Source organism: Phycodurus eques, chromosome 3 (assembly GCF_024500275.1).
Source record: "Phycodurus eques isolate BA_2022a chromosome 3, UOR_Pequ_1.1, whole genome shotgun sequence".
NCBI lineage: Eukaryota > Metazoa > Chordata > Actinopteri > Syngnathiformes > Syngnathidae > Phycodurus > Phycodurus eques.
This window is the reverse complement of record NC_084527.1, coordinates 1285109-1429287: the sequence shown is the minus strand read 5'-3', so window position 1 is coordinate 1429287 and position 144179 is coordinate 1285109. Positions and strand designations below refer to the sequence as shown.

Sequence of the window (144179 nt, the reverse complement as noted above, 5' to 3'; positions counted from 1 at the left end):
CCCCCTAAAAGAATCTGAATCGAGAATCATTTGGAACTGGCATCGAAGTAAGGAATCGCTCAAATTCAAACGATGCCCAACCCTATCTGCTAGTGTAGAAGCTGCGGCCAAGCATTCATAGCGACGGCGTGTCCTTTGATCGCAGGCTTATTTATACACACTGAACGCGCATTGATATGCTCCTCCCACCTCGGTCCTCTTCAGCGGGTCGTCGGCACTCTCGCGTCCGGCGGCGATGTGCTGTGAGCGGCCACGGCATGCGCGACAAGTCACCCCGGCTGCTTGCTTTGATGCATTTATTTTGGTTTTCCAAGAAGTGTTTCAAAACAAACCATTTTTAAAGTCAGAAATTTGAATTTTTTTAGGGGAATTTGTTTTTTAATTTTATCTTAAGAGCATATTGCCCAGCCCTACTTTCAAATATTCTGTACTGTTTCACTGATCTGAACGTGCTGTACTCTGCCAAGCTACAGGTATGCAGCTTGCACAAGGTAAGGGCCTCACCCCGGCCCACCTGCAGATGCTTCGGCAACAACAGCTTCAACAGCAGCAGCAGCAGCAGGCTGCTTCTCCTCAGATCAAAGCTGTAAATAAACCCCAGGTAAACAATAAAACATTTTGACAAAAACAAATCACGTAACCTGATGGACCGCTCTCACGTGTTTTATTTTATTACTTATGCATTTCATAACATTGTATATTCATGCTTACTGCTGTAACCAGTGAAATTTCCCGGCTGCGGGATCAATAAAGTCGTGGTCTTCTTCTTAAAGATGCACAAACATAAGCTGCAGCAGCAGCAGGTCGCTGCAGCTGTGGCAGCAGCCGCAGCTCAGGGCCAACAGGCTGCAGGAGCCCAGCAGGCGCAAGTGCAGGCGACCCAGGCGGCTCAAGCAAGTCCTCAGCTAGCAGCGGTGGCGGCGCCAAGACCAGGATCTGTTTTGACGGGCACCACAGTGGCCAACCTACAGGTGGCCAGACTGGTAACTGTTTATTATTCTACGCACAAAATACACCCGCAATTTGGTCCGCATAATTCATTCTGAGTCCAAACAGTTGCAATCATAAAATGTTTACTAACTGTACAGTTTACATTTCTTAACTGTGATACAAATAAATATAAGCAGAAGTCAACCTTTCCCTAATTAATAAGTGATTTTTTTTCCCCCATTAAAAGGAATGGAAATACAATTAATCAGTTCCATGACCAGAACCAAGTTATGTTTACCTTGTTTTTATTGGTTTAGTTAAAAATAAATACAGTATAGCAATGAATTCATCCTTTGTTGCCTCTTTAATACTACAAAGCCCACGCGCCCATGCTTACGTCGCCAAATTGCTTCCTGTTGAACTGCCAAAATGCGCAGTGAGATCAGAAACATATTAAGCTATTATTTCCTCCTCCCTTTTTCAACAGCAATACGCTGTTATATCACTTGCGTTTCAAAATTTGTTAGGAGCAATGCTAAAGGCTTCTTTATACTCGCACGGGGGGCGACTGCGCTGATGTCACTGTGGGTATCCCGCACGCAGTTTGTCTTTATTCTCGAGCGCAACCTACGCGTGCAGTTTTGAAAATGTACTGCAGTTCTCCAAGTCGGTGCTGTCGCTACGGCTGGTATTGGCTAGGACGCCACAGGGTGGAGTTCCCTCTGCATTTTTTGGCCATTTCTGGTAGCCGTTTTTCCTTTCTTTTCCGTAACAAGGAACAAAGCAACAACAATGGCAACCGTGGAGCACTGACTGCTTGAACAAATGGACCTAGTAATGATACGTTTAATTATGCTGCAAAATCGATCAAGAAGGCGGTAGGCGTAGGTGGTATGTGGAACCGAGAGGAACAGTGAGTACGTCATCACAGCATGTGACTAAAACGGACCAATAATGAGAGATGATCTCCGCGGCATTCTACACGCAGCAACATTTTTGCTGTGTGCGCGTCAAGTGACGCAGAGGGGCCCCGCAGGCAATGCGTCGGTCACGGGATGCAATGCGGGCGTTGTCGGCTGCGCGAACGTGGGAGTATAAAGAGGCCTTAAGTGTTAATTTAGAGCAAAAAAAAAACAAAAGGACTTGTATTTGAAATACGGGATGTTACACTGTGTGAGGTAAAAGCACAAACTGAGTGATCCACGTGGATGCCAAGACTGTTCGTGAACAGCACACTTCATACATCAATCATCAATCCATGGTGCATAAACAACTGTATTCAAAGCAGCTTCATATGAGCCTTGTGTGTGTGTGTGAGAGAGAGAGAGAGAGAGAGAGAGAGAGAGAGAGAGAGAGAGCAAGCATACTAGCCTAAATGACACGCTGGCACACATTGACGTGACGTCACACATTCTCTTCGTTGTTGCAGACCCGAGTGCCCGCCCAGGGTCAGATTCAGACCCAGGCAGGCCAGACAGCCCAGATGACCCTCACCAAACCTCCCGTTGTCTCCGTGCCAGCTGTGGTGTCATCTGCCGGTGTCACCACGCTGCCGGTCACCGTAGCTGGCATCAGCGTGGCAATTGGCCAGGCCCAGAAAACGGGTACATTACCAAAATGCTTTCTAAGCTTCGGACACTCTTGTCGTGCTTACAATCAGTCCCCCCAGCTTCTGAAGCCTACCGTCTCTCCTCCTCCAGGTGGTCCTGTGCTGACGCCGTCCTTCCCACAGATGCAGGTGCAGCAGCTGCTTCAGATGAAGAAGCAGCAACAGCAGGCGGCCCAGCAGAAGGCGGGACAGCCACAACAAGGACAGGCCACAGCGCAGCAGAAGGTAAACAAGGTCTGCATCTACCAAGCGACACTGAATCAATCTGCCTGACTTATGATTTTTATTTGTTCTGTGATGAGCAGTCATACATTTGTGCGAAACATAGCTTTCGGAATTATGGCCAAAACCTGTATCTTGGTTTCATCGGACAATGACGCATTTTTCCCACATGCATTTGGGAGATTTTAAGTATGTTTTTTTTCTTCTTTCTTCGTAAGATAAGGCTTCAATCTTGCCACCCTACCCCATAGCGCAGACATGTAAAGAAGACTGATGATTGTTGTCACGTTTACTGAACAGCCAAAAAGTTCCTGCAGATCCTTTACTGTGTCTGTTGGCTTCTTGGACTCCCTGACCGGTTTTTATCTCGTCTTTTCATCTATTTTGGAAAGATATACCGTTCTGAGTAACGCTGCACATGATGGCTTGTGCTGTAGGATTGTGACTAGAGAAATGTCAGGAAAGGCCTACTAGAACGTTATTATTTGGGGTTAATTTGAGGCACTTAAAATTCTCAAAGTAGAGCCGCTGCTCCTCCGCATCGAGAGGAGCCAGATGAGGTGGCTGGGGCATCTGATTCGGACGCCTCCCCGGTGAGGTGTTCCGGGACGACCCAGGACACGCCGGAGAGACTACGTCTTTCGGCTGGCCCGGGAAACCCTCGGGATCCCCCCGGAAGCGCTGGATGACGTGGCTAGGGAGAGGGAAGTCTGGGCGTCCTTGCTAAAGCTACTGTTCTACCGTGACCTGACCTCGAATAAGCCGTAGAAAATGGATGGATGGATGATAAACTGATGCGACCGGATATCCGTTCGTAAAGGCGAGAGATACGACTGTATCGGTAGCAGACTAGACTATCGATACAAAATCCGCCAGGAATCCTTAGATACATCGGTTGTAGGGCTGTGGACGATTTGTCACAAGGCTAGGAATCGGTTGCCGGAAGGTTGGTGGTTTTCATCTCGTAAAACAAGCGCGAGAGGTCTCGAGCTGTGCTCCGCAGGTAACCTTATGCTAATAACTAAACACAGCAGTGCTGGATACTAGCTACACTACTAGTTTAACTACATTTCTCCGTAGCGTCACTATTTCAACATCAAAGAGCTTTACAGTAGTGAAGCTACTTTCGTGGTCACAGCAATAGCAAAGTAGCGTTTGTTCTCCAGGAGTTGTAAACATTGAATGCAACGTCACATACCTTATCTCAAGTCCACCGTCGACAACGGGGCCAGTGGCGAAATGTGCGCCTGCAGATTGTAAACATGGAGACAATATGGCAAAGGTAGGTATGACTTGGCAATTTACTTGGGTTGTAACTCAGCAAACTAATGGCTCTTCTCGAGTACTCGCGGTCCACTTAGACGTTCGAGTTCAAAAAGAAACCACCGATAGGATACATAGCCAGGTATGTTGCGAAGCTGACACAACAATCACCAGTTGAACTAAGATAGTCATCACGACTTAAAAGTTAAAAAAGTCAATCAGCACTCAGCAAGCAGCAAAAAAAAAAAAAAAAAAAAAAGAAAAACCTGTGTGTGTGCAGTGGCGGTCCTCGCTTGAATGACACGGTGTGCGAGACCACCCATCTCTCTTTAAATATTGTTTGTGGAAAGTTTAAGAAGAGAAAATCTTTGAAATGTATTGTTGTATTTGTGCGGTCTATTAAAATAATTAATTTATTTTAAAAACAAAATAATTATATATATATATATATATATATATATATATATATATATGTATTTTTTTTTTCTTTACATTTTTTTAAAGTGCCATAAGTCCTTGAGCAAGACACTGATACCCCGAAATGCTCCCCGGGCGCTTCAGCTGCCCCCTGCTCCAGTGTGTTCCACTAACGTGTATGTGTTCACTGTGATGGGTAAAATGCAGAGAACAAATTACGTGTGAATGCATGCATGTTCATGACAATAAAAGATGATAAAGCAACAATAGCTCAAGAGTTAAAGTGGTATTTTACATTTGAAAATAGGGTTAGACAAATGCCATTTAATAGAATTGGGTTAAGTCAAGTCAAGGTTTTTTATGATTAACGCATGTGCAAATGTTAACTCACATTTTTTTCTGCATCGAATCGAGAATCGTATCGCTCCCATACTGAACCGAATCATATCGAATCATTCTGCCCGTAAAGATATTTTTTTAATCGAATCGCTACCTGTGTATCTAGATATGTATCGAATCAGCCTTATCCCAAGCCTAATAACGATTCCACTCAATTCCTTCATTTGGGAATAAAAGACATGACGGGACATGGAGGGCCCTCCTGACAACTTTCAATTAAGGTGTTCTTTTTGCACAACAGTGCAAATATGAACGGGATAGTGTTTTTGTTGTTGCGTTGTTACGATTACCAAATTCTTGTTGGTACTTTAAAAAACTGGAAATTTGATTGGCAGTTGTTAAGGTACTTCTGTGCCAAATGTTTAGTATTTTTTAAGTGCAATTTTTGTGGAGAGCCTGAGTCTGTTTTATTGATATTGTTCATTTACGACAGTTATTGTTGCTCTTCGTTTCAATGCAAATATTAAATGTTCTTGAATTAAAAGCAAATTGTTCTTAAAAAGGATGTGCTTGAATAGAATAATAATATGCTCTAGTATCATTGTATCAGCTGCCTAAAAATATCAACATTATCGTTTATCGTGATATTTTCCTGGACAATAAATCATCCTAAAAATGTATCGTGACAGGCCGAGGTGTGTGATGACTCCCATTTAGCATGAGTTTGAATGTGATTGGTCAATTCTGAACACAGCTACAGTACAGCCCTAGTTATAAGAGGGTGTGCACACTTCTGCAACCACATTATCTCCATTGTTTTTTTACTTCCACTCTCTGAAAAAATTATTCAGATTTATCTTGGTTTCATTTTTGTTTGTCACAAAAACCTGGCATTTGGGAAGTTATAAAATCTTTCGTAATTAAAACAATGTATTTAGAAGAAATCATGTATCTTTGTTCATCTATTTATGCCAGTGAGGCATAGTGACAGACAGAACAAATGCATGCTCTTCTATTAGATGGCAGGAAGTACATACAGTAATTGCTGTATACACTTTTTGTGACATTTTTGTTTGTTGGTGTGCCGTGAGATTTTTCAATTGTAAAATATGTGCTTTGGCTCCGTAAAGGTTGGAAATCACTGGTGTAGACTTACGATATGTTTCCTTGTGACAATTTCCTTGGATTGGTGCGCAGCAGGTTACGGTACAGGCTGCCCAGCCCACTCAGCAGCAGCAGAAGGTGACCTACACGACCACCACCCAACTTCAAGCCGGGATCAAGCCCCAGTTCTTTACCACATCCATTGCCCAGACCCAGAAACCCACAGGACCTCAGCAAATCCAGGTACTTGTCTTACATGTCTGAAGAATTTGCAGTTTTTGTTTCTCCCCTTTGACTATTTTTGTTATTGTTTTGAGCAGGTGGCGAAGCTCCCACAAATAGTGCAACAGCAGCAGCCCACTGTGGCTAACATTCAACAAATTGTCTCGTCACCACAGCAGGTACCGCCTTCATTCAGCATTGCGTCCCAGTGAGGCTGCGTGCATGTGCGTGTGTTTTAGAGTAAGTCAATTTGTGTTTTAGAACTGTTGAGAAATTGAAGATTAACGTGACAGCTCTAAGTCCATAAATAAATAGCGTAGAATACTACAACACAAAATACAGCTACAAAATTCTTTTTAGGAAAGTCCTTTACTTAAATATCTTAAATACTGAACGTGTTCAATATTTACGAGCAAAAGTCTTTGTGTGTGGGGGATGAGCCAACTTCTCCCGAATAGTGACGTGGAACAGATTATAGCCAATCAGGAAGCGTCCCGACTCAACAAAAGGAAACGACCGTGAATAAAAACAAACGTGTGACCCAATGTTGTTTTTCCGTATAAAAGTGTTTTCCAAAGCCAAGTTTTTTTTTTTTTTTTTTTTTTTTTGATGACACCACCATTTTTCAAGGCTCGCGGCTCTGGCAACTTTTGGGAAACATCGGCGCAAAGTCCAAAGTCTGTCTTCTTCTTCAGTTTTGTCAGATCACATATGCTCACTTGAGGTTTTGAGATCGACGGTGGAACAGAATGTTTGTGTGCGGTGTTCTGCATTCAAATTATTGGAGGACACCACACACAATTTGACCAAAACTGTTTGTCACAGATCAAAACAAATCTTTGAACATTTGAAAAGTCCTTGTGTGTGGTCCGGGCCTAAGTGTGTAAGTTAGAACGATTCTGTTGGAGTGAGTCTGCGTGCGTGTGTGTTTTAAAAGAGTACGGGCCATAAGCGGCCTCGATCGAACTGAAGAAGTCATCGAGCGTCTTGCTTCGTGCTGAGGTTTGCGTTGTGTCGAAGCACAAGCAGCTGCTGAGTGCAGCGTAAACGTGCTTTTCTCCCCTCGTCCGCCTCAGATCCAAACGCAGCCTCAGACCGTGACGCTGACCACGTCGGCTCCCGCCCAGGTGCAGATGATTCCGGCTGGCGCCGCCGCAGCGCAGGTGGTTCAGCAGAAACTGATCCAGCAGCAGGTGGTCGCCGCGGCCGCCTCGCCGCAGATCCAGACGCCGCCCCCCCGCAGCCCCGCCCAGCAAGAGGCCTCCGCGCCACAGCCCGTTCAGTCCCAGCAGCCCACCAAAGGTCAAGCCCGCCAGGGTGGCATACGAGCCAAACCCCCCGCCAAGCCCAGCGGGGGCAACAGTTAGGGGGGTGAATTCAATCAAAGTGTTTTCCTGCAGTTCCCACAGCGGATGGTACTCGAGTGGTCTTCTGAGCCCACCGCCAGTAACAACAGTCCGTACACAAAGAATCCCGTCGGTCAGCAGAAGTGTTCCAATGTCGAAATCTCAATTTGTCAGGAAGCCCACCTTGGTGGGATTCTAACTCCTTTGTTCATTTGTTGAATGTTTAAATCCAAAAAGATAAAATACCCCTACTAAAAATGAACCCCTCAAGTTCCACTCTAACACAACTCAGTCATCGCCTGGCCTTCAACCTGACGCGTATTGATTTGGAGCCGGCCAATATGTGTATTCTTCAATAGTCCCTTGCATGTCAAATTCCTTTGTCGTGTTTAGATACTGAATGGAGAGTAGTGCACGTTCCTTTCGTCTTTTTTTTTTTTTTTTTTTTTTTTTAATTCCAAGAAATACACTGTAAACATGTTAGTACTTTGGGTTTCCTTAATTTTTTTTTTTTTATTGTCAAAGAAAATGTAAATATCTGTGGAAAAAAAAACATTTGTACTTGTAAAGTAGTCGTGTTTTCATTTTTTTTTCCAGCCTAATTGTAATAAAGTGCTTTGTTTTTATACACAAACATCTTTTTTTAATTATTGGTTTTCCATTAAATCCATTGTTAAGTGCCAGGAAGTCTTGTGAGTTCTTGCACCGGCTGTAGCTGTGAGTGCGATCTTGCTTGATGGGGATGAAAACCAAAATGCAGGAAAATCGCTTACGGCTTCGCTCCCCCCACGGTTGGGAAACATCGAGTGAAGGAAGGGGTTTGTAGGACGGAAACAAGTATGAGCCAAATTTGGTACACCATCCCCACAAAACCGGCAATGGAAACACGATCATGTGACTTTTAAGATATCCACTCGAGGGAGCTGCTGTACCAGGTTCATCCCCGCTCTGCCAGGAAGGCCATCATCCAGTGATGTGGATTTTCCAGCTCATTGAAATTTCCCATCTGCTCTTCAGCACGCAACCCCCACTTCTGTGCGCTCGCACTCAGTATCCGGGTCACACTCCCCACTAAACGGAACTGAGACGTGGGAGGTGAGCTGGAAGAGGAGGCCCACATACAGACACAAAGCTGGTTTCTCTCGTCTGAGCTACTTTTCTACATATCTACGGAATCGCTTGTCCTTACACGAAACATTGCTTACTTAACATTGTGTTAGTTCATGTTCATTATTACCTTTGTGACCTCAAAAGTCGAACAAAAAGCATTCGAACAGTAAATCTCAACTCGGTGAGCCTCGAAAGCAAGAGCGGCCAATGTGCAGAGTGCCATACAGTTGCCACTATTTATAAGTGGTGGGTTATGCATTTGATACTTGGTCATGGGCCTTTAGTTGAAACTTAATTCACCTTGTATGACAGCGCAATTTTAAAAACCATCTATATACAGTGGGTACGGAAAGTATTCAGACCCCCTTAAATGTTTCACTCTGTTATATTGCAGCCATTTGCTAAAATCATTTAAGTTCTTTTTTTTGTTTTTTTTCTCTCTTTTTTCTTCCTTTATTAATGTACACACAGCACCCCATATTGACAGGAAAAAACGGAATTGTTGACATTTTTGCAGATTTATTAAAAAATAAAAACTGAAATATGACACGGCCATAAGTATGCAGACCCTTTGCTCAGTGTTTAGTTGAAGCCCCCTTTTGACCTAATACAGCCATGAGTCTTTTTTGGGAATGATGCAACATGTTTTTCACACCTGGATTTGGGGATCCTCTGCCATTCCTCCTTGCAGATCCTCTCTAGTTCTGTCAGGTTGGATGGTGAACGTTGGTGGACAGCCATTTTCAGGTCTCTCCAGAGATACTCAATTGGGTTGAAGTCAGGGCTCTGGCTGGGCCATTCAAGAACAGTCACGGAGTTGTTCTGAAGCCACTCCTTCGTTATTTTAGCTGTTTGCTTTGGGTCATTGTCTTGTTGGAAGGTGAACCATTGGCCCAGTCTGAGGTCCTGAGCACTCTGGAGAAGGTTTTCGTCCCGGATATCCCTGTACTTGGCCGTATCCATCTTTTCACTCGATTGCAAACGGCGGTCCTGTCCGTGCAGCTGAAAAACACCCCACAGCATAATGCTGCCACCACCGTGCTTCACTGTTGGGACTGTATTGGACAGGTGATGAGCAGTGCCTGCTTTTCTCCACACATACCACTTAGAATTAAGGCCAAAAAGTTCTCTCTTGGTCTCACCAGACCAGAGAATCTTATTTCTCTCCATTTTGGAGTCCTTCAGGTGTTTTTTTTTTTTTTTTTTTTTTTAGCAAACTCCATGCGGGCTTTAATGTGTCTTGCACTGAGGAGAGGCGAAGTGATGGTTGACTTTCTAGAACTTTCTCCCATCTCCCGACCGCATCTCTGGAGCTCAGCCACAGTGATCTTTGGGTTCTTCTCACCTTGCTCAGTTTGGCCGGACTGCCACCTCTAGGAAGGGTTCTGGTCATCCCAAACGTCTACCAATTCAGGATTATGGAGGCCACTGTGCTCATAGGAACCTTAAGTGTTGTACTTTTTTTTTTGTCGTAACCTTGGCCAGATCTGTGCCTTGCCACAATTCTGTCTCTGAGCCCTTCAGGCAGTTCCTTTGACCTCACGATTCTCATCTGTGAGCTGTAAGGTCTTCTATAGACGGGTGTGTTGCTTTCCTAATCAAGTCCGAACAGTATAATCAAACACAGCTGGACTCCAATGAAAGTGTAGAACCATCTCAAGGATGATTAGAAGAAATGGACAGCACCCGACTTCAATATGAGTGCAACACCAAAGGGTCTGAATACCTCTGGCTGTGTGATATTTCGGTTTTTCTTTTTTAATAAATCTGCAAAAATTTCAACAATTTTTCTGTCAATATGGGGTGCTGTGTGTACATGAATGAGGGCACAAGGCGATTATGGTGTAGGACCCCAATGTAGCACACCAACCAACCGAAATAGTTGGAAAAGACTAATAATGGTTTTAAGATTAACTGTGACATGTCCCTTCAAAGCCAGGATTCAGACTCGGAGGCCTTGAAGATTGGGAATTTGTCTTGGGTCAAAGTCATGTCATGCTCTGTAATCCACAAATAGCAGGTCAGGAAAGCTCACACTTCATTGTTGTCTTCATTCACACAGAGCAGAACACGGAAAGTCACACTTTCCCGCACAATACCCAACAACCCCGGGGACCAGAAAACAAACGCGCTAAGGCAGAACTCGAGGTCGGAAACAAAAAGTTGGGCAAACAGTCAGAGGAGCAGGAAAACTTGATGTGGCAGAAGTCGTGGACGGAAAGCGGGGGGGATTCACAGGGTACAGTTGTTCCGTCTTGCCAGGATGGCTCTCCGACACCCTGACAATGATTGCGTCATCAACAAATTCTTAAATAGGGGCGTGTGGCTGACTGTTATTGGCTGACAGATTGGCTGCCATGGCAGACGGACAGGTTTGGTGCAAGTTGCCGCTACCTGCTAGCACCAGGGGTGGCAATCACTTCCATAGAGTTGAGGGAAACTTCAATCAAATGAAGGAGCACAGAAGATAGTCCAAATGGGAGCGGTTGTATTTGGTAGCGCGGTACAGGGAGTCTCGGTTTGCCGTGCCGGATTTCGTTGTCACATTGCAACTCCAAATTTACAAATGCAAGACAAAATGCTTACTTTTAATTGACTTTTCGTTTGGCATTATTATAAGGATGACAAAAAACAAAAAAAAAACATTTGAAACCCTTCAGTCTGGTATATGCTTTTGTCCAAATACCTGAAAAGTGAAAAACTAAATTTCAGGACACGTTACTCCCCATATTTCTTGGCGTGCTGGAATTAGCCCGTTTTGAGGGGGTGGAGCAGTCTCAAGCAAATGAGCCCAAGCTCACCGCTTAAAGCCAAACCGGACAACTGGACAATCGTGACCAAACCGCAGTCCGTGACTGACCCTCGTACGGCTTGGCAACGGCGCTCTAGATCTCGCTTGGTGCACGCAAACACAATTTGGGGTGTGAAAGATCATGTGATATAACCTGGCCTTTTGTAATGAAGGTTTTATGACCGGCCAGTTTGAGCCAGGAAGACATTATTGAATGATTTTCTCTGGGAAAAATACTCCCAAAGTACAAAATAAAAATGGATTTTGAGGTAGAGAGTTTGTGCTTCACCTGACCAATGGAATCAACCCCAAGTCATAACAGCTTATCTCCTTTCCCCCCCCCCCCCCCATTTGTTTTGTTTTTTGTTTGTTTGTTTTAGGGGGAGTCTTGGGTCTATGCAGCTATTTATCACAATTTTTCTTTAGCTCTTCTGACATTGCGTGGGAGAAAATGTAACTTTCACTACTGGTTGTTTGCCAATCACATGGCTTCCTGGAAAACACGAAGACTCACAGCAATTCAGGTTAGAACGCCTCGGACAGTTCTTCAGCAGATTTGAGTCGTTTCAGCCGTCTGCATAGTTTTTCCTTCCTTAATACAATATGACCCTTTGGAGAGACATGTACATCTTTTCCACCATCATAGAATATTTCTTTGTGCATGGTCGTAAAAAAGGTGGGTTAAACTACTAACTGAAGTTGCCAGCTTAACATATTAACCATCCATTTTCTGTGCCGCTTCTCCTCATGCCGGAGCCTATCCCAGCTATCATCGGGCAGGAGGCGGGGTACGCCCTGAACCTGTTGCCAGCCAAGCGCAGGGCACAAACAAACAAACAAACAAACAACCATTCACACTCACATTCACACCTACGGGCAATTTAGAGTTGTCAATGAAACTACCATGCATTTTTTTTGGGATGCGGGAGGAAACCCACGCAGGCACGGGGAGAGCATGCAAACTCCACACAGGCGGGGCCGGCGATTGAACCCCGGTCCTCAGAACTGTGAGGCAGACGCTCTAACCGGTCGCCCACCGTGCCGCTACATATTAATCACTGCTTTAATCGTCCATAAAAACATTTAGCTAAATGCAGGTGGGTTTTTAATTATTATTTTTTCGTGGCCAGACAGTGTAAAATGCACACAGATGTCATACTTGTGCGCTTTACACTGCTGTATTATTAATACTGTATTACAGTGACAAGTTGTGAACGTGGGGGGGGGGGGGAATCTAACAGATGACGTGTGCGGTTAATGATTTGGATGGAAACCAACATGGAGAAGAGCTCATTTATTCAAGCTGTCGAGCCGAACAGCCGGCAGAGATCAGAGGATTCGAGCTGTCGTGGCGCGATGCCCAATAGTGGACCAATCAGCATGTCGCTGCCGTCACACCTCCCACTCGGCGTGGTTGTGCATGCGTGTTGGAAAGCCCACAGAAACGATGGGGGGGGGGGAAAACCTGTGCCGTCTCTTAACCTGATAGTAGACCTCACCCTCCATGCATCCATCCATTTTCTCAGCTGACTTCGGGCCACTCGTAGGGCACATAGAAACAACACTTCGCACTCACATTCACACCTACGGACAATTTCAAAGTTGTCAGTTACCCACCATGCATGTTTTTGGAATGTGGGAGGAAACCAGAATACCCGGAGAAAAGCCACGCAGGCACGGGGAGAACATGCAAACTCCACACATTTGAGGCCGGATTTGAACCCGAGACCTCAGAACTGTGAGGCAGATGTGCTAACTTTACAGGACAGTACAAAAATATGAATTACTGCCTCAACTCGAGCAACTAAAAGTCATTTGAGATTTCCATTGAGAGCATCTTGCATGGATGCTGAGTGTGTCAATCGGTAAAACGCTTAACGGAAGCATAAAATAGCTTCATTTCACTGAATATCAATCGCCAACGTGTATCTGTCTCTACCTACGGTCACTTTAACTTCCAAAAATGTCCGACCCGATCACCCCGATATTTGGGATTTATCGATGTTAAGCGTTTTCCTCTCCATAGATGCTCGTCGCTCACTATACAGAAAAACCCAACACGACAACATTAAAACCACAACACAATGAACGCAAGTGAGCGCGGGACTCCCTCTGAGGATCTAATTCGGCGAATAACGGGCTTCCCGTTAGCGTTGGGAAGGAAAAATCGATGTAAAGATTATCTGAAGCCTTGCATAACACTTCCAGATGTTCTTTCAGTTCATATGACTTTGCTAAGAAAATCAGTTAGCGTGACAAAAGTTCAAATATAAAACCAAAAGTATCAAGACAATTTGAAATTCATAACTGGTTAAAAGGCATAAATATGCTTAACAAAGAATATTTAGTGATAAGGTTCAATTTAAAAAAATATTTTTATTTTTTTTAAATGGTCTGAGAAACAGCGCGTGTGTAATTTGTGTGCCATGGAATTGTTCAGTACGACTGCATATTTTGGTATCGATCCGATACCAAGTAAATACGGGGCCAGTATCACCGATACTTTTCAAGAATTAAGGAAGATGCAACATTGATTTGCTAAATCTCAATTAATTTTCATGACTTTTAAGTGTTTTGTAATGTTTCCTTTTTTTTGTTTTACTCATTCAATAGTTACAAACCAGTACGGATTTAGGGCAAAGTTTATTGGTAAAAGGAAAACACTTCCAAAAAAATGTTTTGTTTTGTTTCGTTTCCCCCAGAGCTTTTTCGTTCTGTGTTTTCTTTTGCATAATTTCATGTACTTCTATAAATTTGTGGCGTTACCACTGTATCTTTGTCTTTTTACAAATTGCATTTTGGGCCTGAAAATAATGGCCACATGGCGCTCCTCTTCCTCCGTATCTCTATGAATTCATGTGCCGGCGGGCGGGCAAACCCGAGCCGGCGGCTTGCTTGCTTTGTTTGTTTGTTTGCACGTGACGCCACAACAAGTCACGTGACAAAACACAAGAGGGGGGAGGAGGAGCGAAGTGAGACAGAAGCCGGTTTGACGAAACCGCGGCAGTGCGTACAAGAGCGAAACCAAAACTACGCTATCGATGTCATCACCCTATTTTTGATCTGATACAGATACCGACTTGGTATCGATACTATCGATATTTGGATCGGTCTGCTCAGCGCTGTTGTTCAGGCCAATCTCAGTCATTTTGTGTTGCTTTATTTTCATTGGTTGTCATGACAGCCAATCGTGTACCTCCTCTCCGTTAGGGGCGGGGCAAAGAGGAGCGGGCAGGTCACAGGTGAACCTAATCAGGTTAATGCGCAACAAAGAGGTACTGAACATGAAGGACGAAAGAGAAGGCGTCGTGGAGTGATTATCGGCAAGCTGGACTCACCTTGGTCCTGATAATTACCTCGTTTGTGCGTGCCTTGCACGTGTTCTGTAACCAAGTGTTGTAATTGCAAACGGGATGCGTGTTTGTTAGCTTAACGTACCCGTTTATGTGCCTCGATAGCATCGCTTTAACTTTGGGTGTTGCATGCTGAAGCTAAGTTAGCATTGCTTCACAGTGACGTAGTGTTGGTTTTATGGCTGGTGGATTTCATGTTTTTAAAGGGAACGGCGTTCCGGAGGATGGACCCTGCTGTTTTAATTTAAACCGATTCTTCGCTGCTGTCTGAACTGCTGATTAGCACCGAGTTAACTCTTCATTGCTACGTGTTAGTGGCTATATGCTATCGGCTCGTTCCCCGTTAGCAATGCTAACCAAGTACTGAATGCATTATGCGCGTGGTTTTGTAGTTTTTATGAACCGAGCATAAACCACTGGAGGTTTTAGGCCTCACCGCACCCGAGCTTCGTTAACCGGTTCATAACTAATGATCTACACTTGGCTTAAATTGGTATTTGTTTGGTGGGACCCACTTTAAGGTATTAAACTGGTTTTTAAGTTGCTGTTTGCAAATATATCCATTTCCGAAGATGATTCATTTTATTTACAATTTATACAGGCAAATAATTTCAAACTTAAGGGAAATAGTTCAAAAAGTCCAAAAGATGTGTATAGTATTTGAGGAAGTCTTGCTTACAATAGTTGTGCATTTGATTTCCATTTAAAAGTCGTTTTATTTTTTTAAGAGAAGGTAGTAACAACTTTTGTTTTTTATTTTATAAGAGGTGATATCCTAAATTTCGGTTTGCAGTCTGTAAATAAAGTACCTGTGAAGGGTTTTTCTTTTAAAGTACTGTTGTGGGGGTCCTTATTCCAACCCCATGCTTCTATCTCGACACGAGCAGATGCCGTGATATGAGAGCCAATCGGAGCCAAGCTGTTTTCCATATTTAAATATGGGAAGCTGAGCGATTGAATCGGCGAAGTTCGTTTGCATCAAACGCCAGGCGGAAAAGACCACCTTGAGTAGCTTGAAAAAAGATGATCGACATTTCCAACCGAAATGATCATGCAAACCCGATGAAAGAACATCAAAGGTTAGCAAAACGGTGATGGAAGGAGACCTTTATAACATCCCGACTTAGTCACTTGGTGCGTGGCCGATAGAGTCCCCGGCAACTCGGACGAATTAGGCAATCCCGTTCTGTTCTACCTCAATCTGGTTGTTGTGTTGTGATTTCGTGTCGCTGCGTTTGTCATTGTGACTTGTCTCGGCCTCTGACATCTGGCCCGGCTTCCACCGCTGAAAATATTACAACGATTATGGAAGCCAAGCGGTTTCTTCATTAAACGACGTGAAGTCTTTGACTGTCCCCTTTTAGTCCTTTTCCCCTGTGTGAGCTGTTGAACCCTGAGGAGGATTTTTTTTTTTTTTTTTTAAGGCAGCGTGAAAACTATCATCGTGGGAGTCAGATGGTGGCTGTGTTTTAGTTACTGTGCTTTTCCCATCGCCACTTACGCGATGGCCCCTGAAAACTGGATTGGTTTTCATTACATGTGTTGACAGGAAAACAAGGAGCCTGTTGCCTTAGCAACAGATGGAAGAGACCAGCAAGTCAGATGCACGATGGAGGATGAGGGGGTTTTGGAAGGAGGGGGTCAGCCAGGTAGGAATTGGGAGCGAGTGGCATGACTGCAGCCTGCTGGTGCTTGTTAGGCTCATCTTTATTTTGCCAAGTATGTCCAAAAAAACACACGCAAGGAATTTGTCTCCGGTAGTTGGAGTCGGTCTAATACGATCACAGACAGTCACTTGACAGAACACTTTTGAGAAATAAAGACATTGAGAAAAGCAGTCACTGAGCATCAAGGAGTTGCTAGTTATCTGGTAATGACGGCACAATTAAAAAAAAAAAAAATAAATGAAATAAATAAATACATTTGACAATTGTGCAAAAAGATGCAGTGTCCTCTAGCACTGAATGACTAATATAACAATAGTCCGGTGCAATGAGCATTGTGCAAAGGGCGCCGAGACTTCAAGGAGTGGATGCAAGTTTCAAGTGACGAGTAGCGTGATCATCTGGGACAATGTCGATTGTGCAAATGTCGCAGATACTCTTCAATCAGTGTGCAATCGGAGCAGATGCTACTGGCACGAGTGGCCGGTATTGGTCAACAACAGATGTGCAAATAGTGCAGCGTGACGAGACGACTACAGCGAGTGGACGAGTAGTCTATAATTGGCCCGACAGATATGTGACAACATAGTCATAGTCGTAATGGTCCGCCACTCCCTCATCACTCAGCTGGCAACAAGGCTCAAGAGAAAGTGTCTGCGTCTGCAACGGGCGTGCGTTTGGATGCATTGGCAACAGTTTCAAAATGTGCGTTTGCCCACTCTCAAATCAAAGCTGTTTGGGTTGAAATGGGAAAGGGCTACATTTAATTCTGCTTAAAAAACACACAAAGCGAAGCTGGAAAAACATTACCTTGCATTACAATATTAGTGACCGTTTTAAAAAAAAAAAAAAAAGGCTTTGCAGGGAGGCAGCATGTAATTAATTTTAGTAATAATTGCAGATGAGGATAGGGGGGAAAAATGTATCAAGTTTGCGTCATGTTTGCGTTGAGGGGGTGTAAGTAAATGCTTCGAGCATCTGCACTGTGACACATTTTGTCCTTTGTGTTTCTCCTTTTACAAATGCACACTGCACAGAACCATTTTGAATGGAGAAATATACACATCCGAACTTCATCTGTGTTTTCCATCGTGGAAACGAACCGTGCCGAAGTAATGTGTGAGGCCACTGCTGGATGTGAAGCAGCAGCTGCTTCTTAAGGCCACGGGAATGCGAGCGAGGGCACCGCAGGGATGCATTTCACCGGCTGCGTTCTCGCAATTGAGACGCTTTCAAGTGCATTTCCGTGCAGAAACCGGATCTATTGTTCACCTTTTCCTCACACATTGTGCGATAGGTCACGCTGTCCGTGTAGATCGATACACGTACTCCACATCATAGCTGAAACGTAATGATCATTGAATTGGAGCAGTCGCTCGTCTACCGCGTTTTCTATTGAGAGCCGATCAATGGATGGGTTTGTCCGACACGCACTCGGCCGCTCTTATTTTCCCACGCTAAGGGAACATTTGGAAGTATATTTCAGTAGCAGGGGCGGTCGAGTAATGCAAACGTGCAGCGTAAATACAGAGAAAATAGTTGACGTGAAGGCACGAAGGTGCGGAAAGTTGCACGGCTGTGCGGTGTCTTATTGGAGTTTTGAAGAAGTTTCAGCAGCCCCGTGTAAATCAAGTGAGTCTTGTGAAGCCATCTTGTAAAAATGTTGATTCTTCAAACGTGTCCAGTAGACTCGGCAGCTTGGCTGGCATGCTTTCAAAGTGGGGCATTTGCTGCCTCCAAATGCAAAATCTGGCAGAAAGGTGACATGAACCTTTTGACTCCCCCCTCCCCTCTTTCTTCTCTTTTCTATTTGCGTGAAACTCAACTCCAATGCAGCACTATGGAGCGCAAGGCCGGTCCAAAGGCCGGATATTGCTATCAGGACAGGACACTAGAGGGACAGGTGGTGTAAGAGTTTGCTCAAAGGATGGAAATGGCTGTGGTAATGCTTTCTTCCAGAGGAGGCAGGGACATAAGGTAACCTACAAGAGCGGAGGTCAAAGTGCACCGGGAGACGATGCGCTCAGCCGGTAACCCGGCGTTTTACCGTTGTTAAACATTGACCGTGAGGAGTCTTGTTGTCAGCAAAAACTATGGAATCAGTATTGTTATATTGTTAAAGATGATGCACGTTTTGCAAGTAGCAATAATGTTACCAGCATATGTTGCTTCATAACTTAAAGGTTGTCGTGTTTCTGGATACATTTTAAGGTATATTAATTTTCATTGTGGATCTTTCATGCCTGTAAAAACGCTGTCAAGACTGTAAACTAGGTCGCCGTTAGTTATTTCAAGATTTAAAAGATTTTTCTGTTCATCTTTTCAGTTTTTTTGAAATTTCATTTTAATAAAACAATATTTTCACGATGAATGGTTTAAAACTGGCAGTTTAATTTTCAAAGGAATAGGGATCAAATGATATGAAAACAAATCATGATCATTTTTTTGTCATATCACTGAGTCACTGAAGTGGCCGGCGTGAGGTGTGCTGTAGGTGTGACAGAGGAGTTTAGCGTAGAGGTGGGAGTGCATCAGGGATCGGATCTGAGCCCCTTCCTGTTTGCAACGGTGACGGACAGGCCGACCGATGAGCTTAGACGAGAATCTCTTACGAACCGTGATGTTCGCAGATGACATTGCGATTTGCAGTGAGAACAAGGAGTCGTCGGAGAGCATTTAGAAAGGTGAAGTCGTGTGCTAGAAAGAATAGGAATGATGAGCCCAAGACAGACAGAATATGCATGAATACCTAAATGGGTGAGGGGGAAGAGTGAGGCTACAGGGAGAAGAGATGGTGAGGGTGGAGGACTTGGGGTCAACGGTCCACGTCAATGGTGAGTGTGGAGAAATGTGTCCAAGCAGGTTGGAACTGGTGGCGGAAGGTGTTATGTGGCAGAAGAGTCTCTGCTAGGATGAAGGGCAAAGTTTAGAAGACGGTGGTGAGGCCGGCCGTGATGGACGGATTCGAGACGGTGGCACCGAAGAGACGACAGGAAGCAGAGCAAATGAAGATGTTGAGGAGTGACCAGGTCGGAGAGGATTAGAAATGAGCTCGTCAGAGGGTCGGGTCAAAGTTAGAGAGAGCAGAGATGGTGGTGAGTACTGTCGACCCCCACGTATTCGGCATTCGGATTCACCAGTTGGCAGACTTTTGGTGGCCATTTATTTACGGCATTTTTTCCCAATCCCCCGCTCGTTAAAAAAATCATGGTAATTATGAAAGTCAATTTCGTGGATTTTAGCTATTGGCAGAGGTCAACCGTATACTGGTAGACGAATGAAGAGGAGGGCGCTGCCAGGCAAGAGGAAGCACTACAAGGCGGCAAATGGATGACATGTCAATTTTGACACAGATGAGATGTGATCCCTGCCAGCCACAACGCTCGCAGCTGCGGTTTTCATTTACTGAACACAAAGCTGCTGGCCCTTGACTGCGTACACGCAACCCAACCGGCGATGCCAAGACACTTTTGTTCATTTTAAAGCCGGAATGTCAAAAGCTAAACACATTATTTTGCATTTTTTGTAGCAGGGAAGCTGCCGCCTCCCCGCACCCTCGACAAACAGCGTCCGCCCACCCGCACCCCTCCTCTCCGTCGACGAACGGTTTCCGATCCGTGCCGCTGAACAAAACCCGGCCGCCAGGAGAGGACACGTGCACGGAGTGGGGATCTTCTCTCTCGACTTTCTTCACACCTTCCCGATCTCGGGGGTGGGGGGGGGATCCACTGCGGTGACCTCCCCGGGAGTACCGGTGGTGTGATGGTGACTCGCCCGTGTTCCGTGGGTGCCGGAGCACCCCTCGTTTGAATGGGTGGGGTGCGGGCACAGCAATTACAGGGCACTTCTGTCACTCATGCGAAATGGTGTCAATTCACTTGCATTTGTCCGCTGGCACGCACCCCAGGACTCTTTCGCTGGGTGTGGTGCCACTCGCTTACTGCGACAAATAACTCACGAATATGCGCATTTCTTGTGTATCCCCTCACTCAAAAGGCTTGGTTATACTCGCGTGGACGCCGACCGCGCTGGCTGACGTCGCTGCGGCTGTCCCGCATGCACTTTGCCTTTATACTCGAGCGCAACCCACGCGCGCCGTTTTGAAAGCGTGCTGCAGTTCTCCTCCAATTCGGCTGGTATTGGCTCGGACGTCACAGGGTGGAGTTTCCTCTGCATTTCGTGGCCGTTTTTCCTTTCCTTTCCGTCACAAGGAACAACGCAACAACAATGGCGACCGTGGAACAGAGTCTGCTAGAACAAAATTAACGATGCTGCAAAATGGACCGAGAAGGCGGCGGCGTAGGTGCTATGTGAAACTTTGTTCTGTTCGGCTCTGATTCTCAATCAAGTTCAATTCTAACGCTAAGAAACCACAGCGGAAGCTTCGAAACTCCACGGTGACGCCGTTAAAACCGTTGCGGCATGAAAGGGCCACCGCGTGAGCAACTTCACTGAGCAATCTAATAAGCGCAGTTTATTGGAAAAGCCTACGCTCTCGCAACAACAAAACTCGTTGCAGCTCAGCTTACCTTTTGGCTTTGACATGATGGCAGCGACACCTGTGAGGGGAAACGGATGTTTCTTGCATGACTGCTCCTTTGCGAGATGGCGCCTCTGCATGGTCGTGTTTGAGACCGTGTAGTTGCTTGAACGTAGCCCTGGATCTTCTTTCGCTTCGCGTACCAATGGCTCGTCCCAGTTTGGCACGACTTCACGCTTCTTTTTCTGCATTAGACTCTGACGTTCCTCCTTTACACTGTGATGTCGATTACACATGACCTTTTTGTGAAAACCCAACACACAAGGTTCAATTTTTGCACACTTCTCAAGTAAAATGTCAAAGCATCACCCTACGACGCACACAGTCAAGTGAATAAACATTCAGATCTGTTGAGCAGTTTGCAATCAGGACTGCAGCATAAAAAAGACCTTGAGCCTCAACAAATGGATAACTTTGAAGAGACAACCAGAGGAGGAGGAGAAAAGAGAAAAGTCATCTCTAATGAGATTCGGGCCACTGCGGTAGACCATGTGCGCAACCACGGTTTGAGCATGAGGGAGGCCGGCCAGAGGGTCCGACCAAAGCTCAGCCGCTTCAGTTGCTGCCAAAGAGAACCGCGCCGTGGAGGAAGACCGCACACTGGCGCAGCCGAACAGAGACTGAGATGGCGAACGTGGTTCGTGAGACGATCGTCGTCGTCGTCGTCGTCGTCGTCATCACATCATCACGGGGTCCTGGCTGACCATGATGCATTCAAGGACATCCAGACCATCAGCCTCTCCACAGCGGATCGTGTTCTTCGCGGGAATGCCATGCGGATGAAACAAGTGTACAGGGTCCCGTTTGAGCGGACCGCATCCGCAAGTTACGGCCAGAGTTTGCGCCTGTAAGTGGAATACCTTCAGCACTGTTGTACCTGCAATCCAGGACTGTTCCTTTTGCACAGTATCTCACTGCAGCCCGCTGTGTTGACGGAGTGTTCTGGCACCCGGGTAAATCTCAGCCAAAAGCATCTGGTGGTCATTTGTAGCTGCCGCCTTCACTTAAGAATTTGGGCAGACGCCAAAGTCACCATCATATCATCTATGTTAACAAGGGGCCGTGGCCGCAACCACCTGCAGGTTCGGATTTTTGCCAGACGCACGAAGTTCCGCCGAGAAGCCGTTTGCGTGCCTTGAAGTGCACGTTTTGTTTGATGGCGACAGCCGGCATTTAGGCACTCAAATAAAAAATGTTCTCATCACCGTCGGACTTGTTGGACTGAAGGCCGACTGCTGTGACGTTCACTCTATCAAAACAAAAACAGACGAATAACAGTTAATGAATCTTTTTTTCTTTTTTTGTGTTCTGATATTGGAATGTTGGTGATGCTGTGCATACATTGTATAAAGTATATTGCAAACTTTCTTTTTTTGTTTCTTTTTGAACTGTCTTCATTTTAAAGCTATCAGTCTGTTGTCCAACGAACGGATGGACAAACCAACACGCATTTGTTTTGACTTTGGCAGCTCTGCACGCTTCTGAGTGACACTGTAGTCATATTGATTTTTAGAATTGCTAAAACAAATGCTGTGCAAAATGTAAACACGCAAGTCAACAGTCGGTCGCTCAAGTGACGTTTGTCTTTTTCATGAAAGACTGGCACCTGTTATATACTTGGAGCCAAGGAAAGTCGTCCGAAGCGGACATCAGCTTAGAAAGAAGCACTGACAAAGTCAAATGTCATTGCTGTAAGAATAACATTTGATAAAAGTATTTGTAATACACACTACCGTACTGTGGAGGATTTTTTTAGGAACATTTTGGCACAATTTGTGTAGCGCAGAGGTGGATAGTGGCTTGCTTGCTTCTTCTTTTTTTTTTTTTCCCCCTCTCTCTCTTTCTTCCTCAATTTAAAATTTAAGCGACCGCACAGATGAAAACAAATCTCGGCAAGCCTGCGCTTCTTGTTTTTGTAGCGTATGTGCGGCGACATACTTGAGGTGACAATACGGTGACTAATTTGTTGGCCGCCTCGTGGCGTCGCCCATTAACATGCTGCAGAGTGTTGACAGCTAAGTCGAGTGACTCATTTTTATTCTAGATGTGTTTTATTTAACTGTCATGAATAGGATACAACTATTAGCTATCCCATTTATATGCAATGGAAAATATTAGAAGCACATTTGAATCTAATGCACCAGCCACAAAGAACCCTGTTACATCATTTGTGGCATGACCAACAAAAGCCTTAATAGCAGTAGATTTCCTTGCAAGGTTGTATTACACAATGCAGAGAGAAGAGTTCAGGCAAATGTATCAGTCATACCGGCTCGCATGTTACGGCTGACATTTGAGACATCAAAATCCTTAAAAGAGTCTTTCCGGCCGGCAGAGCTGTTGTTGTTGAATGAATTTGTATTTTTCCTCTTCTAGCCGTGGAGTACAAGCCCAAAGTGGGTCACATTGAAACCACCAGCTTATGACATGAGTGAATATAAAGTTGTTTCGGGGGGTGGGATCTGTGCCGAAGGGGTAAGGCTAGAAATTAAAAAGCGATAGGATCTAGCCTTTCCACACATCTTCCTCAGCCCTCTTGAATGTGCAACAAATCGAACCAGGAGGCGGGTGAGGGCCCCTTACGAGAGGTGTATTGTGCGCCGTGGTCCTCCAGCCCCCCCCCCCAGTCATCTGAAGGGGCGGGGCCGTTATTTATTGGCCAACTTGGAGGCCCCCGCTGCCTCCCGCACTCATCGTCACACCCGTCGATCTCGTCCTGATCCGCCCCCATCGTCCTCTTCCTCCCTCTTCATCCTCTCCTTCTCGACGTTCACGCCAGGATTTTCTGGAAACGTGCGGGCCATTAGACTGCAGTTTACAGCAGGGGCGTCAAACTCAAATTCACTCAATAGTTCATGAAAAATCACTGCCATGCGCATGTTTCCCTTTTCTGCAGAAATGTAGCGTTAAAGTTGATCGATGACGACAAACTTACATTTTGCTTAAACACCGAATCTGGAATAAACCAACTGCAGTCCCCGCCTAGGAGTTGATCAAGGCCCTTAAAAAAAAAAAACACAAATTCAACGATGTTCTATTCTTCGTTCCGGCCACGGTTGCGCCGCGCACGACAAACTTGACTTTAGACAGACAGACAATCTGCCTCCCACCCGTCTCGGAAGTCAAGCGTTTTCCATCTTTCGTTTGGCCATTTTGGGAATTTGCTCGAGGAGACCGGTAGCGTCGTCGCCAACGACTGCAACGGAAAGGGAAGCGGCGCTCGCCGGGCGAGACCGACGGGCCCACGCGCTAGCAAAGCATTCTGGGATTTGTCATATTCGCGGCGCATGTGCTATATGCCGGCGGGCCGGCTCTAATACGCATTTGATATGGTCTTGCGGGCCAAATATGATTACACCCTGGGCCAAATTTGGTCCCCGGGCCTGAGTTTGACATGGTTTACAGTATGTGAAGGTTCACTAAACACAAAATGTCTCAGTCTATGAAGGCCAGTTTTACATAAAAGGTCCCCTCCCATCAGCATTCCCCCCCTAGCAGTTCACAATGGGTCGATTAATTGCATAAGGCTTGCAAACCAGGTGGATTTGAAATCACTGTTGTTGTGAGAGTTGTGTTCAATAATTCAAATACCTGCCCGTTTGGGGAAAAAAGTCAAAGAAAAAAAATACCTGCCCACGTTGTGGTTGCTAACCCACTCGACTCAGCTGAACGGTTTTAAGCAACGAGTCTCAGCCGCTGCCAAGCCATACAAATGCAGTCTGGTATAAAGTAAACACGTTTCATTTTACAACAATACTATATTTCTATATTTCTAATTTACGGTATAACTGTGGCTGAACGAGCAAAAAAAATGTGCCTTGGCATTGTGTCCCTGAAAAAGACGTTGCTTGGATGGCAGCATATTTTGCGCCAAAACTTGCTTAATGCAGTGGCGCCTGAGGGGTCGAAGGTCACGAGCATTCAATGTTGGTTTTCGGCCTCGCCGCTTCCATGCAGCGATTTCTCCAGATTCTCTGAATCTTTTGATATTAAGCAGCGTCGATGATGGAATCTCTCAACTTCTTGCAGTTGTACGTTGAGAAACGTTGTTGAACTGGACTATTTGCTCACACGATTGTTGACAACATGGTGACACTGGCCCCACGCTTACTTGTGAACAACTGAGCCTTTCGGGGGCGCTCCTTTTTACCGATCATGTCACTCACCTGTTTCCAGTGAAAATGTTCACCTGTGGAATGTTCCAAAAAGGTGTTTTTTTTTCAGCATTCTTGTCTTTTGCTGCCCCTGTCCCAGCTTTTTTTTTTTTTTTTTGGGGGGGGGGGGGGTGTTGCAGGCATCAAATTCAAGATGAGAGAATATTTGCCCAAAAAAAACCAAAATCAGTTTGAACCTGAAATCTCCTGTCTTTGGAGTGTATTCAATTGAACATCGGTGGAAAAGAATTTGCAAATCATGATATTGTTTTTATTTACATTTTACACAATGTCCCAACTTGATTTGGATTGGGGTTTGTCAAATTAAAGGTAATTTGAGCAATTTTTTGCATTTTTTTTTTTACACACTGGTAACTGTTAGCATTGGATTAATCAGTACCCGAGAAGTACTGTAGCTCCGAGTTTCAAAACGCCTGGTGGTCCCTGCTCTACATCAACATCCCTGTCGGATACCTCAGTGTAGTTTACGTGTTTGTTCTATGTCGGCGTGCCTGGTGCCTTTCACAGGATTCTGGGCAACGCCCGGAACGGGGCCGACCCTGGTGGGAAACGTGGATCTGAAGAGGAGCTCGCTCGCCTCGCCGAAAAAGCGGAATTCAATTTGAGGCGGCGCACGGCTCCTGCGCCTTTGCTTGCGTACGCCACCCTCCCCCCACGTGAACGTATGTACCCCCGTGCAAGTATCACGAGGTATGAGAGTTTGCGACACCTCCCCTGAATTGGAGTACGCACACACACACAAACCCTCCTGAAATGCAACATTTATTATGTGCGCTACTCTTAAGCGTCGTTATTCAGATGAAAGCTAATCACAACATCCCTCCCCCCCGGACTGAGGGGTCCGACATGCCGACAAACGATCTCGTAGTCTCCCTGCTTGGCGTTACATGAAAGGCAGGCAGTCGAAGTGAAATGGCTTCGGGTTAGGAAGGTGCAGATTTTACTGCTGCCCCATTAAGAATGTTACTTTTTTATGAGTCTAGATTTCTGGCTCTTTGGCGCGTCATGTCAATTGGTCCTGTGCAGCCGTAAGATTTTAGGCCAGAATGCACACAGGCCTGGATTACCGACTGTCCCTACATGAAATTGGGCATTATTGTTAGTCAATGAGATCATGTCACATCTATTTAATTGTTTGTTGTCCAGATGTCAAGCATGTTTACTTCACATTCTCCAGTTGTGAACTTCAATTTCATGACACAGTACTGCAAAGCATACAAGACAGCTATGCACCAAAATGGAAACGACATTCCAAACAAAGTATTATCATCTGCATATTAGCGTCAGTAATCGGAAGTAATGTTTTTCAGGTATCTGCACTTGACTTGAGTATGAATCTTTCTGCTAACTTTTTTTAGTTTGACTCCCTACATTTGAAAAGTGGATATATCTACTCATCACATTGTCAACAATAGGCTTGTTACTTTTCTCAACTCCCACAGGTGACAACATAGCGTAAAAAAAACCCAAATGTAACCAGACGCATTTCAGATCGCGATTGATCGATCCGTTGAGGTTTTTGGGGAATAAGCAGGCACGGCAGCGACACGGAGGAACGTGGACGAGAGCATTAACAACAACAACAGTGCAATGCAATGCAACAGATTCCCAGAAGAGAGTTGTTCCTTCTCCATGACCTTATTTGAAGTCATTTTTTGCTTTTGTACTTAAGTGCATTTCATAGTCAGCCCTTTTTTCCAATTGCTTGAACCTAAGTCAAGGAGTTGAATCAGTCCTTCTATTTTTACCAGAGGATCAGTACTTCTTCTCAATTATAGCGTGTGAGCAACTTCACCACCTCTCGTTAGCATCCATCACCGGGGTTAAACCTGAGGCCCGGGGGCCAGATGCGGCCCTCCGCATAATTTTGTCAAGTGCGTCGACTTCATGTTTCCTGTGAAAATTTGTTCCAAAATTGAAAATGGTCTCCACTTTTAATAACGTCGATAGTTTGTATGTATAGTTTATACATTTATATGGTTTCACAGTCATAACACCCCTCGAAGGGAAACCGTGATTAAAAATGAGCTTGTCATCCATTCTTACATGCAATGATATTCTTCTTCAATTCAAAGCACGAGAGTAGTGTTGCGGAGCTGGCATCCGGCTTATCGTGGCAGTCTCGTTCAATCGTTTGCGCCGCAAGCATTCATCGCAGCGCTCGTCACGGCAAACGCACAAAACGGCATGTAAACGCCAGCGTGCGCTGCGGCGGGATCAATACAAAGTGCTGCGTTGTGCTCTCCACAACTGCGTTAGCGTGCACGCTACGCCGCTACGCTCCACGACATTCTGCGTCACCCGTGGCCGTTGCGAGGCACCCGCAGGCCTCTCTCACGCGATCGTTTACCGGCCGCAGGGCTCGGAAACCAAAGTGGAGTGCGCGTGCCGTCCTCGAACCTGCTTGAGGCTCAACCCCCCCCCCCCCCCCCCACACGAAAGTGTCGATAGGCAACATGAGACGTCCCGGTGGATTCCAGCCTGAAGTAGTCTGACCAGAATAAATGTGTGACATAAGTGCCTGAAGAACAGCTAATGATCGGGCTGTTCGTGTGTGTGCGCTTGCTTTATTCATTGCTTATTCATAGCATTTTCAAATATGTTTCCACAGCAACCGTGTAATTGTTTGTGACACAGATTAAAACACCTACAGTACCGAGGAAAACAACTGAAAGCTAAATATGTATGCCACGCGACTAGTTGCGAGTTGGGGATGATTTTGGAAAGACCCGCGCGGATGAATCTCTTCGTTTGTGCAAGAGCAGCTCTTTATTGACATAAATAGTTTGGCATTTGCCATATGCGATCCAAGTCACTCTGCCAGATGCCGAAGCAATGTTCACTTTGCTGGAGAAGCGTCATCCGACTCCTTATCTTGAGCAGAACAAACAATAACAACTCTGCAGTCTGCTACTGTTATTTTGGCCACAAAAAGCATTTTCACAAATGTTTTCTTTCCCATGGAAGCTACAAGTGGAGAGTTTCGAGACATTTTGCATTTTCACCTCAGAGACAACAAACATTCCAATTCAAACGGCTTCCATTTCGATTCCGAATAAATGCTCCTTCCACATCACTTCCTCCTCCTGAAGCCGACGCTTGTGTTCGGCTCTCTGGTCGTGTGCCATTCTGCCCTAGTCTCGAACATGACATAGTTTTCCAAATACGACATCGAAGCGCCACCTTGTGGTGCAATATATTTGTTTGAGATTTTGAAAAGGTTTGACTCATACTTACTCTCTTGAACATTGACTTTTGAACAGTTTCATTTTTAGAATTTTGGATTTAAAAAAACATTTTTTTTTATGGCGCATTCACTTATCTGGGTTGTCATATGAAGTGATACTGTCGAAATTGTGTATAATGCAACCAAAAATGTATGCATTGACATTTCATGTTTTGTTTATTTGTGTAAAGAACAAATATTTGTTTCATGACCAAATAATGGTCTGTGGTTTTATTCCACTTTTTTCAAGGAAACGTCCAAGAGTCCTGCAGATGCCTTCATTCAAAATAAAGAAGTCAACAGAATGTCATTCAATGTAATTGATGACATTACGTTGACAAAGTCATTGCAATAGTTACACGACTACGTTGACATTTCAACAGGGTAACTTGCAATTGTAAGCAAGTGAATTTCCAAAGCGATCTTTGCAAGGGTTGGCGGTCGGTGGCCGTGTGGTTTGCCATTCTGCCTCACAGTCCAAGGTTTCGGATTCGAACCTCAGCTCTTTTGTGTGCGTGTGTGACACCAAGTGCCACCGAAACACTGTTTAAAACGTTCTAATTAGCCTTCCAAGTGCCACCGTCATGACCACCTTGAACATGCAGTAGCACAGTAGGCCTCAGCGTTCATCCAAAAACAAGGAAAAGGGATTATTCCTGAAAAGTACATTTGTCATTGTAAGCCACTGAAACATTGCGCACAGTCTGAACATTAACGCTGCGTTTAAATATAGGAAAATACACAACAACAGCAGCAAAAGCGGACTGAATGTATTGTACTAAAAAGTTATCTACTACTGAACTGTACTTGGGCATTGATTCTCTTGGGTACCACAAGAGAGAACCCTTGTACCTCACTTTGAGAGTGACTGCGCTAAGCAGTAGAAAAGGGATGAATTCATGTGTAACAACGAGACACAACGCGTCGGTAATTTGAAATCCTGAAAAAAAGTTCTTTCAAGTAATGCCCTTCGAGTGTAGTAATGTTGCGAGTCTCAGTTCCTGTACTCGTCCTTTGCTGTCCAGGGACACGGAACCCCGTGCCTCGTTTTAGTGGGCTTGACTCGCTCGCGTCTGCCAACTTTTTTACGGGCCTTCTGGACCGTTCCGATCGAGCGCTACGAACTCTGCCTCGTGACAAGCGGCCGCTCGTATAAAGTATAAAAATACCGCTGCCGATGAGGCGTATTGCTGCGGTTACAACTGCGAGGCCGTGCAGCAGTACAAGTTGAATAGGAGGAAAAATGGGCTCTTGCCGTAGTTTCAGTGACTCCGGTTAATTCGATTTGCCTCTCGGGGGGAACGTCCCCCCGAAACCTCACACTCACATTTTTAGAGCTTTGTTGGATAACCGGGGGGGGGGGGGGGGGGTGCTATTTTCCCAGCTCCCACCAAGGCTGGAATAGACACACACACACACACACAGAGTCATGAGGCAATGGGGTCTCAGGACCGGGGTGGAGTGCACAAGAGGATGGAAGAAGAACTCATTCAACTTTACTGGTTTAGAATTTGTCATCGTGTAACTATTTCCCTTTTATAATCTTTCTTTCACAGCACATAATTAAAACCACCCTGACAAAAAATAATACACATTATGGCCTCTCTTTCTTGATTATACGCCTCTGCGATGCATTATTTCTATCCTTATATTATCACAGGGGACATTTAGAGGTCGCACATTCTTGCGTTACCTTCTCATGCCGTAGTTGATTACGATCAAATCCATTTTTTTTCGCCAACGTAGCCACTGCGCTTGACCCGTTGGAAATATGAACATAGATTTATGCAGTGGTAAAAGGTTGACTAGATTATATGTATTCTCAGTATTTGGCAGCAATTGTGGCCTGAGAAATGCAGAGACAATTATTTGTTGTGATGATCTGAATAAACCGATACAACCAGTGACTTGTGGAAAAGGCAAATATATATCAGTGTGACGGTTTTCTCTGTAACGTCGCATTTGTTCTATCCTGTAGACTCGGATCTTGACTAATGTGCGGCAAGGAATGAAATATCCTCCCCTCAATACAAATCCAACAACCCCAATTCCAATGAAGTTGGGACGTTGTGTTAAACAAATAAAAACAGAATACAATGATTTTCAAATCATGTTCAACCTATATTTAATTGAATACACGACAAAGACAAGATATTTAATGTCCAAACTGATCAACTTTATTGTTCTTAGCAAATAATCATGAACTTAGAATTTTATGGCTGCAACACGTTCCAAAAAAGGTGGGACGGGTGGCAAAAAAGTTGAGCAATGCTCATCCAACACGTGTTCGGAACATCGCACAGGTGAACAGGCTCATTGGGAACAGGTGGGTGCCGTGATTGGGTAGAAGAGGAGCTTCCCTCAATTGCTCAGTCGTTCACAAGCGAAGATGGGGCGAGGTTGGGGCGAGGCACTTCAGAAAACCAATTTCAGTCAATACTGTTGGGCGCTACATCCGAAAGTGCAACTTGAAACTCTACTATGCAAAGCAAAAGCCATTTGTCAACAACACCCAGAAACGCCGCCGGCTTCTCTGGGCCCGAGCTCATCTAAGATGGACAGATGCAAAGTGGAACAGTGTTCTGTGGTCCGACGAGTCCACATTTCACATTGTTTGTGGAAATTGTGGATGTCGTGTCCTCCGGGTAATGCCGGTACTTTTTTTTTTTTCTTTTTGACAATTGTGCAAAAGATGCAGTCCTCTAGCACTTTGAGCAGTTCGAAAGGTACTGCTGAAAGGTACAGACAGGTTTTGGAGAAACATATGCCGCCATCCAAGCAATGTCTTTTTTACACTTATTTCATTAAGACAATGCCAAACCACATTCTGCACGTGTTACAACAGCGTGGCTTCTTAGTAAAAGAGTGCGGGTACTAGACTGGCCTGCCTGCAGTCCAGACCTGTCTACCATTGAAAATGCGTGGTAGCGTAAAATACGACAACGGCGACCCCGGACTGTTGAACGGCTGAAGCTGTACATCGAGCGAGAATGAGAAAGGATTTCACCTCCAAAGCTTCAACAATTAGTGTCCTCAGTTACCAAACGTTTGTTGAATGTTGTTCAAAGAAAAGGTGATGTAGCACAGTGGTAAACACGACCCTGTCCCAGCTTTTTTGGAACGCGTTGCAGCCAGAAAATTCAAAGTTCATGATTATTTGCTAAAAACAATCAGGTTTATCAGTTTGAACGTGAAATATCTTGTCTTTGTAGTGTATTCAATTTAATATAGGTTAAACATGATTTGCAAATCACTGTATTCTGTTTTTATTTGTTTAACACAACATCCCAACTTCATTGGAATTGGGGTTGTACATGCAGAGCATTTTTGAGTCCTGATTGTTTCCAGCTGATGTAAATCAAATATTTACGTGAGTATTTCGTGTTCGTCTACTAATTCAGGAGAAATCCAGTTCCGTTGACTGCAAGATTTTAGACCGTCCGTTGTCTATTTCTTCAAGGTGAAACTAATTGATCGGGGCCATAATATATTTTAAACAATGTCAACCTTTCACTTTCGACTGTCTGCGTGAATTAAATATCACGACTCACAGACGAAGCGCATTGCTGCCCAAAACCTTTTTACGTCTTGTGCAACTCATCAAGTAAGGCGTCTTTGCCAATAAGCATTGGAAATAATGTGAAATTTCAGCAACGGAACTGTTGCAGTCATGCAGGAATAAACGGACAATCACTGACAAAGGCCAACAGCCAGTGAAGCTTGGAAAGAAAAACGGCCAAAAACAGCAAATGGTGCACAATGTGGCACTTTATTATTCAAGTTATTGATTTGTGTTTTTCAGCTGATTCAGCAACCCCGAGAGGGATCTGTTTGTTTCACTCACACTTACAAAAATCTCCTGCAGGCTTACAAGAAACATTGCCAAGGCTTTGGTGAGGAATATACAGTACATTCAACTCTGGAAGTGTTACTGTTGCCTCGAAGCAAAGACGACACGTGAGGGCGGACTCACACTTTTGTAGCTGAGAGGTGACGCCGTTAGCTCCTCTGCTACATAGTCGCCGACCCCTCAAGCCGTCCTTGTGAATGGCTTCACTTTGCTGAAGAGACATAATAATGCGGCAACCCCAATTCCAGTGAAGTTGGGGCGTTGTGTTAAACATAAATAAAAACAGAATACAATGATTTGCAAATCATATTTCATTGAATACACTACAAAGACAAGATATGTTACATGATGCGTTACATCACCTTTTCTTTGAACAACATTCAATCAACGTTTGGGACCTGAGGACACTCATTGTTGAAGCTTTGGAGGTGGAATTCTTTCCTATTCTCGCTCGATGTACAGCTTCAGCCGTTCAACAGTCAGGGGTCTCCGTTGTCGTATTTGACGATTATAGCCAAACAAACAAAGTCACTTGCCAATTTCCGAGCGCCGTCTGACAACATGTCAAACCCACATCATTCATTAGCATACCATTATCGCAGCTGAGCACCGGCAGGGCGGAGACGAATGTGCCGAGGAGCAGCGAGTGGATTAAAGGTCACATCCTGTGTGTTAATCACTCAGCTGGCCCGACCCCTGGAAGGAAACACAGCAGAATGGGCGCATTAGTGTCACCTGGCTGAGCACAGACCGTTCCCAGGATGCGGGCAGACCCAAACAGAGATGGCGACTGCGCTGTAGACCGACCAGAGAGAGAGGATTAAAAGGGGAGGCTGCACACTGATGGAAAAAATATCAAAATGAATAAAAATGGGCTGAAATCAGGTCAATAAGAGCGGCGGGCCTTGGATTTGGTGCCTTGGCCGTCACTTGCAGGACTTAAAGGCCACCACTGTCACGTCAAAATGATCGAAACCAACAATAGTTGGGGAAAACACCATTAAAAACACGTCCCAAGCACCGTCCACTTGCCTCTGACCTCAGATGAGATGAAACGAGCCGTCCAATTTTAGCATATAACTAAGCGAAGAAAAAGAAACTAACACGCATTCCCATGCTTAGTTGATTTATTGTTACTTGTTATTTCTCAACCTGCGTTGCCGTTAAGAGAGTTACTGTGTTTCTGACTTGACTCGAATGTTTGGACTTCAATTTTTAGTAGGCGAAATCCAATTTCTAATGCTATGAATCAAACATATGACAATAAATACCGTCAAATTACTGGACAGACAATTGCTCAATGGACAGTTTTGTTATGATCATTGCAGTAATATTTGTGTTTTAGAGGAATACAAATGTAAACCTTTGATGGTTTTCAAAAAAAACCCGTGGGAAGTGCAAAGAAACTACTAAGGCCTATCGAGAAGGAATCGACCAGCAAGGGAAAAAAAAAAACGTCTTTTGGCTTTGCTGCTTTGCATCTTCTGAATCCAGTGGGGCACTGTCCTCATTGCCCCCACTGCAAAATAGCCACCCTCTTATAAAGCGATGCAGTGAGTTGTCATTGTCATGTCAACATATCCAATGTAGTGTCAGCTTTTCATTGTTACAAAGTAACAATGAAAAGAAGTGTAAAGAAATGGAACACTGAGAGGACTGAGGAGCATTGAGATGTGACACAGGGCGAAGGTAGAGGTGGCAAAGGCCAAACAAGAGGCATATGATGACATGTATGCCAGGTTGGACACTAAAGAAGGAGAAAAAGATCTGTACAGGTTGGTCAGACTGAGTGATAGAGATGGGAAGGACGAGCAGCAGGTTAGGGTGATTAAGGATAGAGATGGAAATGTGTTGACTGGAAATGTGTTGACTGGTGCCAGTAGCGTGCTGGACAGATAGAAAGAATACTTATAAGAGGGGAGAGTAGAAGAGGTAAGTGTGGTGGACCAGGAAGTGCCAACTCCCCCCTTATTAGTAAGTTGGGAGCTAGAAATGCATTAAAGAGGATGAAAAATGGAAAGGCAGTTGGTCCCGATGACATTCCTGTGGAGGTATGGAAGCATCTTGGAGAGGTGGCTGTGGAGTTTTTGACCAGCTTGTTCACTAAAATTCTAGCGTGTGAGAAGATGCCTGAGGAATGGTGGAAAAGTGTGCTGGTGCCCATTTTCACGAACAAGGGTGATGTGCAGAGCTGTGGGAACTAGAGAGGAATAAAGTTGATGAGCCACACAATGAAGTTATGGGAAAGAGTAGTGGAGGCTAGACTCGACAGAAGTGAGTATTTGCGAGCAACAGTATGGTTTCATGCCTAGAAAGAGTACCACAGATGCATTATTTGCTTTGAGGATGTTGATGGAAAGGCGGGACGGTGGACAACTGGTTAGAGCGTCAGCCTCACAGTTCTGAGGACCCGGGTTCAATCCCCGGCCCCGCCTGTGTGGAGTTTGCATGTTCTCCCCGTGCCTGCGTGGGTTTTCTCCGGGCACTCCTCAAAAACATGCATTAATTGGTGACTCTAAATTGTCCGTAGGTGTGAATGTGAGTGCGAATGGTTGTTTGTTTGTATGTGCCCTGCGATTGGCTGGCAACCAGTTCAGGGTGTTCCCCGCCTCCTGCCCGATGATGGCTGGGGTGGGCTCCAGCGCTCCCGCGACCCTAGTGAGGAGAAGCGGCTCAGAAAATGGATGGATGGATGTTGATGGAAAAGTGCAGAGAAGGTCAGAAGGAGCTACATTGTGTCTTGGTAGATCTAGAGAAAGCCTACGACAGAGTACCCAGAGAGGAACTGTGGTACTGCATGCAGAAGCCCGGAGTGGCAGTGAAGTATGTTAGAATAATACAGGACATGTACGAGAGCAGCAGAACAGCGGTGAGGTGTGCTGTAGGAGTGACTGACGAATTTAATGTGGAGCTGGGACTGCATCAGGGATCAGCCCTGAGCCCCTTCCTGTTTGCCGTGGTGATGGATAGGCTGACAGATGAGGTTAGACTGGAATCCCTGTGGACCGTGATGTTTGCAGGTGACATTGTGATCTGCAGTGAAAGCACGGAGCAGGTGGAGGAACAGTTAGAAAGATGGAGGCATGCACTGGAAAGCAGAGGAATGAAGATTAGCCGAAGTAAAACAGAATATATGTGCATGAATGAGAGGGGTGGTGGGGGAAGAGTGAGGCCACAGGGAGAAGAGATAGCAAGGGTGGAGGACCTCAAATATTTGGGGTAAACCGTCCAGAGCAACGGTGAGTGTGGTCAGTAAGTGAAGAAACGGGTCCAAGCGGGTTGGAACGGGTGGAGGAAGGTCTCAGGTGCGTTATGTGACAGAAGAGTCTCTGCTACGATTAGAAATTAGAAATGAGCTCATCAGAGGGACGGCCGAGGTTCGATGTTTTGGAGAAGTTAAGAGAGAGCAGCCTTGGATGGTTTGGACACGTCCAGAGGAGAAATCCTGAGTATATTGGTAGAAGAATGATGAGGATGGAGCTGCCAGGCAAGAGAGCGAGAGGAAGACCAAAGAGAAGGTTGATGGATGTCGTGAGGGAAGACATGAGGGCAGTTGGTGTTCGAGAGGAGGATGCAGGAGATGGAAAAGGATGGCATGCTGTGGCGACCCCTAACGGGACAAGCTGAAGGGGGAAAAAAAGAATTCAGCTTTTCATTGTGTACAAACCATTGTACGCGACACTCATAATCTCTGTACTGCCCCCACTGGCAAAAGCGCACAAGAGCCATGTTACGAACCCATCACGTCGTCAATGTGAAAAGCCTTGAGGCGCTTCCAAGGTGGCTGGATTCCATTTCTTGGCGTTCACAAGAAAATGCTTTCAGGCTGGATCACAGTGCCTCCGGATCGTATTTGTACAGCCCGCACTACTCCCACTCTCCCACATCTGACCAGAATTTCTCAGATCGGATGTGACTCACTCGCTTGGCAGTCTCGAGTGAAATTCTTCCCCTGTTAGTCTCCTTCCACGGAGCTCTATCCTTAACTGCCTCACAATGGAGTCCAGTCACAATAGAATCCATTTGATGCGTGTTGCCAAAGGGCCAGACGGTCTTGCGTGTTACCCTAAAAATGAGCTATTTATTGCACTCACCTAAGCTGTAGGGTGTCCAACACGTGAATCTGTTTTAATCGAATCACCCGTCAGAATAATGAGCTGTCACCGATCATTTTCTGAACACACCTTTGTGCTTTCCAAGCGGTAAGAAGAATGCTGAGAATGGGAATGCTGCGTGTATCCTTGCAGGGTCGCGTTCATTCTCAAAGGAGCGAGTCAGTATTCCTGCGTCAACACTTTCCAGGGCACAGACGCTGCTTGACTGCTTCTTTGATGGACTTTCCCTCCCTCCCGGCCGGCTAGGGCTGCGCGCCTTTTGACCTTAAGACGGGCAGAAGCAACCCAATGAGATATCTCCCTCGTATAAGGCAGCCAGCACATTCCTTTGTGTGTCTTTTGGATGACAGTGAAAAGGAAACTACATGGCAAATGGATCTCTGTACTGCATCGAACTTGTACGAAAAGAACTCTCCATCTCCTCTGTATTGGGTAGTCCTGCATTGCGGTCACACACACGCACATCTATATACAGAGTGTGCGTGTGTGTATGTGTATGTATATATATTTATTTATAATATACTGTGAACTGTTAGCGTTTACACAGTCAGTGTTGCTTCTCGCGTATCTCTTTTATAATTATGTTTACAATTTACACCAAAGGGACTGAGAATGTATTGACAGGCATATTATGTCCAAGTGACATACATTCCCTCCGCAATTGATTCACGTTGAATATAATAAGACGGACAAGAGTGCAGATCTCTCTCAAGGTTGTGCCGTTGACAAAAACATCATCACACAGCAGTTGTGGTAGATGTTTGTGCAAGGAAGCGCAAGGCTACAGGCAGACATTTTTGCGCAGTCGTCTGCTCTCGGGCACATTCGGAATTCTCTTGTTAACTGCAAAACCTGCTGTACTATTGTAGTATTATGGGACAATACTACCAAAACATTGCTAGGAGGGGGGGGGGGGGGGGGAGCCCTTTACGACTTAAAGTTGAGATTAGGGTCTGAAGTACTCTGTATGCTTTCAATAATGTATTCTAAGAATGGAGAAATTTCAGTTCAGAACTTCCAATTAGACTTTGACTAAAAAAATACAGCTTAATAAGGTTCTGATCAGAATTTTGCTACTGCTTTGTATGCCACATCAAATAGATTTTCTTGTAGCTTTGTCCAGACCTCCAGAGGTGAAAGCTGAATCGTTCCTCCTGGTATTATTTATTTTCATTTGGAATGAGAGCGCACTTAGATTTGCGTGTCTGTTGAGTCAGGAACGGCAGATTGACTTGATTGTTTCGAAACGACAATTGTATAAGAGAGAGGCGTCCCAGCGTCTGGAGACGTGGCCATCAAACAGCTTGTGAACAGTTTTGTTCAATTGTATAAGTCCAGTTTTGAACTAAAGCCTGCGTGTGCTTTGTTCCGCACTGAGCTCGAACACGTTATCTGTCTGCAGAACCTTCCACTGATGAGGACTTCAACTCAACTCCAAATGTATATATATATATATATATATATATATATTATAATCTCTTATATAGTATGAGAAGTTGAGTGGAAATCCATGGTAAGGAAGCGACAGGTACGTCAGCGCATGCTCACAGAGAAGAACATTTCTTTGAAAAACATAAAATACAGACAATACATCATGTTTTGAGCAAATCGCTGATGCACATTATACATAGGTAGAAGGGAATTCCTGATTTGGGGGTCAATTTTGCCGGTGCGTATTAAACATAATGCTTTACTTATTTGAGACACCTGGAGCCGATATCGAAGCATATCTTGACGGACAAATCGGCGTTCTCAACTTGACACGCTCGGTGATATCCTCGACATGATCAACGCCGTACGTGTAATCTGTTGATAGCTGAGCATTGCGTTTTTTGGAGGCGATTGAGCCGTGAGCTCAATCGCTCCTTTTAGCTGTGCAGCTGAAAATCACTCTTGACATAAACACGGACACTTCCTTGCGATCTCCCTGCGAGAAAGGAGATGAACGCTCACACACATATACAGGCGGAGGTGTGTGACAGAGATTACTTCAATCTGCTGTTGCACTCTATTCTTATCTCTGCGCTGTTAACCACACACCATAAAGCTCTGGTGACGTTTCACCTCAATTCAGTTGCAAGAAACTTTAGGCGCGCATTATCTGTGTCATGTGTCTCATGTTCTCGCCATTGCACAACTCTGCTGACATCAAACTTGAAGAATGTAGCTTTATTCATAGACAGTGTTTGGGAGTAACTAATAACATGTAATTGGATTCGGTAATTTTATTACAAAATGTATTGAATTGTAATTCATTCCATGACTGGGATAAAATGTGTCATTAAATTCATTCAATTGTGCTTTTGGAAACTTCCATGACGAGAGTTTTAGTTACATTCGAAAAATAGTCTCAAACATGACACATTTTTCCAAATATCACCTCCAAGCGCCACCTTGTGGTGCAATCTATCAGTTTGTCAGAGAGTTTGAGTTGCTTCAATTCATAGTTGAACTTTTGAACATTGAAGAGAAAATTGACTTTTGAATAGTTTCATCTTTATAACTTTACACTATTGTACAGAACCTTCACTGATCAAGTTCGTCAATATTGTCTCAACTGTGCACATCTGTCATTAGGTCAACATGCTGTCATGTTTTCCACATGCTGTACAAACGCTTTTTATGATGTATTTAAGTTTCATTATGTTTAGTTATCGGTTTATTCTTTGTGTAAAGAACAACCATGGTTAATTCCAAAATAATGATCAGCGGTTTTAATGCGCTTTCCTTGTGGAACCATCCAAGGGTCCTGTTGATGCATTCATTTAAAATGAACAAAGTCATCAAAATGTCATGAGTTATATTACTTTGCGAAAGTCATTGAAGTCATGACACGACTTTGACCTTTTCACCAGGGTAACTTGTAATTGGAAGCAACTACATTTCCAAAGTCATCTTCGCAACGATGACGGACAAAAAATGATGACGGACCAAAAGCTTGCGAGATATGGATGCGTGCATGTTCTTCAAGTGTTCTGGTGCGGGTGTTGAGCTGCACACCTCCTATAAAGTAACCCATCCCCCAGCTGAGACATTTTCCCTCTGCACTTTCCACGTGAGACTACATTACAGCGAATCCCCTCCCCCCCGTCTTGAGATTCTTCTGAGCAGGTCTCTTGGGTGGGTGTCGGTGTAGAAAGCAGGCCTTTGGCCCTGTCCGTGGGACGTTATTGATGAAGTGAGGTAATGGATGTAGCCGCTGTGCTCCCATTGGACGCAGAGGATAAATCAGAGTGGGTAAGACTCAACCAGCCATCCCGCCTCTCTGCAGACTCAAACGCCATTTCATTAGCTTTATTTATGGGCGTTCTGAACCCCTCCCCTTGCACCCCCCTTTAAAAATGTCAATATTTGTCTGTTTCCTCCCAGATGGAGTGTTATCACAACCCCTGTACATCCTTCCCCATTCCTGGAATTTCCAGTGTTTACCCTGTCCCACACCTGAGGGCCTCTTACGATGCGGCGGACAAAGACCTGGACTGGGCTGACGATCTCCGAAGGGGTAGGGGGGCGAAACACCCGGCGCCGCCTCGGAATCCGGCTGATTTGCAGCACTGCAGGTCCGCCCGGCACAGCGCTTCTCGTTCAGCCATATTTGTGCCGGGCGGGCGGGGGCGAGGCACCTCTGGACTCTCGGCATCGGCAGTCGGCCTGAAATTGCCGCCCGAGCCACTTTCGCCCTTGGTGGAAACCGAAAGGAGGATTACGTGACTCATTGCATCACTTCAGATCAAATGTCACTCCTGGCAATTGTTCATTGAGTGTCTCTGTTCGTGGGCATTTTCCATTCGGCTTGAACAAGGCGAAGAAGCATCACGTCACATCAGTGAGAAACATGCACTCGGAGGGATGATCGACATTTGTATTATTCACTTCCGCCAGTTACGTCGATAGATGCCGGCCATGAAATATGCCTTATCGTGTCCCTGCATCTTATTTTTGCAGGGCAGAGCTGACAGGCAGTGAATCATACTCTCCAGGCGTGTTTCCTCCGCGACGAAAAAGGCTGCAACGTGTCCTTTTCGTGCGCGTTGGTCCAGTGACGACACGGATGTCGTGACAATCTTGCTGAAACGCGTCCAAACAAGGTCCGGGGACCGTGCGAGCTAACAGATGGTCGAGCTCGCCCGAGTGATGCTTCCACTCTGCGGTTTCATCACAGGGGCGCGCTGGGATGTTGGGAACGTGTCTGTCGTGCCCGCCGCGGCCACTGACGGCAAGTCTGGGAATGATTTGAGAACAGCGCGGTGCCTGGAATGTTTTAAACTCGGACATTTCCCAGGTTGCTGAAACACTGTGCTATAGATTGCCTCGACGGTGCTCTACATTTTGTCATCTAAGTGGATCATTTCTTTCGGAAATGCATGCGAAAGAATGTTAGTGCTACATTAGGGCTACGTTGTTACTGCAATATTTATTGTACTTTACTGCCCTCTGATCATCTTGCTTAAAGGGGAGTTTACAGGTTTAAAACCGCTAGCAAGATTTCAACGTCATCTTTACTAATCCCTCCCCCCGCTCGCTCGGAGCAAAGCCGCGCCCCTCTGTACGAAATGTGCACTTCAAGCGAGCCGACGTTAGCCACGGCCGCGAGGTAGCCTTATTCATAACGGAGTGTTACTGAGACACAAAATGTTATCGGTGTGAAGTTTTCGTTTTGGGCAATGTACAATCAGTTAAGAATCAAAAAGAAGTGAAAAACGTACCCGTCGAGCAGAAATGTCGCTAATTCTGCGTCGTTTCGGAATCCTCTCAGCTGCCTGTAGCCCCTGCGCCGCTGAAAGGCTGCGCCTATGTTTACCCTTGTTTTTTTCTTGGGCTCTGTCCATTTTTTTCTTTTGAACTTTCGTTGCTCACCGCAGGTGAATAATCCGCTATAGTTTCCGCAAAGCTGTTGAAGTCGCACGTGACACGTAATAGCCTAACAGTGCGAGGCTGCGGGATGCGCCTGCTTTAAGCACGCATGAGGATATTGCCACCTCAGTAGCCACACTTTCTGTCTGTGATGTGGTTTCTTAAAAATCGAATTAAAGGTAAAAGATGGGACAGAGAGGACTGATTTATCCCCCCAACCCCCCCCCCACACACACACACACAGGTCATTTTTCTAATGTACTACTGTCAGGTCACACTGACAGTTTTAACAAAAATGACAACGTATTCAAGTGGTTTTTTTTGCAAAATTCCTCTCTAAATGAGACATCAGAAGTTATTTTGGACCATGAAAATGCAAACATTTGAAAGTGGCCTCAAACTGCAAGTTTTTTGGACACTGCAATCAAGAAAACATTTTAAAACCGATGACATGCGCACGAGTTCATTCTGGGTATATAATTGTGTCGTCTGTGCGTGAACGTTTTCACGAAAACAAAGAAAAAAAGATTCCTCTCGGACTTTGTCGTTGATGTGTAAACTTGCCCGAAAAGATGTCAGAACCTTGCCCCAGTGTCGGGCAGCGAAACGTAACTGCCCACCTGTCTCAAAAGTCCTTTTGTGAGTTCAAATGAACGACCGTGATTCAAAACAAATGGAAGAACAAGAAAGGGAGAGCAAAAAATATGTTTGGCATATATTTGCATTCTCACACGTCAAACATGAGCAGAGATTTTGCGAAATGTTCAGTGACAATGAAAATGATTTGAAATGATTTCCACTCTCACATTACATGCACAATAAAAACAAACTCCAACTGTCATGAATTATGAATAAATGTTGGATTAGCACGTGATTAAAAACATAATTCTCCTATGTATTATCTTCTTAGTGTCTCAGCAGCAAAAGATAGTCTCCATATGATTCTAATAAAAGGAAGGGTGGGGGTGTGGGGGGGGGGGGGGATGAGGGAAAAGCAAGCGCTGGCTGTTGTCCAGCTGCAGACAGACTCAGGAAGTTAAGGCGGAATTCCAACAATGCAGGCAGTTGTCGGACTTTCCAGCGAGATGCCGCAATCGCCGCTCTCAGAGCTTTCTTTGTCGAAGTCAGGTGGCGGTGAGATGAAGTCCAGCGCTTGCGACTTTGTGCGGCAAACCTCGACCCGTTCCACAGGGTTAAGGGTTGCATCCCTCACGCTGCATCCGAAATGGAAACTCATCTTCCTGGAGCGCTTGACTCGAGCCAGCTTTTCACCGTAATAAATGCCAGTGTCGGTAGAGGGAATTATATCGCAGCTCAACGATACGACAGAACTTGGCGTGTAATTAAACCGGTATTATAAATCACACATTGTTCCAGTTAGGACCTTGGACTTTCATAGAAACACGCAGCTCGTACATGGGATTTTTTTGTTCTTTTTCTTCTTTTATGAGTATCAGTATGTACATTTTCAGGTCTTAGCTTTCACAGGAAATCCAATTCAGTGAAATTCCCTCCCACCGCGAACATAGCAACGCAATGCAGCTATATTCATGTATTGTGAGCGTGGCATGGAATGTGGCACTGTTCAGTTTGTAATCGCTCACTTATCATCTGTGACGCCCTTTTAAGATTTGGGTTTTGATGAGGACGTTCCCTCCAGCCATCTCTCTGTTCAGAAAGATGTTCTGCTTTTTTCCTGTGTCAGAACTGTAACGAGTGTGTGCAATACACATATCAACCGGCGGCCTTTGAAATCTCTGTTGACTGCTTCGATGCTGCTGCAGAACGCTCAGAGCTTCCTCTTTATTTTTAACTCGAGACTCGAGTGAAGCAGGGAGTGAGAAACATTTGTGTCTTATCAGCAAGCTGACGAATTGGCCGTTGCGACAATGTGGGATAGATGATACTGACGTGCTCTCGGGCCAGCTGAAATCGGCTCTTGCCTTTGCTGCGATGCAGAGAGGGTGGATGGCGGATGCGTCGACGGCTCGAGGGGGTCTCCCGGACCACGGAGCGGCAAGAAAAACAATCCCTGACATCGCACCCAAATTGAGGTCAGGGTATATGACCTGTCGGAAACGCTTGGCCAAAATCTTTTAGGATTGAGCTGGAAATGGCTTTAAAAGACAGGAGTTAAAGCAACACAAACACAAAACGGCAAATGTATTCTTCTGTCAATCAGCCTTCCTCGTGCAGTCATTTTGGGAGATGCCAGTGAATGTTTGTCATAACATATTTATTGTCTTGTCATTAATTAGTTGATAAATACGGTGTAACATTCGGCTGTGTGAGGTATAAGAAGAAAGTGTAACACTTTGCAGGGGTCCTGGGTTTGTGAGGATCATACAAAGTTTTGCGGTCACAAGCGGCTGTGGCAGTAGACATTTGTACTTACTGTTTTTCCATTGGATTGCTTCGTATTTAGGCCCTAGAATATAAACCGTGAATATTTACTGTAATGACCACATTTACAAGAAACGGCACGCCATGAACTTTTGCACAGCGGCGGCGTGAGAAAATGTCACGAGAAGGCGCACTCAGTGGCCGCTGTACTTACTGGTTCTCATTTGATTGTCTTATATTTGCGGACCAGAAGTTTTGTTTGTTTGTTTTTTTTAATACAAATATTTACTTTGCCACTGTGAAAGTAGGTTGGCGCATTCTGACTTGTTCCCATTACGTCTCAGTTATACCTTGTGAACCGAGGACCCTGTGTAAGCCTCGCACTTAATCTTTCCACTCTTGTTAGCAGTCAGTTGCTTAGGCATAATGCCAATGATATGTCATCATTCTTTAGGCCAATGAAGCGAAATTGGATCATTTCCCGCAGCACCCCCGTGACCTCTCACAGCACACTCGTGTTCCGCAGCATTCTGCTTGGGAATCGCAGTGAATCAGAATCAGAATCATCTTTATTTGCCAACTATGTCCAAAAAAAAACAACACACAAGGGATTTGTCTCGGGTAGTCGGAGCCGCTCTAGTACGACAACAGACAGTCAATTGACAGAGAACACTTTGGAGACAGAAAGACATTGAGAAAAACAGTCACTGAGCAATAAAAGGTTGCTTGTAATCTGGTAATGCCGGTACAATTATTTTTTGTAATTTTTTTTTTTTGGACAACGGTGCAAAAAGATGCAGAGTCCTCTAGCACTTTGACCAGTTGGAATGACTAATCCCGCAATAGATGACCATTGTGCAAAGGGCGCCGAGTCTTCAAGGAGTGGATGCGGTTTCAAGTGACGAGTAGTGCGATCATCTGGGACAATGTCGATGGTGCAAATGTTGCAGATACTCCTCAGTCAGTGTGCAAGTGGTGCAGATGCTACTCTGGCATGCGTGGCCAGTATTGGTCAACAACAGATATGCAAACAGTGCAGCGTGGCGAGACTACGACAGCGAGTGCACAAGTAGTATATAATTGGCCCGACGGAAATGTGACAACAAACTCAAGACAAAAAAATTGGCAGCACGTTGCAATGGACTTGTAGGTTAGCTGTTTAAGACGTTAATGGCAAGAGGGAAGAAGCTGTTGGAATGTCTGCGAGTTCTAGTTTGCATTGATAGGTAGCGCCTACCCGAGGGAAGGAGCCGGAAGAACCGGTGACCGGGATGCGGAGGGTCCGAGAGGATTTGGCACGCTCTCGTCTTAGTTCTGGCAGCGTGCAAGTCCTCAAGGGTGGGTAACGGGGTACCGGCAATCGAATTCTAAACTATCTACACACAAAACGCCGTATGTCGAGAATTGTACTGTACACTACGAGCAGTGTTGGGAAGATGACTTTGGAAATGTAGTTGGGTTCAATTACAAGTTACACTGTTGAACAACTGTAATACTTTGAGAAAATCATTGAAGTGGTTACAAAAATTGTTACAATTGAATACGTTTTGATTACTTTTCTTTATTTTGAATGAATACATCAACAATCAGTTGTGTCCTGTGGATTAAAACAATAGATCATTATTTTAGAATTCACCACATCTTTGTTCTTTACAAAATAATAAACTGAAAACAAAACGGGATGAAATGTGACTACATAATACAAATGTTTATTGCATTATATGCGTACAGCACGTGCAAAACGCGATAGCATGTTGACCTAATGACAAATGGAAAAATGTGTCATGTTGGAGACGATGGCAGAACGGCACATGACCGGAGAGAGCCGATCACAAGCGTCGGCTTTAGAAGGAAGAAGCGATGGGGGGAATCTGAGCATTTGCAACTATTTTTTTCAAATGTAAACTGTAGTCGTGGAAATGTCCAAAAGCAAATGTAAATTGAATTACACATTTTCTCCCAGATAGACTCCAACGCCCCGCGACCCTAACCGGGATAAGCGGTGCTGAAAATGGACGGACGGATGGATTTTCTCCCAGTAATGTCATGGATTACAACTACATACATGTTGTAATTAAACGGTACATGTAATTCGTTACTCCCCAACACTAACTGCAATTGAGTCACAGTGACATGCAAACTGGGAACAATACGATCCCTTGTTTGAAGGCTGAAGATGAGTTCGAGACCCCTGACTTGACAATCAGCTTGTTTGTGTTTATCAATGCGTGACTGAATATAAATGTTCTCTCGAAGGGGGCCATGCGTGTTGCTGGAGTGTGATGACGAGTGACCCGAGGACATGTCCTCTCGCATTTTGCTGGGACGTTCAGCCGGAGGAGGGACGAGAGAGCGAGCGAGGGAGGGAGGGAGAGAGCGAGGGAGGAAGGGAGGGAGCGAGGGAGCGAGGGAGGGGGGGAGGCGCTCCAGTCCCGCTGTGGCGCGTCGGCCGGCCGCCCGCCCGCAGGCAAGCACATCAGCGCATTGTGCAGGAGCAGGCACGACGTAGCTCAACCTTCAGCGGAACAAATGAGCTGCAAAAGTACCATTTGGCGTGGACTCATTGAGGGCGGACGCGCGCCGTCGAAGCCAGAAGCTCTGTAAGCGACACGACGACGACTGGGACGTTCGCTTCCCGTTCAATGGTCCCCGCTTCCTCCGCCGCTGAGGTGAGTTAGCCTCCATTGCTGTGTGTGTGTGTGTGTGTGTGTGTGTGTTTGCGCGCGCGCGCGCGCGTGTGTGTGTGCGTGCGTGCGTGCGGGTCTCTCGTGTTGTCGGACGGCGCCAGGGTCCAGCCCTCCTTTGGAGGAGAAACCCTATCGACCTCTTCCAGGCTCCGCAAACATTGCAGCTACCGCGTCGACGATCTGCTTTGTCGCGTCACCGCAGCATTGTTGCAGCACTTCGCTGGCCGTTGTCGGATGAACTTGAGGATTTGGACAATTCGCAAGCACGTGCTACATGGCTAGGCTAAGCTCGCTCGCGGCTAACGCTGCTAGCGAGCTACTCGCTAGCGAGCTAGCTAGCAGCTAGCGAGCTAGCTGTCAGGCTGGCTCACGTCAATTTGACCCCACGAAAACTCTTCGACAACAATCGTTCGTCCGTCGGATCTGAAATCACAGCAGGCTGCAAGGACACGCCATTTTCAAACGATGTTCAGCCTTTATTGCGCGTCATTTTGCCCAACTTTGCACCAAGTGGCCGCTTTGCGCGTGTAAACGCTGTTCGCAATCCACTTTGTATGCGTTATGTCATGCACATTAGCGATAACGTGCCGTTTACAAGTAAGCAACTGCGACTTGAATGTTGACATTGGTACACCCAAGAACTGAGAGATCATAGTGCAGTGGCAGCATTAATAGTATTTGGACGTGAGGAGTTTGTTGAGTTGTTATCTTGTGTGACGTAATTGTTATTTATTCGATGCCAGGCTGACAAGATGCGTTTTCAACGTGATGCCGTCACGCTTTTAAGTCCTTCGGTTTTACTTGTGTCTCACGAGCTGCATAATGAGGCCGTGTTGCTTGTTGAGGGACTCTGTGTGCTTCCAAAGAATTCAATTATAAGCACACAAATCATGCTAATAAAGGCCAAGCTCATGTTTATTTTTTCGGACCTGCAAATAATATCCACAGGGGTGCCAAACAGTTGAAGACTAAATGAATGACAATGTATTGTTTTAGATTGTGTTTAATGGAAGCTCATGGGAGGATAGAGAAGGTTAAACTCAGAATTGATGACAAAATTCAGTGAAGCTTGAGCTCAAGGTGATTTCAGGTTCCTCAGTGTAACAAGGTAACAGTTAATTGTAGAACGCAATGGCAGGCATTAGACATAAGATAGAAAGTCACATAGTTGCGTTGATGCCGAAGGGTTGATTTAAAAAAAAAAAAAAAAAAAAAAGATTTAATTTCATTGTAACATATACAGCAGCATGTCTATGTAATAAAAACATACATACCAAAAACATGAATTCATATGAATATTCACACTTCAGCATGCTTGTACATTTGATCAGTTTACCAACTTGACTATAAAGGTACATACATATTGCACATGATGAAAAGGTGTAATACCAGCTAATCATCATCATCATGTAATTTAACCTGAATTTACTGAATATAGTCAACGTGTTTTAGAGGCGTAATATAGGTAAACATTTGTTAGAACGAACTCTACCTCTGTGAAATAACAACTGCAGTGTATTTCCAACTTCGCTGTGCCCCGAAAACCAAAGCAGTGTTTTCTAATGCTCGTAAACTTACCAAAACAAACAAACACGCACACACGGATCAGAGCATCCAAAGCAGTTAAGTGTCTTAACGTGGCTATATTTCAGGTTAGTGTTTTAACACCACACGTCATATTCACATACTTAAGAGATATAAATATATCAGGAAAAACATCAATTTTTGGTCTGGACAGATTCATGGTAAATGTAAAATGAAAAAGGAAATAATCCTTTCTTCTTTGGTTACTGGCAATCAACAGTACAGTTGTGTTTAAGGAATGCTCACCATTGCAGTTGCAACACCTTTATACAATGGAACTTCCTCGTCGGACAGTTGGGAGATCAACCAATTTTTCTGGAAAATAGTTCTCAAATGTGAAGCAGCTGTGTGTGAGACGTCACCAAATCTTGTGAGACTTCAGCAGTGTCAAAGCACACAGCGAGGTCCTGCTGCGATTTGTCTGAAAGTGAAAAGTGAATAAATCCCAGGTCCACTCTGGCGCACCAATTTAATGCAGTGTCAAAGGGGCTACTGTGCAAGAGTTAACTCGGCAGAAGAACGAGCTCATTCTTGCTGATGCGTAACAATGTTGCAATAACAATGCAACAATACATTGAAATGTTTCTCTTTCAGTCACTCCCTTCATTTCAATCTGTCAGTCGCATACACTTGAGTTGACTGTTTTCACCATTTTCTACTTTGAGTTGAATGTTTATTTTGAACATGACGACAAACAAAAAATAAAAACACTGAACACTACTTCTCCATGTTCAAACAGAAGTGGGAAGAAGTCCAGTCTTATGAAATCCCACACCTTCTTCATATTCTGTGAATTAATGTATTCTAATTCCACGATACTACTACTACTACTAATGAACATTAACGTAGGTTCTATGTTCAGGTACTAATAAGAGATGCATACCGGCACCGTGTCCCCCTTATTCAGTTCTGGATCACTGGGGGCTGGAGCCTTTCCCAGCTGACATTGGGGCGAAAGGCAAAGGACACCCTGGATTGGCCACCAGTCAATCGCAGGGCATTTAAAGAGACAGACAACCACTTCCACTCATATTCACCACATTCTGGAGTGGAAACTGAACCTGAACGGTCTGCACGGATGTATCAGTACATCATCAGTGACCTGAGATGTACTCCGTGATTATCGACTGAAATAGACGAGGACACCGACAACAAAACATAGGAGTAACGAGTGATAATAAACATAAATGGAGTAATCAATGACACTCCTGTGAGCACCTGGTGACTGTCTGTCACATCCCCGCTTCATCCCTGTCCTGTGAACGTACGATTTGTATTTGGCTTCAGTGGAACCGGAAGTGGAGTTAGGAGATTTAATCCCGAAGAGAAACAGAACTTCGGTCATTTGGGAGTCTTTTGGGTTTGATGTTGCAGATGGTCAGAAATGCCAAGTGTTCTGATTTCTCTGTATTTTGTCACAAACCGTTACCATATGTTTACTCGGGCGGCCCGACGCCTACCGTGAACTCTAACGTAGCATCCGAGATGGTAACGCAACAACAGTCTCCTTTCTATGATGTCATCCTTATGCCTCACTCTCCACGCATGAACATGATCCAGCTGTGACATTAGTGCATAAGGTGTCTTAATAACAATTATTAAGACACCTAAGAACCCTTTGTACTTTGTAAAAATACATATGTCATACGTTAATTATCACACCACATTTTCAGTTAATAAAGTATAATAAATAATCATAAACACTCCTGCATGAATACGACCCTTTAGATTAAATTAGGTTGTGGAATTTTTAAGATTTGTTGTTTAATGCAATAATAATAATGAAGCATGTAGCTTGACAGTTAATGCAATGAGCTTTGCTATAATGACTGGCTTGATTATTCACTGTAAGAGACGTGTCAACTGTTTGGGTTAGGAAGAGTTAAACAGGAGTGAGGTGTGTCCCCCACCCTCATTCAGGAGGGTAATGGGGGCAGCGATAATCCCGCGCTCAGTGTGGTGCCTCAGGGAGATTGTTACGCTGCTAGTTCAATTTCTGATCATATGAAACACAATAACGCTATGAAACTGGTAAGACCACGGCTTCCAACTTATTTTATTGCCTAAAGAATCAGCTCTCAATAGTTAAGTAAAAATCGTGTCGCATCATAAATAGGGAATTTGTGTTTTAGAGCTTTACAGTACATGTCTGAAATTGTTTGGATGCTTTGTAAACATGCTATAGTTTTGGATCAATAGCATGTCAGAAAAAAATATGCACTGTGCTCAGCCAGCTGTAAACAACTCATCATAATGTGATACTTTTTTGGAATCTTTGTTTTTTTCATTTTTATGCTCTGCTGCCTCTCGTCAAATATGCAACCAATTATATTCCATAGTTAGTCAAGTTTAAAAGTAATAAAACTTGATGAAATGTTGCATTTTATTCTGTAAGATTAAAAAGTTTAGGATCTATATTTCTCTTTAAAACAACACAGAGCTTTGCAAGACCTCCTATCTGAGGCCACACTAACATACAAAACCCCAATTCCCAAAAAGTTGGGACATAAATGTAAATAAGAACAGAATACACCCATCCATCCATTTTCTGAGCCGCTTCTCCTCACGCGGGTCGCGGGCGTGCTGGAGCCTATCCCAGCTATCATCGGGCAGGAGGCGGGGTACACCCTGAACCGGTCGCCAGCCAATCGCAGGGTACATACAAACAAACATGAGCAAAGTTCTGTCGGAGGTGGGAGTTGAAACTTCTTCAGACAGGGGATTGATTCCGCCAGACGTTCCCAGCAGACCCTCACAATACGTTTAGGCCTGCCACGTCGGACCGGCATCTTCTGCCACCATCTGAGCCAACTCACCACCAGGTTGCCCCTCTCTTCACCCGAGTGTCCAAGACATGCGGCCGCAAGTCCGATGACACGACCACAAAGTCGATCATCGAACTGCGACCTCGGGTGTCCTGGTGCCAAGTGCACGTGTGGACACCCTTATGCTTGAACATGGTGTTTGTTACGGACAATCCGTGATGAGCACAGAAGTCCAATAACAGAAGACCGCTCGGGTTCGGGGTTGGGCGGGGGCGTTCCTCCCAATCACGCCCTTCCAGGTCTCACTGTCATTGCCCACGTGAGCATTGAAGTCCCCCAGCAGAACGATGGAGTCCCCAGCGGGAGCGCTCTCCAGCACCCCCTCCAAGGACTCCAAGAAGGGTGGGTCCTCTGAACTGCTGTTTGGTGCATAGGCACAAACAACAGTCAGGACCCATCCCCCACACCCGAAGGCGGAGGAAGGCTACCCTCTCGTCCACCGGGGTGAACCTCAATTTACAGGCACCGAGCCGAGGGGCAATAAGTATACCCACGCCTGCTCGCCGCCTCTCACCGTGAGCAACTCCAGAGTGGTAAAGAGTCCAACCCCTCTCGAGAGGACTGGCACCAGAGCCCAAGTTGTGTGTGGAGGCGAGTCCGACTATATCTAGTCGGAACTTCTCGACCTCACACACCAGCTCGAGTTCCTTTCCTGCCAGAGAGGTGACATTGCACTTCCCTCGAGCCAGCTTCTGTCGCCGGGGATCAGATCGCCACCGCCCAGCTCGCACTGCACCCGACCCCTATGGCCCCTCCCACAGGTGGTGAGCTCATGGGAAGGTGGACCCACGTTACCCTTTTGGGCTGTGCCCCATGGGTGCAGGCCCGGCCACCAGGCGCTCGCCTTTGAGCCCCACCACCAGAGGGGGGGCCACAGTGACCCACGTTCGGGCAAGGGGAAACCTAGTTCCATTCATATTTTTCATCATGGGGGTCTTTCAGCCGTGCTTTGTCTGGTCCCTCACCAAGGACCTGTTTGCCATGGGCGACCCTACCAGGGGTGTGAAGCCCCAGACAACTTAGCTCCTAGGATCATTGAACTTTAGAACTTTCTCCCATCTCCCGACTGCATCTGTGGATCTCAGCCACAGTGATCTTTGGGTTCTTCTTTACCTCCCTCACCAAGGCTCTTCTCCCCCAGCCAGCTCTAGGAAGGGTTCTGGTCATCCCAAACGTCTTCCATTTATGGATTATGGAGGCCACTGTGCTTTCAGGAACCTTAAGTGCAGCAGAAATGTTTTTGTAACCTTGACCAGATCTGTGCCTTGCCACAAGTCTCTGAGCTCTTCAGGCAGTTCCTTTGACCTCATGATTCTCATTTGCTCTGACATGCACTGTGAGTTGTAAGGTCTTATATAGACACGGGTGTGGCTTTCCTAATCAGGTCCAATCACTATAATCAAACACAGCTGGACTCCAATGGAGGTTTAGAACCATCTCAAGGATGATCAGAAGAAATGGACAGCGCCCGAGTTAAATATGAGTGTCACAGCAAAGGGTCTGAATACTTATGGCTGTGTTGATATTTCAGTTTGTCTTTTTGAATAAATCTGCAAAACTTTCAACAATTCTGTTTTTTTCTGTCAATATGGTATGCTGTGTATACATTAATGAGGGAAAAAAATGAACGAAATGATTTTAGCACAAAGAGTGAAAAATTGAAGAGGGTCTGAATACTTTCCGTACCCACTGTATGTTGCTCCAAAACCTGTGTAATTTTCAGCCCCGACAATTAATTTTGGGCTAAAATGATACACCAGAAAGTGAGATATGAATCAAATCTGAACTTTACAGTCCCAATATATGAATTTGTGTGTGTGTGTGTATGTGCACATGCAATCGCAGTTAACAAAAACAATGATGATAGGGAAATGACACAACATAAATATGCCACATTATTTCCCCCCCCAGAGTAAAAATGCAGAAACTAAAGAAGGAAATATGAAGCTGTGACCATGACACGGCCTACCGTGATCACAGCCTCCTCCTGAGCCATCTTCTTTCTTACCGATTGAGAAAGAGCAGCTGTCTGGCATTTCTTGCCCAGTTCCTTGTCGATTGTTTTTAGTTTGGTTTGAGAGAGTGCTGCTAACTTCCGTGTGGTAGCATTTTGCGAATTACTCATGGTCCAAGTTCCATTGAACTGGACACGATCCCACTTTTTTTTTTTCTCTTTCATTGGCATCACAGTCGCTGTGACGTGCAGTTTGTTCTCACATTTCCATGACAGTCCAGCTCGGTGACCACGATGCTTAGTGCTGATGTGAGAACTGACTTGGAAGGGTGTCCTCGTAGCCTTCTTTTCTCAGACTTTACAAACATCCATTTTCCTCAAAGATATTTGAAGCAGAGGGACTAATCTTGAACTAGTTATTTTCTCATGTAAGTAAATACCAGTTTAGGATTTGTATACTGGGTAACTCTTCTGTACCGAGGCAGCTGAGGGGTTGGTGCAAAGTGATCAAATGATCAATCTTGAACAATGTTTTTCCACTGGCGCAGAGTCCGGGACTTAGGTTGGAAAATTATTTTGCAGTACTTTTTTAAACTGAGACCTACTCTTTTAACACGGATTAATGCAAAAGGCTACCAGTTTTAGAAATACCGGTACTTTTGAAATAAGTTTGCTCAAATTACCTTTGAATTAAATGTTGTTAATAATAATTAATGGTATTTATCGATGTGAAGACACTCATGTCAATAATTTAACAAGGTAAAACAGATAGAAATCAATATGGAACACATTTTCAATAAATCTGCAAGTGTTTACAAATGATCACTTATACAACATTCCTAGGAAATCACAATGTCCCATTCCTGGTGAGCCACAGGCTCCTCTTGTGGTGGTTTGGGCTGCCGGGTGATCGCAGGCTCCATGTCGGTGTTCGCTGGTCTACGAAGTGGTGGATGAGTTGACACGTGTACAAAACTACAATAAGGCACATCTTCCATTTTCATTGGAAACAACAAACTAAAAATAGTGAACTTGGAAGCAAAGGGTGTAGGAAGATTTTACCACGGTTAAACTGTTACGTGAGGCCCAGATTAGAGTGAAAATTTGTTCATCTTTCACACAAAGCTTTCTATTGTGATGTTGAATTTCAGTTGCAGTTCAAACCAGTCACCCCTTTTAGGAGAGGCAGTCCGCGCATTAGCAGGGATTACAAATGGCTCTGTGCTAAGTGATTCACTTGACTCCGTTGCACAACACAGATGACGGCATGTTATACGACATTACTCTCATTTGTGTCCAGGCCGCAGTTGTAATATTTGATTAGCCGGACTTTTCTGCGTGGAATGCGTGTTTCAGCGTGGGTTGTTTGTTTGTGTTACTGTGCAATGCAGGTGTTTAAGGGCAGTCCAGGATGTATACCTCAGGGGTGATGACCTCGCTGTGGAAAATGTTAGTGACATGCAACAGTGAAAGGCAAGCGAGTGAAGTACATTGTAATTGCCGGTTAGGGTACTGGACCAGTTTACTCCTGTTCTGACATGCTGAGGCTTTGTTTCAGGGGGATTCCATAATTTACAGCTGCATATCAAATCAAGATATGTGTGTTTGTGTGTGTATAGGGATGGCTATACACTCCATGGTTCAGGTTCATTTCAGATTGTTTTGCTCTTAAGTGGCACTATTTGAATATGCGGCCTGGCATTGTAAAGAGAGAAAAAAAACCACATATCATCGGGCCTCTTCCAAATATGGATAAAAATCTGATAGTTATTGGATATCTGCCAATGCGACTGCAACATAAATAGACAGATCGGATACACCTTGTCAATGCGAGCTCCTTGTCACTTGTACAGTTATTTACATACAATTTGTGCACTGTGCGCATGTAGCCCGTTTCATGGGTTTTGTGAATGTAAACATATCAACTGTGTCAGTTGAAATGTACATGTAAAAAGAAAGAAATCAAAATAATAGTTCAGCTATATCAAATGGGAAACGGACACTTGGACCCACAGTGTGTACAATGTACACGTTGCACACACTACAAGGCTCTCACGCTTAAATAGAATAACTGTGAGGCCGCTGTCATGAGGGGCAAACGGAGCCACTCAGGTTGCATGCTTCCACGCAGAAGAACATTTCAAAGTTCCTGAATAATTAAGTAGCTTGAAGAGGAACTAGGTCAGCCCAGAAGACGAGTGCACCCCTCAGTTTTATTTCCTGTTGCTTGACATTGGAAGCTTGAATCGCAGGTGGGCAGGGAAGCTCTTCTAATTTGAGACGTCAAACGTCTGCGTGCTTTCACACCACGTCATGAGTGTCAAACCGGGCGTGCGATTTTGTGTATCACGATTTCATAAATGAACTTATGCAGAAAATAGTCAATTATATTAGAACTAAATTGTCTTGATTCAAGTCAAAATCAAGTGATACTGTAGAAATCACAGTTTGCAACCTCTATATACTGTGGACAAAGAAAATGATCTCCCTGGTCGAAATGTTTTACCAAAAACATTCTTACTGATATGTAAATGGGCAACGTACAGTTGGATTTTGTCTCTTGAAGGGCTGGATGGGCATGATTCATTCATCATTGACAATGGATCATGAATATTGTATTTTTTTTAAGCTTTGGTCAGTCTAACATTTGTATGAGTGGGATTATGTGGTGCCTTCACCACAGCGGTGAGTGAACACGCAGCAGCTCAACACTCTTTATGTTTTGGCAGCTTTTTTGTTTTTTATTTTTATAGTCACAAATCTGCAGTATGGCTGGGCAGACCCGCTCTTGATTCAGGAGAACGCCCACTGCTATACCCTGAGGTCCCTGCCGTTACTTTTGATAACATGGCCCTTGTTGTAGAATTATTTTTAACAGAAGTGATTCAGTAAAATGTATTTTAACATTGTCGTAGGTGTAGTTTGTTTTCACGTAGTGCCTCCATGGCTACAGGGAGTCGTCGTTTGAGGCTCACGGAGAGGGGGTGGGGTGAGCCTTATGTACTTTCACGGTGTTGGCAGCAAGAGAAGAAGCAGGAAATGCAATAGTTGCTCTGCTGGCCAATATAGACACTGTACAGCTGGACAAGCACATCTGGTGAAACAGGACAGCCAATCGTGGCGATGTCAACATGGACAGCATTGGATTTTCATATCACATAAACATAAGGTTTTATTCACTGTTGGGAAAGTTCATTTTCGATGCAAACTAGTTCAAAGTTCAGTTCACTATTCATACCATTACTGAGTGGGAACTGAACCCACGCTGCATGCGCCGAAGTCAGGCGAGGGTACCACGACACCATCAGTGACTCACTAGTGAACATGTCTAGAGTAGCGGTTCTTAACCTGGGTTCGATCGAACCCCAGGGGCTCGGTGAAGCAGTCTCTGGGGCTCAACGGTGGACTCGACACACAACGTGTGTGCGTCTATCCATAAAAGCCTTTTAACACTGCGTTGAACAAAAAATGCAAAATTCAAAATGCAGCACTGCGTCAAGGTGGGCGTTTACCATTGCGGCACTACGCCTCGAGTTGAAATGCTTTGTTCTTTTTTTTAAACTATCTTTATTTAACAACATTTCAACGATAGACTTGAGTTGAGTAGCATTGCTGTGACGTCAGATAGCGCATCCAATAATAAGAAAGAGCCCAAAAAAACCTACTCTTACCCACAATACAGGCACGCTCGCGCTTTTCGAGGATTGTAGAAATAACAAAGATAAGGAACAGTTTTTGTTGTGAAATTTCACAATGAAGTCCATTCCTCTGATACTTTCCAAGCAGAAAATTCACCTTCACTTCCAGTAAATTTTCATTGAATTGAAATTTTTGTAATTTGTTTTTTTGTGTGAAATTCATGTTTTGTCGGTTTTTATTCTTTTAACACTGATTTTGTAACTGATGCGTGGTTCATTTTGTGCATGACCTGGATGACTGTGACTCTACACAGACAGTAAACTATATACCTGTTTTGAATTTGAAATAAACCATATTTTATTTTTCCATTTAGGAAGGGTTCCGTGAACTCCAGATGAAACTTGCGGGGTTCCGTACCTCCAACAAGGTTAAGAACCACTGGTCTAGAGAAATCTGACTCGGAATGGATAATAGCACGTGTTGTCTTTGCTTACATTTGGTGTTTGTTATCTGGATGAATGTCAACAGATATGATAGATTTGTTCAACAATTTTGGATTATTAAGAATTAGATTTTTGTACCAACAAGGTTATATGATGCATTTGCTCTGCCGAGACACAATACAGGCACGCTCGCGCGGTCGACAACGCCCGCATTGCATCACGTGACCGACGAATTGCCCCTCTGCGTAGCTTGACGCGCACATGGCAAGAATTGTTGCTGCGCGTCAACCGCCGCGGAGATCATCTCTCATGATTGGTCCGTTTTAATCACATGCTGTGATGACGTACTCGGCGTGCCCCTTGGTTCTACGTACCATCTACGCTGCCGCCTTCTCAATCGATTTCGCAACATAATTAATAGGCTTTACACGATCAGGATATTTGGGGCGAGTTGAAAAAAAGCGATCCCCGATCCGATCACAAAATGGAGGAATGTGCTATTTAAATGACCTGTTCATTTACTGTATATACTTGTGTACTTAATTGCTCCAAAAAGTATATTTACAATAAATAATGTATCTTTGTTTGTCTATTTATGCCAGTGAGGCATAGTGACAGACAGAACAAATGATAAATGGTCTTCTATTAGATGGCAGGAAGTAAATACAGTAATTAATGTATAAACGTTTTGTGAGATTTTTGTTTGTTGGTGTGCTGTGAGATTTTTCAATTATAAAATGTGTTCCTTGGCTCCGTAAAGGTTGGAAATCACTGCTCTAGTCAGATCGTGTATTCTAATCGGTCAGGTCAAACTAGAATTACAACGTAACAGAAATAATGGGTGCTAACTTACCATAATTAAATTACTTTATTTTTAATTAAATGACTTCACCCACACCGAAACTTTAGAGCATGATTCGACAGAACGGCGACATGTTTACGTCCAACCGTTTGTGGTACCACTAGCTTGTTAGGCTACATAATGTTTTGTTGCCTGCTTGCGAGCCGTATCGTATTAAAAGTACGTAAACATACCTCAAGCAAGCCTTAAACAAACGTCCTCTCCTGTCCGGTCCTGAGCACCGGTGACCACCAACACACGTTTTCCCCCCCCATTTTGTCCTTATAATACAAAGTGGGCTCGCTCCACTCTTGTTGTTGTCGTCGCCACGGTATATGTATCCCATGTATCCGGTAGCATTTGAGTTGACAAGATAAAGCCCGATGATCGTAAAAAACGGGATGCGGTGGTATCGGAATACAAGATTTTATTGCAGTAGTCCTACATTTGTCTTGTATTATGATCCCGGGCATTAAGTGTTGTCTGTTCCACACCGCCAACGTTTTTTTTTTTACTTTATTGTCCGTCAGATATTTCCAATACTACATCAAAAGACGCGCAACAAGGCTAAAAATAAACTAGCTTTTGGATTTAAATATACTGTACACGATGGCGACGTGGAGTAAATGTCTTTTGCGGCATTGATCAGATCCGCGAACATTAAAGCCGATCAGCATAAAATGCTAAATATCGACCGATACCGATCAGCCCGACTAAAATCTCTGTAAAGTCTAATAATTAATTGTATCATCTGGTCATCTGGGTCCATTTGTTCTAGCAGACACTGTTCCACGGTCGCCATTGTTGTTGCTGTTACTGAAAGGAAAGTAAAAACGGCTACCGGAAATGGCCACAAAATGCTGAGGAAACTCCACTCTGTGGCGTCCTAGCCAATACCAGCCCTAGCGACACCCCCGGCTTGGAGGTGAACTGCAGTACATTTTCAAAACTGCGTGCGTGGGTTGCGCTCGAGTATAAAGGCAAACTACGCGCAGAACAGCCGCAGTGACGTCAGCGCGGTCGCCGCCCACGCGAGCCTTAAGCAGTAATACTAACCATTTGAACTTGTATTGTTTTACCGTTAAACTGTTTTATGTCTAATTCCACCTTTAATGTTTTAAATGTCGTTTTTTAGTCATGTTCACACGCAAAGCCTTTTAGGAAGAGGCCCAAAACACACCGTCCTAATTTAAAAATGGTCTGGTGTAAACAGGGCCTGAACTCCCTATTTGCTCAGCCATCCCACAATTCAGAATCCGAATCATCTTTATTTTGCCAAGTATGTCCAAAAAACACATAAGGAATTTGTCTCCGGTAGTTGGAGCTGCTCTAGTACGACAACAGACAGTCAATTGACAGAGAATACTTTTGAGACATAAAGACATTGAGGACAAACAGTCACTGAGCAATAAAAGGTTGCTAGTAATCTGGTAATGCCGGTACAATTTTTTTTTGACAATTATGCAAAAAGATGCAGCGTCCTCTAGCAATTAGAGCGGTTTGAATGACTAATATAGCAATAGTCCGGTGCAATGACCATTGTGCAAAGTGCGGTGAGGCTTCAAGGAGTGGATGCAGTTTAAAGTGACAAGTAGTGCGACAATCTGGGACAATGTCAATTGTGCAAACGTAGATTCAGCGAGAAGGTGGGGGTGGTCGCGATGAGCTATTGACTAGCGAAGGCCGAAGCCCACTCCAGTGTGTGGAGAGGTCCAAAGAGTGGCGAAGTCAAGTGCGCTGGCGTGAGAGAGTGAGGTGACTGAGTTCATCCCCACCGTTGGCTGTGAGCCAGCGGCTTGCCTGTGGCTGTTTGTAGCAGCGCCAGTGCATGTGTTTACCCTCTTGTCTGCAAGGCCCCGTTCGCCTCGGAGTAGATGTCAAAGCTCTTTTATTGTGCTGACCCCCTTGTCATGATTCAGGTTTTCGGTGCGCTGCGGCTCTTGTGATTGCCGTACTCGTTTTTGTCCTACTCTGTGGAATCTGCAGGCGTCAAATGCTGGATGTTTCATATCAACTCCTTTTTTATCTGGGCATCCTGCTGCATTAGCAAGCTTTATTCATATCATGTATTTCAACAACAGCCAAGTTCTTCCAGGATTTTAGACTCTCCCATCTAGGGATGCACAGATACCACTTTAAGACCGAGTACGAGTACAATTACTTACTGTACATTTGAGAGCGCTTTGATACTGAGCACTAATGCTCGATAACGCCATTACGTCTTGGAATTTTGATTAAAATTTTTCGTTTTAAATAAATATTATTTTAAAAATACACACTTTTATTGATTTCACTCAAATGTAACACTTTACTTACAAATAGTTAAAAATGCACTTTTATAGAAGATGACTTTTCACTCAAATATAACTTATTTTTCTCCTTCATTTTTTGTTTTCCGTTTGATCATTATTATGTACAGCATTTTGTTACGGATGCATTTAAAAAAAATGTTTTAAAGTGGCCTCTAAATAAAATTTTGTTAAATTGTGTTGTTCTTATTGTTTGTACTGAAAAGTGCTATTCCACTTTCGTGGGCGGTATATGTGCTGCTTCTGTTGTGTGTTTGTGCTTTGGCTTTTCAAGGGCAGTTTGGTGCACGCATGCAGATGACATGCAGATGAAAAAAAAAAAAAAGTTTCATTGGCGAGTGATGTCGTGGTAATGTCAGAAGGCGCATCTGATAGGAGAGAGGCAGAGTGATTTGAGAGAGCTAACAGCAACACACCGACCAGCAGGAAAAGCCTCCCTGTTACTTCCTGGTTGGCTGCTACGCAAGTACTCCCAAATATGGGCAAGCTTGCCCTGGGGCGCTGTCGTCGTTACGCGCTGCCCCGCGGCCTTTACGTAGCTTATAGTGTCGGTGCATCGCTAATGCCATCTCATTCCAGTCAGGTCCAGAAATATTGGGACATTGACGCAATTCACATCTCTTTGGCTCTAAACACTACTACAACGGATTTGAAATTAAACAAGATGTGCTGTACCGCAGACTTTCAGCGTCAATTTGAGAGTGTCTACATCCACATTTTTTTTTTTTAAAAACACTCTGGACTCACAAAGTACCAGCCCCCCTAGTTGTAATTGCAAAGAAAGCCGTACTCTGCATTGGTTCCGCAGTGGAGGGGATTGGACGAGCAATGGTACATATGAAAGAGATGGGACCACCCTCTCAAAACAGACTAAAATAGGCATGTGCTCTAATTCTAGATCCTTGGAGACTTTTAAGACATCTAGGATCTGTTTTAATTGTCCAAAAAAAAAAATATCACGAGACAATGTCTCATTTAAACAACTGTCACTGACCTACCACGTTCGAGTTACTGTTTAATGTTGACAATAGAAACTGCAGGTTATACAATTCATTATTTAAACCCTCCGCAGTCTTGTTGTAAGGAGCAACAATGGATTCCAAAAGATATTGCTGTCCTTCATTTTTATGAATTACTCTTTTCTCTCCAACATTTTTTAGCTACGTTGAAAATATTCCGTCCATCTATTTTCTGTACCGCTTTATCCTCACTAGGGTCACGGGCGTACTGGAGCTTATCCCAGCTATCGTCGTTCGAGAGGCGGGGTACACCCTGAACTGGTCGCCAGGCAATCGCAGGGCACATATAAACAAACAGCCATTTGCGTACAGACAGTTTCGAGTCTTCAGTCACTATTGAAACCAAAAATTCATACTTGATTACCAATAAGAGCGTGGAAACTGTTTTTGTAGCCTTAGTATATTCGAGTCAATGTAATTCAACAAAAAACATGTTAACTCAACTCTTCCTTACCCGTTTATCTACAACAGGCCTCTGAAAGATCAGCTTTCAAATGCCGAAGCTCCGTGTGCATCATTATGTGATCTCTATTGTTTGAGAAGTGAAGTTTTCCATGTGACACTTGACAGCTGGCAGAGTGTACTCGTGTGCTCTTACTGTCAGCCACATCCCAATCTGGTTAACTTCAGTGTCTTCTGTGTTTGGGTTGGACAGGATTTGCTGCGTGAACGCTCACACAGGCCGTTGAAACGTTATTGAGGAGCAAGAGCTGCAATTAGTCTCAAAATTGGACATCAGAAATTCATTAAAAACTTGGTCAGCTCTCGGGCTGTCACTATCCAATATATTTAGAATCGATTAGTCTATCAATTAGTCCATCGACTAATCGAATGATCAGCTAGAAATGTATTTTACATTAAAGTTTATTGCAAAATCTTTAATTTCATTTACTGTTTATTAACAGTTTATTTTTTTATTTGGTATTATTTAATGATGAAAGAACCAAATAAGCAACAACTAAGCAATATCACACAACAGGGAATGATTTTGTACTCAGCAAAGTTTTTAAGTTCTTGGGTACTGATTAATGTGAAGGGCTACTAGTTTGATACAGTATATACTTCTGAAGCTGCTTCAAATTCAACTACATGTCAGTCACAGGTTAATTACGCTCTTGCTGCATATAACGATTATTTTTTGTAATAGTTTAACAATCTTTTCCCCCATAAATTGATTACGATTCAGTGACTGGGTTAGTTTGTTCAGCTATAATTCAAGTTAATGTAAAAAAGGTTTTTGGTAACAAACAAAATGCTTGCAATATCTCAATGGTATTATTGCATACAAGAATTTTAAATTTTGGTACAGAGCTTAGCAAGAATTCTGGAAGTTGATGCACACAACTTGCTTTGGTGGGCCACATAAAATGATATGGGTGGCCGGATTTGGCCCCCAGGCCTCGAGTTTGACATTTTGAGCTAAACCATTAATCGATGATCAAAATAGTTTTTGATTCTGTTGTAATTGATTAGTTGCTGGTTAATCGCTTAATCTTGACAGCACAAGCACAATCTAAAGCTTCAAAATACAAGCTGGCGTCAAAATCAAATCTAAAGAAGCAAATGTTCTTCAAGGTGGGCGAGATTCTTCGTGGAGCACAAACTGTCTATCCACTACGCGGCCGCTGATCCCACGGTGCACTCGCAACTTGAGCATTGACGACATGAAACACATTTCTCTTTTCTCTTCTATTGCTGTCACATCTTAAGAAATCAATTCTAAACCTGAGCTGGAAATTCGTGTGACTCAACAATTGACTATTTATTTATTTTTGATTATTTATTTCAACATATTGGAGCTTGTGGGGGTTTGGTCAGCCAAGTGGAGTGTTTTTCTGTTTGCGGGCATGAGCGGTTTGTGTCGCAATGAGTGCTAGGCTTCTTTTTGATTATAGTTGTAAAGGATTAGTATTGCTATTAGTTATTCAAGTCCGACATAGTGTACTAGTTTGACATTAAATTGAGTTTAGTAAGCCACAGTAACACATCCTTATTTTATTTGTTGTACTCACCATAAGCAATTGTTTTTATTTTTCTCTTTAATCTTTAGTATTTGAATTTGTTTTAGCTACTGTATTTGAAATGTATTTTATTTGTATTCATAGTTGATATACATATTTTGCTCCAATATTTTTTGTGTTATTTCTCTCTAGTGTGCTGGCCAAAAGGAACAACCCATAATGCACATAAGACCCGTCTGCTTTGCACCCACACCTACTTCCTGTCTGTAGAGGAAGAGGCTGTGCCAGGATGTCCTCTCATCCCCAGTCTGTGCCACCGGGCCGGAGAACTATGGACACGCGACACCTGCCGAACCCTGCCACCTTACCGTTGCAGCTCCAGCGGGCACACACGGTAAGAGGCCCGGCACACAATGCACTGAATGGCAGCGCTTCTTTCTCATACCTCACTTTCCAAGCGAAAGCTAATAAAAGGACTTGTGGGTGTTGTGCGTCTGGTACTGCTTGCTTGATGGACATGTAGGAATCGTCATTACACCGACCCGTTGGAGAGGGCATGACCCACAGCGAATCTCACTTGCGGTTTTCTTTGGAAACATTCCCTCTCACAATGTTGCGCACACAGCTCGTTCCCCTCATTAGTTGTTTGAAGTTGACGTAGTCATTGTGGACGGGAATGTTTCTACTCACACCCCCTAATTATCAAGATTATGTCCTCGATATCAGGGGCCCAATAACCCAAAGTGTTTCTGTCTTTGGACTTTTACATTGGGGGAAGCTAAGGCGTTTCCCCACAAGGTTGCTTACACCTGTAGTTAATCCTTAACGCTTGTCTTCATATTTCAGATCAAATGTGTTCACAAGTAGTAAGGACTGGATATGGCAAACTATTCTGTATGTCTGGGTCATATACATGGTGAATAAATGTAATGTCTTGTTTTTCATTTGTTGCATTTCTTTCTCTAGGAAGTCGGAATGGTGGACTACCACTCCCATCATGCCCGCGACTACAGCTCGCACTTGGCTCAGCCCCATCGCCGTCGACCCTCCTTGCTCTCGGAGTTCCAACCGGGAAATGAGAGGTAAGGGTGCACATTTCAAATGCTGCCAGTCACTTGCCATGGCACTTTTACTTGCCAACCTAGGTATTTGTATATTTGCGTTTTCACAGATGTTTTTTTTCAACCTATTCTGTGTTATGTTTTTTTTAAATTTATGTTCGTATTAATAACTAATTACGTTAATCTATGTAAAGACACTGATCACGTTAACGATTTCTCACAATACATTTAAGCAATGATTAAACAAGGTAGGAAACGGGTAAATCGATACGCAACATTATTTCTATAAATCTCTGCAAGTGTTTACATTTGCAAATGATCACATCAACAACATTTCTAGGAAATCACAATGTTCCATCTCTGGTGAGCTCCTTTTACAACAGGCCTGTGGGCTATTAATGTGGTCATTGTGCAGGGAGGGGGCTCTGCTGGCATCATGTTGGTGTCCCGTGGTCTACAGTATTTGTGTACTTGAGAAGAACAGTTCATGAGGTTACCGTGGTGAAAATCTCCCGCTACATCAAACACAGCATCTGCGCCTGCAGTTGTGTGTTTATCTAAGGTGTCATGCAGTAGAGTCTTGTCAGCCCATGATGTAAACATCCAGTTTGGATTATTCTAAACTTTACCATCAGCTCGTCATTGGCAGTCGTGTCGAGCGGTATTTCTCCATCAAGTGAACTTCTGCTTACTCTGTTGTTAATGTAGACTCCGCCACGTTTGCGCTTACCTAACTAAGGCAGCTGTGCGGTCTCCACTGTAGACAGAGTGAATCTGTAGCTGGATGGCTGAGTCTGGCGTGTTGTTAGTTGTCCAGGTTACTGTGAGGGTCGGGTGGGGGTGGGGGGAAGCACAGCACTTCTTGATTCGGCTTTGAGATGTCATCCATATTGTTGTCAAAAGACCGGAATGTTGACTAGCAACAGGTTAGGTAGCGGTGGCCGTGTGGCTTTAGCCTTTATCGTAGTGGAGCAGATGGATTAAGCGTAAATCAATAAGTCATGCCTAGAGAGGGAGGTGCAAGGATGACAATAACAAGGCGACCGTTGTTGCCGTTTGTGTGACCCGAGTTGAATAAATGGAGTCTGCACGTGCGTGCGTGTCCGTTTTTGGCTGACAAAGAGACTTTCAACACACTACTGTACTGTTATTTGTAAGGGTACAATAATATTTAAAGATGTTTTTAAGCATTTGAAATGTTACAAGTCTTTTGGGATTGTAATTGTATATGTATGTTTGTGGTTGAAACTATTAATAAAGGCAATTATAGTCACTTTTAGGGAAGTGTCCTGCAGTCCACTGTGTTTGTCATTTTTTTGTCACTTATATTAGCACTGTGTGCAAACTGCACATAGCTTTTGTTCATTTACGTTTGTTCCCAACTAAATAGTTGCATACTAAATTGCAACTTGGTCAATTGTTGAGGAATATGAAGAATGATTTCCTCGTTGTCATTCGTGTGCAGGCTTAAGCTTCAGCACTTTATTGATTGGGGGCATACCGTGCTCAGTCAAGGCTGCAAAATGATGCCTCAGGGTAATCCTTATGTAATTGGCAAGCACAAGCATAGTTTCTGTCTTTTTAAATTGCTTGGAGGGGTAATGGAGCATGCAGAGTTTTGGCCATCTTTCTTGGCTACATTATGGAAGGCATGATCACAATACTTGATCAACAGGGACTCTGTTCTACTAAAGCTGTTTGTTGGTAGCTTGCAAATGTTTGCCCAGTCCCCAGTGTAGGATAACTTGGTCAGCAGTAGACTGAAAGAACCCTTTGGAATAGGTTTGGGCGATTTATCAATTTAATCGATATATCAGTTTTTTTCTAGTCGCATCGATATTGTTTCAAAAATAGATATTTTTTGCCCCTTAATGGGACTTTTCACACTGCACTTACTGTAGCGACACGAAGTGCGGCTTCTGCGAAGCCGTCCATTTCGTGTGTGCTGCAGGGGCGCAAGGACAGAACACCGTTCACATTAAAAGAAAACAAAAAAAAAATATATATATATATGTATATATATATATATATACATATATATATATATATATATATTTTTTTTTCATAATCTTGGATGTCCTTTAATCGGGGGTGTGCAAGATAATTTGGGTTGAAAACGCCTAAAAAGTCATTTTTTAAGATCGTCTTTTACACCTGGCAGTTGAGACGGCTGGATTTCTCATTGATATGCAACGTAAATAAGCTTTGCTCTGATTGGATCATTCATCTTCTCAATTTAAATATGAAAAACAGCTTCACTCTGATTGGCCGTTGGCAAATGGCGTTATCTCAGCAACTGGGCCAAATATTCATAGTGACCTGGCGTTGATTTCATTTGATGTGAGGGGGGCAGTATTCACCAAGCGTTGGATTCTTCGCCCACCACTTACAAGCCACAACACCACAGAGGAGGGGACGGGTCGCGTGGGTGAAGCAAAAGAGAAGAGGATTTTTGAGAAGCGGGTGCCATTCAATCACTAAAACATAACTGGCTCACTCCGCAGCATTCATTTTGGCCATTCAACATTATACATACCGTATAGTTAATTATTGTTGTAAAGCACCATGTATGATTTATATACTGTATTTGCATGGGTTGTGGCAGCTGCCCAGCAACCTGGCTGGCTGGCTCCAAACCCGGAAATGCACTTCCAGGAGTGTGGGAAAGCTCATTTTGTGTTGTTTTTCATTTTCTCCAAAAATACATTGAAGCCATTTATTCCTCAGCTCCTCTTGAGTTTGGCAGGTGATGCAAAGTTTAAACTTTGCGCAAGACACAGCTATGTTGCCACTCAGCAGTTTTTCTCAGATGTTTACGTGTAGTAACCACAAAATGGGCAGGTACTTAAATACTAATTGGTGTAACTCACCGTCGGCCATTTCAAATCCTGTCGTTTGCAAGCAGTTTTGGTCTTCAAAGGCTATTGCATTCATTCGACAAACCGCATAGATGTCAAACTCAAACCAGGTTACAGACTAATTTTGAACTATGTTATGCACAAAACAGTATTAAAAAAGATTTTGCTGGAAGGCACCTTTAATTATCTGGTTTAATAACTTTTACATTCATCATGATGATATGTTGTGATATCTGCCTTCCACAGAAACATACAAAACACATTCCAAAATGTAGTATTTTTTAAACAAGGCTTCCCAAACTAAATTTCATTCATTTAACATGAGCAACATTTCATAGTCAAACATCTGTATGTGAATCGGTGTTGAAATGTGCTGCTGTAGGTGTGAGAAGGGGCACACCTGCGGCCGTAATATGAACATAAAGGTTTTATGGTCTGGGTTTATTGACAGTGTGTGTGTGTGTGTGTGTGTGTGTGTGTGTGTGTGTATATATATATATATATATATATATATATATATAAAATATAATTTTTTGTTTTTTTATATACATCTCTGTTTGTGGCTCTTCTCTGCACACACTTTCATTCATCCTGAGTGTAGCCTCTTCGTAAGCAGCCCCAGTGCCTTGTCCAGCTGTAGAGCTGTATCCTTTTGGAGTGGCAAAGACACACAAACGTTGTCATGCTTTCACAGTAACGGGCTACAGTATCAGTACACAGAATCTCTAGTCTTGCCGTCATCGGTCGGAGGCACAGCAGCGAGAATCTAATGGAGCTGGTTGTAACGTTAGGTGTTGGTGTTTGTGTTGTTTTGCCCTCTCTCCTCCCCCAGTCGTTCTCTCATCCTCCAGACAAATCCTCCCCAGGGATCAGATTATTCTGCACGCTCACGAGAGCAGGAAAGAAAATAGGGACAGAGCGATGGGGGAGGGGGGTGGGGAGGGCGGTCTTGAGCTTGATGTGATTATGTAAGTGCCAGCCATCTATAAAGATGAAAAAGAATGTGCGTGAATGTGGGGAAGGGAGGGGGGTACCATCTGGTTATGTGGCTATGAATCTTGTGAGCATTTTTTTAAGCAAGCTAAGCCTTGATAAACATCCTTAAAAAATTTTCCTTTCTCAGTGTGTGCCCAGTCTTGCACATCACATAATTCCCATAACCTCTACATTTCCAGTAGCAATTTTTGTAGTCTTGGCAGAGATTAGTCTTGATTACACCACCCCACTCGCACCCAACTAGACGGAGAGGATCCATGCTCCTCGGTATGTACACAAACCACACACAAGGCCATTGTGGGCCGAGACAATCAATTATGGTTGTGCTTTCCCCTCTGCTCTTCAAAAGCCACTTCCTTTTTGACACTGGCAGTAAAGTTACTGACGTTTTGGCATCAGACGACAGAGCAGATTTGAGATAATCTTCTCTTGCGAATGGAAGTAAATATACTTTACTGATGTACTTAGCACCTGTTGGGTAACTTTCCGTTAGAGTCATCACTAACACTGAAATTATTCGCATTGACATTTTTTATTTTTTGTCTTGTCAATTGCCCACTTTTTGTTTAATTTTCTTTGAAGTTGTGAGTGTACTAACTGAACACATGGTCCCTAAATTGCACCATTTCTAGGACAAACTCCTGACTCCTTGATAATCTGATGATCAGCCTTTATAGTGTAAATCATCTGACTCAGTTTGAGTCAGTGTGGAGAAATGCTGCTTGCTTGCTGGGACTTTAAAACCATTTCAAACAGCAATTGTCTTCATAGAGTGACCGTCAGTACTGTGCTTTTTCAGCAACACAAAATGTGTAATAAAATACCACCTTTTTTCAAGTATATGGCACATTTATAGTTTATAGGTCAGTGTTAATATCGAAGTTGCAGAACAATGTCATCAACATGAAAGAAGAACTTAAATATGAGTGTAGTTGAAGCCACATTAAATGAGCAACTTAGAGCAGACGTGACATGCCAAATAGCCACCTAAATATAAACCAACACACCATTCTCAGTACACTTCTTTAGAGACTCTTAACTGATGGATAGACAGACAGCCAATTGTGTGGGGGTCCATGAAGGCAAGTGTGTGTTTGCGCGAGCGAGCGAGCATAGTGTACAACAAACCTAAGATATTGTCCTCTTTAGAGAAACTCAAAGTAGTAACTGCATTTCCAGTTCAAGTATGCCAATCCCTAGTCAGCGTCCATTGTGTTTGCGCCGGTGGCTGCTGGGGTACACGTGAGTTGACGATGTGCGGAAAACTGGTTGATGTTGTAGTTAGTCGTTGTGTGCATTTTAGTTGTATGCATTTTAGTTATGGCTTCGTCTTTTGTATTAGTCATTAGTAAAACAAAGTTTGAAAATTGGTATTCACTTATGACATGCACCGTGACTGAATCAAGTGTCTCGGTTATTGACTTGCCTCATGTTCCCAAGCACTGTAGTTCGTTCATGATAAATATCTGTTGCCTGAGCATAAATAGCACATTATTATTCAAAAGCATATTAAGATCTGGTTCTCGCAATCAAAAAAGAGACATATCCAAAATTTCACTGAACGACGAGCCGCAATATCAACATAAACTCATCCATGTCAATACTAGAGATTAGGGCTGCCCCCCTCACCCTCTCCCACACACACACACACACACACACACACACACACACACACACTAATATTCCCATTATTTATTTATTTATTCCTACTAACATACATTTTATTGTCATTTATGAGGGATTGACTTTGTTCCTGAAACTGCATATGTTGGTACTGAGTGTATGGTATGAATTTGGTGTACAGAATTTGAGACACTAAAATGCTGAATGATAAACTCTCAATCGCAATTTTGTCAAAAACTCTAACTACCATTCAGCTAACTCATACATCATGTTATATGCACATTACACATCTAAAAGTGTCTTAAAAATTAACTTCCAGCAGCATTTAAAATGGCCTCTCCCTGACTTTTCAGATCCAGCCAAAGCAAGAACAAATGTCATTATTTTTATAGCATCATAAGACACTGTTCAAACTTTTACTGTTGCACCGCATCGTTCACTTCCTAAAAAGACAAAATAATGTTTCACTTTTCTAAAAAGAAAATATTTGTTATAAATCATTAAATAAGTACAACCCCAATTCCAATGAAGTTGGGGCATTGTATTAAACATAAATAAAAACAGAATACAATGATTAGCAAATCATGTTCCACCTGTATTTAATTGAATACACTACAAAGACAAGATATTTAATGTTCAAACTGATAAACTTTATTGTTTTTAAGAAATAATCATTAAGGATTTTATGGGTGCAACACGTTCCAAAAAAGCTGGGACATGGCCATGTTTACCACTGTGTTACATCACCTTTTCTTGAACGTTCAATAAACGTTTGGGAACTGAGGACACTAATTGTTGAAACTTCGTAGGTGGAATTCTTTCTCATTCTTGCTTGATATACAGCTTCATCTGTTCAACAGTCCGGGGTCTCCGTTGTCGTATTTTACGCTTCATAATGCGCCACACATTTTCGATGGGAGACAGGTCTGGACTGCAGGCAGGCCAGTCTAGTACCCGCACTCTTTTACTCCAAAGCCACGCTGTTGTAAAACGTGCGGAATGTGGTTTGGCATTGTCTTGCTGACATAAGCAGGGGCGTCCATGAAAAAGACGTCGCTTGGATGGCAGCATATGTTTCTCCAAAACCTGTATGTACCTTTCAGCATGAATGGTGCCTTCACAGATGTGTAAGTTACCCATGCCATTGGCACTAACACAGCCCCATACTATCACAGATGCTGACCTTTGAACTTTGCGTCCATAACAGTCCGGATGGTTCTTTTCCTCTTTGGCCCGGAGGACACGACGTCCACAATTTCACAAAACAATTTGAAATGTGGACTCGTCGGACCACAGAACACTTTTCCAATTTGCGTCAGTCCATCATAGATGAACTCGGGCAGAGAGAAGCAGGCGTTTCTGGGTGATAAATGGCTTTTGCTTTGCATAGTAGAGTTTTAAGTTGCACTTACAGATGTAGCGCTGAACTGTATTTACTGAGATTGGTTTTCTGAAGTGTTCCTGTGCCCATGCGGTGATATCCTTTACTCATTGATGTCGTTTTTTGATGAAGCGCCGCCTGAGGGATCGAAGGTCACGGGCATTCAATGTTGGTTTTCGGCCTTGCCGCTTACATGCGGTGATTTTTCAGATTCTCTGAACCTTTTGATGATATTATGGATCGTAGATGATGAAATACCTAAATTCCTTGCAATTGTACATTGAAGAACATTGTCCTTAAACCGTTGGACTATTTTCTCACGCCCTTGTTCCCAAAGAGGTGAACCTTGCCCCATCTTTGCTTGTGAATGACTGAGCAATTCAGGGAAGCTCCTTTTCTACCCAATCATGGCACCCACCTGTTCCCAATTGGCCTGTTAGCCTTTGGGATGTTCCAAACAGGTGTTTGATGAGCGTTCCTCAACTTTCTCACTCTTTTTTGCCACCTGTCCGAGCTTTTTTGGGATGTGTTGGAGCCATTAATGATTTGCTAAAAACAGTCAAGTTGATCAGTTTGAACATTAAATATATTGTCTTTGTGGTGTATTCAATTAAATATAGGTTGATCATGATTTGCAAATCATTGTATTCTGTTTTTGTTCATGTTTAACACAATGTCCCAACTTCATTGGAATTGGGGTTGTATTTTATTTCATTTATTACATTGTTTGGTTTGTTTCAGAATTCATTTCATTTATTGGATAATTTACTGCTAGTAGCTTGCAAGTTGTTGTCGGACTTTAAATGTAATTTTTACACATAAGATAAGCAGTTTCATGTTTTGCATTTTGTTCCCTTAACTGTACTGAATGTGACCCAAACCTTGACCCTAAAAGCAAGGTGTGTACCGAACTGACCTTTTTAGCATACCGTTACACCCTAAATGGCTAAATAGCTAAAAATAAGTTTTGTGTAAATTATGTTCTCGACCTTGCACGCATTGAATAATTAGGAAAAAAAATGTTTCCAATTATATATCCAAGATATTTTATATTGACCAATCACCTACGAATGTAATTTCACATGCCCAGGACCAGTCTTGTGACACAGTGAACCTCCACCTATTTGCGGTTTGCTAGTTGCAAATTGACATATTTGTATTTTCTCTGTGGAACTTAATCTCAGCTATTCATTGAAAAACTTACCTGCTCGTGTTTTTGTGGGCTTTTTCAATAGTGCACTAAGATTCCACCAGGCGCCAAAGTCCTAGCTAATAGGAAATTAGTAATTGGTGTCGAGGAAGTAAGTTGAAGTGATGCATTTCGACTTTGCTGCACGTGCACATTTAATATCAAATCATCATTAATCCATTTGTTTTTAAGGCTAATGTTGTAAAACCAGTTTAAAATTATAATAGTGTTTTGGATTGTAGTTTGTGGCATATTTACTGTTTCAACTACCAAAAAAAAAGGCAATTCTAAACATTTTAGGGGGTGCGTCAATTACTTTCTTCGCTATTGGCCAGAATAGCGAGGTTAACTGCATATGTACTTTGTCCTACCTCAGTGTACAGGTACTGTATTTTCATTTTTAATTTACACAATATTGTTGTTGTTGCAGAGGACAAGAGCAGCATATCCGCTACGAACACATCTACTTACCAGAGCCTAGCAGCCATTCTGAGTTGGAGTTCGGTGAGATCAAACGGCCTCGTTTGGAGATGGGACCAGATTCTCTGATGAGACCCTCATCACATCGGCCACAGTTGCCTCTTGGAGGACCTGAGGATCTCGCTAAGGTCAGTAGTCAGTTTACGTTTGAACCGCATCCCAATTTTAAATACTGTTTTCCAATTTCAAGTTAAAAAATCTATTTTGTGCATGAGGCAGTCCACATAGACTCACCTGATTGTAATTCCAAGATTTCCTTTATAGTATTCCTTTTCTCCTTCAAAACAACTGATGATAATAATAGAAATACCCTACCAGGAATCATAGAAAGAGATTCTGCTTATAGTGTTATTTGTAAACTGTAGTGGGTTCTAAGACTTAAGGAGCTGAGAAACATGAATTAATTAATAATAGACTACATGACGGTGGATGACCGGTTAGCCTCACAGTTCTGAGGTTGCGGGTTCAAATCTGGCCTTGCCTGTGTGGAGTTAGCTTGTTCTCCCCGTCCCTGCGTGGGTTTTCTCCAGGTACTCTGGTTTCCTCCCACATCCCAAAAACATGCACGCTAGGTTAATTGAAGACTCTAAATTGCCCGTAGGTGTGAATGTGAGTGCGAATGGTTGTTTTGTTTCTATGTGCCCTGTGATTGGCTGGCGACCAGTTCAGGGTGCACACCACCTCTTGCCCAAAGATAGCTGGGATAGGCTCCAGCACACCCGCGACCCTCGTGAGGAGAAGCGGTACGGAAAATGGATGGGTAGACAACATGACCTAGATTGCAAAAGGCAGCAGATCAAAACATCCCACGTCCACTGTACTGTAGAACTGCTAATTCTGACATTAGTTTCAAAGTTACCCAGAGAGTCTGAACTTGAATCACAAGTACCAACAAATATGATCAAAATGTATTTTGAGTTTCCGCTAATTACTCTGAGCAATGGCGGGTGTAGAGTCGTTACATAAATCCTGTCAAATCCATTCTCTTCTTAAAGTGCACCAAATGATGTTGGAATAGTGGGGCAAGTGCAACACAGGTAAGACAAGAGTAGAGAAAATATAGCAAACGATTTGACACAGTCTACATGTAGTGGGAAAGAATTAAGTTACGGCGTATTACCAACATTCTGTTACTCACCTAACTAACATATTACACAATTTATCATCCACAGGGAATAAGCACAGAAGAAAGCAAAACTCATTTGATGGCAAACGCCAACATGCTGGACCCTTTTCCCTTTCTTCCCCTTCCCTTTTTTTTACATTTTCACACGTGACCTGCTCCTCTTATAGGATCGTGGAAGTGCCATGGGGAAGCTTGAGCCAATCTCCCCTGTGAGCCCTGTACACATGGACCCTGATTTGGATCTGGTGCCAGCCCGCTTTTCCAAGGAAGAACTGATTCAGAACATGGACCGTGTCGACAGGGAGATCACGATGGTGGAACAGCAGATCTGCAAGCTTCGCAAAAAACAGGTTTGCACATTTCATTGTTCACTTAGTGTCAGGAGAACTGTGACTTGGTCTCGTTTTAGGATTCTTATATTAGTCATACAGTATATAACATTATTTAGAGTGGAGCTATCTCAGGTTGCATTTTTCCTGTAAGGCGGTCACTACTGTACAACAAACAATAATGATAGAACTTTGGTTTTGTGGCCGGATGATTGAAGATTCTGGATGAAATGACACATTTCGGGACTGGTGAAAGAGATGTTACCTTTTTTAAAGCTATATTCCACAACTAATTTTTGTGAGGGGGAAAAAAAAAAAAGTACTTTTCACCTAAGCCACCTCAAGAGTTGATGACAGAATGCTGATTAAGCCTATCAGATTCTGACACATCTTGCTATATTTTTCAATATTTATTTTTGTTATATTTAGTGACTATCCCAATACATTCCCATGCCGGGTCACTTGGTGGCACTCTAAAATGACGTATTTTACCTACGAACGGGCAGGCCCATATATGGACGGTGAGCAGGTCGACTGAGCCAAAGAGAAAGGAGAAAGCATGCAGGATTGAAAAGGAGTAGGACAGGAATTTAGCCACGTCATATCCAAGCGATGAAGCCTTTGTTGCACTGCCGAATTACATCATTAGGGGGCGCCAAAAATCGCAGATTATAAAATAAAGCCCTGATCAGCTCAGGGGCTCACATCTCTTCCTTGTTTGCATTCTTGCAAATACAATTTTAACAGCACTAAAATCATTCTTGATTTCAATGTGAAATGTGTAATGATTTAGTCAAATTATAAATATTTGACTTTTATTTGGCATGGCTATATACTCTTCATAAACTTTCCAGGGTTGTTATTTCTGTAGTCAAGCTTTGTTGCCGGTTTATGCGGAAAATGCCACGTCTATTCAGTCTTCCGTACATCTGCCTTCCTTGCTGCTTCTGTCTTTACTTTTTCTTTAAGAGAAAAGTAGGTTAAAAATGCACACGGCTATAAATAACCGTTTCCCCAGGGAGGAGTTGGATTATGGCAAAGGTTTTGGGACTGCTCAAGCACTCACATCCCTCCCAGTCTGTCTTCCTTTTGGCTACCTGCCATGTTTAGTAGAGAAACAGTATGGTTGGCTTGGGCATGCCAACATTAGTGCACTGGGTTCTCTTTTACACCTGATACAAAGCACAGTGCACTTTGTGTCTCTATTTTCTCAGTCCCCATGTTGAGCAGCACATTGCGCTTACGTGTGTTTTACGTAAATATTCAATCATAGTATTTAAAGTTGGGAGCATTTAGGCCTCCCTCCTGTTTACCTTTCTGAAGTGTGGATAGACAAATTCTATTTTTCTCATTTTTTTAATAAAACTTTATTACAGCAGAATCAAAGGTTTGAAACCATTTAAATGTGGGGTTAAATGGAATTATTGAAAATAAATAATTTATTTGAAATAAGGTTTTCATTTTTATTGTGGCTATTCTTCCCAGTAGTGATATAGGCAAGTTATTCCAGCGTCTTGAAATCAGATTTTTTTCCAGAAGTGGTGTGTAATTTAAATTGGTTAGCTCTGTGATTTTTGGCGAAATATTAATACCTAAATACGTAATGTTTCCTGCAGGAATAGGGTAATCTGGGATTTGATCTGCAGGAGTCCATGAGATTGCTATTACTGGGAGTATTGTTGATTTTGTCCAGTTGATAGCGTAGTCTGATATTTGTGAAAACGTTTTAATGAGAATTGAAGACTGCCTGAAGAGAATACTTGGGTTCCTGTAAGAAAAGAAGGATATCATCCGCATACAGATTGATTTTGTGTTCTGTCTCGAGGAAGCACATACCTTTTTAATATTTGCATTCTGACGTACAGCGGCAGCAAGAGGTTCGATGAATATTGCAAATAGCATTGGTGAGAGTGGACATCCTTGTCTGGTTCCTCTTTGTAATGGAAAACTTTGTTAAAGTAATCCTATTTGTGGTGACTGTCGCTTTCGGCAAATTGTATAATGTTGCTATCCAATGTATAAATGAATCTCCAAAGCCAAATTTGCGAAGTACTGCAAACAGGAAAGCCCAGTTAACTTTATCGAAAGCTTTCTCTGCGTCAAGTGACATGATGATGGCGTTAAGATTTTTCGCTGTGACATGATTATTCAATTTAACAGACGTCTGACATTATTTGTGGAACTTCTACCTTTAATGAAGCCTGTCTGGTCATAGTGGATTATCGACGGGAGTACCTTTTCAAGTCTCGCTGCAAGGACGTTGGAGATAATCTTGATATCTACATTGATCAGTGATGAGGGCCGATAATTAGCCGGGAGAGTGGAATCTTTACCTGACTTTAGTAATCACTTAATTAAAGCTGTGTTCATATGGCTACTAATTTGACCATTATTCGTTTATCTCTTTGACTGTTCTGAAAAAATACAGGCGCTAGTATTGGCTAGAAATGATTAATGAATTCAACGGGGATTCCGTCTGAGCCAGGCGCTCGTCCCAATTGCATATTTTTTAATGCATTATGTAATTCTGTGATGGTTAAAGGAACATCAAGGCTGTCTTTAATTTGTCTATTTAATTGAGGAAAGTTTAGATCCTTAATAAAAGTTTCAAGTTGTCTCGGCACAGCTGCACTATTTGCATATACTGGCCACTCATGCCAGAGTAGCATCTGCTCCATTTGCACACTGATTGAGGAGTATCTGTAACATTTGCACAACCAACATTGTCCCAGATGATCGCACTACTCGTCACTTTAAACCGCATACACTCCTTGAGGTCTCAGCGCCCTTTGCACAATGCTCATTGCACCGGACTATTGCAATATTAGTCATTCGAACTGCTCTAAGTGCTCGAGGACTCTGCATCTTTTTGCACAATTGTCCCAAAAAAATAAATTAATAAAAAAAAATGTACCGGCATTACCAGATAACTAGCAACCCTTTACTGCTCAGTGACTTTTTTTTTTTTTGTTTTTTTTTTTTTGTCAATGTCTTTCTGTCTCCAAAGTGTTCTGTAAATTGACTGTCTGTTGTCATACTAGAGCGGCTCCAACGACCGGAGACAAATTCCTTGTGTGTTTTTTGGACATACTTGGCAAATAAAGATGATTCTGATTCTGAATTTCTTTTTGGTCTGGGTTGTTTCAAGATGCGTATAAGCTGCTATAATAATTATGAAAAATTTCATTGTAGCGGTGAGTGTGTACAGTTGCCATTTGAATCTTGAATGGCTGTAATTAATGACTTTTCCGCTGAAGTTGGCTCGCAAGGAATTTTCCTGATTTATTATTGTACTCAAAGTTAGTGTATCTTAACTGTTGTAGAAAATCTGTTCTTTTTGATAAAATGTCTAATTGATGTTTCTAAGCATATCTGTTAGATTAATTGCATATTCTTCCTTGAGGCGGTTAATTTTTTTCCTCAATTCCATTTTCCAATTTTTGTTCTTGTTTTTTCTTATACGAAGAGTATGATATGATTCGACTTCTCAATACAGCTTTCCCATTTTCCCACATAAGAGCTGGGGATATGGTTGGGGAGTTGTTGAATTTCGAAAAGTCATCCCATTCCTTCCTCGCGAAAGAATCAAAATCCAGGTCCTTCAATGGGGACGTGTTGAAGCGCCATGTTGGTCGGGGTCCCAAACTTGACTCAACTTTTAGATTGAGAGAAATTGGTGCATGGTTGCTGATGATGATTGGATATATTTCGGGGGTAATTCTTTGAGCTGTCAAATTGTTTGAAAGAAAAAAATATTTTCTTGAGAAAGAGCGGTGAACTCACGAGAAAAAAAAATTTCAGCCTCCATATGTCACCAAAGCCGTCCATGTACTGCTCTAGTATATTGGGGCATTGCGGCTGATTGCTATTTTTGAGATTTGAGCAATCTATTAAGGGATTTAGCGTAAGGTTAAAATCACCTCCCATGATAATTGTAGAACTGGCTGACAAGTTTAACAAGTGTGAAAAGAGCATGCGAAAGAAGGCTGAATCATCTTTATTAGGAGCGTATACATTGACAATTGTGTAAAGGTTGTTAAATATTGTAGCCTGTATAATTATGTATCGGCCTTCTGGATCTGCTAGTGTACTATTTTTTTTGTAAAAAGTAGCCTTTTATGGACTAGAATTGAGACTCCTCTTTGTCTACAGTTATAAAAGGCTGAGATATCCTGAGTTAAATTAGTCAATGAGGCATTTTTATTCTGACTCAGTAAGGTGCCTTTCTTGTAATAGAAGATGATCTGTTTTAAGTTTAGTGATATAATCCATAATCTTCATTCAGTGCCTGCGATCGAATGCCATTGACATTCCATGACACAAAAGTTAAGTGTGACGTATAATGGGTGCGTGTATCATAATTTTAAATAGATTTGGTACTACGCATTCTTTGTTTTTGTTGTTTTGACATTTTTCGGGAGATTTTTTTTGGTATTGTGTTGACAAATGTTATTTAGAGAGGGTGATAGAGATGCTATATTTAAGTACAGTAAAGCCAGGGTACACAGAAGGGTAACAAACAAACACTGAACATAGAAAACAAACAGTGACAAGGGGATAATATGGTGTGTGGTGGTGGTTTGAGGTGCACAAGAAGAGTTTTGAGCGACTTTTGTCTTTAGTGTGAGTGGAAACATGCAGAGCAGAAAAGAAGACAGATAGGAGTGAGAATTCATGCTGGTGGCATGCGTGATTGTTTTTTTGTTTGTCTCAGCAAAAGTGGAAAGAATGAAACAAAATACAATGCACTTTTGGCAATTCATAACGACAATAGATCAAAAGAAGTTCTTAACTAGAAGAGCCAGGGCGTCACATTAGCATCACGAAACAGTTGGCTGTCGACATATGTGTGTCAACAACTAGCCACGCTCGTTTGCCTTTCTCACGGTAATTCTTCATCAACGTGTACAAGATTTTACATCTCTCGTTGATTTTCTTGGAGAACTGATTGTTCATTCCAAACGAAGTCCCTTTGGGCTCTCGACCTTTTGATTTTACAAACACGTTTTGCTGAAAGTGTTCAAACTTTGCAATGATAGGACGTGATCGGTTTCCTGGACGAGAGCCTCCCAATCGGTGGACACGGTGAAAGGTAATCTTGTCAACTGTATCTTGCTGTAGCTTGAGCGCGGACATCATGAATTTTTTAATCTGCACCTCGGGATCTTCTGGAGCATTTTCTGGAATGACGGAGCAAATGAGATTGTCGCGCATGCTTCGTGATTGAATGTCCAGCGTAGTTTCTTTCATGAATTTATATTCCTGTCTAAGAGTTTGTAGTTCTGCTGTCGTTGACATCGTGTTTGATCGAAGCGCAGTATTATCTAATCTTCGCGCCTTGACCTGTTGTTGTGTCCGAGCTCTTTCTGAGTTTGGCGATCTCTTGGCGAAGCAAGTCAAGTGGAATTGACAATTTCGTATCGATTGAGAGGAGGACACTCGTCTCTGTCGAATCAAGTAAATCCTCAGTTGAAGTGGAAGAATCAGCTTTTTTCCTCTTCAGGAGCAGTTCGACGCGAGGGTTCAGATCCTCCATGACAGACGAGTTGGTGTTGACGTAGCTGCGCGGACCGCAAGTAGCTCTCTACGAGTTACCGCTGCGAGCGAAGCTGGCGAAGGAAAAGAGAAAAGAACGACGCGACCATCCGCTGTTGAAAAAGGAAAAATAAATTTTGTCTCGTAATAGCTGCTTTTCCAACTCTATGCAAGGGGCGCCGCCATGTTTTTGGTCTTCGGAAATCACACAATCTCTCGCATTGTCACAGCACGCTCACGTTCCCGCCCACGCTTCAGCAGTTATCCCGTGCTGGCACAATCTCGTTGGGGTACTGCTTTCAATGTGGGTACCGTTCACTCATGTCGGGTGGAGCTATAAAACCTGCTGTCTGTTGATTAGTTGCCACAATTATCTGGTAAAGATCTGAACTACGCACTTGTGTGATTCAATGGAATATGAGCGTGGACTGGGAAGAAAAAGCGCCACGAAAAAAAATACAGTGCATTATGACCAAGAGAAGAATGTACTTTAGGCTTTACTCATTTGGACAATTAAGATCCCGAAAAGCTGGATCTGAGTATGTTGACATTTTTATTTATTTATTTTTACACTAAACATTTACAGCAGTTGTAGCCAAATGGGTGGCCGACCAGGAATCGGGATGGCCAATGTCAAAGAGACTTCTGATATGAATTGCAAAGAAATGCACAGTGCAGGTAAACGCACTCACGGATGACTTACAATACTGCACAATAAGAAAATATGGCAGTCATCACTTTAATGCTCGTTGCAATTATTACCCCAGTCAGCTCTGACAATATTACTCTTTCTGTTGGATTTGGTGATTTGGAATATCAATAATTCAAATGTTCTGATCATTTCAGTTAATTGTGTTCTGGTGTTCAAACAGGATTTGAAGTTGCCTTAAATTATTTAGAAAGGACTGACGAGCATGACTAGTCCGGCATCATGGGTGAGAATGCACCAGAAAAGGAATCTCTGTTTTGGCTTAAAAAAAAAAAAAAAACATTTCCACATTCATACGTACAGTAAATACATTTCCAGGGGTGATGTTCTCGTCACACAGCAGGCTTCTTTTTTTACAAGCTGTTGTGGTAACTATTTGATTAACAAGACCCTGGAGAGTTCATTGCTATTATTGCTATGAGGTCACGTTGTTGTTTTTGCTGGAGAACTTTAGATGAAGGTTGGTGTAACAGACACTCGCAACTGAATTTTTCTCCCTTTTGAAAGATCAGAGGTTTTATTTTTTGTTTTACATGCTAAGGGCCATCCTATTTTGTATTTGTTACAGCAACAGCTGGAGGAGGAGGCTGCCAAACCTCACGAGCCAGAGCAGCCCATTTCCCCTCCACCCAGCGAGGCCAAGCACCGCAGCTTGGTGCAGATCATCTACGATGAGAACAGGGTCAGTGGAATAAACACCAACATTACTTTGCACCAAAAGTGAGAGAGTAGGCTGGATTATTGATTGTGTGTGTGAGACTGTTTGTATGCATACCGATGTGCATATACAAGCCAATTTATTGTTACGTGATTGTCAAAGAACCATTTGGCATCTATTAACTTGATTTGAATAATCCATTATCACGCTGTGGCAATACAATGTTGTTGTTAAGGCCAAGCATGAATAAACATGATAAAATAAACATTCCTCTCACATACTTTAAGTCAGTAAATCAGTAAAACGGCCTGGACTGCATATATGTATGTTCTTTATCAAATTAAGGCCTTTTTGAATTTGGAAAATCTATCTATTTATATTTTTCAAAATGCATATTTTGAGATAAATCTGTGTAATTTAGTTGGTATTTGAGGATGTTGTTTATCGTAAGCTGCAGAGATGTTAAAGATGAACAACTACCACTAGCAAGGAGTTATGAGCAAATCTTGACCCCAGTCAAGGTTTTTTTCTGGCTGAAATTGAGGCAGAGGTGGTACTGGACTGTGTATGTGCGTATGCTGCCCCCACCCCCGTAATCATCAAAACACTTTTTCCGTGAAGGGTTAACATTTATTTTCTTGTTCCTTAACATTTTCTTTTGATCAAAAATGTAAAATTTGTAAAATGTTCTCACGCACCCCTTGTAGTCCAGTGCCTCCTGGCCTATCCCATTAGAAAAATAATGTCTTCCCATTTAGAAAAAAAAACAAAAAACATTTGTATTATTCTGATGCAAGCATCAAGTCACATCATAGTGTTTTTTGTCATATTTTAAAATTTTGAGTTCAGTTTTTGCCTTAAAAAGTAAAAATACGACAAAGCTTTTAACAACCATTCTTGTGTTGTAAGTTTGACAGTATATTGTTTTCATGCGCTTCCTTCTTTAATGCATTGTCTTTTTCTACTGCTGACTTATAGATAGCTCATTTGTCTGACGCTCGTCGCCACCTCACTTTGAACAATACTAATTTGACAAGATATCTCGAAAAGCCAAAAACATTGAGTGATTGGTTACAAAAGAAACAACATGTATCTGTTTGAAACTCTACAAAAACATCTGACATATTTGCAACAACAGTGCAAATATGTTATTCTTGTGTGAACTGTTTCTGGTACTACTACCTCTGGTACCACCGTAATTGCAGTTAAAAACGATAACACAACTACACTGGTTAGTTTTCATGATGTCAGAGCTTTTAGAGCCGGAGGCAAACTCAGATTTTACACGTAGGACAAAAACGTGCTAATAACATGACCAGTGTGGAATCAATGATCTGGTGTAGTTGAAGTGACTTTTAATTGTTTGACGGCTCTAGTGTTAAAATAATAATTATTGAATATCAAATATAAGCCAACAGTCGGTCTGTTAATACACAGACTGACAACAAAAAAATCACTCAAAGTAAAGTACATTGTTCTTTATTTTCGACAATCTACAGTATTTTGTCTGTGGCATGTTATGGTATGCAGCAGGTTCATGTACATAAAACAATGTTATTGAGATTCTCTGTGCTGTCAGTCCACCTAGTGGCTGTGCCTTACATTTAATTTATACATTTTGCATTATTCAAATATTCACATTATTCATTGCAGTCTGTAGGTTAATTTCCTCGAAACCTTGTTCTGAATGAGGCCAGAAAAGTTTTTGTGAGGTTCCTGTTTCGGGACATAGATGCTTATGGTGTCTAAAAATAAATGTAAACATTTATTCGGTAAATAAATAGTTCTAGTCTATAAAGAAGACCAGGAGAGATTATCCAAGCCATGTAATTCACAACACTGACCTATATATGTTTATGTACAACCATGTGTTCAACCATACAGGTCACACGTAACCTGTAACATAGTTAACAAATAAACCAATGTGGACAGTTCTCAGATAAAAAGGACCGAGCTCTCGGAAGCGTTTACAAAATCACAGTTCAGTACAGGGTGGCGTCTACATGGCTTAGTGTGCTGCCGCTACGCTCAGTGAAATCACTGTACTTCAGTAGAAACAACTATAGATTGCTTCAGCTTTATCTGAGATGATGGGGGTGTAGCAGTAACTCTGTATTCTGACCTTTGTAACACTTTCCACTTCCTTTTTTTCCTGACCAGAATTTTATTATTTTGACCTACTTTCCCCCGTCATGTCTCCTGCAAATGAGCCTCTGCTCACCCCACCCACTGTACAACTATATTGAGTGACTTTTCCAAACCATGTCACTAATTTTCAAAAAGGGATTTTATTGTGGTGTTATTGGAGACCGTGAGACTCCCTCCAGTGCATGAGTACTACACCCCACTGCACGTGCAGACTGCAAGTCAGTCTCGCTTGCACGAAACCACCACAGGCTAATTTCACCAAAATGATCCCCCATCCCATCGACAAAACCATATAAAACATTTATGTCAATAAAGGTGATTGCGTCACTTGACGACTTCGAGGATGGCGACTTTCCTTACTGAGGATTTGGCAACACTGGGTGCTACTGCCCAGAGTGTGACAACAAAGCTAGCACCTGAAAACATTTAAATTTCTTGTCACTTGTGCAGGCAGCACTTAATTTTTCATTGTGCCTGTGGTGCATTCAGAGGACATGTCACCAAACACAAATACTACCCCCCTCCATTCGTATACTGTTTTTGTCGGCTATCAGAAGATAACACTGTTAGCCTATGCTAATCTTTGCTGAAACTTTACCTTTTGGCTTTGACATGATAGTGCCTCTTTATAGTCCGGCGGGAGGATTCTGACCATTGCTTGAAAATGGCAGATATTCACCAAGCCTAACTGTTAAGTCACGCACAAGTCGTGGGCGGAGAAACCAGATGTGGGGGCAGTATTATACAAATTCAGAGCGGCTTGCTCACAGATGCATTTCCATAAATGTGCAGCTCATAAAAGATTTACATGGTTGTTTAATCTCACACTGGATGGATGGCTTGGCACTGCTGAGACTATTAATATACAAGCAATCCCCCCCAAAAAATTCCATAATTCGTTTTGCAACCTGGTCACTGGCAGCTCACTGTGCACCTGGATACTGGACTTCCTCAGCAACAGACTCCAGAGTGTCAGGATGGGAAACAACACCTCCTCCACTCTCATCCTGGACACGGAGACACCTCAGGGATGCGTCCTCAGTCCCCTGCTCTACTCCCATGTTACACATAAATGCTCTCCCATCACCACCATTGTCCAATTTGCTGACAACAGCACCCTTGTAGGACTGATCAGGGACAACGATGAGTCAGCCTACAGGGAGGTGGTCTAGCATCTTAGGCGATGCTGTCAATTCAGCAACTTGGACCTGAATACAGTCAAGATGAAAGAGATGATCATGTACTTTAGGAAATCCAAGAGCACTGAGCAAACTGTTCTCTTCATCGATGGAGAGGAGGCGGCGAGCGTGGGAAGCTTCAAGATCCTTACAGTACACATCTCTCATCAGATGGGGAATGCACGCTAAAGACTGTACTTCCTCAGGAAAGTACGCCAAGCCCAGCTTCCCCAAAAACTACTGATAAACCTTCTACAGATCCACCATGAAGAGCCTCCTGGCCTACTGTTGCACAAGTTGGATCAGCCGCTGTACTGCGAAGGACAGGAGGGACCTGCAGCAGGTGGTGAAAGCAACTCAGTGGGTGATTGGATGTACTCTATACCCCCCACCCTGAGAGACACCTGCACTGGCAGACTAGTGTGGAAAGCCAGTGCAATCATTAAGGACCCCTCCCATCCCAGAACCCCCCCCCCCCCCCCCCCCCCCCCACACACACACACACTTTCCTCTGAAAAACGCCACAGGACATTAAAGTTTAGAATCACGATGTTCAAAAACAGCTTCTATCAACACACTGTGAAATGCACGGTGGAACGGAAATGACAAATGTAAAAAACAATACAGCGGCTATCGCTGTTTAGGTTGCACGATCAAGCGTATAGTTCGTTGAGTGACCGCTGCCGACAGCCAGCCAGTGGTGGATGCACTTAAGACTTGAGCATGGGACTGCACAATCAGCTGATTTGGTGCAGTTCTCTAGGGCAGCGGTCCCCAATCTTTTTTGCAACATGGACCAGTTTGACATAACGACATCATCGTAACCCCCCTGAAGAGAAAAGGTTGACGTTCACCTGTACTGACAGATCTCTCTTCTTACCTCACCCCACCCCCTAAAATATCTCTCATGGAGTGTGAACTCTTCTTGCTTCTCATCTTTTACTGCACCGTCATCTTAGCTGTTTGCATTACACTGAGCTTTTTCGAATATTTCCAAAATCTATTAAAACGTGTGCACCCACATTTTGTGGAAAATCATTGATGTCACAGGATTCTACCATAGAAATAGAACACGTCTAAGTAATTAAAAGCCTATAAATTAATGTGACCTCCATGCCCATGAATTCAAACTTCTTTCCACAGCTATATATAGTATCATAATCAAATGAGATGCCTTTTCCTTTTAGACGTAACTCAGCAACATGGCATGCCGCAATCAAATAATTGAATGCGTTGGTGTGACAGATGGTACTTGCAAGACAGAAACAACTGGTTTTAACACAACAAGGTGGGAGAAGTGATTGTTAAACTTTTCACCCTGGTCGTGGTTGCCTGTATTATTACCCTTACACATTATGTAGGTGGTGTCGGATTGTACCTCCTAAAGAAGGTAATTTAATTCCCCCATTCTGTGTCTGTACCTTTTATACAGAACAGAGAGACAGAAAAAATATTTCTGGCTTTTACGTGCAGTGTAAAAGAGACTAATGTGCATGTATTTCTTGTTTCAGGGTAGCACTGCACAATATTGGGAACAAATTACATTGCGGTTTTCTTTAACCCTGCGATATATATTGCGATGTTAAAAAATACAGGATAACATACATGTAACATGAAAACTAGCACAGTTTTCTTTTTCCCTTTCTAGAAAACCGATGCTCATTCGAGCATAAGTCTACAGAGTCATTTGTATGAATTCTACCTGTATTTAAATGCACTGTTGTATTGAGCAATAGTCCAGCCAGACATGAAGTTAAAATAATTTGTTTTCATACCCAGTTATACCGTAGTCATTGGCACATTCCTAACACTATCCATTTGTTTTTTTATTTTACACCTATGTTTTAACATATGTATTAGTATTTCTATATTTGAGTGCACTAGTTTAAGCAAAACACGTTGTTGTATACACCTACGTTTGTCACTTCGATAATGGCGTGCGTTCCCCCCCCCCCCCTCCCAAGTTTAATCTGTTGCGACATGCATGCATTCGTCACATTCTGCTGAGAGATACAGTAAAAGCAGGCGTGTAATTGTTTCCCGTGTCCTCTTTAATAGTTATCATTAAAAAATAAGTATATAACACACTGGGCTGCTCAGTGTGTCGTTTGAAGCGTCATTATTTACCGTAACATCGGTGCTAATCTTATTAGCATATCCAATCAGGTCTCTGCTGGTAATTTATGAATATTATAGTTGAACGACTGCATATCAATCCAGCATTGGACAGGACCCTGCGATGTGACTATTGTGCACACATACATTGCGATGATTATGCTCAAACGAGACATTGTGCAGCCCTATTTCAGGGTGTTATTTGTTGCAGGTAATTCTTGATCTTTCTATCATTCATCAGATGTTTCTTTATGGGAACAACAAAGCCCCTAAAAGCAAGCCTCTCCACCCCTGCTGCCTTTGCTTGTCTCTTCAGACTCCCACTAGCTCTTCTGCCCGCGTCTTACCTCCCTCTCTGCTTGGGGAAAGCGAGTTCCTTCCCCCTCCCCCCTCCTCCCCTTCCCTGTCAAAGGAGTGATGGGCTATGGCAAGGACCTACGGCCCAGCTTGGGCTGAAAGCTCTAATAATAGTCAATGTATCCATCGTTGCATCCAGTCACCCAGGCGGCTCTAGTGGAGACTAAGCGTTCAAGTGAGCGTGCTCGCTGTGTTGTCATGGTGATGACTGAGGTGCAGGCAGCCGGCTAATCTCGTACTTCTGGTTGTGTTCTCTTACCAGAAAAAGGCAGAAGAGGCTCATAGGATACTGGAGGGACTCGGACCCAGGGTAGAACTGGTGAGTTATATATCTGTCCTATTCCTGTTTCCATGTTGTTATTTTCTTGATTTTCATTTTGAATTAGTGGCACGGGAATATGTAATTGAATTGCATAATGCCTACCAATCAGGGCACCACAAGCGTTGAACTTTTTTTTTTTTTTTTTTAATCAGTTTATTTGAAAGGGGACAATGCAATTTCATAAAACACATGAAATACACATGGTTTAAAATGCCAGAATTTTGTAAAGGAGCTCGACAAGGCTCATACACAAGCTTCATTATGTGATGAAAATCTAAATCAATGCCTGCAGATATTTTCTGCAGCATATTTTAAAAAGAGAACATTTCTTATTCCTATTTAGGTACTGTACAGTATTCCTAGCAGACTCTATTTTCATACATATTTTATTGTCAGCTGTCAAATGTCCATCTGTGTGTGTGTCTTGCACACATGGTGAATTTGGCTCTCTATGATGAAATAGCATATTAACTAGGTTACTTCCATTAATTAGAGCGGTGGTCCTCTTGCTATTAAAAGAACAGCTGCCAAATTATTCACACCCCATCTCACTGGCGGAGACGCTACAGAGATTGCTGAGACCGATCCGGTGTGGTGACTCCTGCAGCCGCCAGAGCAAAATATTGCTTGCGCTCTCAACACGAAGACGTCTGGGAGACGTCTCCAGACAACTTGACGGCCAATTCACCCGGAAGTCGCCGATGCTATATTCTTGAAATAAATGTAGAATGTACATTATGTATGTTGATGTGTGTGTGTGTGGTGTAGCGTGGACACCGGGATGAGAGGAAATCCAAAATATTGGGCCAATAGTTCTGATATTTTCAAAGGTTGAAGTGGGCATAGGTATAGATGTCCAAATAAATGTTTAACGCCGTCACCTTAAATTTAGTGATATTAGGCTACTTGAAGTTTTTGCTCTATAGTTGGCATATAGAGGAGTCACCAAAAGGTATCCAAAGAAATCAAACCTGTTCGATTTCACCGCAACTCCTTGGCGACCCGGTTAGTGTCCAGCAGGCGACCCGGAGACGTTTCTGCAACCGGCGGAGACTCGACAGGCCAGTGAGCCAGGGGTCTCATCATCCCACATAATCTGAGAAAGCAACAGATGCATCCTGATGTTTCCTTGTCCTGTCAAACTGTTCTCTTGTCTTTCAGCCACTGTACAATCAGCCTTCTGATACCAAGCAGTACCATGAGAACATCAAAATGTGAGTCAACACTTGTGCATGTGCCCAAATGATGATAAATGACACAAATCTGGTATCCTTTGGGCGACACGGTGAGGGGCTGGTTAACGCATCTGCCACACAGTTCTGAGGACCGGGGTTCAAATCCCGGCCCCGCCTGTGTGGGGTTTGCATGTTCTCCCCGTGCCCGCGTGGGTTTTCTTCGGTTACTCCGGTTTCCTCCCACATTCCAAAAACATGCAAGGTAAATTCCTTGAAGACTTGGCCGTAGTGCGAATGGTTGTTTCTATGTGTCCTGCGATTGGCTGGCGACCAGTTCAGGGTGTACCCCGCCTCTCGGGCGAAGACAGCTGGGATAGGCACCAGCACGCCCGCCACCCGCGTGAGGAGAAGCGGTACAGAAAAAAAATGGATGGATGGTATCCTTTGTTTAAAATTTAGTCTAAAGAAATCTTCAGATCTGTAAATGTTTTACATAGACAGTATTTCTTTTTTCAGATTACAATTTTGGAACCTAGCACTGAAATTGACAGTTAAAACTCGGGGGGGGGGATTTCCACTCGCTTACACAAGACAAAGAAAACAAGTCAACTGGATTTTGTGATTGCATTTTGTGATCATATAATCCCGCTTTTGTTTTTCTGTAGCGTGTGTGTGTGTGTGTGTGTGTGATCGTGTTTTTCGACTCTTGTCTTCTGTGTTTGCCGTAAAACGTCTGTTGCTATTTTGATTTTGTGCTGCCACCTTGGAAAAGAGCTTTTAAATCTCAATGAGGTTTTTTTCCCTTCCTGATTAAATAAAGGACATTGACTGACTGATTTTCATGTACAGTCAATTATGTTTTAAGATTTCCAAAAAACAATCACAAAAGCAGTGTTTCTTTGCCATGAACCACGAACAGACGGGTGGTGCTTTCTGCTCACATTGTTATCAGAGCTGAATGAAGCACATACATTTGGAATGGTGTGTTTATGTCGACCAATGGCAGCTGCACTTTGACTTTTTGGTTGCACGTTTGGTTCTGACCTTTCCACTTCAGAATACTCTTATTCTGTGTCTCTCCTCTGGGCTATATTGTCCTGAAGCAAGATTAAGTCAGCACTTTGTGTCTGTCGGGACAGCCGCAGTACAGATGAATTTGTGAATATAGTGTTTGACTTTGATGCTGCACTGGTTTGCTTGTATGTGTTTGGGGCTTTTTGTCAGTGTTTATGTATGCTCGGGGTGAGGACTTTTGGATTTCAAAGTAGTATTGCAGCTAATGTCGGAAACGGAGCGAAGATTATCCTCTGTGTTTCTTTTTTCAGCATTTAAATCTTATCATGTCATCTTGCAGTCGCAGTATGAAATTTACACCACTGGTAGGCCACTTTGTAGTCCACTTTGCTTGCCTATAATGCCGCCGCTGCTCAGTTATATTGACTAATGAGGAATAAGATTACCGCACATTAATCAGCAAAGAATGTGACCTTACATCTGACAGATTAAGTGTCAGGACTAAAACTCTGTCTTGCGGCAAAGAAAGAGCCAAACTGAGCGGCTGCCTAAGGAGATTACTGGCCCTGACCTTTATTCGAAGAACTGCAAGACAAGTTTTATACGTTTCCTCCCCATGCTGTCCTGCCCATCTGAAAGCGTTGACAAAGGATGTTGTTTGTGCATGTGTTTTGTTTTGTGTGAGTTGTAAGGTAATCCTGAACCTTTAAAGTTAGTGACAGATGTGTTCAAAACTATGATTATTTTTTTGCTTCGAAAACTCTGCACCACAATTTTGCTCATGCCAGTTTATTTTTTCACCCTTCTCAGAAACCAGGCAATGAGGAAAAAACTCATTTTATACTTCAAGAGAAGAAATCATGCTCGTAAGCAATGGGTAAGTGGAAAGAACTCAATATGTTCAGCCAATGATGGATGACTCGTTTGAAACTGGGTTTCAAGTGAGTGAGCATTTGAGGCAGACCATCGAGAAGACAGTTTCCGGGTGCGATCTGTTTCAGTATACTCCGATTATATTTTAAAAAGAGAAGACAATCAAATATATTTTTTTCCCGTCAGAATTACTCTTGTTCAGACTTGTGTCTGAGTGAGACAGAGCCAACTAGCAGAGTTATAAGTAAAGCTGGGATCAAGCCAGATGGAGTCCTAAATTCAACTGACTTTCTTGAAGAAGAAAAACATTGTAGCTCACGTTTATATGTTAACATGTATAACATTTGGCAAAATAATGTACTAGTTTTCCATCTTAAAAGATAATGATGGCAGAGAGCCTGACAGTTTTCTATAGAAAGTAAATATAATGCCAAAAAGAACAGTTTTTTCAAGTGCAGCATATACATTGAAGATTGAAGGGTAAATCAGACTTTAGGCTCTGCACTACAATAATGGCTCCCAAACCATCGTAACTCAATATCATTAGATAAAGTTGGAAAAGTATTTTTTTCACTATGAACTCATGCATTAATAATGCATGAGATTATCATATTCGCCATTAGCGCGGCAGTAGCTGATCTTTAAGGACTTGCTTGCCGGAGGGTTCCGGTTGCTTTCACGCTGGTTTCTCTCCTTTCTTGCCTGCTTGTGTGGGATTTGGATATATTTGTGCGTGGTGTGCAACACAAACTATATGCAGTACAGCAGATTGCAAATCAGTATAATCAATTACAATGAAATAAAAATAAAGTCTCTTTCAAGATCCCGCCTTTTTGTGTGCCAATGCAGGAACAGAAATTCTGCCAGCGTTACGACCAACTGATGGAAGCCTGGGAGAAGAAGGTGGAGCGCATTGAAAACAACCCGCGGCGCCGAGCCAAGGAAAGCAAAGTACGGGAGTACTACGAAAAACAGTTCCCAGAGATTCGGAAGCAGAGAGAGATTCAGGAACGAATCCAGAGGTGAGCGAGCGACACCTTTCCAATCCCAGTGACTGCAACTGACTTATCCACTTGCTGTTGTCTATGTGCAGTAATTACTGTAAGAACTCAAACAGTGGAATATGTTTTGTTTTTGTAGCCGCGTTGGGCAGCGAGGGGCTGGACTGAGCTCTTCTGCGGCTCGCAGCGAACACGAGGTCTCCGAGATCATTGACGGAATATCAGAGCACGAGGTAAGCTTTTCTGTCAAAGATGGCGTTGACCACCTTGACTTACACTGTTTGCACTGCTGTGTTCTCTCGCTATGTCGCGGTTCTCCTATTGCAGATTTCATATCGGCATCATTCGCGGGAATATGAGCGTATGCTGTCATTTTGGGGGTAGTAAAATCAATGCTTTTTAGCTTAAAACATTACAACTGTAAAAAACTCAAATTCATTCAAAAACTTTACAAGGAATAAAATGTACTACGGTGCGGTACAGTATGTTGAAGAGTTTCAAACGTGTTTAGAAGAGTATGGTAGCGTTAATACGAGTGTGGAGAAGACTAATAAGAGTCTGGGGTGTTTCATACAGCTTTGAAATGTGTACAAATAATCAAAGAAATTTGCAGATTACACCTATTGCAGCGGAGGTCGGGAATCTAACCCCGCGATAAATGAGGGATTACTTCTATTAAATACTCACAGAATCAACAATTAGTCATTTTTTTAGACGATATGAATCATTTATATTAGTCAGAAATTGATTTATCCAAATCTCCATAATATGAGTAGTTATCCCAACTGAATATATTTTCATTGTCAATGAATTATTTATTGTATCCAATCGGATGTATACATAGGATTCATAGTTATCCATCCATCATCTTACCCCCCTCTGATATTTTTAGCACATATCACAGGTCATCATTTTCCCATTCCCAAAAGAAATGACCAAAAAGTGATGATATGCAATTCAAAACACTCGTGCACCGAAGGGCGAAACACTGCGGCAGTCATTTTCTTTGTAAAGAGGTGCCAGCAACTGGAAGAAACTAAAAATAAAAATGTTTCAAAGGACCAAAAGACTGTAATATGAGTCGTCCAGATCTTATCACAGACCCGTCTTTTATGTAGAGCAACAAGGCATACTTTTCTACTTAAAACAGTTGGAAGTTCTACGTGGAGACATTTTTTTTGGCCAGGTCCAGCTCACTGAGGTCAAAAGAATAATATTAGGAACTCCAGAAACAGCTGTGTCTGATGCAGTGCAAGTTACGCCCACAATTCTAAACATTGTTTATCCGAACCTTTCTGACAGAGACAATCCAAACTGGCCGTTATTGATCTCGGTCACGGCTTGATACGGCGCCTGATGTTTTGAACAACTGCAGGATGCTATTTGTGGTACATTGTGGTCATTCATTTATGCATCTTAAACTGAATATGTCAGCAGATATCGTGTCAATTGTGTTCTTTTAGTACTAACTTTCTTTTGAACTCTTGTAGTAACCGAGTTCCCCTTCTGGGGATCAAGAAAAACATATCTTATCCTCTACACTGCAGGGCTGCACATGTTGTAGTTATCATAAAACTATTATATGTTGTAATTGTCCAAGTTATATTCATACCAAAGTTTGTAACTCGACAATTTGAAAGCTAAATAAAAGTCAATTGCATATTATAAGTACCTCCAATGCATACTGGTGGAAAGTGAAGAGTGAGGTTTCATTCTGTCAGCTTGCACAAGTACACTTGCAGCATCTTTTTTCTTTCACGTGCACACAGCTATGAACAAGAATCAGGGATTCATTTATTTTCCAGTTCAAACTTCATATTTCGTAGAATATGATTTCCTCGTGAAGTCTTTGAGTAGTCAGTTCATTGATCGAGAGCATTTCTTTGAATGCAACCCCGACTTCTATATTCCCTACATGAGGAGTCGCTTTGTCAAAGATGTGAAAAAAGCATCGGCTCAGTTTGACTTCTTTCTGCCGATATGTTGTCCTTACGGTCTTGACCTGGCAGGCGGACCGGAAGCGACAGACTTGAGCTAGCGCGCCCGAACAGAGCCTTGTACATAAAACGTGTGCGCGCGCCTTACAACCATTTGCAATGCATTATTTTTTTGTGTGTGGAGCTTTTCTGTTATGTATTTTTCAGCGCTATATTTTGTTTTTCATTCTTGAAACAAGTCTGGACCTGCACAGCAATTTCATTGTAACTGCACCGTACAATGTCAAGGAAGGCTTTCTATTGTATTCTATAGCTGGCAGTAAGATGTTCAGGCATCGCCCGTGACCTTTCGTCGCCTCCCCTCCCATGTAGAAACATTTTCGGCATTTTCTTTCACTCACATACCAACCACAGCGTCAGAGGTAAATGTGTGCAGAGTTCACATTTGATGTGGAATATGTCTCCCACTGCTGAAATTGCTGAGGACGCTTAACTTCCGCTCCTGCTATCAGACCTCTGCGGTGCTTTAAAACAGCTGTAATGTTACTTCCGGTTCACGACAACTATAAGCACAGTCTTGGCTCCCTTCCCTCTTGAAAACAGTGTCTCCTTCCTGGATGTTGGTTTGTTTTATTGTGTGTCTTTCGTGTGGCACGTGTGAACGTCAGAACACAGAGAAGCAAATGCGGCAGCTGGCAGTCATCCCTCCGATGCTGTTTGACGCCGAGCAGCAACGCATCAAGTTCATCAACATGAATGGATTGATGGACGACCCCATGAAGGTGTACAAGGATCGGCAGGTCATGAACATGTGGAGCGAGCAAGAGAAGGACACTTTCAGAGAGAAGTAAGGTCAACTCTTCAGGAAAGTCAGGGTGCTCAATGGATTTATGTGAAATGCACGACAGCAGTGCAATGCCTCCGATTCACTCATTCGCCGACTGATGGTGGAGGTTAGCATGCTAAATGCCAACCGTTACATCGCGGGCAAACCGGGTGATTAGTGTCTTGCTCAAGGATACGGTACGACACAGTGTCCCCGAGGGCACTCGGGGTCAAACCATTAACTTCCAAATGTGGCCGCTGTAACGCCGAAGCCCTGTCGGCCTGTGGCCCACACGCAGCTCGTTGGTAAATATTGGTTAAAGAAAGTGGCAAGAAACAGTTATGCATTTTTATCAAGTTTCATATTAGTATGCAGCACCAGCTAAATGTTAAGTGAGTGAGATTCTACCAAAAAACACAAACGTGTGGATGATGTTGGGCTCGGGAAGTTGTAGGAAAGGAAGTGAATCGTCCCCCCTTTGTGACAAACGAGGGAAAAACTTTGAAGCACATCCGCACAGGAAAACAGACTCCAAATGTTAAGATTGTTCTTTTCATCCGAAACACAAAGAAACATAGTTTTGATACATACAAACTAGAAAATGTGACAACACGCAACTACAACTCCACAAGCTTGTACAGTAAACAAAGCAAAGCAAATGTATTTATACAGCGCATTTCATACACGAGGTAACTCGATGTGCTTTACACGATTAAAAGCATTTAAAAGCAAAGCTTATAAACATTTACAACAAAGTAAATGTGACTTACTGATAGCATCCAATCAAAATACTAAATCTAACCAGTCTGATTGAGTTGAATACCTAATTAACCTTATTTTTTGTGATGCTCTTAGAGGTTTTAGTGCTAAGTTCAGTGCTTCATGCAATCGAACTTAAAATATCTTGCAGTTGTATAGTTTTCTCGTTCTGATTCCACAGATTCATCCAACACCCTAAAAACTTTGGTCTGATCGCATCTTTCCTGGAAAGAAAGGTATGGCTTTGTGTTCAACTGCGTAATCCAGTCTTCTCGAGAAAAAACATTTCCAGGCAAGTCACATTTCTCTCATTTTTCAGACGGTGGCGGAATGTGTGCTGTTTTATTATTTGACCAAAAAGAATGAGAACTATAAGAACATAGTGCGAAGAAACTACAGACGGCGAGGAAGAAGCCAGGTATTGTCGTCACCTTTCAAGCTTGAACACTCCTGGCCAGTCGTGTCCTCTGACCTTTCAAATAACACATGCTATCTCAGTGACAATATTACTTTGAACTGATTGCGTTTCCTGAGATTGTAGTCGTCACGGTCTGGGCAAAATGCCAGAACTTCTTGGTGAAACAAGTCAGACGGGAACGATCTATGCTAACCTTTCCTCTACATTCTAGATGTGTATTGCATATTGCAAGACGACCTCATCCCATGACACAAGAATTGCGGTGTTTACAAACATCAAATTTAAGATCTCCCTTTGAAGAAACCAGAACTTGTTGCAATGTACCGGCACTTTAAGGACCACAATCATAATGTTGGAGCTGGCACAGCTGCAGTATTTTGGTTGATCTCAGCGTGTAGTGTGGCTGGTAAAATTAGACCAATTCGTCAAATAGTCGCGATCTGGCGTTATCGTCACTAACTTCGGAACACTGTAATACTAAGGGAGCCGGCGGATACACCTAAACAAAAGTGCTATTGCAGTCCATTTGAAGGTTATGATGAGTCACTGGAGTTGTGACCTCAATACACATCATTTTATGCTTTTAAAAAAACAAAAAAAACATCACTCATTAATGTGCAAATTCTGTTCATTCAAGTTAAGTATTGAATAGCAGCATTTTGCACTAGCAGATGAAATGTGTATAATGTAAACAGGGTGATGTAATGTATTTCAACCTAACGTGACATATCTTTACCTTTCATTTAGTCATCAGAATCATCTTTATTTGCCAAGTATGTCCAAAAACACACAAGGAATTTTGTCTCCGGTAGTCGGAGCCGCTCTAGTACGACAACAGACGGTCAATTGACAGAGAACACTTTGGAGACAGAAAGACATTGAGGAAAAAAAACAAAAACAAAAAAACAGTCACTGAGCAGGAAAGCGTTGCTAGTTATCTGCTAATGCCGGTACATTTTTATTTTTTCTTTTTATTTTATTTTTTTGACAATTGCAATAGTCCGGTGCAATGACCGTTTGTGCAAAGGGCGCTGAGACTTCAAGGAGTGGATGCGGTTTAAAGTGACGAGTAGTGCGATCATCTGGGACAACTTCCCTATGAATGAAGCGGGTGCATGTTCACCGATAAAACATTTTTAGCCCCCTCATCAAAGTTGTTCATCTCTGCTCTTGATCATCTTTTGAACTCATTCCATTTTCTGACTGACTCTCACTCTTTTTGTCAGCCAGTCTCACACATTAAAGAAACTCTAGTGATATCATCGTCATCATCAAACGTACGTGTTGCTTTGGCCGAAGGCAGCAGTGTCAAATATGGCACTGTCATTTGCGCAAGAAGAGTTGTCAGCTTGCATGTGCGTACTCGTCTGAACTCTCACCCTCAAAGGCCAGACAGGCAAGACACCAGTGAGGAAGTGGCACTTGTTTGCATAAAAACCAAAAGCTATACAGAAGAACAGTTATTCCGTGGTTTCTGAACTTTCGTATCCTGTTTGGTTTTGCCTTTGCAGGCATTCGTTTTAGTTACGTGAAATTCAGTGAAACCAGATCATTTTGTGTGTGTTATATAAACAAGGTGCGTCAGTGTTGTCAAATCAATCTGTTTGCCATCTGTTGATCTGTTAAAAATCCATTTTGTTGTCTTGTAGCATATCAATTTTAGTGTATGTCAACTCAAAAATGGTGTAAGAAAAAAGGCCAAACATAACAACAAGCTGTTAATTAAATTATTTTTGAAATGCGTAATGAGTGATTTTTGCAGCATTCCTAAACCAGAAAATCATAAATTACAAACTCCTACTTCGAGGCTTAAAATGAAAACTTTGACGTTGATTGTCCGTAAGTAGATCATCTGGGTTCATGTTTGGAATATTGTTGTTGTTCCTGTCCCACTTGTAGCACGGCCAGCAGCAGCAGCAGCAGCAGCAGCAGCAGCAGCAACAGCAGCAACAAGTCAATCGAAGCAGCCAGGAAGACAAGGAAAAGGAGGAGAAAGACAAGGAAGGAGAGAGGGAGGAGGAGAAACCAGAAGCTGAAGACAAGGAGGATGGGATGAAGTAAGTCAAACTACAAATTCAACAGAGAGAGCAGAACATTTACACTATATGCCATATCATCTTTATCCCAAACAGTATATGGACAACTTTTGAAATCATGTCACAAAGCAAGCCTTACATTTTGTAATCATTCAGCTCACTTTGCTTTCTGTGGGCCAATCTACAGTATTAGTTTTTCTGAGGTTTTGAAAGGGCTAGACCCAGTTACACATCAAAGAACATTGACTTTGGAAGTTTCTTTTCTATCATTTCATAATCCACTTTTTACAGGAAACGCCCAATGCTCCTGAAAACGCATTCGTTCAAGTTTATGAAAAGTAATCAAATGTAATTTGTTATATTACTTGGAAAAAAAATAATTGAAATAGTTACACTAGTAATACAATTTCAACACGGTAACTTGTAATCATAACCAACTACATTTCCAAAGTCAAATTCCCAACACTGGATAAGAGTATTTTTTGGAGAAAGAAAGTTGGTCTGGAAATCCCATTGCTCTTTAAACTTGAAGGACCGCCGTCTCACCTAGCCAGACTTTCCAGCGACAACAGCTTGGAATTCATTCACCTTATTAAAACAGCTGTTTTCCTTGGAAACACCTTAGGTGGGATCTTCTCTTCTGTGGTTTTGCTGGGGACAATGTAACCGGATTATGTGCCCTGTTTATACGGGGGTGGATGGCTTTGTGCAGTGTTGTCCAACAGCAACGGATGCAAAAGCAACCGACGGAATACAAATCTTTCTGTTCTGCGGTCGAAATCGATAGGTGAATGCACCCGAAGTGTGTAGGCGGGCACTCTATTATCTAATCTGAGGTTGCACTTTGTACTGTCGCTGTAATGTAAATTCTTGAGCATTTGTGTCAGACTTGAAGATGCTGACGCGGCATTACCTGCTGTCGGACTGTCTGCCTCAGTACAGCAGCCTCACCTATTTTTGGAGCAGCATCTGTACCCCTCGTTAAGATTAACGGAGCTCAGTAAAAATGAATTGAGACGTTATGGGTTGAACTCTTGGCTTGCTGTGATGCTAACTCCAGATAAAGTAACACAGGAGTGTGACCATCGCGTTAGGGCTGCACAATTAATCGAATTTTAACCGTGATCGTAATTTTGCCCGATTGGCAGTGATTGTTTTTTTTTTTTTTTTTATTTGTTTAATTTTAGTTTTTAATTTTATTTATTTTAACATTTAAAGCCCGGGCACTGCTGGGTATGAAATGTGCTTCGTTGGCAGCAGTGCCCGCAACCTAGTCAGCCAGTCACCAGGGGGCGAATGTGTGGTTAAGGCTTCATTAAGGCCCGGCATCGCGCTACATGGCCAACTTCAAAATAAAACCTTAAAATGGCATCGATGTCCAATGTAGTCGTATATGAAGCTTTTATTTTGAAGTTTGCCCTCTCAGCACATTGGTGGAGAGGTGGCGTGCCACGGGAAGACACGATTAATAATCGTTGTAGCGGCTCCCTCGACTTCAACTTTTCGGCTGGCCTGACCGCAGTAAAAAAAAACAAAAAAACACAGAAGTAAACAGAGAGGGAAATCACAAGTTCTTTTGCAGTTGGTGACCGTGCGCGACTGACCAATCAAGCGTGCCGTCCTTGACAATTCACTATATTGACAACAAGGATTTTCGAATGAAAAGTCGGTGCTTACAGCCAAATGTTATTCCGTTTTATGCATTAACTGTATTACCATTAAGTTGGAATTCATGGTTACACTTTGTAATAGCATATTTTTTCAGTTAGCCCTTGCTAAAGTCGAATTTGTTTTGTGGTACATTTATTTTTGTATGACTAACTATCATTTATTCTTATTTAAAGATTTATTTTGCACTGAAAACTGTTACATATTGTCTGTCAAAAAGTAGTGCAATAAAAATAAAGATTTTTCCCGAACATGAAGAATAATTGTGACTAATGATCATGATTATAATATTGTTCAAAATAATGACAATTATTATTTTGGCCATGATTGTGCAGCCCGACATCACGTTTTTCTCTATTTGGATACCAACTGGAGAGGTGCCCAAAAGGTACCTCAAAGATGGAGGTAGACAGCATGTAGTCTGCTAACTATGCAACAAAGAACCACAAATGTCTAATGTCCTCTGTTGTATTTTGCCATTTTGTGTTCCTCAGTAGTTCAGTAGTATGGATAGCATATTATTTATTAGCAGATATTGAAGCTATTACCATCCAAAGTACACAACCTGTGGTGGAAATGTAAGCTCGATAAGGGTTTACTATTACATACTGTACAGTGGAAAGCTGAACTGAACTTGGAAACGTGATTTGTAATCTAATTAATTGAACACAGACTTTGTCAATCATTGTGATGCATCCATCGATCCTTACCTATGCCGCTTATCTTGATATTGTTCGAAAATGTAATGGCATATCTAAATTGCAGAGATGAAACTTCTGGGGAAGATGCAGAGGACAAAGAGCCTACGGTGGCCGTCAAGGGCCGACGAACAGCCAACAGCCAAGGACGCCGTAAGGGCCGAATCACCCGCTCGATGACCAGTGAGGTGGAGGAGACGACCGCTCCGCCTGTCAACAATGAGCTCGGTCAGTCTTGGTGGTTTAACATCACATCACTTCAGCGGGTTGGGAGGTGACAGTAACTCACCTGTAAGGGCTCTGGACTTTAAACCGGAGTGTTATAGTTTAAGTCCCCCTGTGAACAAGAATACATGGCAACTAGTCGTTGGAGAGATACTAGTCTCTCAGGTTATAATAACCCCAGAAAATGTTGACATATTTCTCCAATTTACTTTTACATTTACAGTAATTTCTTGTGTATAATAAAACTCAAACAAACTCAAACATCAGGAAAACCCTTCTACTTATGTATAATGTGCACCGTCAAGTCGCTGCTATCCATGCTCAGAACACGAATTATTACCTGTATTTGATTAGGTTTTACAAACAAATATACTACTCTGTCTGCCTTGCTGATGTAATTCAGATATGGTTTTATTAGTCTCACCGGGTATGTTGCGACTGGGTGCCATGTCGGCTGTGTCCTGAAATGATTGGACAGGTACAAAGTAGTCGAGTGCTTCCCTCGGAGTCCGCAGCATTGGATAAATCAAGTTGTTGGTTCATACTTGGTGCATAGTCCAGCGGGTGTTGTTTTCTTATCGACTGTTGTTTTTCTGCAAGTCTAAAGCTGCTAGCAGGCAGTTAGCAGCTAGATCAGCTAGCCGCAGGAGCGAGTGGCAGACACTAGCTATCTTCTGTAGCAACGCAGAGTAGCGATCCAAGAAGGAAGGAGTTCAGAGTGAAATGTCTTAAAGGTATCTAACTGGAGACCGCGTTGTGGTGGAAAGTAAGCTGTAATGTACTAAATATATAGGACAAATGTAGTTGGTGTGTGACATGGCGACAATGTAAAACTCAGTCCTTGACCCGGCAGTCCATCCTGAGAGATATATGATATCGATATGGCAGCGCCCACAAGGACGCCATGATTCTCGAGAGAGCAGAGAAAATGTAGCAAATTTTACATTTGTAATATTAGAGATTACATATCATATTGGAATGAAAGTACACCTCTTTCACAAACCCTGGCTCCCGGTGTCCATTTATACAAAGGGAACATTACATTTTCTTCATACCTATGTATAATGTGCATCTTGTATACGTAAGTGAGTGTAATTAGCCGTCTTTCATGAACTATTGATCGATTTGACGGATGCTCGTTCCAAGACCACTCTCGCAGTAACCTTTCAGTGGCAACTCTAAAACTTTCAATCACCCTCCTGCAATATGACAAAAATGAAGTTAGCCCACTCTAGTTTTCAGTGGCTCAATTATGCTCCAAATATTGATCTCCTGGCCCATTCCACCAGAGTGCACTGTTGGCCCTTACGTCTTCGCCCTACTCACCTTTTTAAGTGGCAGCCCTGTCCTACAGTGGATTCCTTGCAGATTGTAAGTTAGCTGTACTCACAGCATCCGCTCTGCTATTGGCTATTTGTTTTTTGTTTTTTTCGCATATATGCATCCTGTTGCTTTTGCCATCACTAAGTTTAGTCACATGAAATTCCCCAATGAGTGAAGCTGCAGAGACTCTCAACAGCCTCCTTCTTTCATTGTCCCGATGCTCGCAGCAGTGGTTGGCTGGCTGCTTTGTCCTCCACACAGGTCCGTATAGAGGACTTTCAAGTACAAGATCCAACTTCTCTGTGTGTCGGCAGGGCCAGGGTCACTCTGGCTAATAACTTGTGCGGAGAGGAAAAAGCCAGTTGTTGTCGATAATCATTAACTGACTTCTCTCCTTCGATTTCCTGCTTTCTCCATCTAAAACAAACAGTTCCTAGCAACTGAGGCAACAGTGCCTTTTTAGCAAGCAGCAAAAGTACCCTTCCCCCACGTATTGTTTTTTTTCTTCTCTATTTTCTTTCCTCTTGTAAGTCACTCCCTAACTGACTTTGTCACTTGCAACTGCCCACTCCCCCTCCTCCTTCTTACTTGCTTATTTGTCTCTGTGTGTGTGTGTGTGTGTGTGTGTGTGTGTGTGTGTGTGCGCGTGTGTGTGCGCGCACGTGCGTGCGTGCGCGTGCGTCTGCGACAGCCAATCTGGAAATGAATGAGAGTTCTCGCTGGACTGAAGAAGAGATGGAAACAGCCAAAAAAGGTAACACACGACAAGTTTTTCTTTCCTCTGTGACTTGGATTGCAACATTGTTCACAATCGAGATGCCACACGTGGCTTCAAAAGTGCACCAGGCAAATGATGAGGATGTGCCTTGCTGTTCGTGAAAGCAGCGATTGCCACGTGCTTCTAAACTGTGTCGAGGTGCATCAGTGTGGACTGTGGCTGCTGCTCTTTCAAGTCATTTCCCATCTCTCTTCTTATCGTGGTGGCTGTAAAGTCTGTCCCTTATCAGTTAACCTCTGTGAAATTGCAGCAGTCATTAACCTGCCTGTTTATTATCTCTGACAGAAGATCACCCAGCAGCCCGTGGCTGATTCACAGCGCTCTCTGATACGGTGCCCGATGTCCTCACACTTGTACTGTGTGTGTGATTGTGTTAGTTGCGCCAAGTACGTGATTGTCATTCTCTGAGTCGATGATTAAAGGAGCTTCTCACCCTCAGTGGTTTATAATTCCTCACTGACTCTTAGACAGGGATTCCCCACAGATCTGTAACACCATCTCGACAAGCTTGCTGATATTATATTTGAATTTTCAAAATGGGTAATCTGTGCCACATACATTTAAATGTTGCTGCACATTTATAAAACTCGAAGCATGAAGTGGCTACGGGCTGTCTTTATAATTTGCGACCTGCTGTCTGTACAATGATGACGTGGGTCATCTGTGTGACTTAAGTTGTGCTTCTGAATAATTAAATGAGTCCTTCCTTTTGATCATAGCAGAGCAAGTGCCGAATATAATCTTGCAGCCTGTCGGCTACATGCGCATCTGCCCCGTCAATTGGAATGTCGTGTATTGTTTGTCTGTTAAGAGGTTATTTTTCACCGGCCGTCACTGCTCGGCTTGAACACAGGACCGTGTAGTAATCCTGGTTAATATCTTCAAGTTCCATTCTCCTGTGTTTGGATTAGTGGGGTGCTTCATCCCAGAGGATTAGCCTGGCAATTCAGTGGATGCGGGGCTTCTACGAAGTGCTTATGTAACCACAGAACCTTAGCGACAGTAGCCAGAGCTGAAGAACGAGTCTTGCTATTTTTCAGAAATTCTAATAGCCCCTCCATGTAAAATGCAGCTCACCCTCCTGTCCTGCATACACAAGAGTAGAGCCACAATTTGCCAAACGCCCCGCCTCCATTCCCAATCGAATAGTGTTCATTCGTATAAGTTCATCAAGGTGCTCCCTTGTCTCCCTTTCAGCTTGAAGTGTATATTTTAAAGAAGCGTATTTGTCCGCAAGTTTAATGTGTTCATCCCCTTTAGTTTAAACAGCTCTGAAAAATCACATTTATGTCACAGGTCATAGATTACCCCACCCCCACCCCGCCTTCCAGGAAAATATTGCCGCAATAACTCAAGCCTTCATTGCTGCTCAAAGATCGGTAGCTCAGACAAGAGTTGTTCGAAAGGCTGCTTTTTTAATCCACTAGCTCAATCTGTTTGTGTGTAAGATGTCTTGTAAAGGTTGTCTCGCTGGGATCCTGATCCAAGTTGTGTGTTTGCATGTGCGCACTTTTGGCTAGCATTCATGGAAGTGCAGTAATCTGCAAGGCTTTGCCAGAGTGCAGGCAGGCCCCTGGATAAAGGCCCCTGCTCCACTTGCCGGAAGAACCCACACAACGGAGCTGCAGGTAGAAAACCACGTCTTTCTTTTCCACTGGTGCTCGGTTTTTGCTTCTCTCCCTGTCCACTTCTCGGTTTGGGAGATGGCACCGGCCCAAGTTGGCAAGAGCTGTGGAAGATTTGGCAAGTGAGGAGCCCGCCCCCGACCCCCACTTGCTCTCTCTCCTTCCTTACTCCATTTTATTATAGATTGGAGAGGTCACATTCAAGATGAAAAGCAGGTCAGTCAGGAAAAATGTGAAAAGCCTTTATGCTTTCTCATGGTATCAACATCAACTCTGTTGCCTCCCCCTCTTCCCCCCATCTTCTCTCTTTGCTTACTCCCCACTTCTTTATCCCTACGTGGTCTCCATTCTCTCGCTCTCCCAGCCTCTCTCTTCCCCTCCTCGCCACCCCCTCTATGTTTACACTTGGACTGCCTGAGTGTGTGTTTGTGTCTGTGTGCTAAAGTATTAACAGGAGAGAGAGAGGGAGCGAGCGGGCTCAAGTTCGTGTGTACGCATGCATTTGTGTGTGCACTGGTCGGTGGTGCCTGCTGGCAGAGTAAGGTGGGGGGAGGGATAGGCTGACAGAGAGAGGGAGGGGAAAGTGTGAGGGAGAGAGAGAGAGAGAGATCAGATGAGGAGAGAGAGAGAGAGAGAGCACAGAGCACAGCCGCGTAGTTCCACTTTCCTGCCGAAGTCTTCCTAGGCGGCCGCCATTGAGGAGAGACGAAGCACGAGAACAGAACTGCAATTACTGAAGCGTGGGGAATAGCAGCCAGGCGGGGAGAGACCAGGAGCATGTGCTGTTTTGGAGCGTGTCAACCTGACCCTAGCTCAAGTATCAAGCCAGCTGGAAGCAAGAGTGGAGGGATTGAGCCGTTTTCATCTGCGCTCTGGATCGCGTTGAAGTGCGTTCCCGGCCGTCCCTCCAGAGATCAGACAGTCTGATCGTGTGATCCGGCAGGGCCACAAGACCACGGCTGAAGTAACAGGCATGTGACACAGCGACAACCACGTTCTGGCTACGCCAGCTATTGATTGGACTGCTCTGGGTGGCGCTAAAGGCCTTGCGGGGTCCTGATTGGACGTGAGGACACCACCTGCTTGAGTATTGCTGCTGCTGATTGGATGTTGGATCCAAGTGTTTCCCCTGCCTCTAAGGCTTGGAGTCAACGGCAGCTACTCGGGAATGCGCTTTGTATACTTGCATACACGGATTAAACTAGGTATTTATATTTGTCATCACTTTTCATTCTGAGTAATAGCTTAGTTAAATCTTAGAATTCGTGCTATGCTTTTGTAGGCAGTCTAAAATGAGGCATTACCCTCTCCAATACAGGCCTTACTACTTGTCTACCCATCTTTGGAATTAGTTGGTACCTACAAGTCTGCTATTTTTTTTCTCTTGCTTTTTGACTTGAAAACTCGACAGGTTGTCGTGCAATTTTTATATGACAAACAGTTCAGCTGTTGCTGTAGCTTGTCTAGTGTTGTCGTCAGTATATTCTCATAAAAGGAGGAATACTCATTCCCGGTAGATGATGAGTGCATGTGGCAGGTTAGTTTTTTTTTTTTTTGTAGACGTCTCTTTAAGTATAAAGATTATTATTATTATCAAAGAGCGTCTGCTTGTTGTCTTCCTGTCTCCATGAAATATTAAGATGCAAGGACCTCTGAACTCTTGTCTAATGGTACCCCGCTAGCTGTTGGCGCCGTGCTTGCTAATAAAAAAAAAAAAAAACCCACAACCCTCGGAGAGGGTGCCCTGCCAGGACCTGTCGTCCTGGCACAGCAAACAAGTGGGTGTTGTAGGTTAAGCTTCTTACAGCACACACTGCTAATGGCCTGCTTTTAGCCAACAGCACACGCTGAAGGGGAACCACCACAGTAAATTCTACGCTATCTGTCTTTGGCCCTCTTTTGCACAAACATGCTGACCGCTCCCTCCAACAGTTCTTGTAGCACGTGATATGTGAATTTCATGACCACTTTTTCTATCCTTCTCTGGTCTGGTGGGTGCGTGTCGACTCTTGTGTAAGGCACAATCATGTGGTTGACTGAGTAAAGGACCATGGTTTCTTGGAACTGGGTCACATCAAAGTTAGTCAGAATATAACACAGTGTGACCTCAGTGAGGGTGAGTTAGTGATGTCATTGACATAAGGGCTGGTTCAGCTGCCATATTACCACTCCCCTAAACATTTCGATGGTTTTGTGTATTAAGGACTATATTGGCAGCTTGCCAATGCTCCTCGTAGGACACTGTGGACTCAAGTCCTAGATTGTCCTACAGTTAAGAAAGAACAGCTACTAAGAGATGCTTACAAGTTATTGCTGATTGTTTAAACCAGATATTTACATACACTGTATAAAAAGACGCACTTTTTTCTCACTATCTGAAATTAAATGAGACGAGACATTGTTCCTGCTTTCGGTCAATCAGGATTAGCAAAATGTTTCTATTTTCTAAATTCCAGGTAATGAGAGATAAATGACAATGTCCGTGACTTTCTTCAAAGTTAGCTATTTACATACATTTCATTAGTATTTGGTACCAATTTCCTTTCAACTGTATTACTTGGGTCAAACGTTTTGGATCTCCTTCCACGAGCTTCTCACAATAGTTGCCAGGAATTTAGGCCCAGTCCTCCTGACAGAACTGGTGTGACTGAGTCAAGTTTGTAGGCCGCCTTGCTCGCACATGCCTTTTCAGGTCTGACCATACATTTTCAGGCTTGCAAGCATCCCTCTTTTTCCTCCAAACAGAACGATGCTCATTGTTGCCAAACAGTTAAAGTTTAGTTCTGTCAGACCACAGGACATGTCTCCAAAAATGAAGGTCTTTGTTCCTGTGTGCATTTGCAATCTGTAATCTGTCTTTTTAAAGTTTCTTTTGGAGTAATGGCTTCTACCTGGCGGCTTGGCCTTTCAGCCCCTGTTGATACAGTACTTTTTTATGCTGCGAATAATGACACGCACTTGCCGGTTTCAGCCAGCATCTTCACAAGGTCTTTTGCTTTAGTTCTGGCATGGATATGCACATTTCGGAACAAAGCATGCTCATCTCTGGGACGCGGAACCTGTCTCCTTCCTTGACGATATGATGACTGGACATTCCCACAGTGTTTATACTTCCGTATAATTGTTTGAACAGATGAACGTGACACCTTCAGGCATCTGGAAATTGCACCCAAGGATGAACCAGACTTGTGCTAGTCCACAATTCTCTTCCTATCTTGGCTGACGTCTTTTGACTTGCCCCTGACATTACACAAATAAGCGGTGGGTTTCAGGTGTGCGTAGTTCAAATAAATCCACAGGTGTGTCTCTAATTAACTTAAATAATGTCATATTACTCCATGTAAACTTCTGACTTTGAAGAAAGTAACGGGGGAAAAAATTCCTCTCGTTATTCTGGTATTTAGCAAATACAAATAATTTTGTAATCCCATTTGACCTAAAACAGGGAAAATAATAGTCTGATTTCATGGCAGACAGTGAGGGAAAATGTCTTTTTATATAGCGTATATAAACATCTGGTTTCAACTGTATCTGAAAGTCTGTTCTCTTTCAAAGTATTAATCATACAGTACATACATTAAAATATGTACAAGGCTACTGTAACATTTTTATTAACTGCATTTCGGGTGGTGAAAAAAACATTGCCTTTAATTCAAATCCCACTACATCATTGTTGCAGGTCTTCTTCAGTATGGTAGGAACTGGTCTGCAATTGCCAAGATGGTGGGATCAAAAACTGTGTCGCAGTGTAAGAACTTCTATTTCAACTACAAGAAGAGGCAAAAACTGGATGAGATTTTGCAGCAACATAAAATGAAATCGGTAAGTTAAAAAAAAGAAAACCCGTTAGCAGATGTTTTTTCACAGAGATAAGAAAGTTGTGACCTGTTTGGTATTATATTTTTTGTGTGGTGGATCTTAACCTAGGAGAAGGAACGAAAGGCTCGCCGCAGGGGCAAAAGCCTTCCAAATGAAGAGGCCACTGCCCCGTTCACAGCAGAAGAAGAAGAGCTGGAAGGCTCAGGGGCGAGTGGCAATGAAGAGGAGGCACCCGAAGATGGAGAAGGTACATTGAATTGAGAGAACGAAGAAAGATAATAGTATGTATACTGTACATTAGGGATGGGCAGTCAAATACATTTCCCTGGTTTGGCCAATTGGTAACAGTAACTATTGATTATTTTTACGTTTTTTTCTTTCTGGCAATTGATGTATTTTTAATCGTGTTTATCAAAGGTGTACAGCAAACAAAACAATCGACACAAATTTGTGAAAAATGGAAAAACAAAAAAAAATGGAAAAAATAAAGGAATGTACAATGTATATATATATGTTCAAAAGGAGTAGGAAGAAGTGTCCTACTCCTAATTCTACGAACATACCCGACTAGTATAATAGGAAGCTGATTGTATATATTATATTCTAGAAATCCTAAGATAGCGTGCCCATGTAAAAGATATAATATAAATAACTAAATATGCAAGTGTAATTGAAATTGTAACAATTGAAATACACACATATATATGTTGAATATTGTGCCCTGCTTTTGGCTGGCGACCAGTCTGAAAAGGGAATATTCATACCAACGCTCTTGCTTTGCCTTCTGATAGTTGGCGCCAACAACAGCTCGGACACGGAGAGTTTGCCATCACCACATTCCGCTGATGATACCAAGGCCAAGGAAGAGGGTTCGAATAAGTGCAAGGCTGGCTCTGATAGTGGGGATAAAGAGGTAGCTGGAACAGACACAGAGCAGGATGGAGATGTGAAACCTCCAGTAAAAGAAGATCCAGAGGTCTCCATCAAGCAGGAGATCAAGACTGAAACAGCGTCGCCAAACAAGGAGCTGAACCAACCGTCGCCGAGCAGCGATGTCACGGACAAGAAACCTTCGACGGCAGAGGCTGACGATGTCAAGAACTGTCCCAAGAGCTCAAAGAAGGACCATGGGGCCAAAGCAGGCTCGCATGGGGACAGCGACTCCAGTGCCACTTGCAGTGCTGATGAAGTGGAAGAAACGGACAACACAGAAAAGAACAGGTGAAAAACACACCATACATTCAGTATGTATGCATTTATTCAGATTCTAATTTTCCAATATAATGGACAGTGATCGTTTTTCATTTTCTCGTCTCCTGTGGGGGAAAAAAATGAATTGTAACTTTCAATCAAACAATTTGATCAGTCATTAGTTTTCAGCAAAAACAGTAGTTGTGTGTACTCGCATGCTTTCCTCTTTCTGTCAGCGAAAGACTTTTGAGTGGCACTTCTGGCTTCTAAGTTGCATGTTTAAGCGTATCCTGTATTTGTGCGTGCCCGTAAACGAGGCCGCAAGAAATGGGTGTCAAAGTGCGTGGGAGGAATGATTAGTTTTGTTTGTGCTGTATTTGTTTTTTTTGTTTTTTCCATGAGAGCTGATTGAATACACTGGCAGAGCTGAGAAAAATGCTGCCCTCTGCCAAAGCAAACAAAGAGACGTGCGTGCGTGCGTGTGTGTGTGTGCACACGTTTTCACTCGGCATGTTCTATTGTCTTTCTGCCACTAAATAGATGCATTGTGCAGTTCTAATACATATAGTACCTTTACATCTTTGCCATCACGTTTTTTTTATGAATATGCATCAGTCACTTGTTCCCGTGTTTTAATGTATGAAAAACATATCAGAGTTTTTTGTTCTTTTAAATATCTCCGTAGAATGATGTCTCCGCGTCCAAGCCTACTGAACTACACTCATGATGGGGTCATCTCATCCCCGCTGCAGAAGCCCATGGACCTTAAACAGCTCAAGCAGCGGGCGGCTGCCATCCCACCAATTGTGAGTTACTCGTTCCCCAACATTTGTACTTGCGGTCTTCCACCATTGAAGGGTTTTTAATATGAAACATCTTTAAAGTACTTATCGGACTAAATCATTGGCTTTTTTAATAATGCACAAATAAAATGTTTATATAAACATGTGCATAAAGCCTTCCGCAATCAAATATTTTTATAGTATAATGACAGACAAACAAAACCGATTTGTAAAAGCTTGATAATGTATCTTTAAAAGACGTGAATTTGTATTTTGATTTTTGTAAAGTTGCATCAACCTTGAGCGGGTGCAACTTTATGCATTGTTTGTACAGATTAAAGGGAACTGTAACGTTTCAGTAGAACAATCATCGTTATCAGGAACTACATAGAGCTGCTGGTCATATGTTGAATACATGGAGGATTTAAATATTGGGTGCAAGACGGTTCAAACATTATAAAACCCATTTAATTGCCTCTCATCGTGTGAGTAGATACCAGAAGCGTCAGTCCAAGGCAATCAGCGGAGTGGGGGTGCCAAGGCTGTGTTGCCACCCCACGCTTTGGCACTGTACCAGCAGCAGATCACCATGGCTCATGGGGAGTCGTCTCAGGAGGTCAAACAACAACAGCAGCCGCAGCTTTCGGGCCAGCCAGGCAAACAGCAGCCTTATTCTCAACAAACAGAAAGAGACAGGGAGGCTCCGCATAGCAGCAGCCCTCGCATCCGCCCACGCAGCCCTTCCACTGGTGACAAGGATGGTACGCCTCTTTTACTGCCTACTGGATAATTCATGTGTGCTCTCTTATAGTGCTAAGCAGCATAGGATTTTTTGGTGAGCAGGCCTTTGGGGGGGGGGGGGGGGGGGGGGGTAATTTATTGGACAGTATGGTTATACTGTATTTATTTACATGGTACATGCAGATGTTGTCACATTTTAAATGTGTCAGATCTTAAATGTCAGAATAGAAAAAAACGGAGGTGTGCCAAGAATCAGGCATGATGTTTGGCAGTTTATAATGCACATTTAATAATGATTGAACTAGTTTTTCTTAGTTGGCTGCTGACCTTGAGTCCGTGTTTTTTAGTTTGTTCTCTAGTGTACTCGAGTGTTTCTGGGACACAGGCAGAAAGGGAAAAGATAAATGATGTTGTAGCTTTATTGACCCACAAGGGACTAGAGGCTTATTTTGTGCACTTGATCTCTGTGACCGTGTTGGATGTGAATATCAGAGCAGTCGTGTCAATGAACACTGACTGTGAACAGCTGTCATACTTGTATAATTCCTGGATTTGAAAAATTGCATTTCAAAAAGCACAACTGCGTGACGACGTATGAGTATGTGTGTTGCTTTTCCAGAAAAGTCTCAGGCTTTCTCTTCACACGGTGACGTCAAGAGGCCCGCGCTGGGCCCCGATGACCTAAGGTCCGCTAACTTGGGTCGAGCGGTTTTGTCACCGTTCCCCGTGTCCCCACGAGACATGGCCAAGATCAGCCACGACCAGCACCTGCTCCAATTCAACTGTAAAGACTTTGCTTTCTGCCTGATTTCTGTTGGGGGAATTTTCTCTATCCAGTATGTCATATTGCACTGCACTAGTTCTCTGCTCAATATTTCATCATTTCTTCTGCCTGTCAGCATTCCAGCAAGTGGGCCACCCAGTACTTCCTGGTTTGCAACAGGATAGTGCCAGACAAGCTGCAGTGAGACCCCTCATCATGCCAGAGCCCCCACCTCTCATTTCCTCAACCAAGCCAGGGGGCTCCATCACACAGGCAAGAAAGATTCAAATTAGCACATGGCAAAGTTTTGCAGATTCATCAAATGAATGCTTTTCCAGGGGACTCCTGTACAGTTGCACAGCCCAGCTCATGGGTTCGAACATGGGAAAATGCTTTCTACTCAGATGAGCTTGTCTTGGATTGATCAAAGGAAAGGTGGTGAGTGGATTTATCTGGATAATCAAATTCATTTCTGGTTTCCCCCCCGACTAAATAGATGGCAAAGACCATCTGTCGGGTCACAATCAATTGATTTATATAGCTTATTTCATACACAAGGTAACGCAATGTGCTTTACATGATTAAAAGCATTTAAAAATAGAGAGGCGCCCGTTTTTTCCTCTTTGTGCTTTTACAAAATTGCTGTGCATTTTACAGGTGGTCCATTCCCTGTGGTCAAGCAGGAGCAGTTATCCCCCCGCAGCTCGTCCTTGCAAGCTGACAACCCATCTACCCAAGGTGCACCTCATGATGGTGGAAGAGGTATGTTGTGGACTTGATTGCTTTTGGGTTAACCCTAATGATAATACAGCCTGTCTGAACAAGCCCGACCCCACTACTTCAAAACCCAAAAAAATAAGGATTCTGCCCCATAGACCAATCTGGGAGGATAAAGTGGCAGGCAGCTCCACGATCTTCCTGCTAAATTTGGCAACTGCCAGCCAATCATTTAAAACAGTTTACTGCTATCGTTCTGTTCATGTACAGTGGAACCTCGATTTAACAGAGTAATGGGGTGGAGGGGGGGCCTAAAACACCCAGTACAATACAAAGTGTATTGTCAATAAATATATTTTAAAAGAGCTTAAAAATGTTTGGAAAGTTTAAGTTCCTAAAACACCCAGTACAATACAAAGTTTATTGTCAATAAATATATTTTAAAAGAGCTTAAAAATGTTTGGAAAGTTTAAGTTTGATCTAAAATGACCACACCGGTGTGCTTGATGGTGACCTTTTTGAACTAGTCATAGGCGAGGCGAGCGGGCGCTTTCATGAGCTGCGAGGAATTGGTGTGCTTCATAGTTCCCAATCCCTTGCCATAGACAAACGGCTTGACGAAAAAACTGTTACTGTACCAAAAATAGCATGTTCCAGACTCCAGAGACTTGTGTGTCATGGATGGAATGCTGGCACATTCAACATGGCCGTCACGTAGGCACAGGCTACTCTATTGGCTGGATCTTGTCATATTCTATATCTGTGACCCCGAAATGCAGTATGTGTGTTGTAGCCTCTGCCTACATTATTAAATATTCAATTATTAAATCGGGGTCCAGTAAGTTAAGGTTCCACTGTAAGAAATAAGAACTGCTGCATAAGCCAGTATTTGTTGTTGAAACCCGCCATACAGCGGGGAAATAACCACTTGGCAGCAGAGTCAGCAGATCATGGAGCACAAAGCCTTTTTACTCTTTGAAATGAAACACTCATAACTACAGCTACCTTTCACCAATATGTAAAAGAAGCCTCAACGTGTAACAAGTACTTACTAACAAAATTAATTGTATCATTGAGAGTATTACACCACTTTGGTTGCTTCTTGTGTCTGGAAGCTCTGTCTTAGCTTCTTTTTTAATTCAATTCCAGCTGTTCAGGGAGGTAGCATCACGAAGGGTATCCCAGGGACCAGAATGCATCCAGATTCCGCAATCTCCTACAGAGGCGGCTCCATCACTCAGGTCAGCTTACCTTGTTGTCTTGTCTAATAACACTCCACAAATAGTGCTACATAAAAATTAAACCCACATCTTTTTTAAAATGTGTGTATATTAATTTCTATACTTGTTTTATCTGAGAAAGGACCTTTCTTTCTGCCTTGTGGTCGTTTGTTGTGGCTAAGTTGAGAGCGAATGTTGTGTAACACTCAGCTGAGAACAATTAACTCTAAAGTGACGTTCACACTCAAGTTCCCGGCAGCCAAAGCCGCCACGTTTCAGGATGGTTGTGGAACAACGCGGGCGGACGGGATGGGCAAACGTGACAAGCCGTGATTGCCTGCCGGCACTTTTAACGCAAAATCTCGCAGGGCATCTGTGGCAATTTCGGCCTGTCACTGTTGCCCATCTCGTCCACACGCGTTGTAACAGGACTGCTGTGGCCGACGGGAACATAGTATAAACACTAGGCTTTACACCGATCTGATCGGTATCGGCCGATAATTAGCATTTTATGCTGATCGGCTTTAATGTAATTCGCCGCAAAAGACATTTACTCCACGTCGCCGTCGTGTACCGTATATTCGAATCCAAAAGCTAGTTTATTTTTAGCCTTGTCGCGTCTTTTTACGTTGTACTATAAATATCTGACCACCAATAAATAATTTTTGTGGGAGACGTAATGCGTCGATCAGACTACAAGACAAATTTGGTCTTTCACGATGGCACCATGTCAGATACTGCAATCAAATCTTGTATACCACCGCATCCCGTTTTTTACGATCACTGGGCTTCATCTTGTCAACTCAAAAGTGACCGGGTACACTCGTTACCATGGCGACGACAACAATAATGGGTCGCGCCGTGTTTGTGGTCACCGGTGCTCGGGTGAGGACTTTCATTCAAGGCTTGCTTGAGGTATGTTCATGTACTTATAATACGATACGACTTGCACGCAGGCAACAAAACGTTATGTAGCCTAGCAAGCTAGTGCTAGCACTAACGGTTGAAAGCGAACACGCAGGCGTTCTGTCGAATCATGCTCTAAAGTTTTGGTGTGTGTGAAGTAATTGAATTACAATAAAGTAATTTAATTACAGTAAGATAGCACCCATTATTTCTGTCATGTTGGTTTGACCTGACTGATTAGAATACACGATCTGACGAGAGCAGTGATTTCCAACCTTTATGGAGCCAAGGAAGATATTTTACAGTTGAAAAATCTCACGGCACACCAACAAACAAAAATGTCACAAAAGTGGATACATGAATTACTGTATTTACTTCCTGCCATGTAATAGAAGACCATTCATTTGTTCTGTCTGTCATTATGCCTCACTGGCATAAAAAGATGAACAAAGATACATTATTTATTGTAAACATATATTTTGTATATACAGTAAATGAGTAAAAGTAAATGGAAAAAGTCATTTAAATCGAAACATTTGCTCCATCTTGTGATCGGTTATCGTTTTTTTTTTTTGTTTTTGTTTTTTTTGTTTTTTTTTATAAACTCGCTGATCGGCCCCAAGAATCCTGACCGTGTAAAGCCTAGTAAAGGCAGCTTGAAAATGTGATTGCTTTTGCTATCATGCCTTCTTTTAATACCGTGGACGCAAATGTGTTCCGAAGCTGCCCCGCGCCCACGTTTTATGAGTAGAAAGCCGTGACAGAATGTGAAAAGGCATCAGCCCTCGATCAGAACGGGAGAAACGAGGGATGCCATCAGAGCGTGCCGGGTCGGACTCGGGAGGGAACGCACTGGTATCCGTGATAGAGCACGGGACGAACTGTAGTTCGCCATTCAGCATCTGGGACTGAGCAGCCGCCCGCGGTCCGTCACGGTATTGTGAGAAAACTTCACTAGACCTAATAAACTTGAGTTTGGTGTCAGAAAATTGCCAACATTCCACAGTGGGCAATGTTTCAGGCAAACGGGGATGTTGTGGCCGCAAGTAACAGAGTGTAAACATAGCTTAAGCCATAAGTAATTGAATCCATATAAACCATTCCAAACTACCATATTTGTATGTAGAATGTAGTATCTATTCTGTGCAAGATACTGCCACAGTTTCCTCCCAAGGCTTCGTGTATGAATATTGAGAAATGTTTGATGTTATCCATGATGAGCTTCAGTTGGATCGTTGATCGCTCCAAACTCTGGTGGGTGTTACGTCCCAGCTTGTAGGGAGCAACAAAGCAAGCAAAAGACCCAAGGAGTCAAAATGAGGCGCTGTGCTGCCACGCTGTTCCTGCCAGTTCAGAGAGAGAGAGAGAGAGAGAGAGAGAGAGAGAGAGAGAGAGTGGGAGGAGCCTGTAAGGGCTTTTATCAGTGTTGGGAGGCCATGGCGTACAACAGCTAGGTCACCTGGGAATCTCCATAGGAAGAAAAGATAACGTGTAACATTCACTTCTTATCCCCATATTAAAGTTATTTGGGCTTTCCAAGACATCAAATTTGCAGCCACATGTTAGTTGGCCGTGATTTATGGACACAGGATGGAGGACCGTCACAGGACAGAGCAGTGGAGAGGTCACGAGGCAGACCAAGTGCAGCGGCGACTGGATTTCCCAGCAGCTGTGACATAACCATAGCTCCGACGGGTCCAAGTCACCCTAGCAACAAGTACATGGCGTGCTGTGTCTCTACTTATTCATTCGAACCCAGCTCCTGTAATGTAGTACCTAACTGGCTCATTTGAGTCTGTGAAGACAGATTAGTAAAGAAAAGGTAAGCGGTGCACAAGGTGTTGTCTTGTGGCAGATCATTTATGTTATCATTCATGGACTGAATTTCGTGTGTGAAAAAGCGGATACAGAATGGAACACCACCTTTTGCCCACTAACTAAAATCCACAACAATTTTACAATTTTGTTTACCCATCCCGATAGTGGGCCTGTCTACTAAGCTCTGTAAAAATATTAACTTTACTCCGGGTATAAGCGCATGGTTTGAAAAAAACTTGATGTTGCCAAGTTAGTCATCGTTGAATAGTTGTCATTGTGAAGGCTGCTTAGCCTTTGCCATATTAACCAAATTATTATGCTACATTTGAGTTTTACTTCATCGGTTCAACCAACTGCTTGATAGTGACATGACAAGTGTGGGTCTCACGTCTGACTGCGGCCACAGGGGACACCGGCCGATGTGCTGTATAAGGGAACCATAACCCGTCTGATCACAGAGGACAGCGCCAGCCGTGCTGACCGGGAGCGGGACGACGCCTTGTCCAAAGGTCATGTGGTCTACGAGGGAATAAGTGGCCACATCCTCACATACGACCGTGAGTCTTAGATATGAACACACCCAACGTCTGTGCAAACGATACCATAAATAATTGTATCCAGTATGTACACCGAACAAAAATCGAAACGGGAGAGGGAGAGAGCGAGAGAGTGGAATTAGTTACATTAGTTTTTCACACATGGATTTGGGGATCCTCTCCCATTCCTCCTTGCAGATCCTCTCCAGTTCTGTCAGGTTGGAAGGTGAATATTGGTGGGCAGCCATTTTCAGGTCTTTCCAGAGATGCTCAATTGGGTTTAAGTCAGGGCTCTGGCTGGGCCATTCAAAAACAGTCACGGAGTTGTTCTGAAGCCACTCCTTTGTTTTTTTTTAGCTGTGTGCTTAGGGTCATTGTCTTGTTGGAAGGTGAACCTTCGTCCCAGTCTGAGCTTCTGGGCAGGTTCTGAGAAGGCTTTCGTCCAGGATATCCCTGTACTTGGCCGGATTCATCTTTTCACTCGATTGCAACCAGTCTCCCTGTCCCTGCAGCTGAAAAACACCCCCACAGCATGATGCTGTCACCACCATGCTTCACTGTTGGGACTGTATTGGACAGGTGATGAGCAGTGCCTGGTTTTCTCCACACATGCCACTTAGAATTAAGGCCAACCATTTCTATCCTGGTCTCATCAGAGCAGAGAATCTTATTTCTCACCATCTTGGAGTCCTCCAGGTGTTTTATTTATTTATTTTTTTTGCAAACTCCATGCGGGCTTTCATATCTTACACTGAGGAGAGGCTTTCGTCGGGCCACTCTGCCATAAAGCCCCGACTGGTGGAGGGCTGCAGTGATGGTTGACTTTCTTTTGTAACCTTGGCCAGATCTGTGCCTTGCCACAATTCTGTGATATTTCAGTTTTTCTTTTTTAATAAATCCGCAAAGATTTCAACAATTAGGTTTTTTTTCTGTCAATATGGGGTGCTGTGTGTACATTAATGGGGGACAAAATGAACTTAAATGATTTTAACAAATGGCTTCAATATAACAAAGAGTGAAAATTTAAGGGGGTCTGAAAACTTTCCGTACCCACTGTACATACACTTGTTTTTGGTCCCATATTTCATATGCTGAACTCAAACATCGAAGACTTTTTTTCTATGTGGATAAAAAGCCCATTTCTCTCTGGTGTTCATAAAGCTGTCTAAATTGGTGTTGAGCACCTCTCCTTTGCCGAGATAATCCACCCACCTCACAGGTAAGACATATCAGGATGCTGATCAGACAGCATGATTATTGTACAGGTGTGTTTTTGGCTGCCCACAATAAAAGGCCACTCTGAAACATGCAGTTTTACTTTATTTGAGGGTTTCAGAAAACCACTTGGTATCTGCTATGACCACCTTTTACCCTTATGCAGTGCTTCACAGCAATTTCACTTCAGTTGAACGAGTTGTTGCTTTTGGCCTCTGAAATGTTGGACTATTTTTCAACAACTGTGCGAAGATTCTGGATATTGGCCCGAACTGGAACACGCTGTCGTACACGCCCATCCAGAGCAATAGCTGTGGTACATTCCAGCAGTCAGTATGCCAACTGCACGCTCCCTCAAAACTTGCGACATCGGTAGTGGCATTGTACTGCACATTTTGGAGTGGCCTTTTACTGTGGGCAGCCTAAGCCACACCGGTGCAATAATTATGCTAACTAGCATCTTTACGCCTCCCCTGCGAGGTGAGAAAAATACCTTTTGTCTGCGTAGAAAAGGTCTTTGACTGAGCAAAAATGTATGTAAATGGTGACTAATTCCATCTCATCTCTTTCAAATGTGCAGGTCCAGTTTCTCAAACCTCTAAAGATGACTGTAGAGGGCCAGGACAAGCTGGTGAAATTCTTGGCCTAAAGCGTCCTTATGACGTGATGGAGGGAGGCATCTCCCGTGGTCTGCCGATGAGGGATTCCCTGTCTGCTTCCAACTGTGAAGGTAGGAGCGGCTAGATCTGATCTTGTTTGACGTCGGGTTTTTCTGATTCCACCTTCAGTATTACAGTGAAATCATTTTGCCGCCCTTTCCAACCTCAGGTCTAATTGGCCGAGCCATGCCTCATGACAGGGACAGCCCGCACCACACACCTTATAAAGATGCGCATCACATACGGGGTTCCATCTCACAAGGTAAAATAACTATCATGCACCAATCGTTCGTAACACGGGGTCTCGTTCATCTGTATTTGCCCTGTGTTCTCAAGAAGAGAAATATAGAAAGGTTGTGTCAAGGCTGAAAATGAACAATAAAATGATTGTTTGCGCAATCTACATATTTTAAATCAGGTCATATTTTCATGGTGTCAGGTATACCACGTCATCTGGACCCTCAGGATAGCTACCTGAGAAGGGAGGCCAAGCAAATGAAACGAGAGAACTCTCCGCCACATGGGGCCAGTTCACTGTCAGACCCGATAAAGGGCAGGGAGGCCATGGTGCCCACAGTGAAGGAGGGTGGGCGCTCCATCCACCTCATTCCCAGGGAGGAGCTCAGACAGACAGCCAAGGAGGGCATTATAACGCCGGTACACGTATCAGCCAAATGCTTCCAAGTGCCGTGTCAACATTATTACGCTTCCCTCAAATGCCTGATCGAATGTTCATGTTAATACTCTCCTTCAGGGAACTCCCATGAAGCAGGAAGCTGGCGGCTCAGGTAAACGACACGACGTCCGCTCCATCATAGCCAGCTCGCCACGTTCCTACCATAACGCACCGCCTCACCTGGAGATGCGGGCAGACAGGGCACGCTATGACGAGGCACCCAAAGGACGCCTGAGTGCGGTGGTCAGCACCGCCAGCCCGATAGCTCGCTCTTCTCCCCTGACGCTGGCTTCAGAGCAGGGAAGCAAATCGCATCACAGCCCCGTCAGCTACGAGGACAAAGGAACCTTGAGAAACGCTTACCCCGGGCCGTCACACCGCGGCTCGCCGCTTTCCAGGGAGGCAAGTCAGCGGCAACATGATGGTGAGGACATTCATGCTTTTACCACCCCTTCGGCAGGAGTATTTTAAGGCTTCATACCGATTTCCCAAAAGTTGTGGGTTCATTTTGTCCCTGAATCCAAAATGTTGACTTCATCTTCAATATTTTAGATAGATGGATGGCTGTATAAATAGCAACCAACAAGTAAAAAGAGGAAAAATATAGAAACACAGCATTTGAGGGGAACCCTCAAATAGTAGCAGCCATTCAATGACTGCAAACGGAAAAATATTATCCTGCCAGTGAATAAATAATGAATGTTGAATTCAATACAGCTGGTCTGCATTTAGCGTGCGAAGAAATTGTTAATATGCATTTTATGTATGCACAATATTGCATGTTGAATGATATTGGTTCTACGGTGGAACCACGATTTAACGGCTAATAGGGGCAGGAGGGTCGTCCGCGATAGCCGAATTGTCCATTATATTGAAGCACTTTTTTTCTATATTAGTGTACAGTACAAAATTAGTTTTGTACTTTATTGTGGCCTAAAACGCCCAGTGCAGTACAAAGTCATTTGAAATAAATATAAAAAAAATAAGCTTGAAAATGTTTGAAAAGTGTCAAATTTCTCCAAAATCACCACGCCGCTGTGCTTGATGGTGACATTTTTGACGTAGTCACAGGCGAGTCAAGGCGGGTCGCTTTCATGAGGAATTAGTGTGCTTCCTAGTTCCAAATCTGTTGCCATTGATGAACGGCTTGACTTAAAAAAAAATGTAAATAAAAAAACTTACTGTACTAAAAATAGCATGTTCCAGACTCCAGAGACTTGTGTGTCGTATTCCTCTTATAGTTAACACTGCCACCATGCTGCTCTCTCGCCATGCAAAGCTCTATGCGACAATAGATAGAACAACTGCCATCATAGGCAGCCACGTCAATGCAATGCTTGGAAATGTTGCCACATTCAACATGGTCACCACATAGGCACCGGAAGCACGTCTGTTGATTGGATCTAGTCTAGTATATTGCATGTCTATGACCCGGAAATACGTGTGTCCCAGTCTCTGCTCATATTGTGCCACAGCGCCAGTAAACAACAGTGGCCAATTGTAGAACTAACAGGCTTTGTCAGTGCCAGTTTAAGTGACAGCTGGAAACAATTTTTGGACACACACTGTCCAGACGGTCCGTTACTTCCGATATCCCTTGACCTGGCGTCCGGTAAATCGAGGTTCCACTGTAAATGTGAAAAAGAGAGACGTTATTGCACAGTGTCCAGGAGTATTTTCCTTACAACCAGTGGGGAATTGCGATACAATTATTGTGTCCCAGTTTCAGGTGTGTTAGCATATCACAACCATTTGTAAATGTTGTTTCTCTGTTTTGCTCTCTCCAGGCTCCAGTAAGAAAGAACCTCAGGAGCGAAAAGCCACACCGACCCCGAGGGAGATGAGTGCTACCAAATCGCCTCTCCCGGGGGTTCCTGACCAGCAGACCTACGAGCGTCTGTTGCAGGGCCTCGGAGCCGACGTTTACAGACAAATTCCTTTGGCCTTCGATCCTGCGGCTCTGCCTCGTGGCATCCCCATTGACCCAGGTACAGTGGCGCCAGCCGCACTGCACACCACACCTATCAAGATTCAATCGGTTCAGGAGGTTTGGAGGCATATGGGACGTCACCAGATCTTCTCGTTGTAAAGCTTCAATGGCCTTATTGTGTGTATGCCAAATACAGGCCTGCGGCAGACTAAATGGACCATGTAACTTCTGTTTCTCCAGAATTTGTGACAAAATGCGAAATGTTCCATTTGATGATTCTTAGTCCGTGATGAAGAGCTATTTCTTTCTGCTCAATCCAGCCTACTACTTGCCTCGCCATCTGGCCCCCAACCCGGCGTACCCTCATCCCTATCCCTACCTCATCCGGGGCTTTCCAGACACGGCGGCCCTGGAGAACCGGCAGACGCTGCTCAACGACTACATAACTTCCCAGCAAATGCACCAGTGGCCTGCAGCGGCTGCCATGGCTGCTCAGCGCTCAGACATGCTAAGGGGCCTTACTCCACGAGATCAGCCCCTTCCTCTGCCTTACTCTGCAGCCCCTCGTGGTGAGACCACTTTGTTTTTTGTGTTCCTTCGCTAAAGGATTCAGGGCACGCCAGCAATTTGTACACCAGTGAGTCTTAACGGAAGCGTGTTACGTTTGACATAATGACATAGAACTCTTATCATCAAAACCTGACCATGAAAAATGTTGTTCCATAGTATAGTTTTGTAGAGTAACAGTATTTCTGGTTTAATCCTTAGAGATTGACTTAATTTTCAATTTGTTCAAATTTCTGCCTCTATTACTGTACCTTCCACAAATTTTGGAGAAATGTCAAACCTTGTAATACCTTTTGCTCTTTTGCCTGTTGACAATTCACAAATAATTCATGAGAGTGTATTATGTCAGTTATATCACACGCAAACTAGAACTAGTAGACATTCCAACAGCTTCTTCCCTCTTGCGATCAACTTCTTAAACACCTAACCTATAATTCCATTACAACAAGCTGGAAAGTTTTTGACTTGAGTTCGTTGTCACATTTGTGTGGGGCCAATTATGTATGACTCGTGCACTCACTGTAGTTGTCTCGCCACGCTGCACTATTTGCATATACTGGCCACTCATGCCAGAGTAGCTTCTGCTCCATTTGCACACTGATTGAGGAGTATCTGTAACATTTGCACAACCATCATTGTCCCAGATGATCGCACTACTCGTCACTTTAAACCGCATACGCTCCTTGAAGTCTCGGCGCCCTTTGCACAATGCTCATTGCACCAACCGGACTATTGCAATATTAGTCATTCGAACTGCTCTAAGTGCTAGAGGACTCTGCATCTTTTTGCACAATTGTTTTTTGTCAATGTCTTTATGTCCCCAAAGTGTTTTGTAAATTGTCTGTCTGTTGTACTAGAGCGGCTCCAACGACCGGAGACAAATTCCTTGTGTGTTTTGGACATACTTGGCAAATAAAGATGATTCTGATTCGGCTCACTGCAGTTCTGACCCTCTTTACTATGGAAGAACTTGTGCTTGACATGAATGTAAAATTGCATTCATGAAAAGTAGATCTGTGAAGTTTTTCTTGATTTGAAAATGACATTTCTATTCTGATACATGACCACGCATTGATGATATCGTCTATCTGTAACTTAGTTGCCTCCTGAGGGCAATCATAGATGAAAATGAGTTTGAACGTCCTTCTTCAAACCAGTCACGTGGTTATTTACCATCGCTTTTCTCCTCTTTTCCCCCTCTATTATAGGAATCATTGATCTATCTCAGGTGCCGCACTTACCTGTCCTGGTCCCTCCCTCTGCAGGGACAGCCAGCTCCCCAATGGACCGTATCACCTACATCCCAGGGGGGAGTGCCACCTTCCCTGGCAGGCCTTACACCACTCCCCCAATCTCACCCGGTATGATGAGTCAAACCATTAACTGGCACCAGTCGCCAATGTTCATTTAATGATTGTTTCTCTCTTTTCTGCGAAGTTGGCTCCTCGCACATGAACAAGATGCAAGGCGCATCCTGTTCTTCAGAACGCGAGCGTGAAAGAGAACGCGATCGTGACAGAGACCGGGATCGGGAGAGAGAACGCGACAGGGATCGTGACAGAGAGAGAGAGCGGGACAGAGAAAAGGGTGGAGCAAACGTGGAGCATGCCCCCATTTGGCGACCAGGTGTGGAACAGATTGGGACTTGAAGTTTGGATTCGAGATCTAAATAGAAATAAAAGGGGGGGGAATACATTTGTGAATATACTTTATGTCTACCTGTTTGTGCCTCAGGTACAGAGCACAGTTTAGCAAGTAGTAGCAGTGTGAGATCTTCTTCCCAGCCATACAGCCACCAGCATTCACCAGTGTCCCCTCGCACCCAAGAGAACGTGCAGCAAAGACCAAGTGTCCTGCACAATACTGGAAGCAAGAATCTTTCTTCCGAACACCCCAGCCCCTCTGTGTTACGGTGAGGTGCTGTTTAGAATTTCAAACATGGAAATGTTTTTAAGAGGGAACTATAGTGATGCACCGAATTTTCAGCCACCGAAATTTATCGGCTGAAAATGGCCCAAAGGTGGATTTTCGGTTCTTGGCCAAAAGACTTTTGTCACTGAAAGAAAACGGCCGAAACAGGATGTTGTTATGACAAACCAAAACCGTAACCAGTCCGCACTCATGTACACTATATTGTAAAAAAAAAAAAAATGTAAATGACGTATCGATATTGTGAACGGTCACCCAACCTCGCGGCTTTCCGCTGTTCAGATACTAAGGGGAATGTTTGTTGCACGCTATTATGTGTCGCCTCAGCTACCTACGAACTACAGCTAACGCGGCCAAATACGATGCTGAGCCGCGAAGGCGAACGTTCCCTTGGCGTCCATTTTCAATGTAGCATAAGTCACGAATCATCGCCACCGTGGCAGCAAATAAGCTACACTTCTGACCATGCTAATTGCTAAGCTATCATGACATGAAGTCACAAAACTCCAAAATAGTGATTGGGTGATACAGTACACTTGTCACATCGGTCTGGCTGTTACCGCGTTATAGCGGACGCTCACCAGCGTTGAAGAGCAAAATAGCAGGCAAATGAATAAGTGTCTGGAGGGAGAGTACTGTAACGCACACCGGTACTCACAGCTAGGATGAATTTGTTTTTTTTACATTTCCTGTCAGATCCATACCTTCAGGACCCTCCCGTTACCAAGGTTACCATGGTCATCTTCAAAGGACCGGTTTGCCCCCTGAGGCCTACGCCTCTGCCCTGGACTCGAGCGGAGCCAAAGAGCAGAGTCGTGAAGGAGGCAAAAACAGGGGACTACCCAAGCAAGTCCAAGACCAGCACGGGCCCTCGAGCAAGTCGGACCCCAAGCTTACAAGCCCCAGCCAGGGAGGAATATACCCAGGTCCTTATTCCTCGATTTCAGGACGACCAGCGCACCTGCAGTTGGAAAACCCTCCCGGCCGCGGGGACAGTGGTACACCTAGTAGGGAAAATACTCAAAATAAAGTGATGTCCATTCAGGAACAAGAGCTCAGAGCACTCGGTAAGACCACCATGACTGCGGCCAACTTCATAAACGCGATTATTATGCGTCAAATTTCTTGTGAAACGGGGATGCCAGAGACGGGCTCGCGTGTTGCCAGCAGCGCCACTGATGGTAAGAAGGGTCCCGTTATCACCCAGACACGCCCCCGTCAGTCTGTGGCTTCTTGCACGCTGTGGTGGTTGGCATTATCAAATCAGCCTTTCCCCCCCCCCCCCCTCTTAATTCTTATACTATAATTGCACTTGGATAATGTGTTTACTAACTTAAAGACCACCAAGGGTGCCCTCTGGGGAAAAAAAAAAAAAAAAAGAAAGTCCAGCATACCATATTCCATCTAACTGGCCAAGATGAAATGAAGAGTCTGATTGACAACTGTGCAATGTGAAGTTGAGGCATTGTTTTATTCAGTGAGGAAGAACAAAATCCTAGGTGTCCTTTAAGGTGTCCGCTTCAAATTGTGATTGCTAATCAGACATCAAGTCAGAAAATCACTTCATTTTTATTTTCACGCGTGGGCACCCCTCTTCCCTCTCGTTTGGCTGCTCACTTTAAGCATAATAGTTTAGGTAGTGGGCATGACTGAAATGAAACCGGGGGGTGGGGTGGGGGCATGTGCTGAAAGCTGTGCCAACCACCAAACACACTCCTGTCGTTCCACAAAGTGCGCCACTCGGGCGACTTGAAGCCTTTCAGACGGAGCTGGGGTACCACAGGTTCCTGCCCTCAATCTTTGCATGCGCTCTGTTTTGGCAGCATAATTTATGCCGAGCTACCCTCCTACACACACACACACACACTCACACTCACTTCCAAATGCTCGGTCAATCCATGTTCTTGAAAATGTTCTGCCAATTTAAGCGTGCAATTGTCTGTTGCGTTACTTCTTAACTTTTACTGCACTGCTACACTAAGATTATTTTTTTACATTCAGATTGTGCACCTGAGGTTTCAATGACCTTTTCCTTGAACAATAACCTCATGCAGCTGTTCTGCTCCAGGTTTTCGCGTTAACGAAGGTTTCCCCAAGTAGCTAGATACACATACTTTCTTATGGTGTACATACATAGCGTCATAAATGGCATCCATCCATCCATTTTCTGTGCCGCTTATCCGCAGGCGGGTCGCATAAATGGCATTTCTAGTCAAATCGAAAATTATAGTCCTTTTAAAAGCAGTGTGCCGACATCTGTATTGCCTCCAAGTGCAGTAGGGCGATGGCTACTTTGATGAAAAATGCATCTTCAACATGGACATCCATAACATTGGTGTTTCTGTTGCTGTGAATTGGCATTCGCCAACAAGTTGGGAAGTCTAGACGAGAGGGAGCAAGGAGAAAGGCAGGCGCTTTTAAGCTGTTCTTCGGATACATTCTCTAGCAAACGGAAACCAAAACAACTGTCACTTTGTCCCGTGCGATCATTGCTACCCCCGCGACCAACTTCACGTCGTCATCGTCTCCTTACATTCATGCTGTTGGGAAGGTGCGTTTTATGGCAACCTTTGCAGTAATAGATACTTTCTTCGTGATAATAAGACAAATCATAAGAATATATTACACTTATATAGCGCTTTTCTAGACACTGAAAGACGCTTTACAATTTTCCGCATTATTCATTCACTCTACAGTCACACCTGGCGGTGGTAATCTACTTGTGTAGCCGCAGCTGCCCTGCAGGGGGCAGTCTGACAGAAGCGTAGCGGCCATTCTCCGACCGCATTCATTCGTGGGCAGTGCGGGTTAAGCGTCTTGCCGGGGACACAGCGACGACAGGTGCTCGGGTGGGATACAAACCGGCGACCCTCCGGTTGCAGGGCGCACGCTTGCTTACCCTCGGCGCCACGACGCCACCCGTGATGACATTCTTGATTGAATGAAATGAATCCACACAAGTCATCCGGTACATTCGTATCATTTTGATGCCAGCAATTCCTTTCAAAATCTGTTATTGTCAAAAGTAAGAAAATGTCATTTATGAAAAATAAAACTTGCTAAACTAGATGTGTTAGTATCTTAACACTGTATTATTATTGTTTAAAAATAAGGACAATAACTTGTCTCTCTGCTTTCCTGATCAATGGTTTTTCCCGCATTTTTAATTTCACATCCGCCAAAGATTTTTTTGCATCCTGCATGTTTTATTCGCACATCTGTTACCTTTGATTGGACATACAGAGCACATCTTATGAACGTGTAGCTGTGATTAGTTTTGTTTTGTTTTGTTTTTTGACTTCCAGCTCAACAGAAGATGGAGTCACATGTTCTGTACCGTCCTCCGTCCGAGGAGAGGCTTTCGCCAGGCCAGAAGCCGCCTTCTCCTTGTGTGAAAGGCAGCCAAAGGGTCGTCACCCTGGCTCAGCACATCAGCGTAAGTCCACACCGTAACACCTCCCTAATAAATAGGAATCCCGCTGCTTGTGTTGTTGACTTTAGCGCGTGGCAACAAAACCTTTCCACGGCAACAGGAGGTGATAACAAAGGATTACACGAGGCAGAGTCAACAGCAGCATCAACAAGGTTACCACGGCTCGCCCATCCTGGACTTGACCCGCCCTCCCAGTGCCTCACAGCCCCCGCCCTCCTCCCAGGAGGCTCCCCAAGTGGCCCGCTATCACGAGGGCCTCGGGGGCGATCGTAACAGAGACCGGTAAGCGTCGTTACAGGGCACGATCGCCGGCAACAAACTCGTTAGCGTGTTATTTCTGACAGCTAATAAATGTATTAATAGGCCGCAAGTTCTCCCCTTTCACAGACACATGAGGCTACGTGAGGACGACTTGTCTCGAAAAGGTCACTTATCTCGGTGTGCGCTCCGCTCCGCAGGTCTCCTCCTCAGTCCAAGTGTTCGCCGATCAGTGTTTCCAATGACTGCATCGAACCGGTTTCTCCTGCTGGGGCCAACTCTGAGCCTGAAATCCAGGGAGGAGGCTCCTATCCCAGTGAGCAAGGAGAGCAAGTGTAAGACTTTGTTGCCATGGATCACGACACAAAAATACCGGGAGGAAAGATGGATTCGCAGTCTTAGGTGTCCCCTAATTTCTCACATATAATGCGCAGCCCCAAAATCCAACCCAAAAATACGGAAAAGCCTTCTACCCATGTAGAATCCGCACCATCGATTCACTGTGCTCAAAACACCGAGTCTTTTTAAACTGGCCCCCCAGGAGTGCCCATATTTTTGAGCGCGACGGTGGGTAGCGGTATATGTTTATACAATGTGACTTTTTTTTTTTTTTTTTTTTTTTTTTCCCCCCTCCATTTTCATTACACCAATGCATCTATAATTCACCCTATCAACTACAAATATTTGGGTGGTGGGGAAAATGCACTTCATACATGAGAAAGTCCAGTATTTCGATTTGCATTTCTGTTGTGCGTCTGATAAGACCCAGACCTCGTTTGTCGACTCACGAGTCGTCCTCCATCTCAAGCCGCGCGTGTGTTCAGCTCCCCAAGTACGGGTGTGTGTACTTTTGCCTCCCACAGAATGGGCTCCCGTTCCCCGCCCAACACCTCGCAGCCGCCAGCTTTCTTCAGCAAGCTGACTGAGAACACCTCCGCTATTGTGAAATCAAAGAAGCAGGAGATGATCAAGAAGATGACCGTGGTGGGAAACGACGATTTTAGTGAGTGTGGCGCGAGTGTTCGCACCCTGACGATAACGGTTTGTAAGTGCACGTACTTAAACCAAATGAAAACCTTTCAGATGCGGGTCAGCCTGGAACAGAAATCTTCAATATGCCAGCATCTACAACAGCAGGTAACCTTTTTTTTCCCACACTTTTGTCATCACGACGCAACCAAAAACTGAGCACGGATGCTTGCGGTCCTGTTTGTTTTTACAGCTTTCTCAGATCTCGGTCAATATTTCTACGTTTCTAGTTTCAATGTAAATAGGGTATAAATCAATGTCGATATGTATCACAATGGACCTATGATCAATATGAATAGAAAATACTGATTAAATATTTGACGGAGCATAAATCTGGAAGAAAACCACGCCGCCCTGCGACGCATTCTGCGAGAGGCTAAAGAGGCTTCGGGGGGCATCTCCTTTCTCTTTTTGCCGTGTTGCCGTCCATGTACGTGGGGGAGGTTAAAGCTAGGAAGAAACTTGAGATCCACCCTCAGCCTCTCCGCCTATCACGGCCCAGTTCAGCAAATTGGGTACGCGCTCTTTTGTAACCTCGAAAAAGCTGTGGAGCAGCATGCACGCTCGTAAGGTAAGGGCGAGGGTCGTAAGGTTTCGCCCTCGCGTCTCCGAGCTTGCAACAGAGTGAGAGGAAATTGTTGACGAGAGGGAAGGTCGCTTTCCTCTCTCGTCCCCTGTTGACAGTTTGACCTGATAGTTGTTGAGCTGATCAAAATGGCAGGATGAACGCTGTCTTCAACAGGATCAGTGGGCGTTCGCAGCCACCCGGCCCCGGAGATGCCCGGCAGCTCCATCGGTCTGGAGGCCATCATAAGAAAGGCCTTAATGGGAAAATACGACGATCAGCCCGAGGAACGCTCGCCAGCCGCGTGCGCTAACCCGCTCGCCTCGGGTCTGCCCGTTGGCTTGAGCGGAACGGACGGCCGCGCAGAGGACACTTTCTTACAAGGTCAGGAGTTTCTCCAAACATGTACAAACGCTCAGTGAACATATTTGCCAAACAATACCAGTCCCAAAACGACTTGGGTGGTATATTTTTCAGTTTTGGGGCTGGCTTGAATCAAACCCGGTGGGGGGGGGGCACGGCACAGCGTTAGGGTCGGGGGGGTATCGTCTGGCTTGAAATTCCGTCACGGGTTCGAGTGACATCTTCTCTCTTTGTAGGTGGGGGGAAGCCCTCAAAGGGCGGCGGGCGCTCCAACGGGCGCAAGGCCAAGTCCCCGGGACCCGGCCTGTCGGGGGGCGAGAGGCCGTCCTCCGTGTCCTCGGTCCACTCGGAAGGAGACTGTAACAGAAGAACGCCGCTGACCAACCGAGTGTGGGAGGACCGGCCCTCGTCCACAGGTATTCGTTCTCCTTTTACACCAGCGACTGTCGTGTTTCCCGTTGTTGTGTGCGAAAGGGAAGAGCCCCGCCATGAATAGTCCCCGAGTTGTTGACTCCTCCCCAAATCCGGTGCATGCGCAACCTCCTTCCGCAAATGGCAGACAAAGTACCCCATTTCACCACAGATGATAATATCCGACGTTTGGGTTTTTGTCCGATGACACCGGCCATGAAGAAAACTACATTTGAGCAAGTTCAGCTTCAAACGATCATGTCATCGACCCAAGTTATGCTCGTCAGCGTAGCACACGCAGGAAGTCCGCTAGCCCGTTTTCCGGGTCCGGTCGCGTGACGTTCCGCATATCGCCAATTACCTAGAGATGCCACAAGATGGCGGCAAGGCACTACTTTTATCTCAATGAATGAAAGTCTTCAACTCAATCCAACATATGGAGTTCCTCAGCACCGAGATGCCTTCAAGATGTCGTGCCAAAGTCCTCTTAATTGCTTGCGCCTGAGCACCAAACGGTGATTAACGGAGGATAAGTTTCAAAAGCCGAAGCGCGAATTTGCCTCCGTTGACTTTGGATTGCACGTGGAGTTACGACGAGCCCGCCAGCAACTGATCAATGTGGCTTTGCTTCCCGCAGGTTCGACGCCGACCCCCTTCCCGTGCAACCCGTTGATTATGCGCTTCCCCGGCGGGACGGTTTCGGTTCCCTCGCCTTCGTCCGGGCAGCCGGCGGGCCACGTGGCCGCTCAGGGGCAGGGCCGCGCCTGGGAGGAGGAGCCCAAGCCGCTGCTCATGTCTCAGTACGAGTCGCTGTCCGACAGCGAGTGAGCGGCACGGACGCGCGTGGGCCGAACGCGCCGCCCCCTCTGCGGTCCGCGCGCTCCCTCCAGGATTCTGTGAACAACTCGTCCCTTCTTTCACATCTCCTCGCCGGCCGGGCGCGTTCGACGCGCTCGAGCGCTTCCGCGTTTGCTTGCCGGGTGGGATTCTCGTCAAGTCGGCAGCCCGACCGGCAAGAGGCCCCTCGAACATTTCTTGAGTGTCTACCTTGCTACAGGTGCATGCAAGGGATGGGACAAAACTTTGTTGTTGTTCTTTGATTTGATTGTTTGTTTTTGTTCTTGGTTCTTTTTCTTTTCTCAACTCACGTGAGTCTCGTGATTGGAAAGCGATGGCGGACAACAAGTCCCTTTTCGGTGTTGAATGTTCTTCGGTTATAGCGTACGCGTGCCGGTCCTCGATCTGCAAAGACGAATGCTTTTGGGGTCGGGGGGCTCATATCATTGGTTTACAGGGTAAACGTCCCGTCGCTCGCTGATGTCGTCCGTCGGCGAGGGTCCCGAGGAACGGCCGACGCCCGCCGAGGTCAGTCCGCCCAGTCGGACCTTTCGGCACACGATGGCGCTCAGACGAGTGACGCGCTCGCTGTTTTTATATTCGCCGCATCTGTGTTGGTTTGAATGCTTTTAGGATATTAAGCACTTAGTAGTTGGCCCGTTGGCAACGGCGTCGCGCCGAAAGCAGCGCGGCGGACGCGATCTCCGCGCGGTGTGATTTCAAACGACCCGAGCGCCAATCGCGCCGGTCGCCGGCATCGACGAGGTGGACCCCGGTCCCCTCCCGTTTTGGAGCTTTCGTGACAGTCTGACCTTTGACCTTGTACTGCATAGAGGGAAGACCCTTAGCTTCGCCACTGCGCAACTTTTGTACATTATAATATATTCTTCATGTTAAGTGCCATTTCTTTTCCACGCACAGTGCTGAAGTTACCAAGTAACGCATCATGTCTTTTTCTTTCGGGCCCCACCTTTGCCAGGGTTTCTTCTGTGCATGCTGGGAATTGTCAACATAGAAGCAAATGAAATGTCATGCATTGCCAAAACTCAAAATCTTACCAAGAAGAGTTGTCTTTATTTCTAGTCAAAAGTCTTAAAACTAATCTGATTACACTTCCAATAAAAAAAGCAAATTGTTTTGAGACCATTTTCACTTGTTTCAAGCTCATTTTGACTTCCAGTAAGCAAGCAAGCAGAGTTATGTTGAGCGCGCAGGTGTCAAAGTCGATATCGAGCAGACAAATTATGTGGCAACGAACGAACCAAGACGAAAAATTGCCATTGACCTAAGTGACGAGTCTCATTTGAATTTGTTGTGACCGGAAATAAGACAAATCTTCTCGGTAAGCTTTTTGAGTTTTTGCAGCGCAGCGAGCTTTTTCAACCGCAAAGCGAAGCAATCGGTCCTGCGTGACGTTTTCTCCATGGCGACCGCTGCCACGCTCGACTTCACTGCGCTCGATTGTGGGCGGGTTCGAGGGAGGTGAGGGGGGGGGAAGCGCCGCGAAGCAGCGACAACAACAACAAAAGGCTGCTGTCCAAGGTCGCATGGCCCCGTGTGGAGTTTGGTCCTTGTGGTATTTTCTCGGAGTTTAGCGACATCCGTGTTTTGGGCCCACCTCCTGTCCCTCCTCCATCCCGCCTCTTGATGGCGACGCACGTCGCGCCTGCACAATGCTCATTTCAGCCGTCTTCGGGGTGTTTTTCGTTTGTTCCCCGGCCCCCACCCGGAGGTTGTTTCATTTGGCCACATGTTGTACAGTGTCTGTCGCTCCACGGTTTTATCATGAATCCATTGATGAAGTTGAAGAATGTGAGCGTAAACGGATTCGGATTCAAGTCATATTTAGCTGTTGCTTTAACGGATGACGGACTAATCCACTGATTTTAAAAAGTTTACTAAATTGAATTTTAACATGCATTCATTTTGCCTTTGGTCCCACAGTTTTGTCCAACCGCAGTTTGTTGACATGTCAAAAAAAATAACATGAATATCAAATGTGGTCCCTGGGGGGAGGGCGGGGCTGTGGGGAAATTATAACATTGTTCCACCATTTTGTTCATAATGTTTTTTTTATATAATTATAACCCACTGTATAATAACAAGGATTGTATATAAAACTAAATAGATGTAAATATTTATGTGGCTTGCTTCTAGGTTGGTATTACCAAAACAAACAAACAAACAAACAAAACACAACACGGTTAAATTCTACATGCCCACCAGCAAGCTTTGTGGATAGCAGTGTACAAATGGAAAACAAATAAGACACTGCCTTAATGTTGAAATAAAAACCTTATTGCCATTCACAGTGTCGGAGGAGTCACTTGTATAGGTGTGTGTGTGTGTGTGTGTACACACACACACAGTATATCGAAAGTAGGTTAAGTGGACGGCGCCAGTGCAATGCAAGGTCAGCTGGCACTAGGGGGCGCCATACGTACATTTTCCGGCTTTGGAGAAACTCGCCCAGAATGTCCGTTTGCAGTCTCGTGGCAAATGTGTTGGATTGGGGTTGAGGTCAGGGCTCCGGTGTTCCTTTCCAGCCCAGCCATCAAATCGTGTGTTCGCGCATCCTCAATGATTGTGTTTGCGCGATCACACAACTCATCATGAGAAAGCTAACGGCTATGAGTGAAGAAGAATTGTGAAGCCACTTCCAAAATGGTCTTTCGGCATTCGTCTCCTTCTCAAGGCAGAACCATAGACTTGTTTTTATCAAACCAGCTGACGAGGGTAGTTTTACAACTTACTTGTGACAGTCCTGTATGGTAGAAAATGGGAGTCTCAACAGAACATTATTTGGACTTCTGCCCTCCTTGATTTCCCTTCAAGCTTGACAAGAGAATCGATGTTTTGAATCGTTTTTCAATTCGAGCTGGCCAAGTTTAAGCAGCGCGCGCGCGCGCACACTTGAGACGCAGATCGCGAAAACCTCCTGGAAACATTGTATTTTTATTTTTAAAGTAACTATGAGTTTATGTTTATACTCATGTTGAGTTCTCACTATGACAAAAAAAAATTATGAACGTGATTATTTTTGATTGATGGGAACCCGATTTGCAACAGCCTATCACAGCCCGGCTGGGGGGGAAAGAAAAAGTCCATCCGGCGCGAACGTCACCAACGTGCGTCGTCATGTCTGCTCGCAACGATCCCGCGCAATTTCCCAAGTGAAACTACGAGTGTCGTTATTTTCTGAAAATGATCAATTAAGCCCAGTGTCAAACTCGGGGCCCGGGGGCCAGATGCGGCCCGGCACATCATTTTATGCGGATCGCAAAATCAAATCATGCTCGTCGACTTCTGTGATTTCTGCTCAAATCTGTACCCAAATTCTAAATTGTCATAATAATAAACAATAATGTTGTGCTATTGCATTTTTCTGTTACCAAATCCTTCTTCTACAGTAACTTAAACAATACTATTATCCTTGTCTTCGGATTTCAAAACTAGTTATCCCTCAATTTGTTGTGTAATGTAATTGGTGATTAAACATGGATATGGTTTCACTGTTCTAACGGCCCTCCGAGGGAAATCATAACTGCAGCGCAAAAATGAGTTTGACGCCCCTGAATGAAGCGTTTGAAAATTGCAGCCCCAATATTCTGGGGCTCGCGAATGAGGACGACAAAAAGTCTAGTTGCCATCAAGAAAACAACTGTACAGGCGTCCCCGGGGGAAATCCTTTTGGTTGCTTTTCCAGTTTGATGTTTATTATTATATACAAAATATTGAGAATGACTTTTTTTAAAATTCAATTACAACATACATCTTTAAATTAGATCAGAACAGGAGCAACGGCTGTTGTACAAAAATATAAAGAGAATTATGAAGTGCCTCCGTTCCACATGTACATCAGGAAAAATATTTTGACAGTAACAAAATCAAGAGTTAGGAAAGGCACTTGAACTCACGCGAAACCACCAAAATCCTCCAAACGAGTCGACATCCTTCTCATCGTTCTCGTCCCGCTTCGCCGAGCGTCCTGGCGAAATCTTATCACGCTCATCCGCGCTCTCAAAACTCTTCGTTTCCTCAACCGCAACGTACTCTCCCCTCGGTCCGTGCGAGCGCGCGCCACGAGCTTTTTTCAAGCCACAAAACCGACTGCTAAGGTCTAAACATCAGGTGTGTACACATTTGGAACACAATGAAATGGCTCCATCCATCCATTTTCTGCCACTTATCTGAGCTCAGGTCACATGGGGGCGGCGTAGCTTTCGCAGGGACGCCCAGACTCTCTTTTCTGTGGGCATCCCAAGGCATCGGTGGGACGTGCCCGGAACGCCTCACCGTCCGGATCAGATGCCCGAACCGCCTCATCTGGCTCCTCTGGAAACGGAGGAGCAGCGGCAATCCTCTGAGCCCCTCCCGGACGACCGAGCCTCTCGCCCTCTCTCTGAGGGAGAGCCCGGACACCCTGCGGAGGAAACTCATTTGGGCCGCTCGTATCCGGGATCTCGTTCTTTGGGTCGCGACCCGCAGCTCGTGACCGTAGGTGAGGGGAGGAACGTAGATCGACCGGTAAATCGAGAGCTTCGCCTTTCGGCTCAGCTCCTTTTTGACCACGACGGACCGATATTCGTGAACGAGACCCCAAGAGACTTGAAGGCCTCCACTCGACCCGGAGAGGGGACTCCGCCCTTTTCCGACTGAGGACCACGGCCTCAGATTTGGAGGTGCTGATTTTCATCCCGGCCGCTTTACGCTCGGATGTAAAGCGCTCCAGTTAAAGCCGAAGCCTGATGCAGCCAACGGAACCGCGTCATCTGCAAAGATGCAATACTGAGGCCGCAAAACCGGACCCCCTCTCCGCCTCGGCTGCGCCTTGAAATTCTGTCTATAAAAGTTAGGAACAGAATCGGTGAAAAAAAGGGCAGCCGTGGCGGAGTCCGACTTACTACCGGCAATGCGGACCAAAGTCTTGACTCCGGCCGTACGGGGACCGAACAGCCCGTATCGGGGGGTTCGGTACCCCGTACGCCCGAAGCACCCCCCCCCCCCCCCCCCCGCAGGACTCCCCGAGGGACGCGCGCTTTCGAACGCCTTCTCCGAGTCCGCGAAACGCATGTAGACCGGTTGGGCGAACTCCCGTGCACCCTCGAGGGTGAAACAGGTCCTTAAGGAGTTTCAATCTCTTACTCCCAGCGATTGCAAACAAAGCAGCTTTCAGTCAAGTACTTTGGACTTGCAGATGCAAGTGATTTGTCACTTCAGGCCTGATTTCCTAAGGTCTCAATGAGCGGGCACGAAAGTGTAAACTGACTCAACTCCAAATTGCGTTCTCTAACTAAATGATGGCGTCAAGTGACTCCTTGTGATTGGCTCCAAGTCAGCCTTGAAATCAGAGAGCATGTGATCGTTTTGGTTTCTGGCATTTCAAAACCGTTTACGCACGCAAAAAAATGGTGAGTCGCGCTGCACGCGTGAAATTAATCGATTTGCATCAGGACTGCAACTAACAATTACTTTAATCAAGTATTCTGTTGGTTATTTTTCGATGAATTCAATTTAAAATAACACATTTTATTTCCATTCCTTGATTCACAAGCGGGACATTATTTCAAATTGACAGTGCAGAAAATGCACAAACAATAAATGGATGTTGATTCAGTTCCTGTTTTGGTCTGTAACAAAAATGTTGTTCAGTAAAAATGTTGTTCAGTTTTTGGACGTACTTGGCAAAATAAAGATGATTCTGATTGCGATCATTGTTTTCCAAAGTAAATGATGTTCACGAATGTATTTTGGTAAAACAAAAGGATAACGTCTGCTTTATTATTAGAATTATATTACTGTTGTTCCGAGGATTTGAAATAAAGTGGAAACGCTCTCGAAACGATGATCTCAAATCCTTCTCTGTTAATGTTATAACCAATGAGTTCTCGATGAAGTGTCACCTCTAATTTGCAAACTCCCGCAACTCGCGTCTGCCAAACATGCAGATTTGCCGCGGTTCATTTTGTCCCGGCTGCGCAGTTAGTAACTGACAGCTTCCGCGTTTGCTTATGCGAGCAATCAAGTCTGCACCCAATTCTGAATCTTTAGTAAATCAGGCCCTTAATGTTCCAAAAAAAACAAAAACCTGCTGAAACTAAATTGGTGTCCAGATTGCAAACCGCAAGAGAAAAAGGTATTTCGTCAACATGGTCCATTCACCGAGCGGAGCGAGCGTCGATTCGCCCTGTCCCGACAAACTTGAGTTTTGCAGGCAGTTACGACGGTGAAACGTAGAAAGTTTGAAACGTCCTATTTGTTGGCATGCGGTCAAACCAGATCCTCACTTTTCGTTTCATTGCTTCATGCGTCATATTAGAACAAAAAGCGAAGCTGCTTAAAAATAACCTTTCTTGGGCTCGAAATGTGTCATTTCGGGTAATATGAAATATTTGTCGGAAATTCGTCTGGTTGATCGTGAGGAAACGCTCAAGTCACTTTTGTTCTCTCAGAACAGAGACAAACAATCGCATTGAAATGTTGCTGCGACAAAACATTTCCCTCTTTCGGTCAGAAGTCGCGGCTGTAATTGTAACGCACCTCGGAATAAATACGGTGTCTCGTTAAAATTGATTCTAGCCTAAATACGGCGCGAAAAAGGTTGCGCCATAGCCACACGCAGCTTGTGTGGCCGTTCCGTGCGCATCTCACGTAATGTGTTTTTTTATTTCTTTTAAAAAAACAAAACAAAAAAACCAACTTTGGTCCAATGGTTCACGCGCACACACATCAAGATGCTTTTCATATGTGCAATCAAGCCGCAATTAGAAAGGAGGCACCAGCTCGCACGATCAAATCCTCGGCGTTCGGTTGTAGAACGTCCTTCTTTTCAGCCGGGTCCCAACGGCTTTGTCAGCTCTCATTCGCATGAAATAGAAAGACGTAAGCCGCTGAGCTGCGAATTGAAACCGCAACAGCGGAACGTTTCAGGATTTCCTCGGGGGTGAGTAGAGAGGAACACCGCCAACGAAAAAGGTCATCTCTCGTGTCGCCCTTCTACTATGTTATCCTCGACTCCTCAAGAACAAAACAAAACAAAACAAAACAAAACAAAACAAAAACAAACAAAAAACCCCCCCGCCGAAACCGTTGTGGGGCCTACAGGTCCTCGGTGTAGATGATACAGGGACTGGAATCCTCGCTGGACTCCAGCTGCACTCTGGAGACGAACCAGCGGCGCGCGGGCGCGGCCTTGTAGGTCAGCGTGGTGCGGTAAATGTTCTTGGCGTGTTTGGGGTACACGACGGCGGTGGTCTGGTAGCCGACGGGCTTTTGCCGCGGCTCCAGGTACACTTGCGATCTGTAGCTCCTCCAGGTGCAGTTGGGCAACACCACCACCGTCTCGGCGTACGCCGTCGTCCGTGGGGACGGGGACGCAGTACACTCGGTCTCGGTAATGCTTGTCCGAGTCGTAGCGGACCGCCGAAGTGCACCTGCGGGAGATTGAGCGCGGGAAGATTACGACCGCCGCCGTGGTTTTCTTTACCGCGTGCGTGACTCACTTGAGTTCTTGCTCCGGTTTTGGGTCGACCTCGATGCTCTCCCCGTAGATGACGGGATACATGCGGGTCCTGGCGTCTGTTCCTGTGGTGTCGAGCAGCAAGTAAGACAGCTGGGAAGTGGAAATATAAAGCATTACAACCGGGAAACCTTTGGAGCAGATCTCGGCCAGGCTGCCGACATGTCTCCCATGAAATGAAGAGTCCAGCGGGGCTTGAGCGGCGCGGGCGACTGAAATTAAAACCGCCACAGTTCCCGCCAGAGGACTCCAAGGAACAGTGCTGAAATGGTTCAGGTCCACCTGGAGGAAAGGAGTTCTTTCGCTTTCAATCAGATGGAATGGAAATGACCTATGGGGTCCCTCAAGGGTCAGTCCTTGGACCCCCGTTGTTCAGCCTGTATATGCTACCCCTGGCTGCGATCCTTCAATGATGTTGATGTTGATGATGCTATCATAGCTATGCAGATGATACAATGATCTGCCGTTCAGCTGAGGTGTGGTATCACTGTCTAAAAAGGTTCAGTGTTTTGAAGTCCAGGCTAAAACCCTTTTTGTCATGCAATTTTAAATCGTTTACTTCCACTCTCATTCGGCGCGTTGGCGGGCGGTTAATGTCACGCCCTGATCGTACGACGTTATCGATTCAGAAATATTGATCGCTATAAGGTTTTGCAATGTGTGGCTTCCGTATTCTTGTGCTCTGGTTTTAAACGTGTTGTCCAAGGACTCTACAAGTCATCGGTGCATACAGCGCACGTCGAGGGCGTGGTCTCAACAGCGCGGCGCCGAGCGGTGCGCTACGTGCGTGTGATTTGAGCAATAGCACGGACGTCATTCAACTTGACTTGCGTGAAATCTGCTTGGATGTCTTCCACAACTAGATTGCGGTTCCCTATTAGGAGTCATCCTGTTATTGTGTAAATTCCAGCGTTATTCCCCTTCATTTCCTGGCAAAGTTAATGACGAACATTTCTCGGAATTTTGCAACCCAACTCATCCCCTGAAATTTGTCACTGCAGTTCTGCCAGACGACGGACAATAAGCCAGTAAACGTGCCGCGGACGTTCCGATCCGCGAGCAGCCGGTGAGCGGGTCGAGTGGCGACGGCGCCGGCGTGAAGCGGTGAAGGAAAAGTGGAGGCGACGTTGGGTCAAGCATTTCAGCGGCCGCGGCGTTACGCTCCGCTGTCGTGCGCCGCTCGCTCAAAACCACCCGTGAAGTTCATCGGGACAATGTAACCTGTTCTTCCCTCACCCAAAATGTTTTTTGGGGTCTGTCGCTTGTGCTTTTTGCAGGGGTGTCAAACGTTTGGTCCGAGGGCCACGACCGGCCCGTCCGGGGGTTCCATCCGACCCGTGGGGATTGAACACATTTACTGCGAGTTTTCAGTCAAACTAACCGTCGTCGCTACGGAGGGCGCGCTGACGACCGCTTAAATTTGCTGTCCGATTATTGATGCACTCGTGAAGGCGGAAAGATGCAATACTTCATCGAAAATGTTGTGCCGCCTTCACCGCTGAGAACAATACGGTTCTGAGAAAACGAATAGCTCCTGCGGAAATAGTTTGAGTGAACCCTGCAAAATGTCAGTCAACAACTTGGTTGTTGTGGCGGGGCGCCGAGTTTTCCTCACGCACTGCCACGACGTTCGTGTGGTTTGAACGCTCCCACTTGAGTTTGTGACGAGTCAGTTGAGGTCGTCAAGATTTCCAGACGCCGCTGCAATGTGTCGTTTGCGCAAGTGTCAATGGAAATTGTTGAAATGGCATTCTTTTTTGCTAAGAAGTTTGATTTGATGAAAAACACTTCAAGTCCACAGACAAAACAATCCATTGGGGGGAAACTGTAATTACAACGCTAACTGCGCGTGCCTTCTTGTTATTCTGTTGCCGTTTGTAAACTCCAAGTGTCGTATTTCGGTACGGCCCTAAACCGAGGGAGGACCCCCGGAAGTGTCCGCTCCCTGTCGGCGAGCGGCCCAAAAGGGTTCCGTGACCCGCCGGGTGAGGATCTCTGCTGCAAATTGTGTCCGACGAATGACATAACGGGTGCGCACGCACACACACGCACACACGCAGGCTTCTCGCGTCGTGCGGACGGATGTCGGGAAACGGGACCGAATGCCGACGCTCGTCTCGTCTTACCGGGTTGCCGTCGGAATGTTTGGAACCGGCAGCTGCGCTCCGCGTTCATCTGCACGCTTCGAGAATGTTCGCTCGCGCCGACAATAAAGCGCATTTGAAATCTGCATGTACGATTGCAATTCCGTGATATTATTTCATGACGTTCAAGATCGTCTGTGTCAGATGTCACCGGGGCAGCCCGCTTCCGGGGGCCGCTCGACCTTGCGGAGTCCCGGCGGGATCCGTACGGTGGCGTCCCCCGGAACTGGACGACGCTCGCCATACCAAATGGATTCCTTTTTTCAATCAAGGGATCATAGTTGTGTCGGCCTGTTTTGAAAGGTTCAAGCTTATATTTTACAATCCAATGTTCTAACTTCAGCGTTTTTCCTTTTGAATAGGTAAAAAAAAAAAAAATCAAGAATGATTGATTTTTCATTTTTCAGCCGTGTTGCCCGGCCCGACCGTCTTTGGCATTTGACGTGATATGTTAGCATTAAGCTAGCGTCACTTCATTAGTTGCAAAGACGGAACATGTTGGTGTTGCAATGCGCAATGTTTCATTCGCTTGGTTTTCTGTGCCGGTTTGCCGCCAACTTCAGCAGCTTGGAGGGAGGACGCGCGACCTCTTTTTGGAACAAACAAACGAGCGTGAGAAAGTCCCGTTACGTGATTGTCTCCCGTTTCTTGACGGCGACGGGCCCCAAGGGATCCTTTTACAAACGTGTTTGAAAGTGCTTAAAACGTGGGAGGAGGAAAAAGGCTCGGTTGGTTTTTTTTCTTAATATGGCAGATTTGGGCCTGCGACGTACGTCCATCTTGTGCCGGGAAGAACGCGAAGAATGGAGCCGCCACGCGAGAAGCTCGTTCGCGCCCGGGAAAACCGGCGTCCCGCCGACACCGTGTCCGAAGCGCAACGCGGAGCCGCCCCAAGTCCAAAAGCCAACTCCGACAGTTTTCCCGTCTGAAGCCTCGAGACATTTTTTGCGAGCGTCAGCGGCGACGCGGCGAGAACGCCCGTGCCCGTCGCATCCTCGTCGATGGCGTGCAGACGCGAGGAAGCGTGCACGGGCCCGCGCGGACACGTCCTCCGGGCTTTTGGAGGCGGCGGTGACCCGGAAATGAGTTTTCATCACGTATGCCTCGCTGTGTCTCGCACGGGGGGGGGAGAACAAAAAAGTCTGCTGTAAAAACAACACTTTCAATAAAGTTACATTCTGGTGCCATCGATTTGCATCACAAAGTGATTCATTTCAATCCAAATAGTGCGGGAACAGTAAGTGCGTTGCGAAACTTCGCAGAATTTCAGAAATTCTGCGAAATTTCAGAAATATTTGGGAGGGCCGACCGATCAATCAGCAAATATTGCTCGGCTTTTTGCCCATTATCGTGATCCACCCATCCGTCACGTGAGCCGCTTCTCCTCGCGCGGGTCGCGGGCGCGCCGGCGCCGAGCCCAGGCGCCATCGAGCAGGGGGCGGGGTCCGCCCTCAACCGGTTGCCGGCCAATCGCAGCGCACGTACAAACAAACAACCATTCGCACTTACGGTCACACCTACGGGCAATTTAGAGCCTTCAATGAACCTGCCACGCATGTTTTGGGGGTGCGGGAGGAAAGCGGAGCGCCCGGAGAAAAGCCACGCGGGCGCGGGGAGAACATGCAAACTGCGCACTAGCGGGGCCGGGGATTGAACCCCGGTCCTCGGAACTGCGAGGCGGACGCTCTGACCGGTCGCGCGCCGTGCCGCCATGAAATACATTTTGAAAAAAAAAAAAACATCTGGAATCAGATATCGGTTGTATTTCTGTTGGTGCCCAACAGAGTGAAAAATGTCGGTGAGGATGAGGCGGGTCCATCCGGGACGGAAAATGGTAGCGAAGCCGATCGCGTCAATCTGATCGACGCTTCGCGTTCGCTGTGATCCGCCTGAGAAGAAGCGTCGGCCGTTCTTCTTCGGCGCGTCGCTTCCCGATAAAATGTGGGCGAATGCGATGCAAATGACCGCGCTCGGTGGTTTTACTCGTTTTTTCCTCTGTACAAAAACCGAATACGTGAGTTAACGTCCACGTCATTTGATGGAGGACCACACCCGTCCGTCCGTTTGAGCTCGCGTCGGGCAACTGTAGCGGACTGACGGGAAATGCGCCTAGCGCGCCGTCGGTGAATCTGCGCAAGAGCCGAACTGCGATCGGGCAGATCCGGCCGATCGGTCGAGGACATCAGAAAGCGACGAAGTCCCGCCAAATGCCAAATGCCTTTTTTTCTTTTTTTTTTCTGGAAAAGCGATGTTTTGGAGACGCGCGGTTTCCGCCCGACGACACCGTTCCGGAATGTCCGTTCTAACTGATCCGATAACACGGACGACCGAATCCAGCGCGCAATCGAGGAAGCGGCGGACGCTGGACGAGATCGCAATGTAACGGCGCACAAATGCAAAAAAACGCAATTGAAAAACATCACACTCCCCAGACATGCCGATGATGAGTTCGTGTATTCATGTGCGCCGACGGCGGAAGACGTTTCGCTCTGACCGACCAATCGGCGGTCGGAAACACGCTGACGTCTTATCGGAGGGTGAGAACGAATTACGGATCCGGTCGCTCCTATTGCCGATATCGCTTCGGTTCCATCGTACAGAACGACCGATCGTTGAGATCGACGTGGCCGCGCGGAGAAGGCGGACGTCCGATTGGACAAATCAAATGTTTTGAAAAATGGAGCATCCACGTCCCCGATTTCACGGAGCGCATTAGAACTGAATTGAGGTCATAAATGTCAGTAGGTGAGCGCTTTCCGATCGCTGAGGAGGACTTGCTGGCCCTGACGGCCTCCCACTGATACAAACGGATGATGATGATGATGATGGCGACGACGAAGGCGGCATCTTACCAGTTTGGCGTCCTTCTTCCACGCCGCCTGCTGCTGGCCCTGCGCGGACTCGACGAGAGCCGGCGAGAGGGAGCAGAAAGGCGGACTGGGACTGGGCGGCAGGCCCGAATCCGGACTGTCGAGCAGCCCTTCCCGGTTCTGTCCTTTGAGGCTTTCATCCATCGCTTGCAAGTGGAGGTGGCCCACCATTTCTGGGGGCGATTGCAGCCGAGAAAAGATGCCGACAAAGTCGCAGTCGAAAAAAGAAGCAGAAAAAAGTCTCTCGTCGAGCCTCTGCGTCGAAAAGTTCACACGCGCGGCCAATTTCTGGAAGAAGATGAGCGCAAAATGCAGTGAAATTTGCCTTCGGCGCTGCGAAAAAGGCACGAAAAGCAACTCTTACCTGCGTCGTCGAGCAGCCGAGCGCGCCGTTGCAGATGTCGCCGTCCCAAAGTCCCAAAGTCCCCAAAGTCACATCGGCCTCAAGCCGAATGTGGCCAAACACAAAGCCGACGTGCGCCTGACGCAGCTGACGACCAAAGCTGCTGTGCGCGGCTCGTCGCCGCGCGCGCGCGCCACTGCGCGCGCGCACGACCACCGTCGCCTCCACGCGTGGCCGCAAGGGGGCGCGCCGGCTGCCGTTTGGACTCGCCCGCGACGTCACACTTTTTTCACGTCGCGTTCACGCCGCGCCGTGCTGTTCGTTCTCTTGCTGCCGTTTTTTTCAACCTGCGAAGACTTTCCAAGCGTTTCTACTCCGACCCGATGTGCCGTGGAAAATGATTTTCCACTTGCTGGACACGTAGAAAGCAAGAAAGACATTTGTTTCACGATGTATTTGATTCCCAAGCTCCTGTTTCGCTATTAGTTGATGATTTGTTTCAAGAAGAAATATGGGGCGCATTTCAAAATGATGATGTATGGTTTTCAATGCCCTTTTTAATTTCGAGGAACCGTCGATGCATTCGTCGGTCCGTTTTCCGTAGCGCTTCCCCTCACGCGGGTCGCGGGCGCGCTCCGGAGCCCGTCCCGGCCGTTTTCGGGCCCCGAACCGGTCGCCGGCCCGTCGCATTCAAACCTACGGGCAATTGAGCGTCCTCAGTGAACCTACCTGTCGATGCGGTCATTGAAAATTAAGAAAAGTCATCAAACGTAATGAGTTCCATTACTTCGGCAAAACAATTGCAATAGTCACACGACGATTCCATTTTCAACAGCGTAACTTGCAATTGTAACCGACGACATTTCCAAAGTCCAAAGTCGTCTTCCCGCGACGCTTAATGGCTCACAAGAGGGATTCCTGAAGATTCTTTTTACAAGGCTGGCGTGTGTGTAAGCGGCCTGCCGGTGTATTCCAGGAGCGGGCGGAGGCGCTCGGGAACGTCGTTCTTCCGCCGCTTGCCGAACGAGTAAAGGTTTCCCGCGCACACGGAGAAAGAACTGAACGCGCGTCGCCGCTTCCCTCGGCCGTCCTCCAAACGGCGACGCCGGCGAAAAGCGAACCAGAAGGAAAAAACGACCCGGAAGACGCCGGGCTGCACGCGGTGTGTGCGCGTCTGCGGGCGGCCCAATCGCCGCCTTCGTGAGAACCGACGAGGACGATTGGAGAGCTGAGAAGGACCCTGACGACGCGCACGGAAATCTGCGGCGCCGTTGAGTCTTGTTGAAACGTCTGACCGATGTGTTAACCGCTCGGCAAAGTGTGCCGGCTGCTCTTTCGTCAAACGAAAGTGTTTCACCTTTTCTACAAGGCAGGCAAAAAAGTCAACTCGTACATGGATCGCACTGATAAAGCGCTTCAACGACACCGTCGCGGTGGCCGAGCGCTTCGCAGATGCCCGCTGGGAGCAATTTAGGGTTCGGCGGCTTGCCCAAGGGCACTCCGAGAGTCAGAGTCGGGATTTGAACCGTTGACCCTTCGTTCGCCGGACGACCCGCTCTACCGACTGAGCCGCAGCCGTTGCCGGCGACGCGAGGGTTGAGGCCCCGATCGGGGAAGACCCCAAGGGCCACCGCCGATGACATCCTCGTCATCACGTGTCATCGTTGTCGACATCGCGCGTTTTTGCAACCTTTTGCAAACGTCGAAAGGGCGGTTCAGTCGCAGCTCGCAGCCGACAATGACGTCATCTCCGTAACGGCTGACGGGAGGACGACGGCCTTC

The 144179-nt window shown here is 44.4% G+C and overlaps 3 protein-coding genes and 1 long non-coding RNA gene across 13 annotated transcripts in view; 2 read left to right on the top strand and 2 right to left on the bottom strand.

The window, feature by feature from the left end:
- Positions 1-8073, top strand: part of ep400 (E1A binding protein p400) — a 39366-nt gene extending 31293 nt beyond the window's left edge. For 4 of the 8 annotated variants that reach the window (XM_061671353.1, XM_061671347.1, XM_061671346.1 and 1 more), the window contains 7 exons: positions 468-601; positions 774-983; positions 2360-2534; positions 2631-2773; positions 5978-6127; positions 6205-6285; positions 7183-8073. In XM_061671353.1, the coding sequence (XP_061527337.1) occupies positions 468-601; positions 774-983; positions 2360-2534; positions 2631-2773; positions 5978-6127; positions 6205-6285; positions 7183-7473 (1184 nt within the window). In that variant the 3' untranslated portion in view covers positions 7474-8073. The remainder of the gene's footprint in view (positions 1-467; positions 602-773; positions 984-2359; positions 2535-2630; positions 2774-5977; positions 6128-6204; positions 6286-7182) is intronic. The other 4 variants (XM_061671349.1, XM_061671351.1, XM_061671350.1 and 1 more) reach the window with 4 other exon arrangements.
- Positions 8074-45898: 37825 nt separating this feature from the next.
- On the top strand, positions 45899-133343 carry ncor2 (nuclear receptor corepressor 2). 3 transcript variants are annotated; one of them, XM_061671344.1, is made up of 47 exons: positions 45899-46142; positions 62928-63129; positions 63702-63817; positions 72274-72451; positions 73617-73799; positions 80591-80704; positions 86741-86797; positions 87962-88014; positions 89800-89866; positions 90712-90884; positions 91003-91096; positions 93469-93647; positions 94567-94621; positions 94705-94803; positions 96703-96860; positions 99273-99433; positions 101445-101507; positions 106836-106978; positions 107084-107222; positions 107767-108196; positions 108852-108972; positions 109442-109709; positions 110309-110473; positions 110589-110725; positions 110791-110890; positions 111110-111214; positions 112319-112410; positions 115520-115670; positions 117445-117594; positions 117693-117785; positions 117963-118180; positions 118278-118311; positions 118396-118623; positions 119987-120187; positions 120450-120698; positions 121905-122057; positions 122134-122322; positions 122431-122608; positions 123322-123692; positions 125931-126061; positions 126159-126340; positions 126517-126651; positions 127180-127319; positions 127400-127453; positions 128088-128294; positions 128510-128689; positions 129322-133343. In XM_061671344.1, the coding sequence occupies exons 2-47, from the start codon at positions 63025-63027 to the stop codon at positions 129510-129512; spliced, it is 6990 nt and encodes a 2329-aa protein (XP_061527328.1). In that variant the 5' UTR covers positions 45899-46142; positions 62928-63024; the 3' UTR covers positions 129513-133343. The 3 variants fall into 3 exon arrangements, with proteins under 3 accessions (XP_061527328.1, XP_061527326.1, XP_061527327.1); XM_061671342.1 differs by having other exon boundaries at positions 118278-118623; XM_061671343.1 differs by lacking the exon at positions 101445-101507 and having other exon boundaries at positions 118278-118623.
- On the bottom strand, positions 99275-101326 carry LOC133399654 (uncharacterized). The gene is made up of 3 exons (XR_009768243.1): positions 99855-101326; positions 99495-99542; positions 99275-99415 (listed from the first exon to the last, which is right to left on the bottom strand). It is a non-coding gene; the product is annotated as an uncharacterized LOC133399654 (long non-coding RNA).
- Positions 133344-136535: 3192 nt separating the features above from the next.
- rflna (refilin A) lies at positions 136536-142574 on the bottom strand. Its single transcript, XM_061671345.1, is given in 5 exon segments — positions 136536-136880; positions 136882-136954; positions 137024-137133; positions 142037-142342; positions 142419-142574. Coding segments are annotated over 4 exon segments (633 nt in total). The 5' UTR covers positions 142226-142342; positions 142419-142574; the 3' UTR covers positions 136536-136619.
- Positions 142575-144179: the final 1605 nt, after the last annotated feature.

Coding starts and splice junctions, on each gene's coding strand:
- ncor2 (XM_061671342.1), top strand. CDS start 63,025: ATGTCCTCTCATCCCCAGTCTGTGCCACCGGGCCGGAGAACTATGGAC. Junction 109,710..110,308: donor TTCCACTGGTGACAAGGATG/GTACGCCTCTTT, acceptor TTGCTTTTCCAG/AAAAGTCTCAGGCTTTCTCT. Junction 117,595..117,692: donor GTCTGCTTCCAACTGTGAAG/GTAGGAGCGGCT, acceptor TTCCAACCTCAG/GTCTAATTGGCCGAGCCATG.